Source organism: Myzus persicae, unplaced genomic scaffold (genome assembly GCF_001856785.1).
Source record: "Myzus persicae strain clone G006 unplaced genomic scaffold, MPER_G0061.0, whole genome shotgun sequence".
In the NCBI taxonomy this organism is placed as follows: Eukaryota; Metazoa; Arthropoda; class Insecta; order Hemiptera; family Aphididae; genus Myzus; species Myzus persicae.
In genome coordinates, this window is record NW_019103575.1 from 3,284 (window position 1) to 147,462 (window position 144,179).

Sequence of the window (144,179 nt, forward strand, 5' to 3'; positions counted from 1 at the left end):
TTATTATACAAAATAGTATAAAATATTTCGAAATAAATGAAAAATAGAATATTTTGTTTGAAAATATCAGCGGTTACAAATAACCAACACCTATTTATATATCGATTTATTGATATTTTTAGATTCTGAAAGGAGTGAGGAATGTATTGATTTTACAATGATGTGTGTTGTTTTTTTTCGTGTCTGCAGTCATCACGATTTGGAATAGTAATAATGCTTTGATTTTCACAAATAGCACCGTTTCTGAAAGAGTAGTGAATATTGTTGGTACTTAAGTATAAAATTTCTAATACTTTTCAAAAGCGTCAGGAAAAACCCTAAAAAAGTAACAAAAAAACGGGAATTTTCACGCAAAACCAATTTTCGACAAAAATGAAAATTTAATTTTACTGTAACCCAGTAACTAATTACTGTAAACACTTGAAATTTTCACCAAATGTTTACATTAGCGTTATCTATACAGTATACAGGGTTAAATTTCAATAAATTTCAAAGTGTTTTGACTTATTTTGAGCTATTTATAAACAATTTAATTTTTCGAATTTTTTAATTTTTTTTTTTGAAATATGAATAAAAAAAATTTGGCTCTCCAAAAAATCTTGAAAATTTAATACAAGGTTATTTATGAGTTGTTCTTAGTGTAGTTAAAAAAAATAAAAAATCGTTTGTCACAATTTTTTTATAAGCGATAATAGTTCAAATTATTACGAAATATGCCAAAATCGCGAAAATATGCGAAAATTTGGCAGTTAAAAATTCATAAAATTTTTTCTTTTCATACCTAAGGTTAAAAACTTCAACACAAGGTCATCCATAACTTTTTCTTCAAGAACTTTAAAAAAAACTCGTTCGTGATTTTAGAAAAAAATTTTATGAACGTCTGAAATTAAAATTTTTACAAAATTGCGTAGAATAACGATGTATCAAAAAATGATTTTCGATATTTGTTATTATTCAAAAAGTTTACCAGTTGTTTAGATTGGCTATTTCATTATATAATTTTATTTTCGAGATATTTCACTAATTTTTAATCTATTTATAGGCATTTGAAATATTTGATTATTTTAATTTTTTTTTTAAATTTTGTTAAAAAAAAATTCGTTTTGACAAAATACTTGAAAATTTAATAAATGATTCCATATGAGTTGTTCTTACTGTCATTCAAAAATTATAAAAAACACAGGCACACATTTTTTTTATTAACGTTTGAAATGCATATATTGACAAAATTCGACAAAATCATGAATATTTGCTAATTATTCTGTACTTAAAAATGTATAAATCATTTTTGATTAAAAGCCAAGAATTGAAAATTTAATACTAGGTTGTCCATAAGTTGAGCTTAGAATAATAAATTATAAAAAAAATTGATGATTATTCAATTAAAAAAATTTTACGAGTGTTTAATTTTTAACGAAATCAAAATTCACGAGTTAAAATAAAATAATAACAATATTTAAATATAATATATCCTAGACTGACAAATCACCTCCGTTTAGAATCGTTTTTCGTATTCAAAGATACCTATCATTGCATTAAAATTAACAAACACATTACAGTGACCTACTCTATGACCGAGGTCCATCCCACCCCCTAATGTACAGCAGAGCGACATCCACTTACCCGCTTTTTTTTTACGTAAATTCTCCATCTCTAGTCTAATGTATAATATAGTATATAATATAAACAACGCAATAAATACTATTTTATTTAATATACAACTTACCAAATATTGGAGATAACAATCGGTTATATTAAAATCTGCTGGTAGGTACTAGGTACTAGGTAGTGTATACTGCACTTCACACAGCCAAAGTAGAAATGATTGAAAAATAGAAACATTAAAATGCAAAATAATTTTTCAATTAATAATTTCTTATTATTGTGTTTACTACTGTACCAATTCAAAATTAAATATTTTAAGTAGGGGATATGGAGTAGACTAGACGGCAAGGTGATGTTTATTATATTATGACTATTGCCTGTATTATATTTATAATAAAATGTGTTATTACGATTTACGAATGAAGACAGTAAACCCAAAATTAATTAATATCAACAGTCATCGTGCGACGTTCAGTTTATTACTATAGAATTTATAATCAATTACCTAGCTAATAGCTATTGCATACTAGGTACTAGGTAGTACTCAGTACTCATTAGTTACAGAAGTCGCTCAGTAGTTTAATTAAAATAATAATAATAATAATAGTAAAATACAAATATTATTGATATACAGTACCTATCACCTAATACCTATTAACGACGATATTTGACATAGGGGCCGTCATTCCGAGAAAAATAAAAATAATAATAACAAATCATACTAATTCTATTTCCTAGTACTTCCGACGTTTAATTGTAGATACGAGAATAGGACCATAACTGAACTGATGTAATTTCCAAAATTAAAGGACCGACGAAGACTGGACCGTGTGTTCTTTTAAATAAAAAGACCGGCAAATACTGGACCATGTATTCTTTTAAATAAATAGACCAAAAAAGACTGGACCATTCATTATTTTTAAATAAAAAGACCGACTAAAACCGGACCACGGTCCAGTCTAGTCCGGTCCGGACCGGTCCAGACCGGACCATGCAGAGCTCTAGTACGCAGGTCGTCTGGCCGATCGGCATACACACACATACAATACAATTAATTAATAATATATAAATATCGCTCGACCGGTCTAGATACGGACGACGGTCGATTCACATTGATCGATAACGCCGATCACCAGAAAACCCGCAATTACACACAGAAATATAGTAGTGTAGATTAATATAAAATATAAACCCTACATATGTAAATTTATTAAAAAGTTAATAAATATAATAAAAAATTGAACGAAACATAGCCTATAGCACTTCTAGAGTCATGAGGAATATTCTTAAAAATTTGTTGAAACATGGTATACATAATTTAAAAATAGAAGACAGGGAATTGTCTATTACATAAAAAATATTTACTTATAAATTATTAACTAATTAATTATGTACTGCAAATAGCATTACTAAATAGACAATTTCCAAAAGGGGGGCTCAAGTTTCTCATCCCCCCTGAATCAGCGCATGGGTAAGCAGATATTTATAATGCTGTAATTTGTATTAAATATTGTAACTTCCTGCAAACACGGTGCCCATAAATTGGTGAAACTACAGGAAACAGAGATAATAATATAACTATTAAAATAATGGTCTTCAAGAATATTTAAAAGTTCCAATAATTATAATTTGAATGAATTCATTATTAAAGGAAAAATGGGGGTGGGTATGCATAGTGAATCACTCTGTATACCGAACACAACTAATGATCGATCATTCAGTTTCGTTTCAAATATGTTCATTGGTTAACAAATTTATGCTGAGCATTCAGTTGTAATAAAATTATCTCTATTATGTTCAAATCACTTTTGATAAGAACGTAATTCCGGTCATGAACAAGTATATATTATACAGAAACTTTAAAACGCGGAAATCGTGTATTTAATATTACAGAGACTTATTACTTAATAAGTTTTATTTAATTAAAAAATTGTTTCATTAAATAAATGTATTAATAATAACAATATATAATAGCCATTCAACTGCAATCTGCCGCTAAGGCAGTACAACTTAAGAAGATTATTCGAGTTGTACAAAAAATAAATTATTTAAAAAATGTTTCATCGTTTATCATCGAGTCTCTCATACGTGGGACGTGAAAAAATAAATTCATGTAGATCTGACACCAATGATTGAAAATAATTATTTTAAAAATGGAAAGAATATTGTATATACGATCAAATTTTATGGAAATAATTTTCTCGTATTTGGTAAATCATAACTTTGTAACATTTATTGGTAAAAATATGTTTTCTGTGCTTAACATAAGGTAGGCGCACCTATCAAAAATACAATATAATATGTTACAGGCAATAGTAGGCTGTCAGCAAGGTGATGAGAAAAAAATGTCATTCTATTGATATAATTGTTCCAATCAATAATGATTACCAATCGTGCTTTTACAATGGTTCCGATAGAACAACAAATACATTTCCGGAAATCAAAGAATATTATGAGTGCCTTTATTGGCTATTCTAATTATATATTCTCAACAGTTATTCCAATGCCAGATTTTAATTAATTACGATTAATATATTCTGCGTATAAATAGATTCGGTCTTAATCTGAGTTTTAACGTTTTCTTTAGATTTTATCAGGTTCTAATTCTTAGGTATTTGTTTACATTTTTACCATCTATAATTTAATGATAACAATATTATAAAGTATTATAATTTTATATTTATCGATTTATCGATTTATCACTAGCATAATCTATCAAGTTAGGAATTATGTATTGATATCATGTTATTATTTTATGCAATTTTTAATGAATATTTAAATACTTGATTGATGTATCATTTACTAAAAAAAACATATTAACAGACTGTCATTTTATTTATGAAATGCACGTGAATCATAACAAATAGTATGTCTATAATTATATTTTCGTTGTATATTATAATGCAGATCGAATTGACGGTTTTGTTACTTTTACTAGTAAGGCCTGAACTTTAGAGAGAAAATGTAGTCCTCTCACTCCGGTTTATTGAGTTACCAAACTTTTTTTTTATCATTTACTTATAGCTATGCATGGCCATAACACATATTTTATTATTAAAAAACTAGTTCCTTTCATAGAATGGACAATAGCCGTATATTGTTTATCTTTTTGAAGAATAGTATTGTGCCTAGTTTAAAACTAAATAGAAGTTATTGCTAACCCTTAGAACAAATTATATGGAAGGTAGTTATACAGTTACTGGCCAAAGTTAATATTAGGAGAACATTTATGGATCGCTACAGAGTTTTTTACGCCGAGATCCGTTAATAATCCATTATCATCGATTAAAAGTGCTCATGTTTTAGCTGGGGAAAATTTTTAAGTTGGTTTTATTTTATTGTTTGCGTTGCAGTCGGTTAGTCTTCAATGATGGCGTGATTTGAAGTAAGAAGTTAGAAAATTTAGTAATTGTGTGTTTAATAGTTTAATACTGCGATCGTTTAATACAGATCTTATGTTTACGACCATTTTTGTCAACTGTATTAGTTTAAGTTGTTTATGTATACATCAACAATCACGAATTATTACATATTTGATCGCGACATTTTCTAGGCTGTATGCCTGTATCTATAAACGTGATAAACCATAAGGGATACCTAGTCAATATTTTGAAGAAAAATGCAAAATGCGGATTGCGGCTGTTGAATAATTAAACCACTATTGGATTTTAGGTTTTTGATGCCTTCTGGTATTTTTTATTAGTATTATTTTTTGCTACTTAGTCTTTGATCACTATTGGCTTATAACGGGAGTAAAACTAGAAAGTATAGTGGTGAATTCGGAGGCTGGTACTTCGTAAGTATTCAGTCGTTCCTGTGAGTCTGATATCTATACGTACATTTCATTCGGTAATATTTGATTATTGTCTTGAATATACAGCTCGTTATTTTCTCTTTTAAAATTATAGTTTAAATTACTAATAAAATACGTTAAGCTTAATGTTTTCAACAACGATCGGTGTGAATTCAATTTCAATATTTAATTTCCAGTGCTCAATTCTAAATGATCGAAGGTGCTAACCTATAGCGTTGCTTGAACATCCTAATATAATATGTGTTGTCGTGACTTGTTTAATATTTTACAAATGATAACAATTTTACAGGAATTAAATTTACAAAATATTCCACTATGGTTTCGTACATAATTTAGGTATATACATTTAAAACCTACCTGGTACACCCTCTATACTTGTAATTTTTAATGTGTAATAACCAAGTATATGTCCTTATTATTACTAAATGGGGTACCTATAATATTTTGCATGTTCTTGCCTACACGATTAAATGAGTATATCTTTACTGGTGGTTCTTACCAGAATTATTTATAATCTAGGTTCATTAAGCTTAATTATTGATATTAGATCAATCTTCTTCATGAATTATAGATTTTGACTGCACGAAAATCGAATAAATAGTATGCATTAATTTGATTTTTTATCAAGCTTTTGCTTCCAGAGTTTAATCCTCGCGATATATTCTCTATTTGAAATAAGTATTTCAAATTTGGTTAGAAGATGTATGCTACAAAAATATGTAACTTAAATTAAATCGTATGAACAAAATGGTTTGACTAAATATTTGTACAATATCATATTAAGTATATTATATAGTATATATGCATACTTTATTGACAATAGAAAAATATGTTATCATAATAAAAACAATATAAATTTATGAAATACGTCATAACGTGTTCTTAATAGTCACGTTTTTAATTAATTATCCGACCAACACAACTATTTTTATTGTCCATTAACATTCTCTCCATTAAAGTTTGTAAACAGTACCTATAATACACATTTATTTCTCCAAGGAGGTAAATCCCAGTGACTAAGTACCATAAAAGAATAAACAATATTTCTCAATATTCATGAGTTAGATTAATACTATATTTATTATTCATCTCAATTTATAGAAACCACATTTCTATCAAAACTTATTGTAATTTATAGCATAGACTGAGATGAAGCACATTTAATTTATTATTTTTTTTCGTCAAACTTTTTTTGGAACTCGGTAACTTTAAACTATGATACCATTTTTGATTTATAGATTGAAATAATTTTTAATTCTTAGCGTTCATTTAAATATTGATAAATAATTAATTTAACTAATGAAAAAAAGTTTTACAAATGTTGATAATCGAAGTTCTTAGTTATAGTGGAAATATTAAATGGTTTACAGTTTGTTAAGCAATTTGAAAATATTTGAAAAGCAAATTGAAAACTTTTTAACCACGATAAAACTGAAAAAACGGTAAATTAGAAGTTCTATGTTTAACCTAATACTGTAATACTTTTAATTTAAATTTGTGATTTTATTTTAAAAAACGTTAATGCTAAAAAATCGGAATTCATTCTTGAGCAATATTTATTGTGTTGACTGTTAAAAAAAATAATAACCGTATAGGTAATAGGTATACGAGCAAGGCTATACCATTGATTATAAGCACTATATTATTATTATAGTTCTTACCTATTTATAATCATTGGCTATACGTATTGTAAATCCCACTATTTGTGCAATCGGTAGGTAGTATTTTCCTTCACAAATTGTACTTAAGAAAAACTGATGAGTACATAGATAATGAACAGCTTAGAGAGAATATTGATAACATACAGTTTTTTTATCGATATTGAATGTAATTACACGAAACATGAGTACCTACACATACTAGTACTTATACTTACACTAGTACTATACTTATACTAGTACTTATACTTACACTAGTACTATACTTATACTAGTACTTATACTGTTTTCATCTACCAGATAAAATTATAGCCAATTATAATGATAATCCGATTAAGAAAACTCTTCACCCTCACATTGTGTTATGTCTGTTTATAAGATGATATAGTACAGAATATTAAGGTGCCTACTGAGTACAAAAGAATTCAATTTATTTGATTCATTTCAATATTAAAGTGAATATTATTAAAATTTAAATATAAGAACATTATCTATAAGGCATTTTTTGCCTAAGTATCGAGGACCAGAGAAAGAACTGCTGTTGGCATTGCTTCCCCTCGTTATCTGTGAAATCTCATATACACTATCATATTGACATTTTAATTTTAAAGTCAGTTATTATTACCAACTTCAAATAATACAATTTTAAAATACCGTTTTTCTAAAAAAATGAAATATCTATCGTTTTTCTTCACTGTCTGTTTTCTCCACAAAAAAAGATTGGTTCCAAGTTCTATTTTTCACCAAACATTTTTTCGGACAAAGTTATGTCCAATTTCTTCTAAAGCTAAAACAACTTGGCCAAAATTTGACATATTTAATCCTTTTTGTAATTTATTTTATTTGTATTCAACATAATTTGACAAAAAAATAATATAATTGTAAAAAAAATATAGTTAACAACTCAAATGTAAATTTCACCCTTAAATTTAAATAAACGACACTATAGGTACGAATTTTTCTATGTCCTAAACATAAATGTATATTGTGTTACACGTTTATAAGACGATGATAAGACTTGCGGGTCTTGCGTCCTCTTAATAAGTAAAATTATATAGGTACTTTATTCATGACAAATTATAGTATATTTTTTAGAATTTCAGAACTTGGTTCAAACACTAAAATAGTAAATTTCATAAAAAACCAACGAAAAAAAATGTGTGATGAAATCAATTATTGGTGGTTGACTCTTAAAAAAAGTTTAATGCTCAATACTACACATGTACTAGACATGTTGCTAGTACATACAAATAAAATAATTACAAGCATTAAAATGAGTATTCTCAAATATCTTGATGAACGAATCATGGTTAAAATTAAACAACCCCACATCGAGATATTGAGTGTTTTCAGCTATTCACTATGTACACAAGGTGATTCTCACACCTAATTATAACCCAACTTCTATTTTATCGAAAAGTATTAATGCTTTTTTAAATACAAATTTATTCTTTCGTTTTATGTGGTTATAATTTCTAAGTTTGTAAAAGTATATATTTTCAATGAGGTACTAAGTTGTATGTATTTGAAGTTATGATTAGTGGTTTGGAATGGCATAAGGGTACCTTCCTCTAGAAAATGATGGTGCACTACTCGCCCATCAATATTTTAATGATTATAACTAATTTAGTTCAAAATTAAATTGTATTTATTGAACATTTAAAAAAAATATTCTGCTTTAGAATACCTATGAGGTCAACAATGAATATGGCATTTAAAAAATGTAAAATCTTAAAAATGATAACTATATACAAAATGGTAAAAAAGTTTATTATTTTTAAGACATGTTGTTTTATAATGACTTCAAAGTTCAAATTAAGTAAAAAATAATGATTCCAAAACTGTTAATACTTTTGTAGAAAATGAGTATTAACTAAATATTATAGAAAGAAATTATAAAAAAATTTGCAATTTATTATTTAATAGGTACTTACATTTTTAGCACTTCTATAGACTAAATATAAAATTGTTTCAACTTTCCTTGATTTTCATATCTCTCACACAAAATAAACAGTTCCTACCAAGTATGAATTAAAACGTATATAATATTCTAGGTGCCAAGTAGATTATAAAAAGGTTAAAGTAAAAAATATTATAATATTATTTTTAATTAAACTCATTATTATTACCATTAACACGATTTGAATCATTATTTCCGATACTCGCCATAGAAGTTATATCAGAATAATTAAATTTAAATATTATAATGGTAGTAATCATATAAATATATTATTATAATATTTCGATGGTATAAAAACTTTTAATACTAATCTCAATATTATAGTATAGTATATACCATTATAATTGTATAATTGTTACGACTTTTGTAAGACTACAGTGTTAGGTATAAAAATGTTTATCAACTTACTGTATGAATAATAATATTACCTAATGAATTTAAAATGATTTTAAAGTGTAGTGAAATATTAACAGACAAATGAAATCAAATGATTCGTTTTAATCTAATTCTGTTCATTTGCTTGTTTCATAAAGTCACAAGCCCTTTAGAGGACGTGACACTGCCATATTGTGTATTGTCTCCATCTCACAAATGTGTAAAACATGGAACATTTAAGCTGCCGATCAGATCACGTATAGCTTCATTGGTTTCAAAATTAGAGTGAATCCACCTGTTATGAAACGACTTGAAGGTAAGTATACATATTGTCTGTGTTTGTATGTGGGTTTTTTTACGATGGTTCAATTTTTAAGTGAGCTATGAGCATTTTTAATTTACGCTCTATAATGCATGCATAACTTGCTAAAAAAATTTAACTACCGGAAAAAAACTCACATAAAAACATGAATAATGTCCTCACCGTCAAGTTACATGATGGATTGATTCACTCTAATTTTTAAACTAACCAAGTTAAACGTGATCTGATGAGCGTAAATTTGCTATTTTACGCAATTGTTGGACGGAAACGATATATTGGCTGTGCTTGATGAAATAAAATGTATTATTGAGATGAACATGATTTTTTATACACTTATTATTTTATTTCCGATGGATAAATTATATTTTCATAATATTCTAATAAATCTCACTGCCTGTTTCTTCTAATATGTATTTGTATATATAATTATAAACACAATTAAAAAATTAATTTAAACAGATTATAATATAATATGTTGTAATGTAACTTATTATGACGTTTAAGTATACATGTATGTATTTATTTGTCGGAATTTTGACACTCACGTGAACATGTAATTTTTGTACCGACATAGTATAAAGCACAATATATCATACCTGTAAACAATAACTCTAAAAATAAATCGTAGATTATGATTAATGACAATACCTTAGCTATATAAATATGTGACTAGATTCGTTAAGAATTTTGCGGTGCATCTTTCGGACCTTTCCTTCGCCCATGACCTTTGTTGATCATAAATTACGTTGTATAATTTTTCTATGATTGTCATATTATTTTATTCGACGTACAATCAGTCATTTATTTTCATTGATTATAAAAAAGTTATTTTAGTGAGTGTATTCAAATGTTTGATAGTTGGCATTACAACAGCATAATATTATTATGTTTCTGTACTTAAAAGAGTATTTCACAATCCTGCAAACGAAATTTTAATCAAACTCATAAGTTAAAAAAAAAACAGACAAAAAACCGAAAATGCATTATGAAGTATAGGTACCCCTGAGTATAGCCAAGTAATAAGCGTGCGTGTTTAGAATATGTCTGTATAGTGTCAGACGTATAATGAACCATAGTCGTAGCTGGAAACTAATTGTTATTATTGTTTTTAAAATATCAATAAAAACATTTTATAAATGCACGTAAAATATTAAAAGAAACGTGTAAATAAAATGTCCATTGGTATTAATCGTACCTACCCATTCCTCGTGCGAAAAAGTAAGAATTTTATTAGTTTATTACATAAATAGGTAGGTAATAATAATTGTATACATTAATGTTTAAAATTTAAATTTAAATATTCTTAAACAATGTATAGATAACGTATATAGGTACCTAAGTGTATTTAGCTGCACTTGTGATAACTCAAATATACTACTTGATAGAAAGCTGCACATGTACAGATTTGTCTGTAAAAAACTTTTCACCCAATATAAAACCACCCAAGCTGTGTAAGCGGGACTCCAAAATATAGATGAGAATATTATCTGTGAAATATTGTAAATATCAATTTGTTAGGTACAGTCAACTCGTCACTGCGAGTTGCAGAGATTATACGAATAGGTATTGAGTGAGATGTTCGAATAGCATTATTTATATCGATTTTATCTGACATTGAAATTGCGATTATAAAAATATGCTCAAGCACAAACTATATTATCAGGTATAATATATAATTTTGTGTTACCAAATTTTTTATACCACTTTAATAACTACACAGTTCCTTCACATTTTGGTCGATAACAACTTAGTATAATTGAAGGAAATACTACTATATATAAAATAACATATAATTTAATATTATTAGCACAATGCAAAGTAATAGGTACACTGGTACATAGTTAAAAGCCAAAATATTTCAAATAAATCAGTGGTCAATATATTTATAAAATATAAGATTTTATATTTTTAACAGTGAAACGGTAGTTAAACATACACTAAAGTTAAATGTCTTCCAATATTTATAGGTAGCCGGTAGATGTGAAATATTATGTAAAATATAAATAAGATCATTAACATTCTGTCCACTACAAAAATGAGCATTGTTTGTATAAACTTTATGTAAATCATAATATTATGTTTACTCGATTTTGTTGCATTTATACATTATTCTTATCACATCTACCGTTTAATGACTAAATTTAAATTTTTTTGATTTACAGTATTTTAGTGAGACAATAAACATTGTTGCAGTGTACACGGCTTGATATAATCATTGTTTGATGCATTCATGTTATCTCCTCGTGTGTTGAATTATCTATTCGAGTTTTGCAGTGAACTTGACTTTGCATATTATTATTGTTATGAGGAGGTGATTTGTTTGATATTAGAATAGATGCTCTATCTCGGAGCTCCACCTATTCGACATTGAAACCTTGAAATTTCTAATAGGTTTTTACGCTAACCCTTGGCGACTCGTGGTTCAGTCATATTTAATACGACACTGAGTAACATTCGCGAGATAAGAGATTAAACGTATTTCACTTTTTTAAAGTGTAGACGTTTATCCAGTGATTTTTTTAATCGGTATTTTTGCATAGTGATTTTAAACATTAAAAAAAGCACGGTCGAAAAATATTTTGATTTTAAAAAACATACAATATTTTGTGTACTTTATTGAATAAACGATTTCTTCTTCAAAGGCCACAACTACTTTTGGATATAATAGATTGTAGCTGAATGATTAAGAGTTGGTATTCAGTGAGTATTCATTTTCTATATAGAAACTATATGTATTGCAACCCATTTGTTTATTCACCAAAAACTTAATACTTTTGTAACTATACTACTCTTTCAAAAAATGACATTAAAATAGATGAGTAACTCCTAAATAAATAATATAATTACATTTAAACCTTGTTCTTATACCACCAGAAAACAATCTTGAAATACTTTTTAATAAGCTTATACAGTTAGTGGAATTTTGAAATTTTTCATGAGTAAATATCTAATTTTTAAATTAATTTTGGTTCTATTGAAATAAGTTAATAAATAATTAATTAATGCATTAAAATATTTACGTGCAAAATACATTCACAAAATTAACAGTATTTTTACAGAATACATAACACACTGTTGCAGTTATTAATTAATACTTTATATATTCAATCTGATCAATTCCTTCTAACAATATTTCAGACAAGTTAGAAAGAAAAAAGGTTCATTCAAACACAATAATAATTTAAGGGACGCATATTTATTCTTATTTTTATTGGTGTATTAATTACGAATACTAAAATACAACAACTTATGGTCAATAATATTAACGAAAGTAAACGTGACATTTTTTAATAAATACTTATTCAAAGTATTATAATAGTAAAGTTTTAAAAGTTAGATGAATTGCAGAATAAAAATACTTAAAACTAAAAATTCTATGAAGTAAATCTAAAAATAAAATTATTTGAAATTCAAAAAGTATTATTTAATGATAATAAAAATCGATTATTTAGAACTATTCAATATCCAATCATTATGACTTAAACTTTAAGTTTTGTTTTTATTGAAATAGACAGTTATGTTCAATCTGTATTTATTTATATAAAAAGCAAATATGATCTACAATAAAAGGACGTGGTGGAGCACCGAGTGACACAATTTCAAAGATTCGGACTTGAGGAGAGTTCATTTATTTATTAATTTAAATTAAAAAACCAAAAATACATTCAACATTTATTGAATGCACCAATACATATTCTATGAGCGGGCTGTAATTAAAACTATATGCCATCATAGTTCCCAAACGTCGAAACAGCAGCTAATTATATTGTGATTTTGAAAAATGCTGAATAATAAAATTACCAACAATATGAATTAAATTAAATAATTTTGAATTACTGACTAAACATTAAAATTGTAACAGTTTTTAGGTGTATTCTTTTAATGGAAAACTACAAAACAATTTATAAAATAATATGAATAATGAAAAAACTAGATGAATAACCAATTATTAAACCTTAGTCTAGTCGGTACGAATCGTTTTGAGCAAAACTTTTATCTACATAAAAATAAACTGACCGTTTTATAACCAAGACATTCCTTACATGGTTTACAATGTTAATAAATTATGTATATAGCCGTCGATTTATCAATGGGCTTACCTGGATGCAGAATGGTGATCTGTTATTATTTTAAGACTGAACATCATAGCTACACATTATTAGAAAAGAAGTGATTCTGAATAAACTTTAGTTAACTATAATTTTAGGTTAATGTTTTTTGGGAATTTTGCAGAAGAAATTTTCGTTGAATCTAATGTCCATCATTTATAATTGATTGATATATATTTTAGTGCTTTACAAAACATTTAGGCATAGTATTCTGAATGCTCCGAAAGCGTTTTCTAATCATTTAAATTGCTTATGTTTTCAATTTATTTATTTAAATGAATATCAAAAAATATTACTGGTCCTCAGCGAGAAAACTCTTGTTCATTTGAGAAAATTGAAATAAACAATACATTGGCAGTTATGAGAAAGGAAGCAAATACGTACATTTTTTTTATAACTCTGACCAATGCGTGTAGTAAATCGAGGTTATTTAAAATCATTTCCCAGACAATATGCAATAATTTATGTTTTTAAATATCAATACATATCTCACTATTAGTCACTAATTTTAAATGTATATAATACCTATACTTACGTTTATTTCAATATTTGCACATAAATTGTGTTATAAACACTTGTTAAAAACTTATAAATAGCATTTTCTCTGATGCGGAATTAGTATAATATGACTTATGATTATGATTTATGAATATTTTATACAAATATCTATGCTTGTGCTTTAATTTAATTTGTAAACATTAAATTATTTTTAAATATTTTTTATGGTATAAATGAATTATTATTCATGTTTTAAATATGATACAACAGGTATTGTCAACAAAATATCATAATATTTATAAGAATTATTTTTAATAAACTTAATAATTCGTAATTATACTACATATATACTTTAAAGCATCGTGAGTTATCAATGTTCATTATTCACGTTAAGTTTTACAGTACCTACCCATATGCATTAAACAACACAATATACCAAATTCTGACAAAAAAAAAAAATTAGTGTATGATATGAGATAAAATATAATTTTTTAATTTCATTTAATTAATGACAAGACATCTTCAGAATGATTATAAATCGATAATTTATGAAGATTAATTAATAAATAACAAATTTTACTTTTGGGATTTTGATAATGTTATTCAACATTAATTTATAAATAAATATTATAGAAATCGACAAATAATAATCTATAGCAAAATAGTATGTTTTGTACGTAGAAATTATCTTAAATTGAGTATGATGAACATAATTTTAAATTATTTTGACAAAAAAGGAAATATATTTATACTATTATATTATATTTAGGTATTGGTATTAATATTTACTTCATTATAAGATTAAATGTACTTGATGAATGATTAAAATAATGAAGAGAACAATTAAAAAAGAATAAGTTTCCAAAAAATGTTACCTGTATGTCTATTCAAAAGAGTACAATACAGACCTTTACTTAAGAATTAAATATGATAAAAAATGTCGCTGTATTATTGAGTGAAAATCATAAATTCCTAATGAAATGTGTCACACTTTGTTTTTCTTTCAGTATTCAAAAGAATATACACAACAAAAACATTTTACTTGCGCATTAAAATATATAACAAACAAAATACCACCACATCATTGAGCACAAATTTTAAATTCCTAATGTGATATGTCACACGCAGTTTTTAATTTTTACGATGATAGTGATCACCTAGTAGCTATTGGTATTGTGTTAGACAGTGATGAAAATGTCAAATTTAGTTTTGCACATGATTTTAGGACATCACTCCCTATCTTTCAAATTTAAGTATTTCTGGTAATTTTTTAAACAAAATAACTACCAAGTGAAGCAGCCAAACGAACATTGTTTACTTCAATAAACTTCTCATTATTAATGAATGTAATTTTTGGTATTTCAATAAATGCATCGGGCACCCATTCATACATTTATCTACATATTCCATGATGTCAATAAAAATTATATATTTATATGATAAAAATGACAGTAAACCAGCCTCCAGGAGCACTACTTAGGTAGAATAAATACAAAAAAATTTAAGCGGCTAATTTATTTCTCACCAATTATTATGATTTATATAAATATAATCACGATTTTACGGTATTATCTGTATCAAAGTGGTCCAATCTTTTGTAATTGGTTGGGTTATTTATTTTTGTTCGTCTTTTATTTTATAACGAACATATTATAATGATATAATATAATACACGAGTTATCGGATCATAAAATGCGTGTAGATTAGTACTGCCGCCAGCACGCCATCTCCCACAGCCTTAGTTTTTTTTTTTTTTTATCACACTTACAACACTAAAAATTTTCCCTAAAATTCCATGTTTCATATTGCACAGGGTAACCGCAATTTTTTTCTCCATAAGGCCATCAGTAGAATTTCACATTATTGTAAAGATAATCTATCTGATTTCGATTTATTTTTCGACAATAATCGTAATTTGAGAAAACTGTTACTTTGTTTTTAGTTCAATGTCTATTATGTTACTTTGAAATTTGTACTAGCTTTTTACTTATTCGTATTATGTTATTTCTGACATATATACTGTATTATCTGCCCTCGCGGGTGTTACTTTCAATAAACAAATCAAAAAAGAAAAAAGATTAAACATATGCTTACTAAGGAGGGCCAAAAAGAAAGGCTTGGAGGGCCGCATGCGGCCCGCGGGCAGGTGGTTGGACCACCCTGACCTATATGTATTGTATGTAAATAAATAAATCATTATCTATGTACCTATCTACCTATCTACTGTACCTGCAATCAGATAAATCCACTTTTTGAAATTGTTCAGTACATAGACAATTGTTTTTTAGTGACTAGATACTTGCTACGACTAATTTTGTTAAATTTTTTTTATTATTATTTTTTGAATTATATGCAATTTTGAAAGCTTTGAATATAAATTATTGTTTTGAGGTTTTGTCTGTTTGCCAAAGTTGAGGGAAGCATGAATTTATCTGGTTTTTGAGCCTCAGTGTGTTACTTTTTATACTATTCCTTAAGTACTTAAATTATGTATCCGATATTAGTTCGAATAACATTTCTAATGTTATTATTGTTCACAATTATTAAGAAACATTTTGAGCCTTAAAATCCGGATTTATCTAATTGTTGCACATAAATTGTAAAATAAGATAAATTATTTTCTATAATAACTTATTTTGTTAATAATCGGATTTTTCTAAATGTTGCATTTGTTTTTGTAAGAACATTTTCCTCTATTGATTTCCTTCAAAAAGCGAAATTCCAAAAAAAAAAAAATGGATTTGTCTGTTTGTGGCAAAAAGCCCTTCAATATTCTTCTTCGATTATTATGATTTGTAAAAAAATATCACGAGTTTACGGTATTGTCTATTGTATTGCATGTAAATACGTAAAATATCATTAACGATGTGCTGATGTACCTACTTACCTACCTACCTACTGTACCTAAGTACATTTTTCAAATCATCCTAAACATACCATTTTTAATGATCCCGCAATATCAATTAATTATTGTTTAGAGTTATTATTATAGTGGTTATCACCATTGCACCATTGTCCTCTACCACGGATAACTACAACTTTTAATTGGCCAAGGTAAAATTAGTGCAAAGCAGTTCAATATTGCGACTATTTCCGTGTGATTGAATAACTGAACACCACAAAAGTATTATTGCATCTTTCTGGCGGTTTTTATCACGACCGCCGAACCGTGAAATTATTCCATAAATTATTGGTACACTATTGGTAGGTACCTACCTATCTAGTATTTACTGCAGTATATTATGGCTTGGATATTATATACGATAATTGCGTTTATTAATTGTCGAGTCGCTTAAAAGTATGGCACAATACTGATACGACGAATTAATAGCTATAATTTGGCTGTACAGTTAATCGTTGTACGTATAATATTGAATGAGCGATGTAAGCATCCAAACTTATTTTGAAACCTGATCATCGTTTACAATTATTTAAATTATGTAAAAACAATTAGCTTTTATAGGAACATCATATCGTGTTATGTGAATAAACACAGAATCGCTTAGACTGCTTAGAGATACCTATGATTCATAATAACAGTCGATAGGAATGATTTTAAATTGAAATAGAATATGATAATTACGTATTAAACTGTTCATTTTTATCCGTCGTATAGGTACCTACTACTATCGTTTACAACTTTTGTGCCAGTAATAACTCAAACAAATAATTGTTGTTGATACCTACCTAATTCATTATGATATCGTGAAATAAGATAAGTTATAATTTTGTCTCCCTTTTTAATGTAGTTTAAACTGCATTTGTAGGGATTTTAGATTTTTTAGTACGTTTAGTTCACAACCCTAACGATTACGTGAACTAACATAATATTATAATAGGTACCTATATATTATATAATTAACTATTTTTTAATCATTCCCTATTTGTTCATATTAAAATAACCATATTCACACATATCTGCATATTCCAAAAAGGAAGTAAAAAATACTTACAGATATTATAGATAGTATAATATTGCGACTATTATAAATATAATATTATACTAGTATAAAATATTCTTAAATGTTTGGACTGGTCAGTTAAAACCTACGCAGTTATTGTTGACATCATAATTATTATTAAAATACAACATAAAACTATAATAACACTTTTTTATGAAATACTATAAATTAATTGATGACTTATTTCAGAATAATGATAGCAACTTCCATTTAATATTTAAAAAAAAAAACAAATTATGAAAATCGTTCCGAAATCATTTTGATTTCAATATTTTTAAATAAACGCTAAAAGTTATTAATGATTGAGTAGAAAAAAAATATACGGAAAAGAAAAAGAACAATAATTATTATAATGTATATGCAAGTCGTACTATAGTAATTGGTATGGTATTCTTAGGCAAGACTGTATACGAATGTGACGTGAGTGTATAGTTGTTTTCAACAAAAACAAAATACATAGGTAATTACATTATTAAATAACATATTGAAAAAATCATTAAAAAAAATAAAAATACTGTTTGAACAATGTTTTCTTGCTATGATAATATTACATATTTTTGTCATTCGTCCGGTCATTACAGTTTACATTATTTAATTGCAGCTATTAATTTTTCATAAAATAACAATATGAGTATTTTGAAACGTCAATAAAAACGTATTAAAATTACTAATGACCTGCTATAGTTCTAATCTGTATATTGTTCCATCGAACAACCGAAATTTGGAATGTCTTTTTAAAACAATAATAGTATGTAGGAAGTTCAATTCGGCGCCTTTTAGTCCGAAACTTTCTACCTAGGTAGGGACTGATGCTCATTATGTTATAGGTTAGGTTAGGTTAGGTTAGGTGGTGAAAAATGAGAAAAATATAACAACACGCTGGCATCTGTATGATACGTCGGTATATCTCCGATATGGTATCATCGATGGGCGGAGATAAAACATATTAATCGGACAAGTGAGTTTTAAGCACAACTCGTCCGGTGCGGACCGTGTAGGCAAAACAACATACACGAAAGCATCCATATTAATCTGTTATCTGCGATCACGGAAATGCAAAACATCAAGTGTGATGTCCATACTCCTATAATCAGTCCATTCGAACACGATTTCGATTTCGATTCCGTCACAACACACTCATTTTTGGCGGGTCACTATTTTATTTCACTTTTATCAATTCAGAAAATATGATGCAATTTGCTTCGCTGCAGCAGATTATCAATCACCTTTCTCCTGATCACTGCCTATATAATCATATGGGTTAAGATACATGTGCATTGTGTTAACCGAAAACATAATGTACGACCATAGTAGTATAATATTATTACTGCCTGTGTGTGTGTGTGTGTGTGTGTTATGAAACCTCAACCGTTCAAAACAATTAATCTTCATAAAACCCATTTTTGTTCTACAATAAGTCTACAACACGGCCACTCATAGCATCGAGAGTGACGAGTACATAGGTACGTTATAATGTCTAAGTAAATCCCCTGCTGCAAACATCGTGTGTTTCATTGTAAATATATGCAATTAGTAATACCACGGTCTTACCACGATACCACGTCACATATGATAAAGTAGGCGTACGTAGGTCATGATTTCCTAATCACCGTTATTACGATTTAAAGGTCGTTATTGCTGTGAGATACAGCGAATTTTTAAATTATTTTACTTGGTGAACTTTGTGGTTCACTAATACCGAATTTACGGTAAGGCAGACAAGCATTAACGCGATAGTTAAATACATATTAATCCGCTGTTAAACTCAACGTTAACTGTTAGTCTGAAATGCGGTCGAAGACGAATTTTGAGGCAATTTAACGCATTTGCCATAATACGGTGTATATATCATAAATATAGCTTTAATTTAGCTACAATTTTAGCACCATATGGCACACGCAACAATGATGATTATATTATGTCGATAAGTACTGCCACATTAATTTCGCTAGCTGACGATTGTTAAATTTGTTTCGCTTTGACAATGATAGACTATATGAGACTTGCATAATATTGATTAATATTTTTATTTTCTGAAACTTGTCCCGGGATAACCGCTAACCACATCATCGTGATATATTATATATTTATAGATATACAGAATAGGTATCCACTATCCATACGACTTAATAATGTGACGTGTTGTATGATTTCAAGTGGTAGGATTAGTGACCTGGACATTTTTCCGAACGATTACCTGCCCAGTAATTGTTTCCTTGGATCATTATATGCAGTGCTTGACCAATATGGTGTGTCAATCACAATAAATGTATAATAACTTTAATTTAAATGGTTTGTGAAATATATAAAAATGTGTAATTGTAATAAAATACTAAGTAGACGAAACGAGACGTATTTTATTGAATTCATAAAAAATCATTAACTTTATTTTTGTTACGCCAATTTGGATTGTATGCTAGATTTTTTTAAGTTATAAGTAAAATATTTTATTGGGTACTCATATACCCCCCCCCCCCCAAGAGCACCAATAGGTAGTGAAAAAACCTCGTCTGAGAAAATATATGATACTTCAGATTTTTAAAATAGTTGTGGTTTCTTCTTCATTCATTCCTATGATAATACCAAAACTACTATGACTGTACAGGTTTTCCAGTTTTACAAGGACGAAAACACAATGTGACTAATTATTTCTGGAAATAATTTAATATTATGAAATATTATGGTTTATAATAAAAAGTATTTTGCATAAAAAAATATGATATAAAAGTTTCAAACTCGAACAGTCTGGTGAAACTTATTAATTCGTTTAATGCTTTAAAATTCTCCACTTGGGAAAAATGTATATAGTCATTCAGAAAAATAAAAACCAAAAAAAGATACTGATAAAAAATGTTTAAAAATTATTATTTTTGAACGACTTAAAATTAAATAAAATATTTTCAAAAATGTTAAAACTTCTCGAAACAATATGAACTAGAATCATCAAGTATAACACCAAAATTATTGTTTTGCACTTACTATGGCTACTTCACCACCCTCTGCCAGCCATGTTCCAAATAATGTTAATATTTTCAAATTGGTCTAACTTATAAATATTAGTTTTGTCATCTTGAAGTATTATTGGTTTTACTGGTAGCCTTTCTATCTTATAATATTGATTAAATGTTACATAATCCAGCAAATATTTAGTTCTTTGATTTATTTTAAATTAATTAACTTAACATTTTTTAAATTAAATCTAACCCTTTCATACTTGGGGAAAAGTATAGTTTTATCTAAATTATTATATTGAACAATAAATAATAATAACTTGGAAAAATACAATTCGAATTTTTAGTTAATAACCTATACCAGCTATAATGGCCATAGTCGCCGGGCTTAAAAAGATCAATAAAAAATAACCTATATCGTTCAATAAAATATTAAAAATATAAAAAAATATTTACCTCAATACCTGTGAAACTATAAAATTTAATTTAATTCTGCGTTTGTAGTATGAATACGATGATTACGTCCATACAAGATAAAAAATAAATAATAAGCAAAAAAAAAGTATGACACTTGATTGTAAATGCAAGTAAATAAATAAATATCAAATAATGTATAATCAATGATACCTAGTATTTAAATAAAATCTTACGCTGTATACAGGTTATATCGTATTCATTTAAAAGCGGTTTTTACAATATGTCACTACGCATGGGTGGTACTGCTAATATTCAATTCAAATAGTTTTTTTATAATATTGACGATTATCGAGTGCAAAACATAAATTTATTATTATTACAATATTATTTGTATGTTACCAATACGACTTTAAATGGATTGTTTAATTATTTTACCTATATACGATACAATTTATGTACAATATTACATAATATTTCTATGCGAGAAACATATATATACTTTGTTTTCCGTGCTGAACTTACACTGTGAATATGACAAAAAGGGAAAGTTCATTAAGCACCCATATTACGAAATTCATTTTTTCATTTATCTAACGACGTTATTTTCAAAATACATTGCACCTATAAATTACCTACATACCTACTTACATCTGCGTTCTATTCACTATTAGCGCTATTTTTATTTTGTATATGAACACACAACGCGATATGATCAACGATTATGCCTTAAACATAATATTACCTATGCCGTATCGTAGATGTATGTTTAATGATTTTCCGCGTTGCTCAGTTTTTATTCAAAATCCAAAATTAGAGAGGTCCGATTTGGTTCGCCACCAAACACGATATTGAATTTTGCGTATTTTTTGCGTTTTTCTTGTAAAGGATTTTTAATATTATATTGTTAATTGTCATATTATATTTAAGCTTTCATTTCGTACATTTATCTACAGCTAAATTATTATATGTAGGCATACTATAATATTATAGGTAAACAATATTGAATAAATATAGTAATTAGTATCAACATTATTGTTGTGACGAGTAGGTATAGAATATAATAGTATTGTTTTCAATGGGCGATTTTAAATATTTTAAATAAAGCGATCGATACGTATTCATCATCATTGCAGTGTAAAGGTATTTTTTTACGTGAACAATTAATTAAAGAAACAATTTGTGCTTGTCAAATTTTTTAAATTACTTATACTTAGATAACATGACTATTTTTTACATTTTTCACAGATATTTTACGTCTATCAATCTTAGCTCAGAAATTACTTTGGCAATTTAATATTCTTAGTATTAAATAATTAACGATATTTTGTATTAATTATGTGCATACTATTATATATTATATAGTTGTTCACGTACACGGGTAGAGATTATAATCAAAAAATAAAAAAGTTGCTATTATTTAATATTTTGTTAAAAATGGACGGTAAATCTCATAATGAACGCAAGGTATATACTTAAAGGTTCGACAAATCTACCTCTTACGATAATTGCGGCAAAGATCAAGGACCTCTTGTGACGTAATAGGGTGCCTCGGCGACGATAGGGAAATAGCCGGCAAGCAACGATGTAACCTGTTTGAACTCGATTTAGCTACATGTACAGTACGGCGATAGAACTTGAGAGTATGCGGACATAAAAAATATTATTATTATTTTTCCATTCGTTTTTATTATTATTATTATTATTGTTGATAACTACGCGGACCACGCGTTTGACCGAGTGTGCTCTTCCCTGCCACAATGGCCAACCGGTTTTTTTCCCGAAGAGACCTACTTAGTTGCGTAACGCTTGTCCCGGGGCCTTAAATTAAAGTGAAGCTGTGTAGTGTAATTTGCTCGTCTGACCGACTAGGAAGGATTCCGAATGGTGGCGTGAGGTTGCATCAGACCAGTTTTTCTACGAACGGAGAATAGAATACGTATAAGGAGAAATAAAAATGAAGTAAAAAAAAAAAAAAAAAACGGATACGCTTTCGCTTTCTGTAATACGCGACAAAAAATAAATAAATAAAAAAAAAAGGGTCATTCGTACGCAGGAGTGGCTCATACTAGTTGTGTGTGCTATCCCCCGAGTACCCGAATTGCAATCATTGCGTTTATAGGTATTATACAGTATCATGATTAACGCGTTGAACGGCACATAAATAACATAAGAGCTATAATCGAAAATAGTGGCAAAGTCATCATAGTTGAAGGGTTACGAAACGGAGGAACCTTGTGCGCTCAGTGCCAAACGACCAATGTTCGATAGTGGTTATGGTATAATATTATGTGTGATAATATGAAATACTCGTCGTCGCCAGCAAGCGACTAAGCGAGTAAAAAGTTCGAACCACATCGTATTGTTCGATTCGGAGTGAGTTCAATAATGTTGTGCTTTATCCCACCCGAGAACCGCACGGTCCAATATCAACGTACACGCATCGCAAGTGCAATATTGTACGGGTAGGTACTATACTCCCGTAGGGTTCTAATAAACAGCCGACCGTTTAAATTATAATAATAATTATTATTATTCCGGTGTTTGGACATCACCCGAACACGTCCGACACCCGTCGTCATCGCCCGAAAACCGAATTAAATATGATTCTGGTTTAAAACCATATCATGGAGTGAGGGCAAATCGACAACTATGTATAATACGTAGGTACTACACCTATTATAGAATAATTATAGACACCACGTCATCGCGTCTTTCGTCTACTTTTCACGTAAAACGTTAGACTGCAGACACGAATAATAATAATTGAACAGTTTTAAATTAACGAGGTTTTCGTCTAATAAGTACAATGACATTTAAAACAAAAGTCAGGTTGCGATACGTGCAGGAATGCGATTTATTTTAAAGACATTAGTAACACAGATAGGCGTATATTAATGAAGTTTCTTGAGCAGGCGGCGATCGTAGAAATATTAAGCAATATATTTAGACTATTTTCTAAATATTGTAATTGTTTTTTTTTTTTTTATGAAATATTATATAATTTGCTTATAATTATGTTTACTCGTTTTAGATTCTGATTTCCCAGCAGGGGTATGAATGTATGTTATAGCTTCACAATGATGGGGTTTTTTTGTGTCAATTTTTGTGTATTTTTACTGTAGTAAAAAATGTTTTAATCTCAAAACCTTGAGTATAGTTTCTGGTAGCAAATCTGATCTAGTTGTAAAATGTCAAGTAATTACTTTAAAAAAATGATCAAGAGGGTCCTCTTTAATTTTCAAACAAAATCTGTAAGTTGATTGTTGTAATTCAAAAATGAATGATAGTACCTATGATATTATAGAGACTATAACTTTTCACCAAATATTAATATTATAATTTTCTAGACTTGATATACATTTCCAAATATTTTAGCTATTTATAGATACCTAGTTGAAAAGTTCGAAATTGTTAAAAAATGGTTTTCGATTTTATGGGTGATACAATTTTCGCTTGAGCAAAAAGGCTTGAAAATGTTATTCAAAGTTCCACGTAAGTTTTTTTTCTGGTGATTAAAAAATAAAGCATAGCTCTATGGCGCACATTTTTTATGAGTGATTGAAGTTCAAATTTTGACATTGGATATTCGTTTTAAAATTTTACTAGTAAAATATGATCGATTACTCCTCTAAAAGATTTTCGTTGTTTAGTTTTAATTCAAAAAATATTAATCGTAAAAACTTGAAACATTTTTCTATTTCAATTTTCAACTATCAATTTCTTAACCCGATGACATTTTTGAATTTTTTTAGTTTTGTTTCTGTACGTAACAACTTTGTGCTCTGCCAAAAAGCAGATTATTGATATTTGAACACAAACGATAGTAGTACATACATTTATATACTTCATATTAATTTAATTCCGTATTTAGGTTGACACATATTCCACACAACTACAAATACGTATCAAACTGGCTATAGGGACATGATTGATTTTCCGGAAAAAAGTTATTATTTTACGGCATATTTCGGTCTATATCTACTCTTAGAGGAATCATTGTACTCAATAGTACCAATATCGTTTTTTTGACATACAATTAAATATACATCGTGTATACAGTATTGTTAGTACGTACATGCATCCACTCATTATCAGCGGACAATAATATTTAGAGTTGATTACCATATAGATTGTTTCATCCGACGTGGTCTTGTTGTGTTTACCCGTTTCAATAATGAAACAGATTAATTCGTTAGGGAAATCATTTTAACTATGATGATATAATTATATACTTTACTTCAGGCTTGTAAATGAAAATATAGTGAAACCAGGAACTTAAAACATTATCATAGTGTAATTTTCGCTAATTTTTTTTTTATTATTTATTATATTAAAAAAACATACCTACATTTTAAATGAATTATAACTTTTCATATATTTAAAAATATTTCATTGTGAATTATTCAAGTTATTGATGTTTAAAATAAGTTGCCTGGAAATCCACGATAATTGTTAAAATAGTCACTAAATAATTATTTATGAAAACCTGTTGCTTTTAGCATAATATTTTATAAAAGTGTTGAATGTAATATGCTAATTTTATTAAATATATTAGAAGTATATTTTTAAAATGTTAGATCTAATAATAATACTGTTTTATTTATGGTGTAATTATAGAAATGTGTCTAATGTGTATACTATGATTAAAAACCACAAGTAGATACGTATATTTCATAATAGGTAAGTAACCGAAAAAATTAATATTTATATATTCATAACCATACGTATTTTCACTGCAGTTATATTGTTCAAAGAAAATTATTTTATTAAATGTAAACAACAGATTGTGAAACAAATAGTTTTTATTAATACATGACACTTTATATGGTTGGCGAACGTCCTTCGGCCGATCAGTGCATTCTATATTCTAATTGACTTATCATAATAATATAATCCAAATGGTTGTTATTTTTAGCGGAACTATAGGAATCTGTTAGATCTACGGTGGTTATAATATTACAAAATCAGTGAAGCCATTTTTGTTAAGAAATGTTATAAAATCATAACAAAGTATAGAGCACGAATTAAAACTCTGGTATAGAGAATAGAATAATTAGAATTGGAAATAGATATTATCTCCAAAACTGTCAGATAAGTAATTAAAAGCTTAAAATAATGTTTGTGTTGCATCAGTTGATTCAAAAATGTTAAACCTAATATTTGAATACCCCTGCTTGAAGTTTATTCGAATAGGTAGGTGAATTTGTTTCATTAATGTATTAATATGAATTAAAATGTAAGTTAAAAGTTTTAAATTGGATTATTGATTTAAGCTTTTCAGCTTTCGTCCCTAAGGAATTGTAAAATCACAATTTTTAATTGAAGTATTTAAAATCAAAAACATTCTTTCACTAAATCATCATTCTATTCAATAGTTATGTAATCTGAAAATAAAACCTTGGGAAATGTTTACTGTGTGAAATAGAATAGTCGTCTACTTAAATAAATAGTGATTACTAGATTTTATTCTAAATTTAATATTTTTTTTAATAATAGCTCATTTATGTGGCATATAATTTAACACTAGTTCCTGTCATTTATTCTCAAGAATAATAAATAATTTGTTTCATAAATTAAACGATACTTTATTCAATATATGATTACTCACTAGGTACGCATGTTTAAACTTAATTATATTTGAAACAGTACAATATCCATTTGTGTTCAACGTTGTTTTCCGTCTAATATAAAAGTAAACGATAATGATTTACAAGCACTCCCACAAATACGGAAATCGTCACTCAATATATCATTTTTTATTTCAGTCATAAATATTATTATATTGGGAGTGCATACAACAGATTAATTTGTTCGTTTAATTTTTCGTTTTTACTTTACTCGGTACTCGGTAATTATTTAACAAGATGTAGCTTGTTGTATAATTTTTATTGGTACCTACCTAGATGGCTTGATACAATTTTAAGGTACCAATTGACATATTATGTTTATAGTGTTTATACGCATAACTACTCGTTTTCATTTATAAAATTGCTACATTCAATGTTTTAATTGTGTAATTTCTTATTGCAACTCTGATCAGATAGGTGCCTAACCTATATTATAGTATTATAAATAGCCTAAAATAATGTCATCCAGTAAGGATGTTACTTCATAATATTAATTATTATTTTCACATCATATTGAAACTAGTTCAATGTTTTATTTTTTTTTCTAAACATAATTTGAATATCTCAAATTATTAATACGTATTTAAATTTGTTTTTATTTAAACATGTTTAAAGAACTCGAGGAAATAAAATTATTTTGAAACATCCTTAATCCAAAAATGAACTTTTGCAATTAATCATAATTAAAATATATTTATTTATGATTTATTTGCACTCGTTAAACATAGTAATAATATGTATATTTTTTTATTAAATACATAGTTGAAAATCGAAAATTGAATAAATTAAAATGTAAATAATAAAATAAAACAAAATAAATCAAATTTAAACAATATATATATGTATAGGTATAGGTGTCTATAATGTATCAAGACAACCAAAGATATAACACTGATGTAATATATTTCGTTAACATTGGTCTAAACTATTATAAAAATGAAATATTAATACTTTGTGTAAGACTGTACAATTATTTAGTTTATAGGTAGATATACAGTGAAATAATTTATTGTAACTGAGTTAGCGTAGGTACAATATATGTCAAAAACTGTTATTTAATTATATTATATATTATACTAGTATGTGGTATCATATCATTAAAATTGTTATCTAACTTCATTTTTTTTCAAAACTTGTTTTCATCCAAAATGTATTTACTCGAATATAAAAATTTGTTAGTTTTACGTACAAATACGTACACTCGGCTAGAATTATATCCATTGGCCATTGCCCAACAACTGATTAGTCGATCAAAATATATTATCTAATCTATACAATACGTTTTATACTTAGCCTATATTTAGGGATGGAAAATGAATTCGAAATAAGAGAGAAAGGAGTTTGTATCATAACATGTGCAGTTTAAATGTTTGCATTTCTCGTGTGCTACTAATAAAAACGATACGATACTATTATATGGCCATAAGAGAGTGGGAACAGCATGGAAACGTACCCACCACTTCGCACTCCTGAGTAACATTTTGTTTACTATTATGTATTACATATCGCGTTATCACGAAATACGTTAGTTTACCCGACGCCGGTTAGTCAGTCAATACACCTGACGAAAATTTATTTATTTCGGCCAGTTTAAGACTGCACGCATCGATTATTTTCGAAAAACGTCAGTTTTATTGGTATCATCATAGTTTAAGTACACATTTATTTGCTATAAAATCAAATAATTAATTTTTCCTACACATTTATTTTTAGTGTTATTATTTTTATAATTTTTTTCGTTTTTAAAAATTGTGTTGTTTATAATGTGATTGCAATGCCAATTCTAATATCATGATATCGAGATGGTCATGTTACAATAAATATAAAGTGAGTGAAAAAACATTGATATTTGTTTATAAGACATTTTTACATGTAATTTTTATAAAATATAAAATAAATAAAATAGATCGATAGGTATGCATTTAAAGTGTAAAAATATATATTTTTTTTTTAAATTTTTTTTTTGTCACTAACTTTGTTAATATTATTAATGATGATATAAAGGCACCTCATATAGGCAATATAAAAGCATTCGTGAATATGATCATCGTTATATAATATTATTCAACACGCTTTTAAAATCATAATAATAGACACCTATGTAATATTAGATTTTGCTAATTAGAGCTTGGTGCATATGTATGACGTATAATACTTTATTTCTACGGATTACATACAATACTTGTATTTTAACGTTAAAATGTACATGAAAATAATTTTGAATATTTTTTACTTCGAGAAAAAAATGTCCCAAAATATTGATAACATTAATTCATAACTAATCCTATTATTATTATTATTATTATTATTATTCTTTATCATATTTAAATGCTATTTATTTAATGATACAGAAATATTCAAGATATAAACAAAATTTGATTAAATAGTTATAAATCTAAGTAGATAACTAACGTCTAGCACTTAAAGAATTTTTTCAACACGTATCAAACTATTATTTCAATAAAATAAAAAAGAATAAACTTAAACTCATAAAAATACGCTCATAAAATATATGATAGTTAAAATATTGATGTCAGTACATTGAAATTGAAATTGAATATGATATAAAAAATTACATAAGGTAATAAAACTATTTAAAAGTTATATAATGATTTCTTGACCTATTAGCATAGTTTGAATTTAAAAAGTAAAAAGGCAAATATTTACTTAGAATAATAGTATTTACATTTGACACCTAATAATAATATTACTGCTAGCATAACATTTGGTCGGGGAATCTGTTTTTTTTTTTTGTAAGAGCATAGATTATTATGTGCATTATATTAGACGCATGGCATATACGATTAGTGCTCGTATTATTCTCATTGAAATAAAATTGAATTTTTAAAGAATTTTGACAATTTTATAACGATTGTTTCTGTACAATAAAGAGCGATAAAACTGTGTTGAATTCCAGATAGCGACTAAAAAAATTAATTGTTTTTAATTACCGTGATTCTATTACTTTTTTGTTAAGTAATAAAAATTATGAGGTGTAATGATAACCACTAACTGAAATAAATTACTTACTTTAATCATACAAATATTGTTAATCATCATCGTAAGCATCCCATGTCATCTAAAAACCAATATCTTATTTTTTGCTCGTCAATATATTATTGTAATTTACTCTTTGGTGTATCTACGAATACAAAACAATTTCAAATATCGTGTATTGTAAAGAATATAATCATCACTATTTTTTGGATATAAGGTTTTATCCTTTACAATTATACTTTTTAGTCCTTGGCGAACATCTTCAAATAGGTTTTTTTTTTAAATACTTCAATTATACCCAGACAGTCATAATATATCGAGGTCAACCGATATATATGATAGCACATCGATTTAATTGTAATTAAATAATTTGAAATGAATAGGTACAATGAACACACTTGAGCACTGCTATGATTAATTAAGATAGAAGATTTGTTATCTACGTGAATTATAAGTAGCCAGCAGGAATACTGTATTTTCCATAAAAATGGCATTGAGTCATAGAAGACTACTGAGATAAGTAACTAATGATCTTCTCCGTAATAATAGTATCTTGTAATGATGTTTACAAACTTCAACAAGATGAATTATAGTATTGACCACAGTAATCGTGAAAATAGAATATACAATAGTTATCTAACAGTACCAATCTATCAACCTAATTTATTATTAATTGATACATCGTAGTGTATTTGATGTAGGTACCAGATAAAACGAACGTTATTTATACCTAAGTAGATGGTATACAGTTCAAGGGTGGATGTAGATATTCGAGATTATTCATAATGCATTTTCATTAACATTAACATAAAAGTTAAGAATATGTAAACCGTACGGTATAAAGAGAGTAACTCGTGCAAGTGCAATAATACATATATAAATATAAAATAATAATCAAGAAATAAATCTTAAATATAACTTTATTGTTACATAAATATCAAGTACCTATACTTTCATATTTAAAACATTGTTCAGATACCTTATTAATTTATATTTGATTTAAGAAAAATCTTGATTACGAAAAATTTACTTCTATAAAAATAGAAAAATCCAAAATCATTACAGCCCTCAATTTTTTCAACGATACTTCATATTGTGATATTATTTACGATTCTGTTCAAAATTTTAAATATGTGTTGCATAAGTCATAAATGTATCGACTGACATCGACGAAGAAGTAAGTGATTCCGGTTGTAAAATATTGATAAATGGGTATAGTGAAATATATTCGCATTCCATACGGTGAACATGTTTTAATGGTTATAATCATATATTATATTCTTCATTCTATAAAACTATAACAAATTTCATCACAACCATTATCACCTTCATCCCATACTTAGATTAAATGATCGGATAATTTGTTTAAGTCTTTGGAACACAAACATAAATAACCTTTAGCACAGCAAGAACCATTAAGATACATTAATGATCTTATAATTGACACATTAAAGTTTAAAAAAGTAAATGTACTTGTACTTAAATCTCAAAATAATTGTCTCCTACAGACACGTTTAAGATAATAATATATATATATATATATGTATGTATGTAATATATATATTGTACAAAGTCATAATAAATATCATTAATTCGATCACACTGAAGGTTAATCAAATCTCGTTTCGGTATTAATAACATACATTTTTCAAAAATAATTGTTTTGGGCGATGTAGGTAATTGTTCCATAATAATATACTTTGCTCGTTTTATCTATTTAATAGTATAAAACAATTAAAATGCCCGTTTTTATTCCATTAACGCCATTAAATGAAACAAAAACAAAAAAATCACAGGAGACAGGACACAGAGATCGGATGCTGAGAACTGGTATCGTTTTGCTCACCTCGGCAAAGGAAAATAATATACACCACAGACGTGTATTGAGACATTCGATTTAAGACAAATAATAATAATAATAATGATAATATAATAATAACTTATATAAGTGTAATTAATTACGACATTCAAAAATCATTTTTAAAAGGGTCTGGGTTAAAATATTTGTTTGTCATTTCAAAAAGTGTTTTATTTTATTACTTCAATTTTTTATTATTTCCTGCGATTCAGGTAAATTGTAGCTGGGTTTCTTAGAATCGTATTCTCGATTTTTTACTCTATTGGATAGAATGTTCTCATATTAGTTTAAAAACTTCAGATACCATAATAAAATATGTACATTTATTGATGTAAAATGAACACAGATAGGTAGATAGGTACTGGGTAATTAAATGTAAAGTAAAGAAATAACGAGAAACATTGCAATTCATTTGTAGATCTGAAACAAAAACAGAAGGCTAATATAAAAGATTATCATTATAGTATTATATTATTAATATGATAGTATAATGTTATATTTTTTTTTTGTATATGAACCTTGTAACCAGTTTTGTCATTTAAATGCTCAAGTAAAATTATTTTATGCGAATACATCAAAATAATTTCCTAGTAAATTTACATATTATTGAATGCATTATGACCGGAATTGTTTGGCGTACTTCCTATTTCGTGCAATAAATGATATTATGTACAAATATGATATGATGACGGCTCAATAATTGCTTTGCGACTGTTGTCAGTTGTGACGATGTATTATATGTGTACATAATATCATATCATAATTAAGTACCTGTACGGCCTTAAATTGTTTTTTTATGAAACTAAGACACAAGGTACAAGACATATCATTCTCGCATGGTTTTCTTTTAGAACGCATGATAACTCTGCGGTTTATTGTGTACGGACAATGGCGATTTGTTGACATACACATTTTTTGTAAAACCGCAATTACTTTGCCCTGACGTAGACGGTATTTTGCATAATAATTAATTATTTCTTGATCGTAATCAATAAACAAAAATTGACCTTCCCCCGAAGTCTTTAAAATGTTATTTTAAATTATACGAATAAATTTACACACGATAATCTATGATTTCGTTCATTGAACTGTACAAACGCGTAAGTAGGTAACATTTTTTTTTTTTTACTTGTCTATTCGGCTTACCTATATAACGGCCAGTATTCGGTATTCTCCATTAAAATACAACAATAACAAAATAGTCTATTTAATTTTAAATAACAAATAAACTACTTATCCACAAATATAACTACCTGTATCAATATATAAATATTAAATACCCACTAGCTCTCATAATATTGAAAAAAAAACAAATTTTCATTGATATACCAATTTTCTAAATTTGAAATTCACCCAAACATTACGTTTTAGGTTGCGAAGATGTCTATTTATTTTTCAAATCGATGACGTACAATAATATAATTTAAATACCCTTGAAAATCGACAAACGTTTTTATTAACGTCATAACTTGGTTAAGCTGCACAATAGCAATAAAACATATTGCAAACATTGTTATAATCATAGCCGAGTAATTACACTGTTATAATCTCATTACATAAAAAAAAAATTGTAAAACTCTTATTGATTATTGGGTACCTACGCGTAATGATAACCTTACAGTATTTCAATACATTATATTATACTACGTCTAATCGCCAGTAGAACAAAATATTATAATATATTATCTGATAAAATCATGCAAACACGAACGGTGTGTATCGATATTAAGAAAAAACGATTTCCTCAAGACAACAATATTTTAGTTAAAACTTTCATATTTTGCGGTGTCTGTCATGTAATATGGGTACCTATGGGGTCGTATGTGTTGTTATATAAACTCATGCGCATTATTCATCGTCACACAAAAAGCTACACAATAGACTTTGAATTGATATGACTCAAATATACGCATATTGGACGCGACAAAGGTCTCCCTCTTTTGCAGCGGTCCGCACAATAAAAGATCGTCGAAATGATGAATAGGCATGAGCCACCGAGCAGCACTGCTGGACGTCGGCTAATAAAAAACGATCACAGCGCGTTTAACCAGTAACCAGTTTAACGCAGGTACCCATACGATTTCTTGACGAGTTGAACTGATTCTCCTGAGTGAACGAACTTCTATGCAATGCAGGACGATAATGCAATACGGACGTCGATATAATAAGGATATCAAATCGTAACAAAAATAATGTAGACTTGACTCGAAAATCCATAATAACTGTGTCATCGCATGCATCCGTATAGGTATAATATAACGATATTATTTAAATCAATATTATAATATTATTCTCGCTGCACTTTTAACACTGCGCACGCGGAATTTAAATTCTATATTAATCATTGAACGGGTATTATAATTATATTATATAATTATTGCGCGTTCACGTAATACAATAATACCTATATAGTACCGTACATTAATTGTGTCTATATATATAAATATATAATATAATATTATAATAATATATAAACATTTTTTAATTCATATTTATAGACACTGTGGAATCGCGCGCGTGTGTGTGTGTGATATAAATATATACAGAAAATAGGATACGATAAACCATAAACGCAAGTATAATACGCGGTGCACACATTATACCTACGCAATCAAGTTCAACCGTGTAGCCTTGTTATAGTTGTTGGTATACACATAATATAGTCAATAAAAACAAAAATTTGTGAAAACAAATTACAGAACGTACAGCATAAATACAATAATAATAATAATAAAACATTGTTTAGAAAACCTGACGATTTTTAGCGACGCCTATTCATGTCAGACCGTTGGCGCGGATAGCCGTTATGAAATGTGCCCATACACTGTACCGTATACGTATATAACGCGATCGTTGTGTTACAGCAACCGTCCAGATTGCAATGTAATAATATGATAATCAAACATGACGATAATTTGTGACGGATTTTAGAGGCATATAGAACTGAATAATGTTAGTCCCGTGGCCACACCTGTAGACGACGACGGCGGTGGTGGTGGTGTGCGTGTACCCCATATTGTTATTAATATTATTATTAGGTACATATTTGCAACTAGAAAATTACCCACATTGGATGTGTATATAGTAGCTATAGGCACTTAAATACCGGTACAGCGGTAGTGGTATACGTGTCCGCCGACGTCGGGATTCCGAAACTGTTGGTTAACTAAATCGAAAAGCAACAATAATTACGACCATCGATGACGTACAACAACATGATTGTTTTGCATATTATTACAATATCATATTATATATATTATAACATGGCGTGTATTTTCCCGATAATTCTACGCAAATGTCTGCTATACCATCGACACCCTTCTAAGGTCAACCAGTTTGATACACCAACATTAATACTATTCCAAAATAATGTTTGTGTATAAAAAAAAACCCCCATAAGGAAGTAGACGAATTATTCAAGAGATGAAAAGTGTACATGAATCATCAGACCGGCTCAACGGATTTATAACAAAACAAATCCAATAAATTACTTCCATTCAGTAGTTGACCGGCGAAACTGATACACTTTTAAAAAAAGTGCGCGACAGTGTTGTATTTTTTTTACTTTACATTACTTTTATTTTTAACCGACTAGATTTTTATATTAGTTGTGAATTACAATAAATTTATTAAAGTGAATTTAATAAAATAAAATAAAAGTGAACAAAATTAAATCAAACTTAATTAAAGATAATATAATAAAATACATTTAAAGTGTAGTTGAACACAATCATTTTCGTTTTGGATAACTATTGGATTTTATTTGGATGCCTATACCTATGTATAATTTCTATACACGTAAGTCATAATTATAATTCATTCGTTTATTCGCATTTTGAGATAGGGTTCGATCAAAATATTTTTTGAAAGGAATATGATTATTATTTATACAAATCGTATTAATTTATTGCGGTTATCGGTCATTTATTTATTGTTTATTTTCCTAAAAATAATTATGATTTTTATTTTACATTAATATCTTTTGATTAATATTACATTGCATACACTTGACTCTACAAACTATACAATTATTTCAAAATTGATTGGTTATTTGGTCGTGCAAATGAAATATATTTTCACAAGTATAGAATGTTATAGAAAAAGGTAGAGCTTACGTTTTTTTACTTTTTTAAATATTTATCTATTAAGTTTTAAAATATTTAATACATTACAAAATGTATGATTGTTAATAAAACAATAAATCGATCTCGGCTATTTGAAATATAATTTCATTGCACATAATAATATGGTATATTTCTAACCAAAGTTAACCGTATTGTGCCAAGTAATGTAGGTAGGTATACATTATCAACCCATTATAGTATACAGTAATAAATTTAATAGTTCTTTCGAGTATATCTGCCGCTAGTATATAGTGTTATAGTGTATGTAATATATAATATATAATACTGTTAACACATGACAATAAATAAGTAGTTATGACAAGTGAACATATTTTATAATAATCAACTCGTCTGCTGGCCCCATGATGATCTTGAAACACTAATAGGAAGTAAATGGCGACATACGTTCTTAGAGTCATTGAAAATATAAATGTAATCGTTTAACGAACATAATAAAATCACTAAACTATAAACTATAACCGGATATTTCCTTAACTAAACAGGAAGTGCTAATGAATAATATAATGTATCAAGGTTAACAGTTGGACCTTAAGGGATGTCTTGGCATTTTGGTGACGTACAACTTCGGGGAAATACGGGTGGCAAATTTGAGAACACGCCACAGGGGAAACTTAGTGGTAGCCAGCACTCATATTTAGTAGGGACAGTGTCTGACCGTGACCCGAATTCGCAATAATTCCATCGAAACAGGTTAGACATCATAATGCAGCCAAAACATATTATTCACGTGAAATTCTATAATATTTTAAAGACCGTATATATATATATATATGCGTGTTTGTATTGTATCATAATATATGCCTATTACTCGAAAACGTTTGTCAATGCGCGCGTAGACGGAACAACAATTTGCGATAATGGAGTGGTAGTGCAATAGTTTAATAGGATTTGTTTTCATTAAATTAATATCTAGTTGACAATATTATTATTATCCGTCAGCTTCGTTGCGTGTTTTTGCGTATTTTATCTGGAGCAGTGACTTTTTTTTATAAACATTGAACACTACATGGTCGAGGTTAAAAACTAGAATATAATATTATATTATCAGCTTGAAATAACCATAAAATAAATATATTTATAAATTCCTATATAAAGTATTTACAAGTATTATACCTATATAGGTACTTCTATGATCCATGACATTCAATTTTAAAGTGTAAGCTGTGCTATTCAATACATATGTTGTTCATTGCAATAATTTATACTTCTCTTATAACTACCAAAACTACACTAAATACAAAACAAACCAAAATGTCAACTTAAATTAATATACTACGCATTGCTAATGAAGTTGTGTTGTTTCGGTTAAACATCAGTACTGATGACTTATCTTACTTGAAGTCTTGGTTCGATATTTTTAAGTAGGTATTAAGTTCTATAATACTATACAATAATATAATATTTGTGTAATATGTATACACACATACAATATACATACACGACTGTTGTGTAGTTAAATTAACTAATCCATTAATAAAAGTGCACAGGCAATTGGCATGAGAAATATTCAGACGAAATACTCTGGTTGGATGGGGCCGAGGGTTGGGGGGGGGGGGGTATCAGAAAATAAACAGTTATTATTATTATATTATAAACTTATATATACTATAATAGCGCTTTATTTCGAATAATATTATAAACTAAAAATTATATAATACTCCAGCCATATTTTTAAAGTTTGATTCCATGGCGATTGTTATTACTCATAATTAAAAGTTAACACCAACACTGTAAATTAAAAATAATTATCAGAATTAATAATAAACACTGAAATAAGATAAGCATTGAGGAGAAATTCTATTGGTGTTTAAGTTTATCAAACTCATAACATTTCATAAAAACAAATATCGTACATGACATTTTAATGAGTGTTTCTTAAACACCAAACGTAACTCTGTATCATTATAACTGTTAATAGTAGTCATTTCTTATTATTAGGATAACGCTAAAATAGTTCAATATTTTATAATATATTTTATCACTTTCATAAGACTTATCGTCAAAGAAATACGACGAGTATTGTCGTATTGACAGAAGTATAAGAGTTCAATGTTCAGCTTATATTCACATTTTGTATAAAAACTACAATAACATATTAATAAACCGAAAAATGAGTTAACTTATATTATGGACCATCTGCAGGTTTACTTAAACATAATTTTTTTTTTTTTTAAACAACATTTAGCAAATTAAATAGATCTCCATTTATACTACTGTATCAAAAAAAAACTATAAAATAAATAAGCACCATAAGAAAAATAATATTATGTTTTAGTTACAATCGTTTTTAACTTGAGAAATTTAAATAATTAATGATCTTTTCATTCTATTTATATATATATAAAATAACTGCAATTTTAATTGATCAGTGAATATAATAAGCTATTAATTTCTATGGTAACTAAAAAAAATTATGCAAAATGATATAATTATATTATAAGTTTATCCAATAAAAAACCTCAAATACTATAATAATATTCTTTCTGAGGTGGTTTTTATGACCCACATAAGCTAACCCATATTTCGTTTAATTAATTTAATGATTACAAAAAAAAAAATTATTATTTTAAGTCAACTAAAATAATATATTAATTTATTAATAGTACTTCAGTTTAACCAAAACCAAAATTATTGTCCAACTTTGATGAAATTTATTTTGTGATTATTAAAGCATCAATTCCATTACCCGGTAATAACGAACTGTACATCATGCATTTAATTATTTAATAAACATATTATTATTTAACTAAGTACTAAATACTAAACTCAATTCATAATCTAGACAATATTCATAAAGGTAAATAAATAAATTTAATCATCAAAAATAAAAACATTTTCAAATAAAAAATAAATGGTTTCTAAATCTGAACTAGGAAGGTGTATTTGAATTTGTATAAAATGAAATGTGCATTAGTTTAATGTTAATGATCACTGGTAGTGATTATGAATTGCATTAAACAAAATAGTCATCAAGAATGCATGTACAATAATGGAAAATGAAAAGGTCACAATAATGAACAAATTATATTGTTTCATTTTCTTCGTCAATTTCCTGTATGAACAGTATTTAAAATGCATTAACCATACGGTAAATAATTCATATTGGCAAAATGGACTTGAAATCGTTCTCAGAATATTGGCACGTTGGAACATTATAATATCATGTTAGATATTGTACCTCCACTTGATATCGTTGTCTTTTAATCGTTCTCAGAATTATTGGAACTTTGGAACATTATGGCACAATAATATGTTAATAATCGCACTCGATATCTTTGTCTCAATTTAAATATAATAATATTTAAATCAGGTGCATAATACATAGAATGTAGTCGACGCGACGTGTACACACGTATTCTGATACGATATTCTACAGGTAGTCGTCTCACTGTAAAAACTAGATAAATCGACGAGTCGTTTTCAAGAGGTCTGAAATACGTTTGGAACCTGCACTGCGTCTGTTACTTACATCATATAAAAAGCATTCTACGCTTCCGTATAGGCGAACACGACACGTCGTGTTATACAAACAGAATATTATTCGCATCGGTGTTTTTTTTTTCCGTGAGAGTCAATTATTTTCATAACGCTATAATACAAACGTGCTAGCAAACTAAGAGTGTAGGCACCTATAAATCGCAATTGCACTGCCTATAGGTGCCCACTATATTACCGTGTACAGAGAAATGATCCGTTTGCGTTCACACTGCAAGCCAGCGATCGTTACCCGCGGCGTGTGCGTTTAACAAAATAATATAACAATATTATCTGTTTCGAAATGTGTTCCGATATATACCTGAGCGGGTAAACAATATTTGTACACTGGGAAGGACTGCAATATTATATCTGTACGCGACTGTAGAACTGCCTCGAAACATGAAAACATCGCGCAACTTGGTTTTTTCAACACGCACTTTTGCTAACTACCGTTGTACAGCAGTCGTATAGTACTCGCGTCCGTCGAAATAACAACACAACATGTTAACTGACCAATAGAACGACCATTCACGTGGGTTCGACAGTGTATAGTTGATGTCGTCAGCGAAATTATTCCGAAATTGATGACCCAAATACGATTTTTTTACTATTGATCCATTATGCGTTAGGTATTGTTAATCACCTCCGAGTGTCTTGAGTGGCGAATATATAATAATAAATACAAATGGTATAATGATGTGTCCGTCCGTCCGTAATAATAATATTGTTATCCATTTTTCTCGATTACAGTATCGGACTCACTTGCAGAGGTGGCTGCCCGGGCGCAAGGCGAATGGGATGCGAGATTATCGTACGAACACATCACACACTTTGAACGTAATCAACGATACCCACCGCTGTTAACCAGCAACGAACATGGGCCTAACCCCGATCAAATTACCGTACCAGTCGGCCAAAAATCGATTGTTTGGCGTACAACCCCGGATGTCGTCCAGCTTTCAGCAAATACCGACTTTCAACATAAACGACCCGTATAGCAATGACCGACAGCCGAGTCGACGAACCACCAGACGAAATGGATTACCCATCAACATGCTCGTCTCCCAGCAGAAGAGGATCAGCAACAGTGAGTACCCGTTTGTTTTTCTCGGCAATATGTTATTTGAATCGCATTTAATCATTTATGATGGCCAACTGTAAATCGAGTAAACGAGAGGACGAAATAAAAACGCCTTAATATTTAGAATAGTGCCTATATTATACATGTTTGATATATTATTGATATATTATTATCACAGCAGTCTTAAATTTAAAACAATGCAACCAAAAGCTTAATGGAAAACTTTTCTTTTTAATACGTATATGGGCTATATTAAATCTATCGCCACATATATATAGAGCACTATACGTTATTCTGTCAACTATGTTTTTAATCATTATGTTGACAAACCCAATGGTCATTGCGATTAACATAATATTAATTTTAAATAGTGGCACTACCTATATTATAAGATTAATGAAACTTAGTCATTTCCTTATTTATCCTAAACCTACCACTTTACTTAGAACACCAGACATATGTTACCTACACAATATCTATTTGCATTTTTGAGTGTAAGTAATATATTAAAAATTATTATTCAATTAAATTTACTCGATTTTACATATTATTATTTATATCATATTTGATATTTAAAAATATATAATAAAATTCCACTTTGGAGCACACAGCGAGTTTTTTCTATGTGCTTATGCCATTTTTTGTAAATAACTATTAAATATTGTTTTTCCTTTTAAAAAAAATTGTAAATAAATATGTAATGTGCTAAGCAAATAGAATAATGGGAATAAAGGTTAAGATATACCTACCTTAAAATTAGTTTTTTTTTTAATTACATAATTTTATTCAAACATAAATAATGTTCAATATTGTTTTTTTTTTTATCTTAATCTACCATCATCTAAAACTATAAAACCTATACCAAATAAAAATATATAAAAACGCTTCGAGTCGTTAAATCAGGAAGAAAATTCAAGAAAACATTAATTTTTTAATTAAGGATTATTACCCAAGGCGAAATTGTGACCACAAAATCAATAGACATAGGTAACCGAGAGAGAGAGCTATTACCTAAATATCAACCGTCACCACGAATCACTCTTGAATAATTCTAGTGCACTAGACCGTATAGAGTATTCTTACGGTCCATAATATAATATTTCAAAATACGCCTAGTTTTACGTCATAATATAATATAATATATTTTATTAGTGGACATTATCATTCTTATAAACATTGAAACTTATAAACACATAACACGTCATGCGAGTTTTGCGGTGAAGAGTTTTTCTCCCAATTAATTTCACGTTGACCGGCAGTTTCGGCAGACAATTCGGTAACATTTTACTATATTTTTGAAAGAGTTCGACAAACTTCTAAGATTACTTGTTTACGATGAGATAATACGTTTAGTAGGTCACCGGGAAATAAAAATCGAGAGTACCGCGAGCGTTCGTCAACTGAACGAGCTGATCAGCTGGACCCGGTTTATCAACTCTGCCCTATTACATAGCCTTCTGTGTGCAGTGTGCTACATGCCTACATATTATTGCAGACTGCATGTGTGCCTGTATAATGGCTGTTAGCTGGAGGAAGTTTTTAACACTTCATTGTGATGTTGCGTAACAACTGTTGACCGGGAAACGTATGGGATAACTGCTGGTCAATCGAATTTAAAACGAGTATTCAAAGGTAGGAGAAAGTAATAAAATTACCTATATTATGCTTGCATTATGACTATACAAATTCGAGATTGACACACTTCGGCGGAATTAAATATTCATCGATTTTAGAATGATACCGATCGACATTATTTTGTTCTCGAAATTTACATCATAAGACGTATCATAATTTATAATAATATTATCTGATAAAATAAAACAGAGAAATAATATAATATAATATCATACGAGTATTTTGTATTTGTACGCGTACACTTGTGTAACTCGGAATTTAGCCTATTATGTTTGGTACGCTGTATGATTATTTATAGTATACTTAATGCATAATATTACGTTATCACGAGGAATTGAGAATACCTTGTGACATCGGACATTGGTGCTGTTATTAAACGTACTTATTAGACCGAAACATAAACCTACGCAATGAGCATCCAACTAGTGAGTTTTAAGATTTCGAGTATCATAATATATGAATAATAAAGTACCTACCTATTTAAGTTACCAACTGCAGTTCCTTGTATTTTTTTTTGTTTTTTAATGAGTGTGTTGGAACGCAAAGTAAATACCTATACCAGACTACCCATTTATTATTTCTTTAACTCGAGGAAATGTTGACACATTCAAACGTCATGTCTAAAAATACGTAAAATATGTATTATATAAATAAATATTTACATTTGAATCATTATAATATATTATAACTATTAATAGCCTATTTTGAAACCAAATATAACTCCTAGTCACAAAAGGTATCATAAAATATGTATTAATAAAAAAAAATATGGAAATTATGAACGTTTGCCAATGTGAATGGGCCATAGTGTTTTCCCCGTTTTCGAATGAAAAACATAAAAACATGTATAGTTATATAGTACATGTACTGAATAACGGGAAATCGCAGTAGGTAATGATTATATAATAGCCAACACTATTTTATAACAGCCATGTGCCCATAATAAACAACAACAATAATATTTAAAAAACGTTGTTGTATTGATCATTTCTAAATGAAGTCAGTGCCGATACTTTTAAGCTTTTTGTAGATTACTCACTAACAACGATAATTCCAAAATGTCGAAATATGTTCACTTTATCTTGTCACTTATTGTATAATTATATAAATTTATAATTATTTATACACCTTGTTCGTGGTACAGTCATTCATTAATCATGACCGCGAAATATTATAATCTTCACCGAACCATGGAAGTTATACAATGAATGTGTGTCGAAATATATATGTGGTTTTAAGTTGACTATTATATATGTCTATATCACATGATATACAATGATAGTCAGTAAAAAAATTAAGATAATAGTAATAACATTATTTTGAGATAATTAATAATTTTTTGATTGGATTCAATTGTAGTTAATAATTACACATTTTTTTTAAATGTTTTCTTTAAATATTATTAAGGTCATAATAGGGTCGATTACTTCGTTTAGTTATTAATTTACAATAAATAATTTTGTATACATATCAAATTAATAATATATAATTATAATAAATATGTATGTATAGAAATAATATATCTAATCACATTTGATATTCATATTTGAATGTGCGGATTAAGTAATATTTTTATTTAATTGTTACAAAGAAATTGTATTAAAATTAATTAATTTAGTATACAATCGAAAGCAACAATTTAAAATTTCACTCTGTATTTTTTACCTACTGATATTGGTACATATATTAATATTATTGTTTTCGCAATTAAAAATAATTGCAATGTTTGTTAACGAGTGCTGAGGAACTATTAAGTGAACTTTGACAAAATTATATTTAAGAAAAGTTAAATTATTTACTACATTGATAAAAACATCAAAAATATTTTTTGTGAATAAAATATTTGTATGGTATATAATTCATTGAAATTTAGTTATTCTCCTCTATATATAATATTAATAAAAAGTATGAAAAAACTTTTAAAAAAATCGTCTGGATATAATATAAGTTATAACGCATTAACTCGACGAAGGTAATTTTACATTTACATTTGATATAGGTAGGAAATGAGATATACAAACATGTGGTACATTGGTATTAAGGTACCAATAAGTCTTAAAGGCTAAGGTTAATATAATATATGTTTAATTATTTTAAAACAAAACCAGTTATTGTTAATAAAATAAGACAAACATTTTATTAACCAACTTTTTATGATTGTGAAAGATCAACGTATGTTTGTTTAAAAATAATCTACCTAGCCTGAAAATGTTTAAAATTTAAAGTCTACGTTACTTCCAAAAGTCTAAATTCAAAACTACTCGTTTCCAAATAGTTTGTATCGTAATTAAGTTAGAATTATATTTATATTTGAGTTAATGACATGTGTATAAAATAAATAAAAATGCAATTTAAATTTGTTTCAGGTCGACTAGCGGTCATCATATTTGGCGTTGTAGCTTTAATAGCTGGACTAATACTGTCTTCAGTTCCATGGGTTCATTATATAATTTTAAAGGTAATTTTCACAATAGCAATCATATAAGAATATTAGAAATAACACTACAGGTGCTTCTAACACAATAAAAATAATTAATAACTAAACAATTGAAATCGCAGAGAATGTCCAAATTCAAATATTTGTTCATTACAAAAATCACATAACAATAAATACTAATTACCAATATCAATGTGTAAAGAAAAAAATACGTACTGAACTTTCTATTCAAAAACGATACTTAAAAAACGTATCACTGAGCGTTGATAATATAATCTGATATTTGCATAATGTTCAGTGCATATTCATGGTATTACGAGTATATGACAATTGAAATGTGTGATATTAAACATTACAAATATTGATGAGAGTTATTAATTTAACGCTAATTATAGCATCTATATATATTATATAATCTTCTTGATAAAGCACGTTTAGCAAACATAAAATAAAACCATTGTTCATGACACAATATACAAAATAAATCACTTGATTGTTTTAGTTATTTAAAAGCATTGTAAAATACGGTTAAAACCCGAAGAACGTTAATTCATTTTTAATTAAATATCAAACAATATTTTATTTGAAAATATCAGTTACTTATTATTTTGATTTCGGTCAGGTGTTTATGGTTCTTTAAAAAAACTTAATAAAAACAACGATTTCATTTAAATTCTTACTTAGTCACTTCGTACACTTCAACTAACACCTTCAATACTGCGTTAAAGTATTATATAAAAAAAACCTCTAATTCGGTTAGTTATAATATTAAAGTATATAATTAGTCTACTGCTAGGTAAACTGGTTGACTATATTATGTATATTTCTTAAATTTTAAAACATTAAAAAAAAAAATAATTCTTGTTTTCAATTTTAAATCTGAAAGATATGTACAGAGATCTATTTAAAATATAAAATGTATTTGTCTTTTCAATACGTTTATTTATACTTAGATATATAATTTTCACGATTTAACTATTTGTATTAAAATACAATTAAAATATTTAATATTTAATTTCTCTTGTTCAATTTCACTCATTTATGATAATTTTATTTTAGAACTTGAAAATATGGAATGGCACTTTAAGTTATCACTACTGGCAAAAACCTGGCGTATTAAGACTGACAAAAGTATTCATATTCAATGTCACCAATCCCAATGGCTTCTTACACAACGGAGAGAAGCCAAAACTTCAAGAAATTGGTCCATTTGTTTATAGGTAAGTTTTTATCCGAACAATGTGTTATACTCAAGAAGATAAACTAAAATATTTGTTTATTGGAGCCTTATAAGTTTGAAAATTATTTTTAAAAGATTTAACTAATAAAATTATAATAAACTATTAAGTCATAAATTAAATAACACAGGGATTAGCTAGATAACAATTTCCAATTTTTAATTTGTAAGTGAATTAACATGACTATAATCATTAATCAAGTGCCTAATTATGGAAAAAAAATGACTGGAATTTTTTAGCTGGGTAAAATATAGTAGGAAAACCTACTTTATACTTTAAACTATGTTTAATAATAATTGAGATTGTTCAATTGTTTTAACTGCGTGAAAATAGTTCGTTTGCAATGTTCGTATCATGTAGTTACAACGTTACTAGTTACCTATTTATTCAATAATTGAATAAGTGATAGTATTGAATGAAATACTTTATAGGTAAATAGCAGATACCTATACTTTAAAATATAGTAGGAATGCCCACGGACTATGATAATTTAACCAAACTGTTTTAGTTACTCCAACTACTGGTGGATATTATAAGTATCCTTAAAGTTACTATATTTTGAAGTTAATTTAACAGTTTTTGGAATATTTGCTTCCTGTTTAATAAAACAAAATATATTTATAATAATTTTCACATTTAGAACAAATAACAACAAATTATCAATAATTGTAAAATACATTTTAAAAAACACTTACTTATCTATCATGTTATCAACGTAAAAAATCTTTACATATCTATCTGTATCTTTAGATTAATTATTTAAATTACTATTTATTTTATTATTTATCGTATGGCTAACAATTATTATTTTATGTTTTGTACTCGACAACCAACACTGATCTTGAGAGTTAAATATTTCTAATAATTTAATACATATCATTAAATACTTTTTAATGCATATTGGTTAGTCACGAGTTACCCATGGAATATTTAGATACATAACATAGACTTAAACATTTAACGAGTCTTATGTTACATTCATTTTAAGGATAATATATATTTATATTTACATTTATCAATAACCCTAAATGATGATGCAACTTTATGAAACAAAAGTCATACATAAACGATATCGAATATAGTGGGTAGACCAATCAATAATCTACGATCAACATTTTAAGTTTTAACGAATTTTTTAATATTTAATAGTTAGTACTAATAATATACCATAATAGTTTAGATCGGTAGTTAAAATTAAAATCGTTTTTTAAAAATATAATGTCAACAACAATTATTTAGTTTACTTTCTTATAGTTATACTTCAAAAATTTTAAATAACAATAATACAAAATGCGTACGTTCACTTTACCATAGAAACCTTGCTAGAAAATATCGATGAAGAAAATTAAAAAAATAAATATTCACATAGTGGTTTTTCGAAACTTGCTTTGGAAGACCTAATTACACAATAAATTAAATACTATAATAATTGTCATTACTTTCGGTCTTGAAGTTAATATTATTCATAATAAATTAATAAATATAACGATCGATGACTGAAAAGTAATTTATTAGGTGCCTATAAATACTTCGATAATTATTAGAAACACGATTCGAGTTCATAATATATTATTATCCACCTAATACGGGAAAATTATTTCACCAAGTTAATCCAGTGAATACCAACAATAAATTTTACCCAAAAACTGTTGTCCAAGCACGAAGCATTACCGTTATAGTTTATGAGCTGACAATAATTATATCCAAATCCAACCTACAATTTTCATAATAAATGTGGAATCCTTGAAATCTATCTACTCGTGAATCTTCTATTTGTTAAAGATAACGTTTTGATGGTAGTGTTGTATCAACAGGAATCTCATCTGTACGCCCTTGTGCTGAATTGCACAAACAATATATTAGTCCTATAGTCCTTAAACGCATTACACATTGCTACGAAACAAACCCCTTTACCTAGCTAAATGTCAAATTTCCGAAAAACGTGAAATTCGTAATATCGTGTTACATGACATTTAAACGTGCTGGGTTTTATTTGTCATTTATGTAGATTGTAAGTACGTAATAATTTATTTACATAATACATTATATTATGCAGTTATATCATCATTCTATTATTCGTATACAATTTTATTCTTATATGAGATAGACTAAAGATTTTCATTAAGTAAGTACCTACATCTTTAAACTACGTTAGATATTATTATACTGTTATAGATAGATATAGCTGCGTTTTAAATGGTCTAAATTAAAATGTACCAATTTATACAATTCTTAAAGAGATTTCGTTTTGAAAAAATGAACATGAACATTACTTAAAAACGAATTTAAATATAGATAAACGAATTTAATGAAAAATATTATTTCATTCTATATCCCTATGGTTTGTGTTTATCCATTATAGTTATGATATTATATGCGAGTACTTAAAATAATATTATTTGCACTACTATAGAATGCAATATTATGGAAACCTTTAAATAGATCGCAAATTATTTTAGTCAGATTATAATGTTATGTAAGTGGATAGTTCACGAACATTGCCACAACGGCATAACTTATTATTATATAGCTATTACCTATTTAAATAATGTATGGTAAGACACCAATGCATGTAATTTATACTAAGTAAAATGTCCATGAAATGTCATCTTAAAGTAATAAAATTAATATCAATAATTATTCGTTTACATACCGTGATATAGATTAGGCGCACCAGTCTTAATTAACTGGGTGTTTGTTTAGTAGGTTAGCATTAAGTAAGCTAATACGGAGTTAGTAAAGGGGTCCTAACTTAATTACTGTGTTCTACACAAACCCAAATTATTAAAATAAAATTAATATTTTTATACATTTTTTTAAAAATTATTATTATTTGAAGCTTCTGCGTCTAAGATCATGGCTGCAACAACTACACATAGGTTATCATTATATCTTAGAATACGTTAATATTGGTATACATATTTGTATAAACTTTAAACATTATAGGTAGGTACCTAATTTTGCGTCGTACTTGCTTAATACTTATACAACTTTACATCGAATAAAAATGTAACGACAATCAGCCATGCTATTCATACTAAAGACCATTTATTATTTCTCTAAAATCTACAACCCTTGTTAATTAATTTTAAAATTGCAATTATTTTTATTCTCATTAGGTGCAGTATTATTGAAAAAAATAACCTAATACACATTAAGTATCAAATTTTATACAATACGCGTAATCATATTGTGTTGTAGTCTGTAGATACCACTAATATAACACAATATATTGGTCACATGGTATAGGCTTTTCATTTATTTGAAATTCGATAACATATATATGACCCTGGATGTAACGTCTTTAGTAAAAGTAAAATTGGAAAGACCCCACCACGTGTTGTAATAAAACTGCTTTATTTTTCTTGGGGAACTTCACGTATCACGTCTGCATAAGACGCTTACCGTCCTTGACCCGGGCCTCAGGAATTTAGTTGTTTTTAGTAATAATATATGTATTAGTACATCAATACCTAAGGGGATTGCAAATTGATATACACATATTATTATTATATATATTTATTAGCAATCAAATATTAATTTAAGAATAACGATTAAAAAGCGGAATTTATTGCTAAAAGAAAATATGATTATTTCAATATTATATAATATTCTACCTATTTAACCTAAATATTAAAATATATAATTGTTGTTTGCAGTAAATATTTTATTTGTTTTAATCTTGTTTCCAACAATTATCATAGAGATTTTAATAATTTAATGTTACACATATGGAATTTTAATATAGATCACATATTGTATTACGTATTAAATGTTTAAATTAAAAAACACACAAATATATTTATATATATATATATATATACATCGTGTATGGAAATTAAATTTATTTAACGTCAACTTAAAAGTTAAGATAACAATGACATCAATGATGATTAGCTAAAAATGGCAATGTGGAACGATGGATAACAGCAGTATGAAGCAAGTGTCTGGGAGAAAGTGGTCAGAACCTTTCCTATACCTATAAGATTATTATTACACTGCTGTAATGCTGTATGATCTAGATAGTGGTCGCAGAGGCTGTACAATGAATTAAACATGATGTAATAAGGTCCATTCGTTAAAAACATTAACATTATACTATATTGCAAATAAATCATAATTATTTTCTTATGATGAGTATTATACCTGCATTATTATTATTATTATTACCTGAATGTGTAAAATCAATATTTATTTTTATTATATAACATAGTATTATGATTATTTAATTTCGGCAATCTGTGAAATGATCACCTTGTAATTTTATATTTTATTGGTATTTATAATGTTTAATAACTAAGTTCCCTTTTCGTTTAAGTATTGACACAATTTATGCTGTGCAGAAATGCATAATATTATGCAAGTCGTCGTGTATTAAAAAATGCGTAATATTATTAAATGTATTTGTTTTTTAAATTTAATTATCGTGCATTAGTTCTTCCATAAGACATTTAATTATCGTGCATACCCTTATTATTTCGTTAAATGTATTTTCCAAGTCCGGAATTTAGGTTAGTTTCTATTGTAGGAACCAATCTGACAGATTCTTGCAATTTGATTACCTATATATAATATATATGCATATTAAGATACACTGCTTCAGCTCAGTTCTTGTAATTTCTATGTACAAAGAGATATAAATATAATTTTCTAAACTGTTATTATTGTTTTTTACTTCCAATTTCAAAATATTACCTTCAACACTCACTTAAATTAGAATGATTAGAAGGCCATAAAATTGAATAAGTATGTATGTCCTTTCATCATTATGTCATTCGTAAAAATCACCCCAGGTAGTCTAGTATTGAGAATCTCTTATACAGGTATTGATAATTCAAAAACCGATTATGGCTTTCATAGTTTCATCAATGATACAAGTTTAGAAAATAAATCGACAATCGCTACATCTTTAAAGATCATGTTGTTAAATTACCGATTGTAATACATAATATTTTCTTATAGTCATTCGTCCGTAAGAAATCAATAGGATTCACACACAAATAACTCAATTAAAACATAACAAACGTTTAGATAATTGGATGTTATTTAAAAAAAATGGTTAAAAAATAATTAGTAAAAACTATAAATAATAAAAAAGATTGTAAATGACAGTTTAAAAAAAATTATTATATGTTACGGGTAAAGTCATGAATAAAAGATAAAAGGTAAAGGAGTAGTACTAATACTAATATATAGGTACCTACAATGGAAAATAATTGTGTTTAATCGATTTCAGAGAAAATATGGAAAAAGTTAACATTCATTTTAATAACAACGGTACAGTGACGTACCAACACAAAAAAATTTTAGAGTTCATGCCACATCTTTCAGTTATCTCAAATGATGAGATCAAATTAACTGTACCAAATATTCCCTTATTAGTAAGTTTTTGACAGTTTATAAATTTAACTAAATTTAATATTAACAAATTATTATTTTATAATTTTAGACATTGACTACACAAGCAAATAGTTTACCGTCAATATTAAAAAGTTCACTTTCGGCAATTTTAAGGTTTTCCGGTTTAACCCCGTTTAAACATGTTACTCCACAACAATTAGTTTTTGGTTATGATGATCCATTAACTTCTCTAGCAAACACATATTATCCAAAAGGGAAAAGACCACCAAAAAAAATGGGGCTTTTCTTGATGGTATGTTTGTTATTCATTTTGTTTCTGTTATCATTTTTTTTTTGGACTGAATAATATGATATGAATGCAATTTTAGCGAAACGGTACACTAGATGAAGTTTCTACAATATACACGGGTCATAATGGAATGGAGAACTTTGGACTTCTCGATCGTGTAAATGGAATGGAAGAGTTACCATTTTGGAAAGGATCTTGTAATTCTATCAAAGCATCTGAAGGTGAATATAAAACGCATAAAATACTTGGATGCTGTAAATTAGTATTTTTTTTAAAAAATAACTTTAGTTTTAGAACGTAGATTTTTATCAATAAAACAGATAAAAGTAGATTTTCAGCTGATAGTTGATACATATATTATATGAACATAAGTCATTTTTGGATATAGGTACCTAGTTAAAACTTTAAATCGATTTAGCATGATAATATGACTCAGAGTTTAGATAATTAATAGGAATGCATAATAATATGTTCATGTTACTAAATTCACTATAAGAAAAAAATACGATTGAAAATTGAGCACAATCAGTGCCTAAAATTCACAAATTCTGCTACTGCGCACCAAATTCCAATCGCCAAAATATTTTAAAATATAATGAACCTAGTAGCGTGTGTATGAATTAAAAGTACAGCACACTTTTTAATTCGTTACTTCGCTCGTTTCATATTAATTGTTACTGCACATAGTGTGTGCTACTGCACACAATTTTAGACTCTGAGCACGATTGTATCTTTTAAATAATATTATAATAAAGTAATATATTATTGAGCTCATTAAACGTATCAAATATCTGCCAATAGTAAAAAAAATAAGATTTAGCAAGCAATCATACTTAACGTAGTTGTCAATTTATCGTATCATTATATACATATTTCATACCAACATAAACAGAAACGGAAATAGTTATAATTTGTCTAGATTCATTATTTTAAAGTGTGTGTATACTTCACTTTTAAGTTGTATTGGGTGTGAAAACTTATATAGGTATAACCGTGTGTACGGGATAGTATTACGGAGAGACGGAAGGCTACATTGTCTACGCACTCTGTGAACTTTTTTTCAATTGTTCATGATTATAATGAGGTGAATAAGGTGTTATAATCTAGGTATGTTGTGATAATATAAAAATTACATACTATATTATATTAACCGTTAAAAATGATCATTTTTCGAAAAAATCATTTATATTATATGTGATTAATAATATGTGCGTTTGATGGAAAGAGTGGTAGTGGTTAAAAAATATTATCCCATCATCTCCTCATTCTTCAGTCGTCCTAAACCTTCGAACAGGCATAGCTACTATAATAAATAAGTTCCAACGTTAATATAATACTTATATTATCTAAGACCATCCTGTCCATTAAGAGTTAATACATTTAGTATGTTTGGTTTTTAAAATTTATTTAGAGGCTCAAACCAAACTCAATTCAACTTTCATATTTTATAATGTGTTTTTAATTTAACTTGTTGTAATATTATTACTAAATGTAGTTTTTTAATTGCTTATACATTTACTAAGCATAACATGAAAAAGTGATTTTAGTTAGTCACTCGGAGACGTCTCAGTCTTATTATAGTAGGCCCTTAATCTATTTAAAAAGTAACACACTTACATAATTTTTCTGTAATTTACTATCATAAAAATCGATGAAAACGTCATGTATTTATGTGTCCAAAATTAGACTATGTACTTATTAAAAATTACATGCCCAACCATATTGTATAATAATATAAGTAAAAATTAATCATTTTAGCAACATCATATCATTCACATGTATTATTATTATATTTTTTTTTTATTAAAAATAAAAAATATTTACAATCTGTATTTTATATATAATATGCAAATTTGTTGTGAATAAATGATCACACGATTGAAAGATTACTTCAAATATAGAAGATGAAAACAAATCATTGGATATTATTTTTATGTCTACAAATAAATGTAATTATTTTATTCTAGGTTCGTTTTTCCCTCCAAGAGAATTTACAAAGTCTGATTTAGTACACGTGTATGACAAAGATTTATGTCGAGTATGGGCACTTCGGTACCGAAAAGATGTGGTCAAAGATGGTATCACAGCAGGATACTATACGCCTGATGACAACCTTCTAGAAACTGTTGATAAAAATCCTGATAATGCGTGTTTCTGCGAAGACAACACCGAATGCACCGTTAAAGGGTTGCAGTACATTGGGCCCTGTCAATTTAGTAAGTGATCCACAGAACATTACTTATTAAATAAATAATATCTTAAAATAGTAATAATTATAATAAATAATATAGACGATTGTAATTACAAATTAGTTTGATTGTTGATATTTATAGATGCTCCAGTTTACTTATCTTTTCCTCATTTCTACAAAGCTGATCCAAAACTTTTAGATGATGTAGAGGGCCTTTCACCAGATCAAGAAAAGCATGAAACATTTTTAAAAATTCAACCCGTAAGTGTCATAATATTTATAAATTACAATTATATCAACTATATTCTGTCCACATATAAATTTTTTTTTAAATATAAATCGATTTTTTCACCTAAAAATTCTATAGAAATAAGTTCTTTTTAAGATTTAAAATTTAAACTTAATTAATCGAAAATTTAAATAAAACATTAACAAACTTCTTAATGGTATTAATGCAATTCTTGGTTAATTCCAGGACCAATAGCCTAGTTGGTTCCACTCCTCCAAAAAAGTTCTTAATTAAATCTGACAATCGAAAATAAGTTCAATTTAAATTGGTAAACTCCAAATAAAAATATGTATGTCTAAGCCACTGGCCTCCAACCTTTTTTTCATGACGGGTAAAATCTATGATACGTTTCGGGCATCACAGTCCAATTTTTTTTTAAAGTGGGATAGAGAGGTAATGCGATTGAAGATATTATATAAGAATTATTTTTAGTAATTAATAAATGAAAAACAATAAAAACTAATATGATATTTTCAAAACATCAATTATTTTGGAGGTTAGAAACCAGCTCTAGGGCTATAAGTTGGAGATGGTCTAAACTATATAAGTATTTGCATAATACATTCGATATTTTCAAAATAAAATTCATATAACAGTTTGATTAGTTTTCAAATCAAAAACAAACAATTCAATTAATTTTTACCAATCTATAAATATTTTAAACAGAGTCTGGTTTTCGATACAAATGTATTATGAATTATAAAACTTAATATTATATTATGGTTTGTAGAGACTGGGAGTACCATTGGAAGCACGTGTGAAAGTCCAGCTTAATTTAAAAGTTGAACAATCCAACATTTACCCGACGTCCAACTTCAGGAGCATTACATTTCCGATCATGTGGCTCGAAGAGGTAAACAAAAATAACAACAATATTTATTGAAACGAATTTTAATTTCCTTTCGAATACCCCTTGTTTGATTGCAATAATTATTTATGATACAATAATGATTACATATTATCAATATTAGGGCGTGAGCGACTTGCCAGAAAACATCCATCGCTGGATATACATGGCCACTACATTCGTCGACACTGCTGTGCCGTTGTTCACATACGGACTTATCCTGGGCGGCGCATTAGTGCTGGTCGCAGTATTTGTCCGCACATATCACCAAATTGTATTTTCGCGGGAAAACCTCGAACGTGGCAGGCAAAGTATCCTGCGACGGGGCAGCAGCATGCTGGTCAATGGCCAACATCGGTTGCTCATTGTTCGTGAATCATACCATCGGATAAGCAACACCATGCAAGAAACGGACGTGGACGCACAACAGCTTCTATCGTGAACTAAAGACTATAAACTTATATTTTAACGTACCTATATAATGATTTTGAAATTTGCAAACTTCTACCATCACCTTTTCGTGCAAGAGACGCGAGTGATATGCTAATGAACTATTGTGTAGTCTAAACTGTGATATAGATAACGAAAAAGTGCACAAATGTTTAATATGTTCATGCAGACATCAGAACGAACAAATTCTCAAATTGGACTGTGATACGAATTTTATAGATGAAGACATTTTTTTTTTTTTACATATATATAGTATAAAATAAGATAAACGAAAATAATCAAACATAATATTATATGCCTTGGTTTTGGGGCAGAATTAAACATTGAAAGTTTTCACCTCATATTTAAATTCAATTGAAATAATCCACAATTGGATTAAAATTTGAATAGAAATATTGTTGATCTATATACCTACCAACCGTGATATAGTTATTTAATTTATTCATTGAAGAATAAGCAAACTATTGATTTAAATTAAATCAATAAAATATTAAGGTGCTCTTATTTTGTAACTCTGATTAAACAATACTATATACCAACACATTTTTATGAAATTAAATTAATTTTATAATCAATCATAAAGCAAAGCCAAATATCTAAATATCTTATGATAGATAAATAGACTTAATTATTAGTATCACAATAGTATTATAACTGGACAAAGAATTTAATGTTGATTACCAATTTAGTATAATATTAATATGTAAATAAAATAAATACATGATATTTTGTTTCTGAAAAATCATAAAATTAATAGGGCATTTATTACTTAGTTTTTTCATTGTTGTTATTAATACATCTATTTATGTTTAGAAAAATATATTTTTGATTATTTTCTACGTGCACACTCATTTGCTCAATCTAAAAATCAAACATCGGCAACAATTTCATCGTTACCATATTATGTACATTCATTGTTATGAAGAATGTGTTACTTATTAATTTAACATAAGATATGACTTGTGTTTTTACTATTATTATTTATTAAAATAGAAAATATGTACAGTGTATAATGAATTAATTTCATATTAATTTTAACTCATTTTTATGTCTAGAAAAATATGTATCAAATAATTTATAATTTGGGTAGGTGCATTGAAAAAATTGATGGTATGACATGACGTCATGACCTATGAATAAATTAACTGTCAGAATTATTTTGCTATTGTAATGTTTTCGTCAGAATATAATATATATTATCCAAAATATTTTGTACATTATGAACATTTTTAATAAATCTTTTTTAATTAATTTGAGTATTGTTTATTACATAATTTGGTGCAAACATAAATTCCTTAATTTTGTATTAAGTGTTACTCATAAAGTCATAAATATTCAACGAGAAAAGTACAAGTACAGGTATAGAGGTTCTGGATGGACTGTGGCTACTAGTTTAGTCACGATCTGTTCACCTCAGTGCAGGGCACTGAGCCAGTGTCTAACTTTTAATATTCAAAAATTACTTCTGAACAATAATTAAGCATAGCCAATAGAATAACATGTACTCAGGCAAGTTTTTTACCAAATAAAAATAACTAGGTAATTACCTAATGATTTTTCTTATACATCATAACAATAAAAATACTAAATGTATTTAGAGCAAAGTATGTTGACCTTTTTAGTGTAAAAAATTATTTTTTTACCAACAATTTGTTTATTATTTACGTATCAAATATATTTATTAATAGCATATCATTATAAATATTAAGAATACAATTTTTTTATTCGCAAACTCAATTTTGATTCTTGATTTTAAGTGAAAATTACATATAGGTAATAGAAAAATTTTCAGTCCACTAGGTACATTATATTGCTCACCAAAATATCTTCACTACAAAGAAGAAGAAACAAAAGTAAGTTGCAATTTTAAAAGATAATTTTTAGTATTGAAAATGTTAAAAATATGTATTCAACTTTTGTATTGTGCTGTAAGTTCAATCTGTTTTAATGTATACTGCATGCTGTCCACCATTGCTTTCTTTAAGTGGGTAATTGTAAAATTATAACAACATAATAAAGATATTGCAAAACAGATTAGTAGGTATTTAGAGAATACAAAAATATTGTAAAATATGAGTCCTTAAATTAAAATAGTTTACACTTTATACATACTACCTATATACCTAACAGAATGTGTAGTGACTTTATAAATAATAATGCAGTAATATAATATTCATTCTGAAACCTGAAAAAGAAATCAAGAATTACGCTTATGTAAGCAAAATTGAAAATCATATTTCAATTATTGTGTGTTCAGGAAACGAATGTCAAAAATACTCAAAATAAACAATGGTATATTGTTATGATATTCAGAATTATCTAATTTGTCGATTCTACGATGTAAGTCATTTATAAATATTTCATAGAACATTTGTTTATAATATACTAGTATAAGACATCTAAAAAAGAATATTATGTGTTTATAAAATAGGTTAAACATTAACAAATATAATACCAATAATAAATTACACAACTATATGAGCCATACATGTGTATACTGCATTTTATAAATATATACCAACTTTTTTTATACTATCGAAAAATAAAATAATTAAAATGTCAATAAGTCACACAGTCCTTCCTGTAGGTACGACGTACGTGCTTGGCTCTTGCCTAAGTTTAAAATGTTTTGAAACAAATACGAACAACTTATGTCCAAAACACATATTGTTATAATATGTTGCAGTCTGTGGTCTAAATGCGTGCCTATCTATACTGGGTTTAAGTGGTTTAACCTCCTACGGTCGCCGTTGAAGCAATGAAAAAAACACTTAAATCAGAATATTGCAACTTGTGCAAGAGATACAGAGCAAGAGATATTAATTATGTCATTTATACAGGGACGAAACAAATGGTTAAAATCTAAATCACTAGCTCAACACTGCATGCCTGTGCTCACAAAATACATAAAAAATAATTTTCTTCCGTTAAAGTGGCTTATGTGTAGAATTACCGAATCAAGTTCATACAGGACTTGACAGTATCGTAAAAGTGGACACAGTATTTTAAACATTAATTCGGTTTCTCAAAATTGAAAATCAAATAATATAACGAATAGGTACTATATTTCGTCTCAATAAACTATAATTACTGCAACTCATATAGTTGCGACTCTTTTTTTGAAAATAATCTTGACATTAATATATCATATGTATTATTTACCAAGTACCAACAATAATATTGACCAAAAATGTAATACAAGGCTCCTCATAGATATTTCATACTGTAACCAAAAATCTAAAAATACATATATAATCACAGTTTTAGGTTTCTAAACATAAGTTTAGAACACCCTACTTTCTAGTGTGTCCGTCACTCCATCCATCCATTAGTTACTTTCAGTAGGTATCTACATAGTTACGATTCTTGATATTAAGATATTTATTTATTGCCCATATGTACAATGTATATAGTTACGAATACGACTAATTAATTAAGATTGTTGATTTTAAGATAATTAATCATTACATACCTAATATATACCTAAGTATTTAATGTAGATTCATACTAGTGTTGTAGTTTTAAATTATGACCCTAGGTAAAATGAAGGTGGATACTACCAAAACATTAGGGTTACCAAACTCTGTTTTAATTGCGTTTGGAACTATAGTTTATTGCGTTGAATTGAAATACGCTTAGAAACTGAGAGCTTAGCACCCTCACAGAGTGAGATTTCTTAACTAGTTTTTTATAGCCATTTTAAATTCATATTTGGGCGAAATTCCATACTTAAACAAAAGATAAAGATTTTAGTTAATCTGTTTAATTTAAAAATATTTGCTTAAGTATTTGAAATTGAAACTTTAAACATATTGTATTATGATTAATACGCACATAGACATCTTCAAATGCAATGTTTTTGGCAAAAATGTATTCAACCTACCGTGTTAGTGTACTACTAATACATATAGTATTATTATAGTAAAATAAGATCAAGTACTATAATGGCTTCTAACTTCTAAGTATATCATAAAATTAAAATATGCTTTGTACCATTACACACTATATATTATGGAATATATTTATTCATATAATCTGTGGTAATATAAACTGGTACACCGTCTTCATTCAGAAACGTTTTTCACTATAAATCGATTTATCACTGAATTCAAATATTTTATCACATCCTGTATAATGTATGACTTACTCCTCAACGACGAGGTAACTCGACACCTACTGCAGTACAGCAGAGTGGTTGCCTACTTTCCCCCCTTTCTTATTATATTCATTATTTTTTTCTAAATTCTTGAAATACATTTACCTACGGTTGCCCGTCGGCCGTTCCCCTCCAAATATTTTTTTTTTTCATAACTCTGTTAATTTGTATACTGTTAGTATCTACCACACTGTAACCTTTTGAAAAATATCCATTAATGAACTTCATAATAAATTATAGTTAATAATATTCTGGGCTAAAAAATCAGGATAGACTGCACGTAATATAGGTATAGTCTCCACTCTCCAGATAAGTAAAACTATAGGTATACCTAATTTTATTTTATTGGACATTTGTTTTGTTTGGCTTCTTAAAATGCGTTTACCACATACAGTATGTGTTGCCTCCGCTCTCCAGCTTATACTAGTAATTACTACATAATTATTTGAATTTTTTTCATTTTTTAATTTCAATTTAAATTGCCTGTCGGTGCTTCGGACCTCATCCCATTTAGTATACGAATAGTAATTACTAATTAGTATATGTTGTTATATAATAATATATTTTACTATAACACTTTATTTATTAAAAAAAAAAATTTAGAGTCTGTCAACTGAAAAAATAGGTAAATTTGGTACATGGTAAATTGGTAAATAATAGAGATTTCACATGAACAATTTGTGGAGGAAGCTGTTCACTAACGATACCTCAGAATTTAACATTAAAAAAATAATTTTTTTATAATATATACTTTTTTATTATTTGTTGCTCTTTTTTAATTTAAATTCAGAGTAAATCCCTGAGTAAGTTTCGTTTGAAGCGACGTTGCACATTTCCAAGGAGGGAAATGATGGTCGTTTTATTGGTGAGGGGGTTTGGGTAGTTGGATAGTTTAACTTGGAATCTTTCATAGTGAGTCTTAGAGAATTCGAAGGCTGGATAGTTGGAGTTATTTGTGGAATGATTCGTTTGTCATAAACCAGGGAGCTCTTGTTATTAGCCTAAGGCTAATATAGAAGTCTGAAAGGTCAGGCCTTTAAAGCCTGAAGTGGACATTGGAAGGCTTAGCGAGCCCCCAAATTTGAATACCACAGGACCAGAATGGTTGTATAATAGTTTTATAGATTAAGAGTTTGTTGTTGAGACACATTTTGGAGTTGAGATGTGCTTTAATGAGATAGAGACTAATATTGATCTGTAAATTTGGTGTGGGGTCTCCAAGTGAATCGCATGTCGGACATTTCATAAGAACAATAAGACTTATTAATATTGTTATTGCTCTGTAGATAAAAATAACATTGCACTAGCTATATATAAATATATAAATATTCATTGCTTTCATTACATAGGCAGCCAGATGGAAATTAATTTAGATAATTATTTGTATATTATAAATTATAATTAAATTATGAGTTATTATGCCCTTATGCTGACATCGACCTTATATTTTCGATATTATAAAGCTGTTTTACGGCAGTTAATATGAGTATCTAGGGACCTATTTTGTCAACTGCAGTATATACATCGCTAGTATCGTTTCCATATTTACTCGAATACAACAATAATAATAATATACATGAGCACAATGTTTTAATTTATGTATAATATTATATTTTTATCGATTGTTTAATATATGTAAGTTTCGAGCGAATAAACGTTGCAGCGGACCACACATGTCTCAGTCCGAGCAGTACGATCATGTGCTCGGTGAGGAATTCGATGACTACGAAGACCGGAGACGGTGTTCCTCGTGCCGGACTTCGCCTCGTCGCGGATCCAGGACTCGCTGTCCACCACAGCGTTCGACATCGAACAACGCGGATGTGTATCTTATAGTGTTGATGGTCGGCCTCACGGCTGGAATTTTGTGGTTGATCTACGACCCGTTGTACGATATCGACATGAACGGTGGCACTCCGCATTTTTCTAGAGCAAAGCATCTAAAAAAAATGCAAAAACCGCCACTGCTAAAGAGATTGTGGCACGTGGTCATGCCGTCGAACTCGAAGCGATGCAAAAAAAGTTGCCGAAAAAATGTTGACACCGCCGGCCGACGCAAATACGCTACGAGTTCCACGTCCAGGCCATGTGCCATCTCTCTTGCATCGGCGGTTTTTGCATTTTTTTCAGATGCTTTGGTCGCTGTGGATACGACGGATAAGTAGACTCTGCATCTGCATCTGGTTCATTGTCGTCGAACATCAGTTAAATACGCCTTGAGGCGAGGCCAATCCGAAGTGTTCCTCTCATGATAAACATTGACGAAAATGCGTTTATCATAATTCATTGTGCAACAACTTAAATTTTGTGGTTTTACATAAATATATATAAATTAATAAATACAAGGTACAAGTGTTATTTTCTACGTTTTTTAGGTATACTTACGTATTAAAATAGATCATCCAAAGTTACCTATACTAAAATACCTGTAAGCAATTGGTTGATGGTTCAGTTTTCGACTCCCGTGTCACGTTTCCATTCAAATTATCCAATTATTTTTCGAAAAAGTCACGTGACCTCATTAATCCGAGATCACCAAAATTGCAAAATCAATTAAAAATTACTCGTTTCACGCCATAATTTATACACCTACCTTAAATGTATATTTTGTAATTTTTGATATAATTTTTAAGGGTCTTTTTTGCACTTAAGGTGATAGTGGAAAGTGGAAGCAGAATTGTAAATTGAATATAGTATTATAGTATTAAGTCATTTAAAAAAATTAATAATCCTATTAGAGAATAATTTTATTTATGCATCAAAGCATCGGGCTCACTCCTCAAGTTCTTCGTTACCACAAATCACAATAATATAGTGGTGGTCAGCTAAAATATCACTTTTAGTATTTTTAATATTTAAAAGAAACTAAATCGCTGTATTAAAACTCTGATTCAAAAATATAAATTGTATATGATTCTAGGTCATTTTATGTTTTATAAATTTATAATATTATTATTTAATGTTCTTAACACTCCCAGAGTACTCCCAGAATAATTTAAACTAAACCATTTTAAATATGGGATACGTTTTATAAAATTGACTTTTTTCATGTAATTTATTAAATGCTGCGTACAAATTAATTTACAGTTGTTTTCGAATTTATGAGATCATGCTAGATTGTGTTTCTAATTTCTATATGCACCTATTATATTAATAGTAATGGGATGGTAATAACTAAGGATTTTGATGCACTTAGGAATTGTATTCCAATGTTAAGGATACGATGCCCGTGATATAACATAAAAGTTTCATATATTTTTAATTCTGAGTAAAAAGTTAGCACTTTTTGACAACATATTAAATCTTAAGGTCATTTTTTAATTTTTAAATAATTTTAAAATTTTTATGGCATTTAAAATTTAACACTAAATTACAGTTTTTAAAACTATATTATAAGAATTTTATTTACAAAAAGAACTTTTAATAACAAGGTTTTTCTGATCAAATAATATCATAATTTTTCGAATAGAATCGTATGGCATCAAAATCGAAATTACGAGTGCGGAATGACGACGGAAAATGAACTAAAAATATTTCCTATTTTGGATTAAAAGTCCAAAGCAAAACTTTTTTTTAATTTAGTTAAAAGTATTTTTTGGTTCAAAACTTGTTTAAGATAAAACAATTAAATGAATTTTATAGGTGCATTATTTTGAAATTTTAGCAGAATTTTAAAAACATTTTTTATTGATTTTTTTAAGGCCTTATTATTCCGAGGTCCCACCTTAAGCAATTGCTAATACTTGATACACTCAATAGTATTGATAAAAATAATATACGTATAAGCAATTATATACAACAACAAAATAGCAACTTGTTTCACACCGTCAACTGTGGTTTAACGTCCCACGTTAGTTTGGTTGTCTGTAGACAGCTAGTAGATATTATTATTATTTATTAATTTTATAATATTATCTTCCAACGTATTAATCTTTTGTACTGTGCTTGTGGCTTATATTGACTTAAATGTGCTTAGTAAATATTTATTAAAATATCTGAAAATATATTATACAAAAATATATGCTAAATGTCCGTCTAAATGATGACAGTATCTGATATATAAATTATAATTTATAGTAAATCAATAAATCAATGGTAGAATATAAATTTGTTAAGGCTTATTACAAACTATAAAGTGTACTTATAACTATAACTAGTTTCACTTTATGTGTGTTATCGTTATGTATATTTTATGCATTTTAACATTTACACAAAATGTACATGTACGATGTATCTACTATTTTAAAATGCTCATATAGTCATAACTTACCTACTATAAAATTAAAACGGTTCCTACTCGTACCAACAACTGATAGCCGATAGATATAAATTGTTAGTTAACAATAATATTTATTACGGTTATATTTGTAGTTTGTACCAACACATATAACTTATAAGTATTGTTGCATACGCATCTATTATGTAATTATGTATGTTTTTTATTTATATTGTTAGTTTTTTATCATTTTATGTTTGATTAATGTGTTGTACGTCATTTATATCTACCTATGTCTATGTGTAAATAATGAATTGATTGAACAAGAAAATTATCATAAGTAGTGGTACCTACCTACCTTATAGTACCTCGGTACTTAAATATTACAGCCATAGACATTCTAACAAACTAGAACTTCTACGATTATAAGTTCTAATGAATAAATAAGTAGTAAATATTTGCTAATTATATAATATTATAAGCTATAGCAAGATTTTATTTTATTTTTAATATTTTATTAGGTAGGTAAGTAGGTACGTCCTGCTTTAAATCATTTTAACGATCAAGTTATAAAATTTAATTCATCGAAAGAATATAGGTGACAAACATTTAGATTAAAAAAAAAAATGAGAAAACTTAGAAACAAACAGCAACAATTATTATAATCATCCGGATTAGGTCTATGTCTCTTGTCTGTGTTGGTTTGTTTATCGAAAATAAATTGTCACTAGACAATAGCCAATTGGCTACATGTGAGTAGAACACATGGGTAAGTATACCTACGTATCTAATGTAGTTATATTTCTTCGTAAGTTTAACGTTTGTACACGGTCAATATGTCAGACGCACATTTACATGACAAATGATTACCCATTATAAGTGTTTACGTTCTTACGTCTCGTGTTTACCAGAAACTCGTGAGATTTCGTCACGGTTTTTAACACTGTCCGCTCTTCATTGCTTTCCCACGGTGTTCAGTGATTACTGATTACAAATTGAAAATAAGCTCGTTCGTACACATTTTTACAAACTATATTTTAACTTTTAAGACGTACATCGGTATACGTCTTAATACTTAATACTTATATCTATAGTTAATAGGTAGAATTATACCTATCTTATACGGTAGGTAAGTACCTACATTATATAAGTGAAACTAATAAGTTATATAATATTATAAAACAAACTTTGTATCAATATGATTAGACTCTGGATACGGATTACACCTACGTTTATTTTAATTTTACGAAGATTCTTTTTATGACGGGTGAAGTTTGAAATTTGAGCATTGATACTGTGTAGTTTATAATGACAGTTGGATTGTACCCATCATATTGGCTATATTTATGTATACCTATTACTAAGACGTGTGCCACGTATCATATAAAAATACAGATAGTAAAGTAAAACAATGTAGAGAAGAACGAAGTTATCTTCTATATTTTGTTTAAAGTACTTTACTTGATAATAAGTCAATTTAACAACTATACCGAGTTGCTAAAAAGTTGAGAAAAATCTAAATCACAATCTCAAAAGAAATGTTTTCCCAAGAACATCAAACAATAAGTAAAATATAATTTAGTATAAAATGGTCAATACGGTTAACGATTCATTCAATCACAATAAACTTTACGATAGGTTTAATATAGCTATAGCGATAGTCCTATAATAGCTATCGCTTCTCGAAAATTAACAAAAATTAGGAAAAGAAATAATATTTTTCCCATCTAAAATAGAACGGTATAATATGTTATTCAATATAGATGGTACGAAATATGTACAATATTAGGTATATAAACACAATTTAATATTATTGTGAATTGTGACTTAATTGTTCGGTATGTTACCATAAATAATAAATTGGTAAATACTAAATAGTGTGTATGTAATGTACTAGGTACACTTATATAATTGTGGATATAACTACATAAGAATATAAAATAATGAAAAAAATTCTGCAAACTGTACAAAATTACGGTATTGTTTGTTTAATATTCTTAGGGGGACTTAAACTTCAAATCATTTATTTTGGGGGGACTAAGCCCCCGTAAGCCCCCCCCCGGATCTCCGCTTATGGTGCAGTAGTAGGTTTAATACAATTATTCTGGCAAGGAGGCGATTAGTGGGGAATTTTTTCTACAATATATTCCTTTTACGTGTCTCTAATTTCCTACATCCTCAGACAACCGACGATATTTCAAAACAAAACTACTGTAATAATATGTCACAGATTTCTATACGGGTAGGTAGCAGAGAAGCTGTGTAACATGTTGGCCACCGACATGGCCTAGCGAGTAGCGAGTAGCGACATTGCGATAATCCGGATTCTCGACGACGTGTGTGACGTGTGTGCAGTGTGCACCGCGTATGTGCGCGCGCACCGTATGATAACAGCTCGTTACGGTAAATATAATTGGATATCGGAATAACAAATTAACGAGTTACAATTTTTTTATCTTCGCTGACCCCATGCATGCACGCAAGTACAACAACTGAAGTACTACGATATTATCATAGTCGCTCCGATAATCGCCGTTTTTAATTTTTATACCTATTATCATAATTCATAACATTACATACGCTCGACTAGTTCCCCGCCGAGGTCACACTCTTGCACCGGCATCAGACAGTCGAGAATCCCAGATCACATTTTTTTCGTGACCGCACCGGCAGACAGTGTCGATCGAACGCCATTCCTAAGCCGGCAGTCGAGTTGGTAGACCAGTTGACAAGACTTCACGAGGACGCGCCCCAAACGACAACTTCGAAAATGGTGAGTATTATTGTTTATAGGCTTCCGTTTTTCTGTTTCTCAGCCGGTAGAAATCTAAAACCGTCTTTTACCCAAAGTCGTCCATGATTTCTGCTCTTTCAACAATATTACTGTTTGACCCGTGACCTCTGTGTCCTTCAAGACGTCTATGCCCGTGTGGAGACGTGTGTGTGGTCGATGTTACGGGATGTATAGACAGACGGCCAACCGACTAGAGACCGTCATTAGCGATAATGTTATCCTTCTCTGCGACCGTCTAGATTCTAGGAGGACTTTGTATTATTTTTTCCGACAGTAGCTAAACCCCTGGGTGTGATATCCAAACCGATAAAACATTAAATGTATCTATTTCAATATTATATACCAACCTGCACTACTTGAAGAAACATTTTTTTTTGTGAGCATTTATTTCAAAAACTATAATATAGGTATAGGGTATTAATATTTTTGGAGAGCCACATTAAGTTTATTGGGCCCATAAAAAAATCAAAGTTCAGAATTATTTAATGCACCTATTATACATTTCTGCGCTGTTATGAAGGTCTATAAGTAGTAGGTACCTAGTTAAAACATATTATATAAGTAGGTACTTATTTTTCATTAACATATTATGTAATTTTTATGATTAGGAAGATTTATAACATCATTCTAAATGTCCAACCATTTAATCATTCTTATACTCTAAACACCAGTTAAATTAAAGTGTGTTAGGTTTGGTGTTAGGCACCTACATTTGAATTACTTAGGGCTGTTCTTACAGTGTCCTGTTAAAATAAATGTACACTTAACCAGCGGAATTCTGCCAGTAATAAAATCTGTTATCAGCCTGTTAGCAATAACCGACACTTAACTGGACATTATAAGAACCAGTCTAAGGCACCTACAACCTACTTACCTAAATTTCATCATAGACCATATAAGCAAATTTGAATGTTTTAACTATCACTGAAATTTTAATTTTTTAAATATAATTATAATAATCAATACAAGTTTAAATACTTTTTAATCATTAACCTCTGTATACCTATTATATGGAGATTACAATTAAAGTACCTATTTGAAATCAATTATATTAAATATTATTTTTCTTGTTGTTTAAATGAAAAATATAATAAGTAGGCACCCACTATCTATATTATTAAACTATAATTTAACATATTACAGATTAGGTATATTTTATTTATACATCTTAGTTGTTGAAATTTTCCAACAAATCTATTCTCATTTCAATATTTATATTCAATGTTTTTTTCCTATTGTTTTACTATGAATTTTATTGTGTTTTATTAAAACAAATTACAATTTTATGGAAATTATTTATATTAACAAGAATATTAATTAAGAATGAATAATTTTTTTTAAAGCTCTTATATCTACTTCATTTAAAACCTATTTGATTTTATTTAAATTGTTATTTGTTATCTTTCTGAATTGCATATTTAAATAGAGAATAATATACGTGAATAAAAAAAAAATTACTGATAAAATGTTATCTGGATTAAATGATATGTATTAAGTAGGTAATTTAGTTCATTTTTTATTTAAGTTCTAATATCTGATGTAAACATTTTTTTTTTCATATAAAATATGTATTAAGTATTATATTTCAACAACAATTAATTTTAATGTATACTTAACAATTTTACAAGGTTACTTATTCTTAACTTAGTAGCAAAGTATTAAAGTATTTGAAATTGTAACTAAGTTCATGATATGTTTTTTTCTTAACCAGTTGTACTAGATTTTAAAAATGGCTAATGCCTCCTTATTCAGTTATGCCATATACCTTTACTAGGTTAGAGTTTTTCTAGAACAAATTATAATTCACAATATTAAACTTGAAATGATGCAATTTTTGCTTCTTGTTTTATTTAATTGGTCAAAATAAATTGTGATCTATACCTAAATACTTAATTTAAAAATTGTTATATTCTCAATTTTTCGTGTCTACTTTGTTATGTGGGCATTAACTATTTTACAATAGTAAGTTTTATGAAACCGTTTGGATGTATAGTAGGTATCACTTAAACATTGAGTAAGTCACTCTAATGTGTTAAATTTGAATTCAATAATAAATCATTGCATAGTTATGAAAAACAATTCTGAGTAAAAGTAGTTTGCATGTTATTTTTTATTAATAATACTATAGATTAAAAATATTTGCCAAAAACATTTTTTTAAATTTAAATTTAAATTAAAATATTTCAGCATATTGCCTGCTATTACAAGTTACGTTCTAGTCACAAATTACAATAAAAAAAAAAAATATTATATAATTAATAATATTCATAGTAGGTATCATACTATATTATTGTAAATTGTTATTAGTTTATATTTCAATATTGTGGTACAATAGAGCGGCATAAAATAAGTTCATGTTATAAATATCTAAATTACTCTAAATATTTTGAACATCTAATTTTGTCTAAATTTGAACTTCAAATGCTCATAAAAATTATGATGGCTTTACGCTTGACTTATTATTTTATAATTTCAGTGAAAATAACGTATGAGGAACCTCATACTACATTTGCAACCCAAGATATTAAAAGTTGTATGCTTTTTTTATTTTTTAACTACAAAATAATATGTGAACTTACGTTATTTTAAAGAATTTTTCCCAAATGTTGACTTATAATAATTTAAAAAAAAAACTAATATTAAATTAACTGACAAAATATTTTTTGATATTTTTTGTGTACTGTAAGATAAATTTCTGAGAAACTTTGTACAAAGTTATCAAACTTTTTTACTTAAAAACAAACATTTTATCATACAAAAACTAAAAAAGCAGAAAAAAGTTATGAAATTTAAAATATTAATAAATACTACAAAAAAGGCCAAAATAATTTGAAAATTATTCTGCCTAGACAATTCTATTTTAAATATTAATTGCTGTACCTACACGTTTAATGTCAATGTATATTATTTATTTTGAACAAGATTGGTTTTCTAAAACTATTTAGTCTTGGGTACCTAAATACTCCCATTGTTACATAATTAGTTTTGAGTATTTTTAATAGTACTATGAAATATTTGCTTTTGAAACAAAAATAAACTACATTTTGTAATATATAACTGTATGATAATATTTAGCTTACTTTTATTAGGCTGAAGGTGAACCAATCAGGGTAGTTGTAACTGGCGCTGCAGGCCAGATTGCATACTCATTGATATCTATGATTGCCAATGGAGATGTATTTGGAACAAAACAACCAGTCATTTTACACCTCTTAGATATCCCTCCAGCAATGGGAGTTCTTGAAGGAGTTTGCATGGAAATTGATGATCTGGCTTTACCCCTGGTGAAAGGTTAGATAATTTATTTTAAATATAATGTCTGTAGAATTTGATTTTGCTAATAATTCAATCTTATATTTAGGCTATGTAAAAACCACTGAACCAGAAGTAGCATTTAAAGATGTTGATGCTGCTTTCTTGGTGGGTGCAATGCCAAGAAGGGAAGGTATGGAAAGAAAAGACTTGTTGTCAGCTAATGTGAAGATTTTCAAAGTACAAGGTGAAGCTTTGAACAAATATGCTAAGAAAGACGTTAAAGTTTTGGTTGTTGGAAATCCAGCAAACACCAATGCTTTAATATGCTCTTTTTATGCTCCTTCTATACCTAAAGAAAACTTTACTGCTATGACAAGACTTGATCAAAACAGGTATAATTTAAATTATTAATAGTTATACATTTACAAATTGAATAATATGATTGTTTTTAAATAAAAAATATAGAGCCCAATCAGCTATTGCTAAACGTCTTGGACTATGTGTAAGCAATGTCAAGAATGTAACAATCTGGGGTAATCATTCGTCTACTCAATTCCCTGATGTTTTTAATGCAACAGTTAAATCATCTGGCAGCTCAAAAAGCGTATATGATAGCATAAATGATTCACAATGGCTTGAAGGTGATTTTATAAAGGTAAGAAATTATGTTGAACTGAATAATTGTTATTAGCTTAAAACCATAATATCCAATATTACACTCTACCGCAGCCGTACAAATTTGCTGAGAATACAATTTATTTGATTGACCCATATTTAAATATATATAAATATAGTGGCATAATTTGGAGTAAAATCATAGGAAGCAATCGTCTTGCATGACATTTTTAACTTCGGTTGATTGATAAATATTAGTAAATTGTTCATAATAATTTTGTAGAAACATATAATAAATCTCACAATTTAATTTTCGAGGAGGTATTCAAGACAATTAATCATATTCCACTTCATTACCATTATTATCTCCTAATCAATTATTATTTTGTTTAATGCATACCAAAAGTGTTAACTAAGGTTGAACAATTTGATCGTTTTTTATAAAAAAAGTTTAAATAAAATAAATATAGCTATTTATTTGTAAACCTCAGAAAATTGATTGGGTAGTAATAGCTCCCTCACAATGATGCCTATGTTATATATTAAAATATTAAATAGCAAATGCCAATCATTATAAATCATAATTAATTTGATTTTAGACCATTCAAACTAGAGGAGCGGCTGTGATTCAAGCTAGAAAGATGTCGTCAGCTATGTCTGCTGCTAAAGCAGCTGTTGATCACATGCGTGACTGGTGGTCTGGAACTTCTGATGGTACTTGGGTTTCAATGGGAGTTATCTCCGATGGTTCATATGATGTGCCAAAAGGTTTGATTTATTCTTTGCCAGTATCCATTTCAAATAAACAATGGAAAATTGTTCAGGTATAGTTTTATAAAAAAAATGTTTTATTATTTTGAATTTTACTTATTTATATTATTATTCACATTGTATAGGGTTTGAAAATAACCGACTTTGCCAAGACCAAATTGGATTTGACAGCTAAAGAACTACTCGAAGAAAAAGAAGAGGCTATGGCTGTTTGTAATGCTTGACATGTGTTACCCCCAACCAACTGTAAGCTCTGAATCTGCTGCTGTATCCCGGGCACGATTTTTTTTACTAGTGATTAAACACGAGGTTAGGGGGTCATCCCAATCTCAAGATTGTCATTCATGAGTCATACTTAAAGATCTTACAATGCTGCATTCATTCCCAAAAATGTATGCATTCTTTAATTAATATGTTACTACCTCTAAATGTATTTAGTATGTATCATAGTATTTAAAACAATTATGGTAATGGAATTTTTATTTTTATTATAATATACAAGGTGCCCGGATATAATTTGTTTATTTATTTTTTTACTTAATGAAAGTTTAGAGACTCGTTTTATAGAATAATTTTTCAAGTGTATATTACTATACACAAATTAATTAAACTCGTAGGTACTGCAGAACAGTGGCGCCAAATATGTACTCTTATGGGGCAGTTCGCCCCTTAATTTTATTAGGGTGGTTGGGTCTTGTGTGGACGGGTGTCAGGGTGTTTAAATTGACCACCTTGTGGGTGGTGGTGGTAACCAATTTTTAAACTTTGTCCCACCAAATAAAATACAAATCTTGTAATGAAAAATGAAATTCTACTGCTGCCGAATATTGATTCTATTGAAACAAAAAAAGCTGTATGAAAAAATAAATTATAACTTCTTAAATTGATTTTATATTATACGGTTTATTAATTAATAGATAGAATGTTACTAATGAAAAGTAAGGATTTTATTTATATGCATTAAAAATCAGTGTGGTTAGGTAACCAAACATTAAAAAAATAATTAGAAATGTTTTGTTTCTTTTTATAGAAAAATAAAAATAGAAATATAAATTTGACCTACACTGTTTGAATATCAATTACTCCAACAGTATTTATATTAAATGTGATTCTTGCTCTATGAATATAGTGAGTAGACTCTCCAAGTGAACCTATATCCAGGGACATATTTAACCTAAGTAATAGAGATATTTGACCTGGGCTGCCAAATTTTGGTATATTTAGGAAGGGGTGGCCAGGCGGTGGTGGAGTCCAGTATAATGTGGTAATAATAACCTTTTTTTTGTTAAGAATTTGGTAATTTTCTAAAAATGAGTGGTCAGCAAGAGATAACGTATATGTGCAAGTCTCTAAACAAAAATTGGTTTTTAATTTTAAGTACATTAACTGAGTTTATTGGAGATAAAATTAAAAACATGTCAACTTACTGCAAATCAAAAGGTAAATTAAAAATTATAAATACCTTAAAAACATTTATGTCAACATTTTAGAAAGGTTCATTACATATTGTAAGAAATTTACAGTCCATTCAAATTTATTTTGGTATATTGTTGAAATTTACCTATCATTGATAGTGTTGAACATGATTTTAGGTGTGATGACAAATTTCATTACAAATGTAATCTCATTACAAAACTTGACCTGTTGAAAAATGTGGCATTTTTAATTTAAAAACAATATGATGATGAATAATGATGATTTTGAATGTTTTAAAATTGATACTTATTTCTTGATTTTATACCCAATTTAATTTGATTTTTAAATGAGGAAAATTACTTATGACAATTTAAATTCCGAGTATAAATGTATATCGCCTATGAGAGGCTCAAACCTGTTGAAGTTCGAAACAATTGCAAAATGTATACAAAAATGATTTAGGATTCTCATTCTTAATATAATGTGCTTATTTTCAGTCTCATGAAAAATTTAAAAAACAAAATTGTTTTTTGTATTTTATTTAGAAATGTCAAATGAGTATTTATATTTTATAGAACAAATAACCTAGTTGAAGTTTATATATGGTACATTGATATTATAAATAATAATATGTACCTACTCCGGCCATAATTTTTTTTTTTGCTGAACAGTATATTAAATATTTATGAGATATTTTTTTAATAAGTATACAGAGACCTTAGTTTATTCTTATATTGAAGACATAATAATACATACATAATAATACTTACACTGTACTATTATCAAAATCTTCCTAAGGGTCCTTACCCGTTTATTAATAATAAAATGAAATAAAATAATGTACAGCGTACTATACAATAGTCAATTTTGCTGTTATGCAGACACTTTTCTTTTTCAATGGCAAAATTTCAATTTCACGATTTTGTAACATTTGAAAGTTTTGTTTTAAAAAAAATGTCAGTGAAAACAATAATTTCATCATTTCTCATAGAATTAAGTAACTTTTTTAATGACTACAAGTACTACAGCAGTTAGTAATTGTATGCCTGATACCTGTAGAAAAGCGCTTGTTTTTAATATTGATGAAAGGATAATATTATGATCTAATATTAACATTGCAAAAACGAATTAAAACATTTTCATATTATTATGGAGAATAAGCTCAATCTTTTTGCTAAAACATCTAACTATATTTGTAATTTCTTCAATTGCAGATAATAAGGAATAGTTTTCATTAACTGCACTACCTAATGACTTCTGAGTAGCAAGCCCATCTTGCATTAGAAATCATGGACTACAATTTAATAGATTATGCATATAAATACTTGCATAAATTATTATATAATTATTAAGTACAATAAATAACATTAAAAAATATGAATATAATATACTTACTTTTAATTTTTATATAATATTGCATTATTCCCTACCGACTCATTGCATTATAATTTTTAACAAAATAATTTGATTCAAAAGTGATAATTATTAATTTGTATTAAAAATATATTATATTAACTAGAACAAAATGAATACTAATGTGTAGTATTCAATTAATTATTAGGTAAATCAACAACCCAATTCTTAACTATCTATATGGTAATCTGGTGTCTTGTGTTCATTTAAATGCTTTAGCCAGACCACTTTTCTCTTCGTTTATTCTGTCTTTTGCAATACTTGCATGCAGTAGCACAACTAGGGCTAAAATATTTGGGAGAACTGTAGTTCCCACCTCATATTACATGAAAAGTACCCCATGGTTGTTGCCCCCCCCCCCCTTCGCAATATAATATATAAATGTATTGACATAAATTGCTTCCTTAAAAACTAATACAGACATACAGCTAATGATGATATATTTTATCCATATTTATCATAGTCAATATAAAATAATAATGAACTATAAACAATTTAATAGTCCTAGTTGAGTTTATGTTCTCATGAATAAGTCATAAGTGAATAACACATGTTTTTATGTATATTCCTAGAATAGAAAAATGTTAATTAGTTATTTTAAGTATTTTGTAAAATTGTAATTGCAACTTATAAACAGAAATGTTCACTTACTAACTCCAAATCAACAATCGGAATATCTTTTTTCTCGGTAATATTCATCTTGCATATCAACGCATGGTTTATTGCGGTAGCCTTATCCAATAACATTTTGTCGCAGATTCTACACACCCATACTATACTGTATGGAAAATTAAGCTCTGGTTCAATTTCATACCTGACCACAATCTGGGGGTAGAATGATGGTTGTTCATGAGCGCTAGTTGTAAGGCCCTCAACTCGCTTTATATTCATTTATTTATTTTATTGACAATTTAAACTTTTAAAAAATAATAAATTTGGTATAATTGGTAATTTGGCTTAAATAACTTTTAGTTAGACGCTTATCTGAAAAAAAAATCAAAAAATATAATTATGTACATATTTTTTATTGACGTATATATAGCCATATAGGTATAATATCTGTTGACTGTTGTTAAAATATTAAATTGTAGCTTTGCGACACTAGGCGTAGGTACCTACATATACTTACCTATATCATACAGGGCGATTGTAAACTCCGACAGAATACCGGTTGGATAAAAAGGTAATGAAAAGGTATAATGTAAACTCCGCCTTTTTTATTTTCTTATTTGTAATGGTTGTATGAAAACTCCGCCAGTGCTTATGTAAAACTTAATAATATATTTCAACTAAAGAAGCTCAAATATAAAAAATGATATGAGCCGGATTATGATTTCAGCCGGAGAAAATGTTCATTTTGAGGATCGTATACATTTGTACCATTCTATCCCTATCAAATCTCGTTTCAAGCTATGTCCCCATTCACCAACGCCAATATTCATTGCAAATTAATATCAACAATCACCTGTCTACATGGACATCGGACGTGTATGGATAATATTGTCAATATTCAAAACAATTATTAGTACATATTGATTTGACAAATGCCGGAAAATTATCTGGGAAAACGACTTTTTGGCGATGTTGTTTCATAAAGTCAAAATTACATGCTCTATGGGGGAAGATTGGGTTGGTTATAAGCTATTTATATCAGTGATTTTCCCGACCATAGTTTGTGACTATATTAAAAATATATACCCATTTATAGGTGTATTAATTATCAATATATAGTAAAATATATTTATATACACATTAACGTACCTAATTTATTACTCAAACATTTTTTTTTACTTCATTAAAAATATTTTTACTTAAAGTGGAAAGTTTGTATTCATACAAAAATTAAAAAAATTACAAACATTTACGTTTTCAACTACTATGCACAACACTGCACAAACTATTATGCACCTCGTATGTATTGATGAATTGCGGCATTGTGCCTTCAGAGAACAGGTTAAGACGACGCCTCGCCCGCATGTGTAGTTGTTGTTGTCTAAGTCTTAAGCCGGTCCCACACGGCTCGTGTAATCGGCGAATATTCGTCAATCGTACTACTTTGCGAGTCGTGTGTGGGATATTTAATCGTAAAGCACGGCTATTATTTTTACTCGCCGAGTCACTAGCGGTTTCCCGTCGGTGTCGGATCAACACGAGTGACTCGTGCTGGTAAAAAATTTAATCTTGGATTTCCCCCAAAAATAGACTATTATTTATTGTTAACACCATTAGGTATATAATAATAATATCACTACAGTAGTAATCGCACGAGGCACGTCATTCCACACGAACCGTGCACTTGGCAATCGGTGTCAATATTTAAATATTAAGACTTGCCCACCAAACACTTACGGATTGGTCATCATTTTGCCGTGAAGTGACATACGATGCAATGGTGGTACGTAAGGTGAAGCTAGGCGGGTATGGGCACACGGTAGAAATCGATGAATCGAAGTTTGGACGACGAAAACACCACCGGGGCCATAGGGTTGAAAGGCAATGGGTTTTTGGGGGCTATGAACGAGAAACCGGCAACTGTCTTATGGTCCCAGTTGAAAACCGCAACGCCACAACCCTACTGGCCATTATAAAAGAATGGATAAAGCCTGGGACGACCATAATTTCAGATTGTTGGAAGGTAGTATATTTTATACCTACAATTTTAATTATAAATTTAATAATGTAAAATAATTACTAAAATATTAAATAATTATTGTTTAGGCTTACAATACCTAAGGCTATGTGCATATGACAGTTAACCATAGTCTCCATTTCAAAGACCCGGAGACAGGCGTCCATTCTAATACCATTGAGAGTTCATGGAGGCATTCAAAAGCCTCCATGTCAAACTACTGTCGTAAAAAATCATTTTATGCGGGATACTTGGCCAAGTATATGTTTACAAAACACTGTCGGGCTCATAAATTGGACCCGACAGCTGAATTTCTAAAACATGCAGGTCTAGTTTATAACATAAACAACACCGAACACGTTGGTCATGATGGCAATGAAGGTGGCGGTGACAGAAGCGACGACAGCATTGACAGCGGTGAACACCCGGGATCGAACCCGAGTTATACAGCATGGCAACGTTTAGTCAGTAAGACCTGGCCAGAATAGCCCGACGAAAATCGGGCATTTTTTAAAGTTATTTAACATGATATCTACTGACTTTGAAGTGCTATAACTTCGTAACTATGTCCGAGCGCCAAATTCTGACTTCACCATCGTTTTCAGCGTACTTAACTACTTAAGTTTCAATAATAAAAATTGCAAAAAAAAAAAGGTGTCTCGTAAAGTAGAAATATACCAAATATTTAATTAATCTTTAATTAAATTAAATTAAATTTTTTTTAACTATTTAAATTTAAATACCTTTTAGTGTATTGTGTTTATTAAAATGTCATCGAAATGGAGTGGTCTAATGAGAAGACATTGGAATTTTAGTCATTATTTGAAAAGGAGTCATTAATTTGGAATCCAAAGGACCCAATGCATAAAAATAGAAATCTTGTCAATAATGCCTGGAAAAGGATTAAAGACAACTTCAGCGAAGACATTGAAATAGTGGAATTAAAAAAGAAGAAGGATTCGCTTATGGCGACTTATCGGCCTTTGGCGCAAAAGGTGAAAAGCAGCACAAAAACTGGATCCGGAAGAGACGAAATATACAAACCAAATTGGTGCTTTTATGAAGTAATGGCGAACTTTTTACATGGAGTTTATCAACCAAAAACAACAATAAATACAGAGGTATATAAGCTGTTTTAAATCAATTTATTGTACTATTATAATACTGTAAATTTAGGTACAATGAGATAGTTTATAAGATATAACCATATAAGTATTAAGTATAGTTTTCTATTTATTATTATTTATGAAAATTAAACATAAAAAAACAGATACCCTAATACCTATGTTTACTTAAACATTTAAAAAAATAAATAACTTAGTTATATAATTTTTTTCTAAATTTCTTACATTAAATAAGTAGGGGAGACTGGGTACAATTATTGTAACATGGTACAATTAACACGGGCAATAAGTTGTTCAATAGTCAATATAAGAATCTCAAAAAAATTTAGTAGTAGACCATCTGTATAACAATCATTATACAATCGTTATACACGTACGGCATACCAAATATTTTCATTCACCAGTTTCAAAAGTGTGCTGTTAGTTTTTATGTATTGTGAATATAGTGAATTTGCTTATTACAAAATGTAAAGGTAAAATAATTTGATAAATGTTGTCAAATACTTATAAAAATAACAAAATGTCGTATTGTGCAGAAGGAATCTAAAATTTCAATTTTCTCAAAACTAATATCACTTTAGGGAGCGTAGTTAATTCTAAAAATACACGACTCATTCAACTAAACAAGTAAACATGATTGTAATAATATTAACTTATTATTGAATTTTCCCCAAAAATTAAAACTATTGCTGCACTGCAGTACATATTGTCTTTTATATAACATATATATCAATGTATCAGATTTTTCTGATATTTGTATTATATTCAATTATAAAATATTTTTTTTTAAATAATCAACCAAATCACTTTACATGAAGTATACTCAAACTAATATATAGGTACTCGCGGCTCCACAATATAAAACACTTGACAGACTTAAAAGTTAAAAGTAAGCATAATACCTACGACAATGACATTGAACGTCAAGTCGTAAATCATAATATTTATATAATAGGCACCTACATGCTACATACTACATAGCCACGTAGGTGTTATAATATAATATTACGATTTATATTTACTAGAGATTATGTTTTTCAGCGACGATTCTCGGAGCGATGAGCAGCAGCAACAGGTAAGTTCCTATCAGCGAAGGCGCTATAAGTGGTGCCCAGTGGCGACGAGTAAAAACAATTGAAAAGACGACGAACCTAATCGAACGGTATCTAATTAGATCTCTGAAGGTAGTGCCGGAATCCCCAATCAATGAACGTCCGAATCACGGCTATAGATAATTAAAATGATGGTTGGCCAACAACGCTATACTACAGTTTAAGACAGAGCACAGAAATCTGTCTAAATTGTGGACCATTGCGAGGTGTGGAGTCTGAAATCCAGGAATAGTGAAATGTCGCACGTCACACGTGGTGCACGTTCATTGGAGCTTTTGAATCGTTGACTCCATAAACGGAGTCAGCGGCATCATCCAGGTGTACAAACTGTCACAGAGTAGATTAAATTCTATTAAATTCGAAAGCTTAGATCCAAGGTCGAATGTGGATTGATATTCATACACAGCTTTTTGTAATGATAATATTATAATTCAATTGAAAACATTATTATATATATATAAAAAAGAGTCATATTACGTATTATCATCGCTCACCGTATGCATTTTTAAATTACTATTTACTTTATGACGTGTTCGTATGACACACCTGATGATGTAGACTGTAATCTGTAGCTGGGTATTATACTCTAATGAAAATGTTTTTAAATTTTTAACATCTAACAAGGCGTACTTTGCGACTAGACACACATATTATCAAGCAAAAAAATGATAAGACAAATTTGTGCTCCAGTTCGGTGCACCGTGCATTTTGTATTTAAACTTGGGTTTTCGTTGGAACTATAACAGCTAGTTACCTGAGACATTTGTTGTCGGTATGGGTTCGGACCGTACTCGGGACTGACCCAAGGGCCAAGGACCAAGATGGTCTCTTATAAGCCGGGAATACACTATCATATATACTCATATATGAACCTATAAAGATCGATGAATTTCAAACATGTTTGAATTTCCAGAAAGATTGAATGTATGCTCGGAAGAAGACGCGTCAAAAGTTGGAGTAACATTATATTAATCAAGTCTAATTGAAATTGCAACAACCAAAAAACTAGGTATGAACGACAAATGTAGTTGGAAAATAAGAAGAAAGTGCAGATCTGAAGTACTACAAAAAAACACATGGACCCAGTTGAGCCACTCAATATCTCAACGTCTTCAAAGAGTCAAAGATGAAAAGCTGGATTTGTAGCCGTTGCCCGTTCCAGTCGGCAGTCACGTCTAAACGACTGTAGAATGTAGATACACGAGTTATAAATTCTCTATAATTTATAAATTAAAACCTATAATAAATACGTTTTCGTTTGGTTATTATTAGAAATGTGCTCAACTGCACAACACCAGCCTGTGGGTTAACTATTAAACTATAAGTTCGTAATCTATTGACAATATTATACAGTGAAATTTTTAAGACATTTTTATTTTGTGAAAAAAACATTTTTTTCTGAAAATAAATAGTCAATATTATAGAAGGTAATTATTTCACTCCCATCTCTCATAGTTTTAAAAATAAATCTTAATGCTAGAAGTAAATGGTGGGTAAACATTTAAAAAAAAACATAATTATGTAGGTATTTGTGTGTCGCTATTAGTATTCAAAAATACAGTCAATTAGGTGACAAAATATTTTCAACTTAAAAATGTACTGATATTATAATGACTAATGAGTTAATAGACATTTAGGAGGTACCTGCCTACTACTTAAAAAAACTAATCGTAATATTCCTTATGACCTATGAGATCTTTTATGGAGACAAACCACAATAATTATTAAAGTTTGAAGTGTTTGCAGCTTTGTGTTGTTTGTTATGGTCCTTAAAATAATATCAATATATCATACATTTATAAATTAAAAACCGGATTTAATTGATATTGCAACTTATTTTGCAGTAATGATAAACCAAATCTGATTAAATGTATAGTTGACACATACTTTATGTATTATGCTGATTTTATTTTATCATGCAATTTTTAGCAATTTTCCACGTTTTTGCAATTTCTTACAATTTTGTGTGTTTAAATTAACTCAGCTAAATGTATTGTGTAAAAAAGCTATTACGATGTACTGAGTTTTCGTTATGAGTAGATAATCTGTGGTTGTACCTTAAAGACATTATTAAGAGCTATTATCGTAACATTTTAAATTGGATTGCTCCTCACAATGAAAACAAGCAAGTTTTTCATCAGATATGGGAAGGTTGAATATTGTTTTGTTTGTGACAAATCTGTCTAGATATGCACCAATCATTGATGTAGAAGTAGTTTTTCTCTGTACAAACACATTTTAAGTAACAGAATACCTATTTAATTTTAATGAACATAATTTGGAAATATATCTAATTATCAATTTTAATTCGAGAAAGTAACATTTGACTAACTTTTGCATTTTTATGTGCAATTTATTACAGCAATTCTTATGTATTTTTTTGGTGAATTGTAGAATTTTAAAATGCAATTTTTGTGTGTTTTCAATGCAATTAAATCCGGTCTTTATTTATATTCGATGACGGTAATAATGTAATATAAATATTTTTACGCGCATAAAGTCATTATTACAATATGCCTAATAATACCATGTCACATCATAACATTCCTTATTTCCTTCGCGTCCACCCGACGCAGTGTGATTTACCGTGAAAAAAGACAGTCCGCTGACTGCCTGAGTCACCGCAGAAGATATCTTCTCTGCGTCGTGAGCCGCACTGAAAACTTAGCGGTGGTTCATTACGATGGAAAGTACTAAGTGCTGATTGGTGACTACCGACCGGAGTACCTACGCACTACGCAGTGGTGAATCGTAGTGTGATCTAGCGGCTCGCGCTGTCATTCTCGTTGCATGTGAGAGCAATGCGGTCCGATTTGTGCGTTACTGCGTAGCACGTTACTACACGATTGGTAGGTATTCGATCAAATATCTCTGGCTCTGGCTCAATCGTTGTGCACAAATACGACGCTTTTGGTCTACGTCCACCGTGCCGTCGGGCCTCCTGACAATTAGCGGTAAAAGTCTCCAAAACCAACATGAACGGGTACAGATTATGCGGCGACATGGTTCACCTGCTAGCCTTCTTGATGCTGCCGGTCGCGATGTGGAGGACCAAATCTTGCGCTGGTAATCATGACTCATGAGCAATAACGAATCAACAAACGTTCCGTATTGTCATAGAACAAGAATAAATAATAACATCATTAGGCAAGTGCTTATCACTTATACCTTGCTCATACCGTTGGCCATGGTCGGAGTTATCAGTCTTGGCTTCTTGCTGTGCCGTTGTGGAGGTGGAACACTGTAAATCCCTCGGTTATCGGAATAAAAATCCCGGGGAAAAAATAACCCCCGACCCCAGGAAAAAAAATCCCCAGACTACAATATTACTCACAAACACATGCAAATGATTGAACAAATTTTTTTTTTAACTTTAATTACCTATTGTAATTACCAACATTATTAATATTTTATTACAAATGTATTCCTACTTAAAGTGTAGTAATATTACTACTAAAATTTAGAAAATGTTCAATTTTTTATAGCTAAGGATTGACAATTTAAAAATTACATATTATCTACGTTTCTTATAATTTTTTGGCTATAATGTAAACAAAATATTATTAGGAAGCGTTTTTACAAGTTGTACTTCGTATAGAATATAGATGAAATATTTAAAATATTATAAAATAAAAATAATGATAATTATCTAACAATAGTTAATGAAGGTACCGAAGTAAAAAAAAAATATTTCGAGTACGTCAAATAATAATAATAAATTAATTATCAAATAATGGTCAATTAATTTAGAGGTAGGTACTCACAGTTAAAAACATAATATACAGTATACAAATATTTTGAATGATCATTTACTTCTAATAATATGTCAAATCACTGTTAATTATTAGATTATCTCCTAATATTGTGGCTTACCAAATTCAACAAATTTGGAATATGTATTTTGCCACTCACAAACCTGACACAAAGTTCAATAGGTAATTTTCATGTGTTTGTGTGAGTAATATTGTAGTCAGGGGATTTTGTTTCCGGGGATTTTTATTCCGCAATTCAAATCGCTCACTCGCATAGAAAAATTACTAAACTTGGTAATCGGAAAAAAAATGAACCAGTAAAAAAACTAAAAAGTCCCACACTAGGAAGATAAAGACCCCTCGGTCTTCTCCAGCTAGTTCGCTGTGAACGTTTTTGTATCCCCTACACATATTTCCGTCCCGTTACTCTAAGGACCCGCCATTGAATATTATAATACTATATAATAACAATATTATGATACCCATCACACAATGGCTAATTCACATTCAAGCGTGCGTGAGGCTCGCCATAATCTGCGTATTTAGTAAATACTATTTACCAACTGTTGCGTATGTAGTACAAGTATTAGAACTCCGTGTATATTATTAAACACTTTTTCATTTTAGATCGTGGGAATTAATATTTATAATCATTGACAATATTCTAATGTAGGAACACATTTTCAATATTTATAAAAATACATAGGCAAAGACCATGTAATTATTAAATACTAAGGTACTAAGTATTGCAGTATAAGTCTTATACTGTTAAATAGGTACTAAAAAATTCCAAAAAATCAGAATTTGAACTAATTCATTATCATAGGAAATATTGGGGGTGAGAATGCTTGGTCTTGGTGAAATACTTTTTGGTAACTAAATAATAAATATAACTGTTATAATATAAGGGTTAAACTATATGGCTTATAGAATCAAATACTACTCTATCTCAATGATTCAAAGAAGGTTATTTAAGTGTGGCTTGCCCACTATCAATAATATTAAAATAAAAACTACATATTAGTTTATTTCTACTTGTAATTTGTTAAACATAAGAAAAAAAAGGTGACTTATTGGTTATCATTGTCCATCTCAGTTTAATTTATCCATAATACTGCTAAAAAAATAATTCTAGTAGGTTTGCAGTAGTACTGGGTAGATCATTATTTTATACTTTTATTACTATTCAGTATTCAATATCTACTAATAACAAGCTAAGCTCACAACTTAAAAATTGCCAACTAATTACAATATTATGTATTTTTATTTGTTACAGGTATTTCGGCAAAATGTCAAATACTTTTTGCACTTGTTTTCTCAGCAAGATATATTGATTTATTCACATATTATGTGTCTCTATATAATAGTGTTATGAAAGTTGTGTTTCTATTATCATCATACGGAACATTATATTTGATGTTTTATACATTTAAGACAACATACGATTACAAACATGATCGCTTTAGGTAAATAAGTATGTAATTAATAAAATAAATCTAAGCGCAAAATACAATTTTCCACCCTCACATTGGTTTTGATAGTTTGATTAGGATTTCGGAATAATAAATTATTTAGTCTATGCCAAAGTGGAGGCTTGCATTTGAAGATTTTCCGTTTTTTTTTTAAATTTACTAAGGATCAACCTTTGACAATCACATTTAAACTATATTAACTTCATTGGTAATGCTTACACCCGCATCATGTTTTCATATATATATTTTATTATATTCTGTTAAGCTGCATGTTTTTACATTGATCACAGATTACAGCGAGTCAGTGATTTAACTTCAAATGTTAGTGCTTAGACTACTGCTTCACAAGAAGTAACTTTTGGGAAACATTTTATTTTTCACATAGATATAAAATATATTGAATTAATTCTTAAATTATAATTAATTTTAATAAAATATACCAGTAGTACCTTGTACCTTTAGGCTACAGCGCAACTTTCATCAAATGTGGAAACACACAATTAGTTTATTAGTTTAGGTATATTATTGGTTAGCTTATGTTACATTGAGTTTATACAATAGATATATATGAAAATCAACTAATAAATTATTAAATTCAGCAGTACCTGATGACTGATACAAAGTAGGGGACTTAAGTAGTTATCAAACTTAAATATATACCTATATAGTTTGAAAAGTTCCAAAAAAATTTGATTAACCTTATGGTTAACTACTGAATTAATATTTTATTCCTCCCAATTTATTATTATATCAACACAAAATCATCTTAAATATTTTTTTTTAGAATCCTGTACTTGATTTCTCCAGCATTGTTAATATCATTTTGCATTGTAAACGTTTATACTATAATGGAGGTTAGTTTCTTGATGTATAAATGTAAATTATAATATAAGCGATATATATGAATAATGTTATTTTTAAATCTAGTTTTTATGGACGTTCAGTGTTGTTTTGGAATCAGTTGCAATTGTGCCACAATTGCTTATGTCAAGAACAAGCAAAGACAAATCTATCATTCCATATTATTTATTTGCCCTGGGCTCTTACAAAGCATTGTATTTACTGAATTGGATTTACCGTTATAATGAATGTGATTTCTTTGATCCAATTTTAATTGTTGCTGGAATTGTGGAAACAATCATCACATTTTCTGGTTACTTATCAATCTTCATAAAACCTAAAGTATATCCAGTATTAATATATTTATGCGTTTATTCATACTACAATTTAAAAAAATATACTATTTCATTTTTTTTCCAAAATGCATTATTATTTTCAAATAAAATCTTTATCAATTCAGTTTTTATACATACCTAAATAATGATTACCATCTTTACATACATTATTTTATTGTTGTATATAAAAACAATAATTATCTAATATTTTATCTATACATCCAAATTTTTTTGTTAGGTGGCTCTTTAATTTAACTTAATTTTTATTTATGCATAAAATAATAAAATATAAGATCAGGGTACAATTTTAAGCAATGTTATATTAGGCTAATGGGTGTGAATTTGATCTGGGTAAGCTTTGATATGAGTAATTAATTTTTCTATTTAATTTAAGAAACTTAATAACTATTTATTTTACTTAGAATATTTCATTGACATTATCGTAATAAGTTTAATACTTACCAATTACCAATATTTAGTTGTCTATTATGATTAAATATACTTAACTTTTTCCAATTACAAAAAGTTTAATTTGACCGCCGTTACATTTTTTTTTTTTAATAGGCTAAAAGTGGACCGATCCGAGTAGTTGTAACAGATGCTGCTGGTCCACTTGCCTACTCTTTGATATTCAAAATTGCCAATGGCGATGTATTTGGAACTAAACAACAAGTAATCTTACATCTTATAGATGAACCTTCAGCAATGGAAGTTCTCGATGGTGTATGCATGGAGATTGATGATCTAGCTTTACCTTTAGTCAAAGGTTTGTTAAGTTTGAATGTTGAAATATAAATATGCGTACTACATACATTTTTTTTTATGATACATAGATTATGTGAAAACAACCAAATTTGAAGTAGCATTTAAAAATGTTGATGCTGCTTTCTTGTTGGGAACAATGCCAAATAGTGATAGGAAAGAACAAAAAGACTTTCTATCATCTAATGTGAAAAAATTCAAATTATTAGGCGAAGCTTTAGACAAATATGCAAATAAAGATGTTAAAGTTTTGGTGGTTGGAAATCCAGCCAACACTAATGCTTTAGTATGCTCTATAAATGCTCCGTCCATACCCAAAGAAAACTTTACTGCTATGACAAGACTTGATCAAAATCGGTATATAATTTGTGAAATTATTACATAGATTAATTATCAAACAATTTTTGATTTAAAACGAACATTGCACTATTGCAGAGCCCAATCTGCTATTGCTATATATCTTGGACTATGTGTAAGTAATATAAAAAATGTTACAATTTGGGGTAATCAATCATCAACTCAATTCCCTGATGTTTTCAATGCATCAGTACAATCATGTGATAGTTTAAAAAGTGTATATGATGCTATTAAGGATAAACAATGGCTTGAAGATGATTTTATTAAGGTAAAGCATTCTATTGAATTTGGGTAAATGTGTATTAATTATTTAATTTGAACAATTATTTTAATTATGATATTAGTAATAAAATACATTACTATTTTCATTACTAAGAATCATAAGCTAAAATATACAAAACAAAATGTAGAAATGTATTAATTATTATTTATAAACAATGTTGTAAATTAGTACATTATTAAATCAATTGTCTTATAAAAAAAACAAAAAACAAAAATCTGGTTGAAATTTGTAGCCGATTGGTGATGTGAATTATTGAACTGAAAAATATTATTGGTAAACAGTATAGTATTAATAAAAATATATTTTCAATATTTGTAAAAATTGTGTACAAAAAATACGAAGATCATAAAATATAAACAACAATTTCTTTTAGAAAACATTAAACATGCATAAATATTATGAAGTACTAGAAAATATACATTTTTTTTAAACATTGACAAAACATGCCAAGCATTTAACTTTTTTATTATTTAAATATGACATTGTATAGCATATATTACTAGCTTGATCTACTATACATTGAGAATATATGAAAATATACTACTCTACTACTTTCAATCCCTATTTATTACCATAAAATATGTATTAACGCCTTTAAAATAATTGGCTTAAATAAAAATTAAATGTTTTCATTGAAATGGTTTATAATGAGGTAAAAAATGTCTTGATTCAAATAATTTACAAGTTTTAATTCATTTCATTTTAGATCATTCAAACTAGGGAAGCCGCTGTCATTCAATCTAGAAAACAGTTGTCAGCCATGTCTGCTGCAAAAGCAGCTGTTGATCACATGCACGATTGGTGGTTTGGAACTGCTGATGGAGCCTGGGTTTCAATGGGAGTTATATCCGATGGTTCATATGGTGTGCCAAAAGATTTGATTTACTCTATGCCAGTAACTATTTATAAAAAACAATGGACAATTGTACAGGTATAGCATTATTAAGGATTGTATTATTTTATTTCTAGAGTTTAACAGTTTATTTGAAAAAGGCTATTTAAATATTAATTTTGGATTTAATGAACTATACAAATTTTTTTAAGGGTCTGAAAATAACTAGTTTTGCAAAGAACAAATTGAATTTGGCGGCTAAAGAACTGCTCTATGAAAAAGAAGAGGCTTTGGAAGTTTCCAATCCTTGTTGTGTGTTACTCTTGACTGAATGTAAAACCTGAGTATTATATTTTGGACATAGTTTTAACATTGAATAATATGCTTTAACATTATTTGGATACTTTTTATTTTTTTTGAAATGTGTTCAATGATCAAATAAAATTTGGTCTCAAAATAATGTACTATTTCTTATTATATCTATTTAAAAGTTAAACCATTCAGGATAAAATAATAAAATATCATTATATGCCTATGTCGGCATGATTTGCTTGTCCTTTTATAAGTGTTTAAGATGACTACTTTTCAAATTTAGTAAATGGCCACTAAAGAAATTAAAAAATATCAGTTATCTAATTTTTCGTTTAAAAGTATTTAATGTTTCTAAAAATTAGTATAACATTTTAGATTTATAAAAAAATATATATATGTATATACATAAAAATTAATAAAAGAAAGGTGCGTTTATTACGATTTATTCAATTTTTTGTCTGGTGAAAGTTGTGGGCCAGTCTGGAACATAATTTTCATTTATATAATTTTCCCTTGTTTGTGAAAGTATGTTCAAATTATTAGTACTTCCAAATATTGATCCTATTGAAAAAGAACAAAAATATAAATAATATAATACAATTAGGTATTCAAAAAAAGTTTATTTATTTACCTCCAAGCCACGCAACATAATTTTCATAAGCAGGTGCTACATGAAATTTGAACTTTGTGATTTTTAAATTGTTATACTTGGGACACTTGAGTTTTTCTACAAGTTCATCTTTTAATCTTGACATGAAACCTTTGGCCATCACTGTCCCCCCTATAAGAACAATATTTTCTGCAAGCTTTAGTCGGATATCCACATTACTCTGTAATTAAAAATAATTACATTAAGTAAGACAAACTTTTAATAAGATAAAAATATGATCGACTAACATTAACTATGGTTTCAAGTATCATAGTGGTGATAGACATTTCATCAATATTTTCTTCAAATAATACATCATGGACTGTTTCCCTAACATCTCCAGGTATTGTTATTGATCTTTCTCCATTTATATGATATTCAACATCAGTAGTTTTTGGTTCAACACTTTGACCTGTGGCTAGAATTTTGCTACGTTTCAATGTAGTCACAAAACAGCATCTAGCTGAATACAAATGACATCATAAAAATAATAGATTAATACAAAATATTATGAAATTAACAAAAAAATATTTATTTGTTACCTTTAATATCTTCAGCAATATTGTCAATCGATTCATCAGGAGATACTTGACCTATATCAATACGAGTTTTGATTTGATTTTCTACAGCTTGCCCCGCCAATGACATTGTTTGCCATAAACGAAGAATGGGTACTCCTTCACATACTGGTATAAGAATAACTTCATTGTATCCTACATCAAGTACTAGGCCGGTAGAAATTCCAAGTGTAAATAAAGAAGCACAATGTGATGGGACAAAACATAGAGATGTAACCTGTATTAAAATATCATATTTTATCATGTTATTTTGCTATAAATGATATAGTACCTTACTTCATAAGTAATGAACAACACTTTAGCAAGTATTTCTTTAAATATTGTTGGTGATAATAATGATTCAACAATTATTACTTTTTTATCTTTAGGTGCCACTAGTGCATATCTAGAAAATAAAAACAATTTTATCTTGCTTCTGGTTTATAATAGGGATATATCGTTAACAAATTTAAATATACTTTACTTGTAAAATAGCATATGAATGAAATTCGTTAGAGCTAATGTAAGTGTCTGTACATCTTTACATTTATATATGTCAGGAATAGGCGAACCATCGATTTCACAAAGAGTAGGTATAATACATCTAGGTGAATGTTCAGTAGCAAATCCAAATCTGAAAAATCGTAGAATTTATGTAATTATAGGTACTTAACTAGGTAATGTGGAGTATGAATACAACAGGAGTGGGATACAAGAATATGAGTTAAATTATTATGCAAGTAATGCCGTTTATTTAAATAACAAATCCATAGTGTCAGTGCATCTTAAATACAGAAATTCTCATTGAATTCGGTTTCAATTCACACTCACTTTGTGTATTTGGTTCCAATATCGATGACGATACATTGTTTTTCCGGCAAAAAGTCCGATTCAATTTTCATCGTTTTAACGAACTCGACAATTGTATTCTAATTGCGATACGTGGTTGTATCGCATAGAAAGACTGAATAAGTATTGTATATTTTGTCTTCTCTAAGTATTGTTAAGCTGTGTGGACTTTATGAGTTCTAACATCTAACTACAAACTTCAAAGTCAAAACTTGGAAGTTCCATGCCTGCGAATAATAATATTGTATTCGTGATAGTAATATTAATAATATTATCGTTCTGTTATCACGTTGATGTTGATTTCATTTTTGCTTATTAATATTTTTTTTTAGTCATGATAGCGCAGCGGCGCGGCGCAGCAACGAGACAGTGTCGTCTGCACGCGGGACTTCCACGAAAATTGCATCGTCCAACTGGCAGCAGTGGACCGTTTGCCGGTACGCAGGCAAACACGGCGCGTCGGCGCGCGACGTCCATCGTACCACAGAATAATAATAATAATAATAATATGATGATGATGATATACATTACACAATATATATGTGTTAGCCGTTCAGTGGGTATACATTCTAGGATTCTTCAGTATCAATTAAGTACGGTAAAAAACGCCGGCCACGTCATTTCGCCATAGCCGAGACCGTGTTATCTCGTCGTGTATTGCATTTTCAGTACATATTATATTTCCTCTATTATTATTATTATTATTATTATTATTACTCGTCGACAGTTTTAAAGAGGTTTGCTTCCGATACAGTACGGGCGCACGTTATTATTACTATCTCCGTTTGATCGGAAAGTTAATATCTCATTCGTTTCCCACCCCTTTCCGCAATCGACCGTTTTTACACGTCCGAAATTCGGGTTTTCTGAGAAGAAGCCGACCGTGCATACTGCAGAGACGGCGTCTGACATCACCCGGCCCGGTCCCACCTGCGACGAGGGGTAGTGAACACTACACGTACACACCTGTAACGATTCGTCACCGTTCTAGTTTTTTGAGACGGTGACCACCGCCGTCAGCAAGTTACCAAGATGAACATATTCAGACTTTGTGGTGATCTGTCACATCTGCTGGCCATCCTGCTGTTGCTCGTCAAGATATGGAAGACCCGATCTTGCGCCGGTAATTCCACTCGATGTTATTTTCATCGATACTTAGGCACTGGTCACCCATCCGCTGTTAAATTCGTGAACACAAACATGTGGAAAAATAAAGTAAATTCGAGATCTCTGCACCCTAATACCAATGACATGGTGCAAAGATATCTGTGTGCCTACATATTATATTATTTTCTCACCGGTTTGTGTTGACTTATTGTTAACAGTAGAATAATATGCATGCAACGCCTCCCCGACTAGTGGCATGCGTGAGTCCGGGTGTGCAGCATCTGGGTCCAGAGTCTTCGCCTGAGTTTGCAGCCACCAATGACTGACATAAATAGTACCTGTACTGTCTATAAGATCCGAGGGATGATACAAATGAGTTTTGTGTATTGTCTTCGATAGTCTTATTACAAACAAAATATATGTATAATATGGAAACATCAAATTATTATTTGCATCAATTATTTCACCAAGTGTCCATATTAAGTGCCTTTTGATACCTACCTACTTGTTGAAATTATTTGCCTACAACCTATATCTATTGTTTTTATTTCTATTTCTATTTCATTTCACAAACATTATGCTTAAAATCTATGACTATGAAGGATACATATTTTTATCAAACCACCTTATGCTGTAATTTGATTAGAAACATTTTATGTGCATTATTAAGTACCTATTTATGTGTGATATTTTAAATGGTTTGAACAAGTATTAAATCTCTTCTTCAATTATCTTCTATTTAATTTCGAGACATCAGAACCATTAAATGTGATGACCAGTGTTTAAATACCTACCTATCTATTTAGTTTTATTTTTAAAAATAGCATTAATCTATGTATTTTTAGTACATAAATAAAGTACAATAAATATGACCCAAATTATTAATGAATTTTTATTTTATTACAGGCATTTCGGGAAAATCTCAAATACTCTTTGCAATTGTTTATACGACAAGATACCTGGATTTATTCACTAGTTTTGTATCTGTATATAACAGTTTTATGAAAATAGTGTTCCTATCAGCATCATATGGAACATTATATTTAATGTTCTTCAAATTTAAGCCAACATACGACCATAACCACGATAGCTTCAGGTATATTATATGATTAATTCAAAAACGTACATTAATTTTGTATGTAATATATTTAAAATACTTACATTTTTTTTTCAGAATTTTGTACTTAATTGTACCATCGTTGGTGCTTTCATTTGTCATTGTTCATGTTTACACTGTGATGGAGGTTAGTTTTTAAGTATAAATATAATCTATGCATACAAATTACAAATATTATTTTTAATTTTAGATTTTGTGGACGTACAGTATCTATTTGGAAGCAGTAGCAATTATGCCACAATTATTTATGGTATCTAGAACTGGTGAAGCTGAGACTATTACTTCTCACTATTTGTTTGCACTGGGTTCTTACAGAGCACTGTATATATTGAATTGGATTTACCGTTATTACACAGAAGATTTTCTTGATATGATTGTAATTATTGCTGGAATTGTGCAAACCATCTTATATTGTGACTTCTTTTATCTCTATATAACCAAAGGTAAATATAACTAATATGTATTCATATGTATTATTTTTATAAATCTAAGGATGTTCTATTTATTTTAAATTATTGTTAATTTTTTTTTCAGTTTTAAAAGGTAAACGACTGTCCTTACCTGTCTAAACACGGAAGGAAAACCTCAGACCAAAGTGTCAGTATAAAACAGACTATTTACACATAATTGTCATGTCATATGATTTTTTTTGTACATAAATAAATAGCTTACATTTGTTGTAAGATGTTACAGTAGGTCATTGGATACCTTATAAATACGAGAAATATTTTATTTTAGTTCTAAACTTAAATTATTTGGGAAATTATACCAACATATTATCAATTATGATAACAATTTTTCTGTTTTCTTTTTTATAGCACAATATTTTCAATATAAAAGTATATGTATATATTGTAAATATATATATATATGCTTATATTTATAAAAGTTGATTTATATATTAGTGATCCTTATTAAAAAAAAAAGGAAATATCCGCATTTTATTATTTATTTAAATTATTAATGTTTTTGTGTAAATCAAATTTGGCATGTTTACAATTTTTTTATTGTATAAACATAATATGTTTGTTTTATTTATTAAACAAATTCCTTTTTCATTTATAATTATTATTATGTTATTAAAATCATAAAGTTTTATTAAATATTTATATTTCCTCAAACTGTTAATATTTGTTAATGTAAGTTACTGAATTTATTAAAATGAATTTTGAAATATTTGTAAATATGTTATTTTTCCAGACTTCAAAATATGTTTTATATAAATACAGTAGAAATTTGACAGTTAAAAATATAAATATTGAAATATTTAATATTCTGTACACTACTAATGATAACTATTCTTAGTTCTGCAGTGACAGAACTCAACATTTCAAAAAAATTAACTTTTGAATTGAATTTTTACTGTACATAACCTTATTTACAATTAAAATTGTTATAATTTATTTGTATTACTTAACATTTTAGTATCAAAATTAAAAACATGTTAACTTATAAGAGAAAATAGTAAATTGGTTAACACACATTACTGGTAATATGTTTGTTTTTTTATGACTCCTATCATAGAATGATAATAATGAAATATTATAAAATGTTTATTGTGTTTAAAGAAAAAACAAAATATTCAAACATATCCATATTAATTTATTTACCATTTTACAAAAAATTATTAATAAGTAGTTACTTATGAATTAATTTTTATATATCTGATGAAGTATGATAATTAATAAACTATACTATGGTAAAAGAGGGATTAAACTGGACTAATCACTATTGTGATTTGTAGCTGTTAGTTAGGAACTCTGGCAGTTTAAGTTGAAGGAAACATTTTGAACAATTAAACATTTGGAGTTTACAATATTCAATTAGTATTAGTCTCCTTATTTAATTTCAAAATATATTTAATCCACATTTTGTTCAAAACACAGTATTTTTCTATATTTGTCCTTGATTTTTTTCAAAGGGATTGCATATATCTAACCACCTTTAATTTCAGAAAATTCTTTATAAATATATTAAATATGCGTTGGAATAACTCTGTTAGTTCATTAACTCTACACACATACTGTGAAGTATATTCAGAAACACTGAAATGCGGCACAATTATATAAAAAACCGGTTTTATACAATATTTTCCAGTTTCTGTTAAGGTCAATGACCTGCATAAAAACAACGGTACAAACACGTACGTAAATATAAGGTAGTATTTAGTAATACAACCATAGAGGATTATTGGATTTAGTTTTACTGTAATAATATGGTTACCAAAGGTAGATTGTAACATTTGAAAATGAAACAATGTGTATAGGGGGAGAGGTGATTTTAAAACATGATTTATGTACATCAAAATATTTTATACACTATGCGTCTATGCGTCAACAATCCTAATTATCAATATGATTATATTATACGCGCCACTTCTGGCCGGTCAACATAACAATCAAAGTTTTACTTAGAGGGGAGATTAGAAACACATATTTATATAGTTCAAGAGGGTGGGGGTGATTTATAATTTTTTAGAATTTTTATATGTAGGTATCAGTTTTTCATGCATCGTTATCATACACGCCCCCCATTGTTCTTACAGAAATTTCAAACTATCGAAAATTCATAGGCGCAATTTTCAGATTTTGGCAATTTCCTTATTATTTTCTTCTATACGTAGGTAATACAATAAATATTATTTGTAGCTCGTAGGGTTTTGAACTGTTTGCTATTACGTAGAATCTATAGGCATTGGCTCAAATAGGGGGGGCTTGGACCCTCTATTAGACCCCCCCCCCATTTTCCTACCGCAGCACACACAGAAGTACCTGCCTTTAGAAAGGATTACGTTTAATTTAGCTTGCTTAAGGAGGGGGTTGAATATGGATATCTAGGAGTGACATATAAGGTTAGTACAGAGAAGACTTGACTGTTTAGTTAGCGATTGGATTTGAAGTCCAAGAGGCCATCGACGAGATTGTTTAGTTGGGTCCCGGAAAAAAAGGTTGTAGGTAAGTGGAGTCCCGAAAAAAGGTAGTAGTTCATTACATTTTTTAAATACATGTAATCACCTTTATTAGAAGTCGATGAGTTTTATATTTATGGCATAAATAAAAATAAAAATATGTTTTATAACATTATGTTTTAAATAAAATACACACGGTATGAAATAAATAATACATTTAGTTTCTATTATTATAATTCAATTAAAATATATGAGTTTTTTAAAATATTTTTTTTTTTTATTGAACTTAATACCGACGACTATGGCCATTAGCTGTTGTGGTGGTTATGAACTGTGGTAGGGGTAAAATTGGGTATGGTAGGTTGTCTTTACGGTTGTTACGGTAGGTAGCAAACACGTGTATGTGTGGCACTGTGGCAAGAGTTGTAACTACTATGAAACCGGGTGGTCACCCATCCGGGAGCTAGTAGCTATGGCCGTTACTTATTCCCAGGCGCATTCCGCGACTGGTAACAGCCAACGCGCCACGCCAAGTCACTTTTTATAAAATTATTCTCTTGGTAAAGACTTAAATGATGAGGATTTAACAAACTCAAATCGGGTTATCGTATTAATGTATACTATATAGTGTATTTTGCCGGGACGCAACTTATCTTCTTTATTTATTTACCTGTGACTCAACTTACCGCTTTCAAAATTTTGTGGGCACCGGTGCGGACAGGACATTTGCGGTCGGCACTTTTTCGTGCCATTTGCGGTCAATTTATTTCTATTTACCTGACTTTAAAATTTGGATGCTATATATAATATAAATATATATAAATATATTGCAGTAAACTTAATTTGTGCCAATATGTATATATTTATTATTTAATTGCACTTTAACTTCCCTTCACACTTTTCAAGGTTTAGGGCTGACAGTATTTTTTACTGGCGTGTTTAAAAGCTTATTATAAATAACTCATATAATAATATATTTGTTATTTGTGTCAAACGCATTACATAATAGGGTACTCATTTGTTTTAAAACCTTATAACAATTATTACAAAAAATGCACATAATAATACATTTGTCGATCACATTACATATAAACATAAAATATTGATACTAACATACATTACTAATAAACATACATGTACATAAACATAACCTTATTCTAGTTTTTGAATAGCAGCTATTTTTTTTAAGCATTTCACTAAATCGTTAAGAGTATCTATGCAATACTCTACTAATGTTTTTTTTAATTCTTTTGTCCAATTGTATTTACATCTTTTTTCCCCTTTATCTTTCATATTTAAGTAGCTTCTTGTATATAAAAGTTCCGAATGATCAGCTTCTTTTTAAGACAGTTATACAAATTCTTAAACGTTGGTCGTGGTGTATTTAATATTTTATTAAGTTTACTATTCCAATTTCCAACCCTATAGGACCTTTAGTTGTCTCTACTTCAAATGAATTATTAATTTTAATTTGAACACTAAAACACTGTAATACTGACAGATCGAACTGTACCAATGCGTATACAATGCTAAAAACTGAGTAAATGTTACCGACGATGTTTTCGACTAATAATAAAATGTACTTATGTACAGATATAATAAATATATCACTATATCAGACGTTATTGCCTTATCGATTATGACATCGAATATGCATAATCAACCAAAAGGCTGCATCACAAATAGGCTTATCCCGTATATAAATAATAATTATAAACTTTTTAAACAAATTTTCATAATATAATATGTATTTAGAATATAATATTATTACATATAGCACCTTAAATAGTATAGTCAGGTAAATAGAAATAAATTGACCGCAAATGGCACGAAAAAAAAGCCGACCGCAAATGTCCCGGAACCTTTCAAAATGTACACAAATTATCGTGGGCCCAATTTACCTAGGCCTGCGGTCGTCACGTCGCACCGCCATAAATCCGTCCGGGTAGGAATGTAATATACAAAAACACACGTATGACTAACCCCGTTATTACGACACTGCCCACTCAATGATAACATGGATACATTTTAATTTCATAATCCCAAGAAAAATATTTTTCCGAGCTATGTCAATGTCGTTTTAAAATAATAATCAAATATCGAAAGAGTACAGGTAGTTAAAAATTGATTTTACTACTGAATAAGTGTCATCGTGGGCTAGAATAGGGAAATTTTATTAAGGGGTACATTGTTTACTTATACAAAATTAGCGTTCCTGTCTCTTTCTATACTTATAGGTGTAACGAAAAAAATAGCAGAGGTGCTCTAAGATTCTTAATAATTAGTTGAGGTATTTGAAGTTTGATAAGTGGAGTGGCACAACAGTCACACTGGGGGATCCCTCGAAATGTTTTGCAGATATACTTACTAGTATTCTATAACCAGCAAATATGAGCAATACCTACTAGATCGATATTCGACTATAAAAAAATAGAAATTCTCAGAAAAATATTCAGCAGTATGAAATTAAAATTGGATATATGTTATTCAAAATAGTAAAATAGTAAAAAAAATCACAATAAAAATCGTCAAATGGTAAATGCCAAACGTGTTCCGCCGCACTGGGTATTTTTTTATGATATTAAATTTAAGAGGTAAGACAAAACTGAGGTCTGAGACTACAGTGGTGACATACGGGTTATATTGAACTGTTTTCGTGCACTGCACTAGCGTCAAACGATAACATTTCAAATTTTAAACCAAACAAACATTTTAATTGTAATTGTAAATTATAATTCTTTGGATACAGTTGTATTATATTATATATATAGATCTATATGCATCTGAAATATAAAAGATATAATTATATTTTATTTTTCTTCAGTTCCGTTTCAAGAGTTGCATTAGCGGTGGTTATTTCTTTAAGTTTTTCATTCAAATTATCTATTTGAGACTTTAATTTTAATTCATTGCGTTCCGAATTAGTTTCTATAGTTTCGGCTTCTTTGTTTAATTCATCGATCTCTTTATTATACGAATTCTAAAATCCAAATATATTAAATTCAAAAATAAATACAAACATATACAATTGTATTAGGATATTTTAAACCTCAAAGGTATGTACGTGAAAAAAAAACTGTAAATTTCAATTATAAATTAATATCGTAAAAAATAGGTGAATACGATCAAAAAAACGTACCATAGAGCTTATAACTTCTATCTCTTCATTGGCTAACTGTTTCAATGTTCCATGGTTATTTTGACGAATTAACTCTAAAATAAAAAATGTTAATATATTCATTATTTTTACAAAAATCTAAGTAGATCCCTATTAGATGAATCTCTACACTTATTGCGATGATTGATGACGTATGCGGTTATACAGATGTATTGCAGCAATGAGTGTGGGCCGATAATAATAAATTACTACCTACATCTATTATTACAGTGTTAATTAATAAAATATTTTTCAATATAATTACGTCTAAATACGTCTATAATCAATGTCAGTCGATTACACATTTTAAATACCCAATTCAATGGATCGACAAAATAATATTCATTTTATAAAATATTGTATCGAAGTTTTTAAACCTAAACTATTATATGTAACTTAGCAGACTACTTATTTACCATTGATAGCATTTTCTATAGATACATTTATGTTCGAAATCTGTTGTTTAAACGTCTGGTATGTTTTTATGTTATTTTTAAAAGACGCAATTACATTTCTTGATCCAATGATATCATTGGATTTTTTTTTAACTATTGTTTGAACAATCGATTTTTTTCTTTTAATTTCATCCATGATTATTTCTTTACGTTTCGTTAGTAATTCGTCATATCTATTCTGATTTGTTTTTAGCTTATCATATAATAACGTCACCTGAAATTTTATAAATTGTGTTAAGGTTTGAGTAAATACATTTTTTTTTTATCAATGTAATAACTAATAAGTAATAACACATTAGAGAATTGTAATGGAAGTATGGAACTCATCGGTTCTACCAATATAGCATCGAATCTGCCTGTATAGATATACATAATATACATTGCAACTTAGTTTTAGGTCTCTAAACATATTATCCCTGTTGAGTCCGTTCGTCTTTTGGTAAGTACCAGTACCTAAATGACTACACAGTTATGTACGTTTGTATTAAAATATTTTATTAAGTTTGCTTATATTTCTTTTGCATAAGCATTTATAATATAGATTCATACCATCCAAAATATTAATGTTATCAAATTTTGTTCGAATTGTATTTGGAATAATTAAAATGTATTGCGTTTATTAAAATATATTTAGAAACCAAAAATTTAGCACGCTCGCAGAGTAAGGTTTCTAAACTTATTTGTTTTTTTTTTGTATTCATGATTCTTTTTAAATGGAAATTCAGCAAAAAAAAAAACTTGAATAATTCAATTAAATATATGATAGGTCGCCATTATTTAGCCTTGTAATGCGTAGACATTAATGGTATACAATTCATTCTCATAATGTTTATATGACTATTGACTCGTGTGATGGGCTGTGAATTTCTGTTACACCTATGCTATGTTCCTGGAAGCGGCTATATAATAATTTTAAGTAATTTCCTTAAGATAAACGTTGAAATGTATACCAATTAACTTGTGCCTTTATCTTATAATATAAGCGCCAAAAGTCTTAATTTAGCACATATTTATCTCGGTACGACAAAAACTGCTTCCACACATTGTTTGTTGGTAGGTATACTTGGTCCTCAAACGGCTACAGTATTCGTCGGTAAGTGTCGAATAGAGAGGACGGAGGATAGGGTGCGAAATGGGATGGTCCCCAATGGCCTAATAACCAGAAGAAATATTGTATATGATTTATGAAAATTGGAATTTAAATTGTAAACTTGCTAGTAGCTGATAAGTAATAACCATCATTACTTATAAGAGGTATGTTTACATACGATTCTATTTTTAGAAATAGATTTCCATTCACTGTTGTATTCACTTGCATATTTACACTATTTGAAGGAGTTTTTCAACATTATACAAGTTGATTAAAAACGTTTTTAAGAAATCAACAAGGAAATGTTATATTATATTGTCAGGACTTGCTTTGATTACGATTCATCATAATATAACATACAAAAAAGATGAAATATTGTCAATATTGTTTCCAAAAAGTGCATAAAAAATTAATTTACATAATATTTATAAAATATAATACAATAATAAATAGTTATAGAAATGAAATTGAGTAATCACTATTTCTTTTTTTTTGCTTATCTCACAAGTATAAAACCACCCGGCTCTCCCTAAAACAGTTTTTAGTTTTTTTTTTAAATTTTCATATATTCAACCGGCTTACAAAGTAAAAACAGTACACAATAAGGATAACAAAGAGAAAAAAATGTACAAAACATGAATCAAATGAAAAGGAAACCATTATTTTAGTTATAACTATTTGTTAGGTAGTGCTATATGCTATTGACTAGAAGATAAATTGGCCCATACTGAAAATAATTCCTAAATACGCCACTGTGGTATAATACCTATATTAATATTATAATTGATAATATTATTATGGGTACGCCAACCGACTAAACCAGGGCTATAACTCTGCAGGTATATAACTATATTAAATTTAGGTGAAAAAAATAATAAAAAGTATATAATAACTAATATAATGTATATAATATATTGTTATCGCGTAACAAATTAATAAGAACATTAATTACAACGATTTGCAATATTACTGTACAAAAGAGCTGGTTATGTACCTAATCTAGGTACTAGGTTATACCTTATACGATTAAAATAATTTATTGTAATAAACAATCATAAGTCGAACTTGGTTTTAATACAGTTTACCTTACTCGATTGCTCGTCATCGGGTAACTGTACTAGGTACGAATCGCTAATCATTTGAGTTGTGTACTTTTGATAAGTTGTCTGGATTAACAAATCCAATGAATGCAGTTTGTCGTATAGCTTTTTGATATTTTTAGTTGTTACGGACAGTTGAATGTTAGACTTGTGAATTGTGTCTTCTAAATTCCTGTATTGATATAATATTTTGTTAACAAATATTATAATACAAAATGCTTTTATGTTTGATTAAATTGTAGTTTAAATACATATATTAAAAAAAAAAACAGGCAAGTGGGTAACGCTCTGCTGTATATTATTGGTTGTTTAGATAAGTTACTGTAATAGTGTAATGGAAGTGTTAAATTTAAATTCAATGATATAATATCATTGTACATTTATACACCGAAAATGATTCTGAGCGAAGACTAACTGTTAGCCAATAATATTACAAAATATATTTATTATATTTTATAATATTATTAGATTTAAAGTAATTTATTTTACTATAAAGCATTAACACTACAGTAGGTAAAATTAATTTTTGCTGAAAAAAAATACATTTGAAAATGTCATATCGACATCATTATCATAAAATGATATATTTTAAAAGTTTCAGGTACCCAAGAATAATATTTTTAAAGTGTAACTAAAATCGTTATTCTTGGTTTTAATACCTAGTTTCGTCCAAATTTGAACTTGGATATAAAAAACTGTGTTTATATAATGTGAATCACATTGTATAGTATTAGAACATACCTATTTTTCCATCGTCTGATTATGTCGACTTATCTCATAGGTATTCAAGTAGGTACCTACGGGTCCAACAGCATACCTTACATAACAATCACTTGTTAATATTATAGTAAATATAAAAGACCTCATAAACCTCATCAAAAATGATGTTATCCCTAATGACTACTTTTCCTTCTTCGATCATTTACCCTCAGCTAATGGAATTAGAGACCAAGCTTTATGGAATTTGTACGACAAACAAGAAACTTCGGACTAACATTAAAGTTAACTAAGCATTTTTAATTCCTTTCTCAAACTCATTTAAATTTTTTAATTCTTTCACTGAAATGTTAAAATTAATTTTTACATAATACATATTTGTGTTCTGTTATTTTATATTGCAATTTCGAAGAACAATAAAAAAACGTTTTGATATTTTTATTTTTTAATTTTCAGTTTTATGTTGAAGGTGTATCTTTTGTGCATAGAAGTCCTATGTCTGACTTTTGATTTTTTTTAATTGATTTTGATAGTAAATAGTAAAAGTAACTTAAACTTCCTATTTTAATTCTAATACTTCATAATTAATATTTTATTTTGGATAGTAATTATAAAAAAAAGAAGATTTGTTCTAGTTTCTAGTTTTAAAAACTATACAATCAACAAAACTTCTTTAGTGATTTCCCAAAAATGAAGAAAATGGACATGGAACTTGTGTGCTTTTAGGTATACATTTTATACTCACTGAATATTTTTTTTGTATTCAACTCCTATATAATCATTCTTTTGATAATTGTTCATCATCAGCTTATTCCTCTTCTTCGATTCAAATAATTCGTCATTTAATGTTTTTAGAACTCGTTTGTTTGTATCCCGTTTTGTTCGAACATCATTAATAAAGAAAATTGTACTTTTTAAATCTACAAATTGTTTTTATATTTCAATATTTAAACCTTGAATAACAATTAATAAATTAAAACAGAAAATAGGCAATTACAACCATTTAATAAATATTAACTGACAATTAGTTATTATAACAATTACATTTAGCTAATTTCGTGCCTATCTAAATAGCATTAACGATTAATAAAGCTTTGTAAATACGACGAGCAACACGAATTTTTATCATTGAATTACAATTCAATAATGGTACAATTTACTGTTTTTACCTTGAAATTTAAATAATTTGTTGTATTTACCTTATAGTTTAACACTTAAACAAGTTTATATATAATAATTTATGGTTTTTACCTTTAACAATAATTTCAAATTAACATTATAAAGAAGATAATAATTCATAATTTTAACATACATAGTTGTTAATAATATAATGCTTGTACTTTATAACAGTTGTGTATCTCTGTTCAGAGTTAACTTATTTTTAACATTTATTATATACGGCTATACATTATAGGTACATACTACATACAGACCATCAGTATGACAGTATATGATATGTTCAGGGGTAGACTGGATGTTTTTGATCCAGGGTGCAAAATTAATTAAAGGCACATACATATATATTTGAGCCCATGTAAATTTCAACACAATTATTTAGTCAAGAAATCATAAATCATAATAAATAATCGTAATTATTATAAAATATGTACCTAGCCAACTAGGTATGTTATGTTATTATCTTTTAAACTGTGAACTAAAATAATGTGATACAATTTGTAGATATTCTAACTTTTAAGTCTAATATTATCCACTATTATAATTATTTATAGCGTTCTCCAACACTATTTTTTCCCATTTTGAATTTTTGAACTTATTTGGTTGACATATATTATTAAGTTCTACATAAGGAAGACCTTACAATGGCCGAGTTTCTATGTACTCATTACAGGTAAAAAAATAAAATTGGCGGAGTTTACATTAGATCTTTTCATTACCTTTTTATCTAACCAGTATTCTGGAGGAGTTTACATGGGGACATATTTTTAAGTTCACTAAAATTAGAAAAGAGTTATACATTACGATAGGTAAAAATTAAATTTAAGAAAGGACTCGACAGGAGTAATCGGGCCGAATCATGAATACGAATGAGGGCCCGGGGTTCTACTTGGTTTATAGCACCCTGGGCCAGTCTGCCCCTGGATATGTACATGGTATATAGCATTATAATTGATACAATATGATGTTTCAGCCTTATATTTTAAAGTTAAGATTTTAACACATTATTGAATACAGGTAACAATTATAGGTAACGTAATTATACATATAAAATTCTTAATATAATAAAGGGAGCGTAGTCGGACGGGGGTTATCCCCCTCCAACAAATATTTGTGTACCCCTTTAATATTTTTCTTGTTTCCATTATCAAAATTATTATCTAGACTCTTAAACATTTAAAAATGGTGTTTTGGATTCCAATAAAAAGGATAATGATTATTATAGTAGTATAACTTTGGAAGACGAAAAAATGTGTATTGAAACCTGTTAATTCACAAGTGTAAATTATGACAGGTAGCCCATAACAAAACACATAGAAGTTCATAACCAAGTAAAAGAAGCTTTAGGCTATGTATCGAATACAAACGTGGGTATAGCCAATGATAGGTTCGTCCATGGTAAAACAGTTTTGAGGTTATTCATTTATATATTATTTATAATGACAAATAAATATCAAATACAATTGACGAATAATTGAAGTAAATCATTAATAATTGTTACCTATAGGAATAGTTTGTAAATTTTTGGAGAACTTGATATGCCCTTTATTATACTAAAAGTATACTCTTTCTATACCAGTATACTCTTTCATAGTTCCATGTTATTCCACTTCCACCTATGACTCCTACTATATCATGTCTAAAATATAACTGAATATAATTATACATTTAAATGAAATATTAAACTGAAAATCTTCAATATATTATGAATTTTTATACGTAAAATGTATTAATTAATTAAAAATTAAAACATAATTTATTTTGGTAACATTAGTTAAATATAATAAAAGAGAAAACCAGTTTAAAATTGGTAAAAGTGTTCACAGTAAAATATTTTTGAACAAATAATCGTTTGAGCACAAAATAATTTTTTAAAAAAAAGATTGAATTGAAATTTTAAATACAGCTTTTGGTTTGGTAAATAATATTATGTAATAATATGCATATACAAATGAGCAATTATTATTGGCGTTTTTGATTCTATAAATTTAAATTGAACACTGTTTTAGGCTACCGTTGTATCCGTGGCTATAATTTGTGACCCAGTCATTATTATTATTATTATACACGATACCTCCCGCCTGGAAACACTAGGTATATAACTGAGCTATCATTTTTACTTAATTTACAGATTTATATAGAATTAATAAGTATTTTCATGACAACATGGTAGGTATTTTTCGAGAGTTGATTAATATTAATATCATTAAAATAATTCATTGAATACATTTTTGGAGAAATCCTCAGGTCAAATGTACACGAAAAATACAAGCTAAGTTTACAGATGTCGTACTTTATATTATATTATATTAATTTAAAATAAATTAAAGTTTGTAATGTCTATTGACTTATAGGCTCTGCAATATACAGGAAGGCCCCTTTTACTTGACTAAATATGTTATTATTTGAATTTTGAAGGTACACGAGTTGAGTACTGAATATTGAATTAGTTAAATATAGGTATTAGATCGTACTAGTATACTATATACGCTATTATGAATTCAGACCGCAATAATAGGCAGGTGTTATTATTACTATAATATATAAGTGTATAATATATTTTTGGAAATCATACTTGCAATAATCTCTTGTTCCATAAAATCTATCTTGTTCATTAACGCATTTATAGAGGTCAATGTATTGCAGTTCTATAAAGCAGCATTTACACAAATTCGGTTAATATACATAAAAAATATCTTACCTAACTCTTGTATGAAAAATTAATAAGCATACAAATGTCGCAAGATTACTATAAACAATTAGTAGTGTTTAATACCTACATTTTTTTGAATAGTAATATAAAACACCTATAATAGTACCTTTAATACTTACAATACAAAGTACGTAACTACTACGTATAACACGACACATATATTTTTAAATATTTATAATATTTTATATATTAATAGAAACAACGTTGGACAAGTATATTATATTCAAATATATCAAAAAATTATTAGATAGTTCAACAATCATCAAATATTCAATTGGAGTTGAAAATTATTTCATTGGTTCTAGTGGAAGTCAAATATCCATCTTCTTAATTTTATTGTATAGGTACTTAAAGGGCACATTAATAATTGTAAATTGAGATAAAAAAATTATTACCTGTCGATAATCGAGAAGAAATGTTTCATTCGCAAGATTATGTGTTATCAGAAAATCAGGCCAATTAACGTCATATAATAAACTTCTAGAATACAAAATCTTAAGTAGTCAAATCAATATTCTGATGTAAATTAAAAATTATTAAAAACATGAGTGTTAATAAATTGAGCATAATAAAGTTAGTTGATATACAAAACATTTTAATTTTTAGTTACATGTTTAAAATTATGTTAAGAAAATCACTCACTTGCTATGTGTAAATGAGTTTAATGGTGTCAATACGTTCGTTTGTTTAAGAGAATCGATCATTTTCCTTAGTTCCTTATACATATTTAAAAAACTTAATTCTGGATTGATCATATCCTCACTTAGATTTTGTTTCGAATATTCTCTAGGAAAAAATTTGAATTACGTTTGAAGTTATTTGTAATATTATTTACACATAATTTACTTTTCACTATTTTCAAATTCAAAATCCAAAAGAATTTCTTTTGTAACTTCTTTAATACTTGTATCTAGTTCGTTAACGATCAACTTAAAGTCAGTAACTCGGTTTTTTAATTGACTTTCGATAGAATTAATTTGTAGCAATATTTCCACAATCTGGTGTTTAAGTATTAAATTTAAATGTTTAAGTACAAATAATTAGTAGGTAACGAACAAGAATTTAGTTGAATAAAAAATATTATGTATTACTTATTAGCACCCGATTTATTCATTTATTATTGTACTTCACTACTTTCATTTTTATATACTACCTATAAATATGATGATTATTATTGTTAACTTGTTGTTAGCACCATTTTATTTGTACCACGATGGGTATTATTAAATGTCGGTTAAGTTGGTTAGGTTATAGAAGTATATTCTTTATAAATATGAAATAAATATACAAGATCCAACTTAGTGTACCTAATTGGTGTATAAAATGTAGTTTTATGAATATAAATATACGAAGTTTAATAAGCAAATTCAGGCATTTGGTTCAGTGATTTAACTGATGAAGTCATAATATGAGCTGTTAAATTAATTGTATAAAAATATTTATTTAATAAAATTGAATAATAGAAACCATTATACCAATTTTCGGATAATTACTTTACAAAGAATTATTCAATAAATACTTATTCGGTTTAGAATTTATAATTTCAATCATATTATCATATCATCAATAATTTTATAGTAAATAATATCTAACTATATACTGTATCTGCATGTCTTTTAAGAATAACATCAGGTGGCGACCGTTTTTCGTCCGGTTTGGTCAGGCTCAGGCACAACCGTCAATTAATCGGTTTTCGTCTAAATTCATCGGCATTTTCGTCTCGGCCAAAAAATTGGTTTACCGTATCAATTTTAATAAAACACAAGCAAAATAAGCGGTTGTTGGAATAATAAATAGAACGTAAGTTAGCCACAGAGGCGCATTGTCGCCGAAATACGATGAAGAGTGTTACTCTCATATGGGACAGAGACACAGAATATACAGTGGAATCTGATAGAATTAATATAAATAAAAAAATAATAAATTAATTGAAACTTTTGATATACTTTTGCATTTTTTATGGTATTTTGCGAATGTAACTGATTTTGTACGTTTGATGATGTATCTAACGCATTTTGAACTTCTTGAAACATAAGTCGAGCTTGATCAATTTCTCCTTTGATTTTTCTCTGCGACAGTCTATAGTGAATTTAAGATTAAAAATCTGACGGAATGTATTATATATTAATACAATAATACCTCTGAAATAAATGTGTTGTGTTTAGTACATTTAATAATTTTTGTTTTGATTCAAACATTGCTTTGTGTTTTTTAAATTTTAGTTCCTTTGATTTTACTAGTTGAGTGTTTGATGACTCTTTATAATATATGTAACTATCTAAAAATTAATTTCCAACACATATTAAGACTATAGAATATAATATTTTAAGTACTAACATTTATTTAATATTAGTAGTTTTACTACCTGATATTTCTTTATCAGCTCCTAAATATTTGTATACTATATCTGCTTTAATTATTCGTTCTTTAACATCCAAAATCGATGCATGAAATTTTTCTAATAATCTAAGTTCACTCAACATATTAATATGCATACTTTTTTTGTAATCGAACTCGAAAGGTTGTTCTAGTTAAAACATTAAAAATACAGAAAATATGATTTGTAAATAATAATTGAAGGATATACTACTTGTTAGTATTGATGTAATATAATCAAAAATTAAATTAACAGGGACCATCTTTATAAACTACTTCTAATTATTTAAGTATCGTAATTAATACATAAATATGTATATTGTATATAGGTTATAAACATTAAAGGCATAGTGCCATGGTAACGCTTACAGTTAATGTTTGTTGAGTGTTTTCAACCGATAGGTTGGTTTATACGAGTTAAGTTGTAAAAGGCACAGATTTATGTATCGGCAAGACAGTGTTAACAACGAAATACAGGCACTTTATCTCACTCTAGTCACTACACCAAATATTATATAACATCATCTATATACATATAGGAGACCGCCCCTATTCACTCATTAACGCCGAGACCAGGCCGTTAGGTCTAGACTTCTAGAGACTTGAAATTTTGTACAGAGGTTTCTTAAGCAATATAGGGGTGCACTAAGAAGGGATTTTTCAAAATTCGACCACTAAGGGGATAAAAGGGTTTTTTTATATAGTTACATAATACACGGGCAACGCCATGACAAGACAGCTATTATTATATAAAATGTCTTTATTATCTACAATTTATGACTAGAAATATTAATTTCATTTAATATTAAAAACCGAAAAAAAGTTAGAAATTTGAATTTCTGAAAGGTCATGAGTTCAAAATATTTTGGGTTTCTTTTATCATTGAATAAACTATAAATATTATATCATATACAGTACACAATATACATACATATTATCATTGGTTATATAAATACATTAATGGAATTTATAATCAATAATATTATCTATGTATATTATATACATATTTCATCATACAGAGACGACCAATATGTCGTGTCTAAATATAATAATATGAATGCAATTGGAAAAGTGGGAAGGCTTACATTCTGTTTCATTACGAAAAATTAGTAACGATTGGGAAAAAAGAACACTAGAAAAAAATCTGTTTTCTTTATTATTATGTTGTTTATTATACCTACCCTATTGGTCGGGATCAAAAATTAGCATTGGTTGCTTCTGTCTTCTGTAAAAGGTAACAAAACGGGTGCGAAAATGTTGCGCTAGAACTCAACAGGAGAGAATTAGGACAAAAACTAGAAAAAGACGACGAGAAGATTAAATACAGAGTTATAATAAAGAAAAATTTGATTAAGTATCAAAAACCTTATGACGGAGAAAGCTGCAAAAATTGATCTAATTTAAGCTGAACTTGTGAAAAAAGAACTAGGGGATATCAACAATAATTTTTTTAACTCATTAAGAATATTTACATAGGCAACACAAGTTGTCTACATTTAGACTCAGAGCAAATAATTATACCTATACTTACTCCGAAAAAAAAACAACTACGAAAATATGTGATTACTGATCAGTATCGTACAAGAATTAGCCTTTTGACACATGTGTCGAATATACTAACAGCAATAATTATGTCCAGAAGAATGGAAAGAAGGTCAAAGCTATATCATTAGTAGATCAGTTTATGTTTACGAAGAATATGATTACCAGAGAGGGAATATTGGCTTTAAGTATAATAATTGAGAAAATAATAAATTAATATAAATAAACCATTTAACGGCCTCTAACATCATGTAGCTATAAAAAGCGTTTGCAATTGGTGGCTTATGTTTAGAATGCGGAATGGTTTTAGTAACTAAAATATTGATTATAGCCAGATCGATGGTGTTTGATAGGTGCTAAAATGATATCGATCATGATGTCGGATAGTCTTACCAGCTGACAAAACTATATTCGATGGCATCCAGATACCACCTATCGTGTCTGGTGCGGCTGTCTACTCATCATCGCGACTTAGAGCAGACCTATCGAACGACACGTGTCGCTCACGCCGCTTACGCCGCTGTTGCCTCGGTTCGTCGTAATTTTCATGCTGAAACTGATGCAGATAACGTTTATCCTGACACTGCTGATATTCATAATTATACGGCTCATTTTCTTGACCATGCAGTTGCATGACACGGTTTTGATGTAGCGGACCATCGTGACTATGCAAATCTTGTTGCAGCTGAGAATGATAACTATGAAGCGGCTGACGTAGCGGGTGGTCATAATAAACGTTACCAACAACGTGTTGCTGCTGATTTTGATTATGAGTCTTATACTTGGTGACTGGAAGTGACATATTATCCATTCTTTGTTGATCGTAAGGTTCGTAATCATTGTTCTTACTATGCGTGCCTGATGATCTACGGGCCATTGGTTTATACTCTGTAAACATAAAATTCAAGAACGTAATGGACGAAAGCCGTCTGTTACGACTACTAACGAGCCTATGTAGTAAGGACTTGCATTATTGCCTGAATTAGAGAGTGTAGACAATACCCATAGGGGATAGACTTATAGAAATAGACAGAACATTTGCTCCGATGGCTGAGAACGTGGTCGTGCCTATAACGGATTAAGATTTAAGAGAGATGGCTTGCGTTTTATTATAAGAGTAAGAGAAATGGTACGGTTCAGAGGACAACCAATACAATATATACTCTGTCCCAAAAGAGAATAATCCTAAACCTTGCCTATATCTCACCGATTGACCGGTGAATACGTATTTATTTTTATTCTCAATACTAATAATACAAGTGTGCAACAGTTGTGACTTACCTGAAGGGCAAGTGCAAACGTTCGTCTTCGGTATTAGCATAGATAGATCTACTTTTGGCGATCTTTTCATTGTACATGGTGACTGTTCGCAAGAGTCCAGAATCTGGTGTGGATGTGTCGCCCGCCAATAAGACTCCATGAACCCAGCGATGTGATCACACGCATCTTCTAACCGATTTTCGTCCACTATCACGTCAAACATTTCTGATGGACATTGAGCCAACTTTTCAGACGCAATCATTTGAACATTGAGATGTCGAGTTTGTGACTTACCTCTTAATTTGATCAAACGATGTAAGACCTACATTCACAATAAAGAACAAATTAAAAATATATTTGAATTCAATATGAATATGTTTTACCAATTAAAAAATGATGTTACTTTTAAAATATAATGCTTTCTCTCTCTGTATTGAAAATGTAATATGATAGTGTAAAAATGTATTATTGATTAAATTTAATAATTAATAGTATCAGTATAATATATATCATATCACTAAGATTTCGTAAGTCATTTAATAAATAGTATTGTGTGGCAAGGAGGAGAAGTGAGTTATTTCATTTGCTTCACGAGCCAATTGCGAGCGAGCTGCTGCCTGCTAGTCTCTCAAGACTAAATTTCCTACCCGCACGAGCCACACGTAATATTTTTTTTTAAGTCTCAGTTTCCAATAGGTATTACCACGTCAATGTCAATGAAAATAATACAGCATAATATTTACAATAAAGTGGTTAATTAGCAATTACAGAAACGTAATGAAATTATTTTATACTGCCAAATATGACCCTAATGTTGATGGGTAAGCACAAAAACATACTATATAATAATAACACCAGTCACTAATATGGGCGATACGGTATATTTATAAATCTCAACATTTATTTAGGGACGTAACTATATCTCTCCATTGCATATAATACTAATAACAGGATTTAATTATAGTTGGTACTTGGGGTACACATATTTATAAACACACATGCATATATATATATATATATATATATACATTGTACTAGTATTATAGTTATATCTTAGATATAAACAGCAATTAACAAAATTCTACAAATTTGTATAGCCTATATAGGGATACAATTGTTTTCGTTAAATTTTAAATAATGCAAGTGACATGCAGCAAGGCCAAGGCCGTATCTTGGTCTTGATCTTGGTTTGTTCTTCACTAACCTTATAATTAAAAATAACAATAATAACTACAAATAGTCTACTTCATGGTATAACTATTCTTTATTTTTTGTTATTTGATCGAATAGAGTACAGCATAGTATATCAAACATAATTAATAATAGATTTAAAAATAAAAAATAAATCTTTTAATGTTAATAATAGTTTCATTTATTTATTTATAATGGCCAATCTGCAATTTTAGGTTTACAGTTGAAGTTTACAAGTAATATATTATAGTTCAACGATGGAGTATAACGAATAAAAAGACCTTTATAAAGTAAAAAACGGTGAAGAGTGGTGCCATTAAAAGAATAGTTGTGATGAATAGAAGACCGCTGTATAGAAAAAGTAACATGACATTTGTTTGTAATAAGGCTAGGACCAATACCAGCAATACCGTGAGCTCAACTTGTAAATATATCAAATTCCAATTTTAGAATATGACATTGACTAAGATTATAAATTGCACAGAACAATTTCATGCCATCCGAATGGAGAAAAAGTTTAGCCTTTGTGATCCGCTTAGTGTTTGTAAATGAGAACATTTTCAATTAACAAAAAGAATAAATATAAGAGGACCTCTTTGAAGGATACCAAATGGCATCACAGATAGTTAGAGATAGCATTTTTTATTTTCACGAATTGTTTTCTGCAAGTGATGTAATAATATAACAAAGAAAGACTGTTTTTGTTTTAGCTTGGAGATGTTCTATGTCTAAAGACTTAGACACAATTATTATAAAACCATGGTCCATTGCACCAAACGCCTTTTTGAAATCTGTTATAATAATTAACAATCTATATGAATAATCGTAATAGCGTAAATTACATTTAACTATTTTTTTTTAATTATTAATTTGATCTTACATACACAAGAAGATGTGAAATTATATTATTTTCCTCCATATTTGAGAACTTGATAATTTTTTTAAAAATGTCATTTGGAAGTTCTTTTTTCTTCTCTGATCTTCTAGGTTAGGTTAGATATGCGTTACGTAATGTCTAACACTAAATGCTGCAGCTCCGTAAATATATAGCTAAAATATATGTATGGTTACTAAATTGTATGTTAAATTTTAACTCGGCAAAATTAAATATATTATACATTTATTAACACTCCCTTTTGCGTTTCAATTTTGAGGTTTACAGAAAAATCTTTCAAATTAAACGGTTTGTCAGCAAACGTATTAGTTTCAATTAGCAAATTATATCTTAAAATTCGGAATGAATAAATGACTAAACCACACTCTTACACATCTTACTCTCAACATACTACAACATTCTTCTTGGCATTCATATTTTTTTTTTCTGTGCTGAAGAAGACTTTGTTGTAATGAATTAAAGCGATTGCATTTTAATTGCGTAATAGTTGTTGGCAACTGTTGGTTTTTGAAACCTCTTACATTGTTTATTTGAACTTTTAAACAATCTGACGATTCATCTTTGAGTAATTTTGTTATAATAAAGGAAACATTACATTCAGACTTCAGTGTTGAGCAGTTTCAAGTTGATAACATTCAAATCTTCTTTAAAAAGGTTTTTTAATAGAACAAATCACAAGTTTAATGTAGGTTTTTTTGTGTTGTATGATCAGCTAATTCTTTGGAAAATCGTAACGTACTATTTTCACTTTTGTTAATAAATTCTGTGTGTATACTAATATCAATGTATGTCATTACTATTATTGATGAAACTGAATCAAATGGGCATATTTAATTAATAAATATTTATGTATTTTTGTCAAATCGAATCAGCCTTGATAAATTTTTATTTGTTAGTAGAGTATCAAATGGTGAACGCTTTGAACTTGATTGAATACTAAGAACTCTTTTGATTCTTGGATGTGAGTTCATATACTTAGTTATTCTTTGTTTTTTATATTTAATTGGTACTGGAGAAAAAATTGTATCCGTTCCATAACCACGCCAATTTTCAATTGCCTCGAGAGAGCAGACTCTTAATTTATTGAAGTACTTAGATTCGTAGTTGATGAGTTAGGATCTTTGTTAGAATACTTATAGATACTACCACTATTGGTTGGTATTGAACTTAATTCACCTCAATTGTTTGAATCAGAGTTATTAATACTTTTTAAATAATCTTTTGATGGACATACACGTCTATTATTTGATTCCGTATTAATCACCATGTCATCAAAGATTGAAATGTGATTGTTTTCGTTATTTTTTCCATTAAAGAGTCTCAAATTTGAGAACTTTTTATCAGTTTCTCATTAGATTCAGCACTTTTAAAATGAGTTATTATAAATCTATCCGCACTCATAAGATGAATATGTTATCTGAGAATTTGAGTTTTAAGCTATTTGAAATCGTTTTTAAAACTCGGTAAAGTTGATCATAAATCTACAATACATTTTTTTGATAAACATCTAAAATTAAAATTCATTAAAATTGCCAAAATTCAAAAGTTTAATACAAATTCCTCATACACTTAATAGAGCATTTTACCGGAAAGTCAAATTAGTTTAGTTAAGGTATATTTAAATCATGGCTAATACTGGAATAGTTATGGTTTGGTTATTTCGGTTTATTTAAGAATAAAAGCAGCGTACGTCGTATGATAAAGTTGTATACTTGTATGTAGGACACTCTCGTAACGTAACTGATCCTTAGCAAGGTGACGATGCCAGACTATAACCCCATATTCAAGTATGGATTGAACAAGATCATAATACAACGAACAGAAAAAGATTAGAAGACTAGAAGAACTTTGTACTATGTTTAATAGAACCTAAAATCTTCAGGGCACGACCTGTTAGTAATAGCTAAAAGAGAGATCAGATGAGTAATAAATACCAAGATCTTTGATAATAGATATCTGTTGTAACTGAGTTATTGAGCACGTAGGAGAAGAGTATAGAATTTCTGGATCTAGAGAAAGAAATAATACTATACGTACTAACATTAAGAGAAAGACCTAGGTATGTTGGAGACTCATAAATTAAATAAATTAAGTTTACTTAAAAAACTTAGACGGTTAGAATGGGTATCAATTTTATAAAATATTTTTAAGTCATGGATATAGAGAGGGAAATGAGCTATTTTTAGATAACTGAAAATAGAGTTGATATACAGGTAAAACAAAGAGGACTCAAATTTCCACCCTGTGAAACGCCAGAAGTGATATCAACCAAGTTGGAAGAAAGACGATTTAATTTAACAAATTGTGTACGGTTAGATAGGTATGAACGGACCAAAGGCGGAAGAGCGTCACCAATACCAATATGATCAAGTTCTTTATTAAAAAGTTTATGTGGAACAGTGTGGAAAGCTTTGGAAAAATTGGTATGAACAACCTGAGGTAAGCTGAGTCTTTTCTAGGGCTGTCATAAATAAAGGATGTGAAAGATACACTGCAGGTAATAGTACTCCTTTCTGTACGATAACCATGTTGCTCATGAATAAGAATATGATTTACCACACATTATCATAGATGATGGATTAAAATATTTTGGCAATGTGAGGTGTATGGAAATCGGACGATCATTGGTTACTACCGAAGAATCGGAAGACTTGAGCACTGGAATGACGGAGTATATTTTCAACACTGAAGGAAAAACACCTTCGTCCAAACATTTTTTAAGCAAAGAAATAAAGGGAAGAATAAGGAAAGGCGACATTGGTAAAGTAGGTAAGTTGAGATCAAGTGGTGGCCATACGATAGTATATTTGAATCGCTAAAGGTCGACATGCAGTGTCACCACATTACTAATAATTTACTATTGTATTCAAATATTTGATGATTAATTTATTATAATTTTGTATTTATATTTATTAATTATAATTTATAACTATAGTTACTATAGTATAGTATTATAATCCAATCCACTCAATGATTAAAAACATAAAAACTTGAATTTATAATATGTAAATATAATATATATGTATACTATAAATATCTCATATCTCTAATAATAAACAATTATTATCATTATGCAGAACGCACTACGCTGCCATCTAGTTTAAATTGTTTCAATTAAAGGTTGCACGAATTATGTTTAGTTGATTCATATCAAAGTATATGGTAATATAGGTAATGGCCTCTCCTTATATTATTTACTCAATGGTTGAGATCCCATCAGGGTCATTAGTGGAAACGTGTTTCAACTTACCAAGGGCAAAGAGAGGCAAAAAAGAATAAGGGTACTCGAATGGGTATTCGAAAAGACGGGATATGTTGATAGGTTTGAAGATAGACACAAAGCAATCAGAAAATAGAGAAGCTTATTCAAAATCACTAGAAGCAGTGAGCGCACCATAATAAACCTTCGAAAGGATTGAGGTATGCTATTTTAGATCACAAACATATTTCTAAAAATCACGAGGCGATTGAGTGAGTTGTATCTGAGTAAAATGAATATAAACTTGGTAGTTTCAACCTTTCTGCTAGCTTAGAAAGACGCTTGCACTTGGCTCTTAATTAGGGGAATTTACTATAATCACTAGGAAGAGACGTTCTTTAAAATGTGAGATGAGTAACTATTTAGCTCTTTGGAGGCCCAACGAGGAAACGAAGTGGTTTTATAAATTTGTTAAATAGCTCCTCAATCTCCATCGCTATATATTTCTTTAATTTCTTTATTTTCCTTCTATTCTTCTTGTAGTTTAATAAATTAAGTTGAATCTAATAATCAAAATAAAAATGCATATTAACTAAATAAGAAAAATATAACTATATAAATATTTTTCAACATAAAGTTATAGGCAATAATTCGCATTTCGTGGATTATTCAGTTTTGTATGTACTTTTACTGTATAATTTATGAAAAAACCAAGTTCAATATAAATTATAATAAGTAACAAAAGTTATTACTACAATTTAGTCAATAATTGTTTTTTAAGCCATAGATAACTAAATATGTTAAAAGTTTGGTTATTTAGATTAATACAATTGGTTAAAACAAACTTTTAAATTTACCAATTTAATCATTAAAATAATTAAAATAAAGTTATTTACTACACCTTGTAACCGGTGTCCGAATTACTGTTGTATACAAAATAATTTGTGTAACGTAACTTTTTCGGCCTATAGTGATAATCTACTATATATATATGACCAACAACAGTTACTTTTTATAAAGCAATTAATTCTAAAGGTTGTATAAAAGACACTTACTTCTGGTTTCATTTTTATATATACTATGTTTGGCGCAATAGAAGTTTTTACTAATTGCGATGGATGGTTGATGGTATCACAATCCAAAACAACAAGCTTTAAAAAAAATGAAACATCTCAAAGAAGTATTTATTATTATTAAATTATGTTATTGGTCATAAAATCAATAATGTACCTGCATTGTTTGACCGAATTCAAAAATACGTTCAACTTGTTCCTTCACGCAAGCAATGGTGTTTGATCGGGAACCAGGTTTATTTCCAATGGTAGTTATTTTCGACGGGTCATTAAAAAGAGATTTCTTAGCCAAGGATATATCAGCCATAACGCGGGTAATAATGATCCTGAAAAAAATATGAGTGACAATGAGAATCATTATAATTTTAATGTTGCGTGATAAGATCTCTGAACACATGAATTGTTTAAATGTATTTCTAATAAGTAATAAGTACCTATGGATGGCTCGGATTTTGATGCATTTTCAACTTCTTCTTTAACCCTTGACACAATGATGATACTTTATTTTGTTTTAGTATAATATCTATGGGTATTTACAAATTATTTTTTTTTCGTAATATTTCTAGAAATAGGTTTAAACTGAATTAAAAAAATAAATAATGCCCCAAATAGAGTTCGTTGTATACTTGACACACATTTCAACATTTGTATCTTGGAAATCATCGTGTCAAAAATTCCAGAAAAAAAGATGCGAGTGTATCAAAATCCGATTCCCAGTTAAAACTAATAACTGCGTATTATGTGTTGAAATATGAACGAGAAGTTATAATAAATTATAATTTATAATTTTACCTTCCTTCAAAACGGCGTTTCAAAAAGTTAAATAATACTTTTTGCATCATATCAGTCACTTCGTATCCCTTTAAAGATGGTCCGACTATCACAATTGGCCTCATCGAAGGAACAACGTCGTAAGGTGGCAGTGAAATATCTTGTTTCTTAAAAAATATATTTCGTTTATATTTTACAGCTGGAACAGTTAGAGCAGATGTACGACCACCTCCTGCAGTAGGACTACCATCTTTGTTATTAAACAAAAACATAAAATAACTAATCAATAATTGAAAAATTACCAAATGGAGAAACCAATAGTAGAACACAAAATTAATAAGGATGCTATCTTGAGAACGCATCTTTTAATTTGCAACGATCTGACCGAGCGTCTCTCATATTTGAAGGTACCTATTACGGACAATACAAGGGCAGCATGTACCTAATTCAATAGTGAAAACAGCAGTTGTTAAGAATAAAAACGCATTAGTCATGACGCCTTTGGATACTATACGCAAATTAATCACAAGAATACAAAAGTTGTTATAAAAATATAAAATTCAATCTGGGGCAGACTGTAAGATACTTACTACCAATGCTTCATACTATAGTATCTATCTTATATATTTGTTTTATTCTTAGCTTTTAGCTTGTTTGTTTACCATTTTAATATAATATAATATAATATACCTAGCGTCTTAGTGATTATAAGTCAATAATCTGACAGTTGTTTTGAGAGTTGTATCATTTGTATCTAATAAAGTATATCAGCTTACAATTAATATGTTATCCAGTGGCGCAGTCAGAATTTCTAAAAGAAGTGGCTGAAAGTGAGGGAGGAGAATAAAAAAATCTTACAAAAAATGTAAGCAATTTTTATCACCATTTGCCAAAACTTACCTTTAACTACTGGCTAGTAGGATTAGTAGATACTCCTGTCCATCCATACAGTCTGGACAAAAATATATACACGTGACTCCTCATGTTTAATACAACATATTATAGGTATTAATTACATATCATAATATTATCAAAGGGAAACACTGTTCAACTGTTCAAATGACAATAAATAAAATGAAACAAAGGGGTATGGAAGAGGGCCATTCCATGGTCATGACACGGATGTTGTCAATTTTTTTTATATAAATAAAACTTAATTATTCACAGTACCTACCTAAACATTATTTGGAATGTGCATCAATTACATCATTCCACATTTTTATGAGACATATAATCAAGGCAAAATTAAATAAATAAAAAATGTGAAACACATAAAAATGAAAAAAAGCTCTATGAAAATTATTAACCAGAAATATTATAGGCACTCCCAATAATATTTAGCTTATCACAATAATAACATAACAAGTAGATACAAAAAAAATCAACAAAAATTAAATCCTCTTGACTGCTAAAAATGTAACAATACATTTTTAAATAGCTAGAGGCTCAAAAATTACCCAAGTTTGAAGATACTGAATTTTTTGTTGAACTTAATTGGTCAACCATACGCATGATTTCGAGTTTGGTAGGTGATGGTATATAACACAGATCAGATCCTTCCTTCACCAGACGACCAATCCACCAGTTTTTATCATACTTTTCCTGAAATAATTAAAAAAAAAAAATCTTTGATTATCATACAAACGCTGAAATACCAGCTTACTACTTAGATGTTTTTTACTATTTAAATTATAAGAAGCATTAGATTTAGTCTTAAAGAATGAAACTATAAAAGGTATACTTATATTTATGATAGTAATAGTTGAACTTTTCTAAGTCCTGAAAAAGGGATAGCAATAGCAGTATAATTTCTAAAACACAAATATGAAATAAGTCTACCGGGCAGAGCACGTACATTTTTTGACTTTTAAAATATCTATTTTTTTACTAATACTTATTAAATAACCATAACATATTTTTTTTAGCATTGTTAGGTATATTAATTTTAAAAAAGTAATTAAATTACATTACTCAACGTTTAAAAAAATGTGTGATAAAATTACCTACTTGAAACATTAATGAGAAAAGTATTAGAAAATAAAACATTGAAAACTGAATTATAATGAGTGAAAAATAATATAGGTAAAATACTAATGATATTTATAGTACTTTTTTAAATTTAAACAAACATATTTTCTTTTAATTCTCTATCTCTGAACAACGGTAACATATTATATTTAACTTAACAAAAAATAATTTAATTACATTTTTGAGAATTGGAAATAATTTTATTGAAATTACTTAATGCATTTATTAATGCATTACTTTCATTACATTATTATTTATTTTTATTATCCAACATTGTTTTTAGATTTTCTGTACACACATGTATGGTATTAATAGGTACCTACCTACTTCTTTTATTTAATAGACACATTTTTAAGTTATTTTTAAAATGTCTTTATAGACTTGATTTTTTAAGAAAAAATAGAAAAATATCAACAACAAAAAAAATGGTGGAATATAAGGTATCAGTTTGAAATAAATGATTTTAATCGTTTTGTTAAAATTCAACAAATAATAATTCTGTTCTATTAGTTTTAACATGAAATAAGACATTATTGATTAATATTTAAATTTTGCTTTACAAATAAATAACTAATATAGAAAAATATTATCATTCATTCAATATAACCTTTAAGTAAGTACCTAAATAATTTAAACAACATTGAATACATTTAATCAATACAAATTAAATAAATAGATAAACTGTTATTAATGTTAAGTACTTACCTAGTTCTAAGCATTCAATATTTTTACTTTAAGTGTTAGATACTCATATATACATATATAAATAAACTAAACTATAGTACTTTATAAATAATGTGCTATACCAGCTATGATCTAATCATCTAACTTCAGACTAGCAAAATATCTATTGACTATCAGGGTTCATTACTTCCCAGTCAGCTTTATAATATATTCCAAGAATACAAATATGATAAAAGTAAGTGTTAATGTCTTATAATACTGAAATTATTATTCATTCTAAACTACTTAATAAAAATATTCAAAAATCACCTTATCAAAACAATTTTTCTTCAAAATTGTTTTAGTAAATTTCAAACTTTAATTCATAAGTACCATAAGGTTACACTTTTGTGTATTAAAACGCTGCTGTTCTGTTGTTCCTCTTAAGACAAAAATATTTCAAATAAGTATTATAATTCATAATAATAAATTATAATTAATACTTAATAGTTAATTATATACGACTGGAAAAGTAAGGAGAGGAACATTTTATCAGTTGAAAATATTACAATACTAAGATATTTACGTTTTGAACATTGGGTAACCTATCTAATTTCAAAAATGAAATTTGTTATGCTGATCAAAACACAACTTATGTGCCTAATACTAATTATATTTTTTTTATATACATATAAACTTATTAACTTAATGCTTTGTCAGAAAATTCATATTTAGAAGTATACCAAATACCAATGTATTTTGTATACACATATTTTAATCTTTTATAAAAATTATATAAATCTTTAAATGTATACATGTATAAGCAGATCAGATTAAGAGTTTAAAAGTCATCAACCCATATAAAAAATAAATTATTAATTTAATAAGAAACATTATCAATAAAATTAGATAGCAGTTATATTGTAAACTATATACATAAATATATAAATAAAGATTTATGAAATGAATCAATGAACATATATTATAAACATTTTTCATTTTTAAAAGCTATTAACTGTTATAAGTAGGTACCTCGTATCTAGGTAATAATAATAAACTGTTTAAGTGGTTGAGATATACCTACCTACCTAAGGGTTATGAAAAAAAAACATAATAAATAGGCAAACAAATATTATTAATTTAATAAAAAATAATATAATATATTATGTCATGTTTTATTGTTTTAAATAGATATTTAAAACAACATTACTAATATTATTACTTTGTTAACAAAAATTAAATATTTACCAGATATAAAGTTGGTAATTATTATTCAACATTTCAATACAACTTACCAATAACAGACGATAATGTAAATTATAAAAGTTAATTTAACAGAAAATTATTTTATCTTACATGGGTAATCCATAAATCAATTACCAACATGGTACTGTGTATAATATATTTGTTTTATCATTTTTAAATTTCATTAATTCTAGTATTGTATTAAATAAAAGAAAATGTCAAATAGGTAACTAAGAACATAATATATTATAGGTACCTTGATATGTATAAATTCTTGAGTCTTAAATGAGATTGCATGGCCTTGTAATGGATAGTCATCATCCAAATTGCCATCGTATGCGACATTTGAGCGTAAGGCAAATGCCACTGGTTTTGACTGTAATAAAAACGAAAATATATTTACGAAGACCTTCGTATCAAAAAATTAAACACAATGTTGACACAAATTTGTGACTGGGGATAGTAAAAATAAAATATCATATTTTTGTAATTTTATTGAAAACGAGTGGTCAGCATTGTGTTCGCAAAGGAGCAATTGCTGTGACGACCAAAACGGCCTGAATTGTGTGTAGGTATATAGAATCGCCTTGTGGCGGTATGCGTACAGTCGAGCAAGGTAGCGATTGCAACAATGGATTCTGGTCTCCGCCGTCCACGGAACTGAAGCCACATGCCATTTTTTGGTAGTTGAGAATGTCGAGTGTCGACGGTAATGCACTATGGTCTACGGGGAACGGATCGATTGAAATATCATGTACATATCAACTTCGGGATAATTCACCTTCGTTTTCACCAATGCGGAATTAAAATGAAACGTTTCGGTGAATCTTTGGGGGTCCATTTATTCAACCTGTGGCGGTTCTTTCTTACCGATAATTTTACTACAGTGTTGTAACTTGTAAGCTCCCTGATAAACTTGTTATCACACTAACAACACTCGTTCTGATAAAGGAGCGTGCCGCGATCACGACCACTGTGGGATCCGTGGGATCAGTATTCAACGTCGGACTTAGATAATAGATATATTATATTGTAATATATTATATCTTAGTCCTTGCCCCGTAGTATTCACTATTCAGTAATCATAATTCAGGATAATATTATGATTTAACTTTGTAAGTACCTATATTGTACAACGTAATAAACGTATATCTGTGCAAGGTCTACGGGGTTACAGCCTTTTGGACTACGGAGTTCAGAGCAAGACAAACTAGAGCTCAGGGCTCAGACAGAAAGTCGCCACTTGCCAGTCACTTCAAAATGTATTTGCATAAATATGTATTTTCTTAATTATAGGGATATATTGATGTTTTGTTTACACTCTTCAACTATTTGGAGCCTCTCTGTCATGTTCATTAACTTAATATCTTGTATTATTTATTCACCCGTTCTTGAAATATACTTACTGGGTGACGCTTGGATTGCTAAAATGGGAAGCCTTCGCCCATCTTAATAATATCATAAAACAATAATGTACAAACAAATATATCAGAAAAAAATGCAAAAAAGCTTGTTTCCTCGTCCGGAATCGAACCCGTAACAACTGTCGCGGCCGTCGGAGAGTTTCACCCGAACTATCGTCGGAGCGTTTCGCGTTTCGGCGTAACGCCCTTTTTTTATACACTCCGACTCCGTAAAGAAGGAACTCCGGCGATGTACTTATCCATCCTATTGTCGGGTTCACGCTGAACTTAACTTTTCCCAACAAAATTGTTCCGTCTAGGAACAATCCAAATTGTTTTTAATAACAGAAACAAAACAAAAACGAGATTCTATGTGAACGCGGCTTAACATAGATCTATAATAAACTAATGGCCTGAACACAGAATAGGTGAAATTAGAATGGACGTTTTCCAAAAATGTACATTGGCTCTAATGCGAGCCCGGGAATTTGAGCTAATGTGTACTGTGTAGTCAGTGTTAACAATAAGTACGAAAAATAATATTGAATAAAATCAATACATTTTAACAGCATGTATACCGCGCAACAAAATGTATTGATTTTATACAATATTATTTTTTCTACTTATTGTTAACACTGATTACACATTAGCTCCAATTCCAAGCGTCTTATCAGTTATCACCACTTGCTCAGAGAGAGCGCTTTTCGTTTACTCGTTTACTCAATGTGTTTACCGTTTGGTAGTACGGGGTAGTTGGGTGTGATGCACAAATAATTATATTATGTCGTCAAGACACATTGCTGTATATTTCTTCAAAACAACCTACATCACTGCTAGTCGCTAGAAGTTGTTCCGCCGTTCGTAATGCTATTGTTATACACAGTTTTTGGTATAAATACTATAGTATTATGCAGTCGACATATTAGTTACAGTTCGCAATGCGGACTTTATTTTATATTGTATTCGTTTTGTGAATTATGCTGTATACGACTTCAGTGATTTTTATGTTTATATTCCTTTAAATAATGATTTTGCGTCCCCACTCATGGCACCAACGACGATGCCGCTGACCGACCGACCACCGTTCTCTTTCCTCACCACGATCGGCCGAGCCACACGTCTCGGCCCAAATTATGTTTCCATCCATAAGGCGCCTAATTTAAATATGTAATAATAAGTATAACATAGTACTCTGTGTTATTAGCATTTAGCTGCCATTTAAAAAATGTCTGCCACAACCACTCTCAAATCTCCCCATTACCGATAAGAAGAGTTAGCAACACGGACTAAGATTGCTGGTTTCCATTCCATTGTATCTTAGTCCTTGAGCAATCTAGTTTATTAACTATGTCTGTGCCACGCTCCACAATTGGAGATATAGTCACACTGTCACAGAACAATAAAGATGTTACTATCGGTCAGTTGATCTGGTCACTGTGTGTAGATAGCATGGTTGCAAACCGAGTAAAAGTGGGTTCTGAATGTTCTCTATCACCAAATACTTAAGCTCATAGAGCATTTCAGCGGATATGTATAATAACTCACCAAATGGAAAAATAATACGATTTCCCGCTTAAGACGCTATTTTTAACTGGTCCCTTGGAGAGCGTCTTAAACGGGTTCTACTGTATATAGATATTATTGAGTACGACAACTGTAAGATTTTATAAGCAAACTGATATATTAAGACGTTGCAAAATCTTAGGTAATATTGGCTGATTTCAGGAGAACTATTGTGGGTCATAGACATCCTGTATAATTATTGTTCTATGGACTAAGGTAGAATACTAGAATGTAATACACCGTACTGCAACCATACTATCTAAAGCCGTGGTATGAAGTATTTGATCCTAAAAGTTTAAGCCACGGACTAATATAGTATATGGACTGGAAACGAAAGCCTCAACACCGGTCGGCCGCTTAAGGTTATGAGTAGGATTGTGCGGGGTGAAATGTGGCAAGTGCGACTCGCGCTCTATCTATGTTTATAATATATTATGAGAACCAATATTAAATAATAGTAATAGTTCCATCCTAGTCCGTAGTATCGATGGCACCCTTGCTGCATTCCCCCCGCACAGACCTACTCATTACAACCCAACCCGGGCTCCCCATCACCCTCCCGCCTGTTCGTTACCAGTCCATACCATAGACCTTATACTTTGTATGTAATTAAACTTTATGTAATTATACTTTGTATAAGGTCTATGGTCCACACTATCTAGATTCGTGGTTTCGAAAAAAATGAATAAATAAAAACGTTACAAAAATTATAAAATCAGAAACAATCCATTGATCACGGACGACATCCATATTCATTTATTCAAAGTTTTTTATGTATCGTCAGTTTCAGTACTGTATACATGTTACTATGAAATAAAAAATATTATAATATTGATATGAAATATTAAATTGATAACGTATATCACGCTCCCTGGAGACCGTTCAACTGTTCAAGGCCACTGCAGTAACCAGATTGGGCCAAATCACACATACACAGTACACACAGTGTCAAATGCCGTATAATGGTTGCCCGACGAGCTGTGTAATAGCTGTCACCATAATTATTCTTTTCTTTTTTTCTTTTTCGTGGTTTTCAGCCTTCAAGACCATACCGTCCAACAAATTTGCCTCCAGTTTTCTCTTTCTAATGATAATTCCTTCCAATCCTCTCTTGGTTTTATTTTTTCCACGTCTTCTTTTACTCTGTCTTCCCGTCTTAATCTTGGGCGTCCTAGTGGTCTTTTTCCTTGTGGTACCCCTTTTATCACTGTTCTCAGCATTGATCCTTTCTTACGCCAAGCGTGTCCTGCCCAGATTAGTCTTCTCTTGGTAATGTCTTCCACTATATTCGGATTTTGATACACTTCTTTTAGTTCCCTATTTTTTCGGATTCTCCATTCCCCAGTATTGGCATATTTACATGGACCATATATTTTCCTAAGTACTTTCCTTTCAAAGACAACTAACTAGTTTTCATCTGTCTTTCGTAACGTCCATGTTTCCGACCCATAAGTCACCATAATTATTACTCATGATAAAATACTTCTGTAGCGTTTGTAGACAGCAGTGGAATATTTGTGTACTATATGATATCATAATTGCAATAAAAAAATATGTCAGAAAGCGCATTCAGTCAGTTAAGCAGCTGTTCCTGCGAGCAATTTCAATTACTATGTGATATCTATGAGTTATGACACAGCCCGTTGGGCAACCATTATATCTTTAACAGTGCATTGGGACACGGACTAAGATGTAATGTACTGGCATCGAACAGGCAATAACATAAAAATATGTTATGCCCATTCTTTATTCACTCTACCTTTCAAATAAAAACCCAGTGAATCAAATCTAACTGAACCTTATTAATTTAATATGTTTAATATTTTAAAAATTTAAAAATTTAAGTTAAATTTTTTATCAATTTAACTTAAATACATATTTTATGTTCAATTAACACGTAGATGGCGTTAAAATCAGTCGAATTTTGTAACCCCGGGCACTAATCAAAATACTCTGCAACATTTTCGACTCACAGATAATCTTATGCACTCGTTGCTAGTCCATTACATCTTATATGGCTACCTTAAACTATTTGAACTTTGAAGGAGCGTGGTGGTATTTCCAAAGTGTGTGTGGGTAGCGTTGATCATGGTGACCTCCCACTTTTGCCCATGTGGGTAGTCGGGTAGACCACTCCAATTTGTACAACAATTAAAATACGTCACTATCATGTAATACAAAAATATTTCAACATTTCTTTCAAGTAGGTAAAGAATTTCAAGCATTAATTATAATATAATACATATAAGGACTATGGGTAAAATATTGTATAACAATTATGTTGAATGAAAAATGTGTGTGAACAACAAAAGTACTATTGTAATGGCATCACTGGACTTTTCCGTCATCGCACCACCCAAACCAGCCGGCAATTCATGCTTTGTAGTTTGTATATTAGTCACGGACCAAGATATGCACTTTTAGTCCATGATATTATAATATTATAAATATGAACGTGATACCTATTTTATTTTCATAAACGTTTTAAAAATACATTCGAGATAAAATTTGATACTTATATCGACTTTAATCAACTTGTATCGAAGTTTGAGTTCGGTACGAATCGCTGCAAATTTTATTTTAAACGTTCAAGAATGTTTAAAATAAAATTGATTCGACATGTGTCGGCAGTACTTATAATGGTGTCCACTCTAATTTCTTAATTGAAAATCTTGATCCCAATTGTTTAGATACCCTCACGATATAGATCAAATATTTGTTTTATGTACAGCAGATCACGTTTAGCTCCGATAGTTTAAAAATTAAAGTGAATCTAACCTACTATGAAACTTGATTGTGAGAATAATAACCTTGTTTATATGTGGGTTTTCCACGACAGTAAATTTTTAGGGAGTTTTGCGTATATAATATATATTTCTAAATATATAAATTTAAAATGTTCATAGCTCACTTAGAAACTGAATTATCGTAGAAAACTGTAACAAACGTGGACAATATTTTTACCATTAAGTTTCATAACAGGTCGATTCATTCTAATTTCAAAACTAACGGAGCTAAACGTGATCTGCTGAGCGTATTTTTAGTATGTCACACATTTGTAGGACACCTTGAGCCAACAAATGTCCTTAGGGTGGACTGAGGTCCATTCGGTCTACTATTATGAAAGTAACTTAGCACTATACTGTTAGAAACTTAACTTTTACAACTTAATTTTTGACTTTTGGTTATTCAAAACCCACCATAATCAATAGGTAGGTGATAAATATTTTTAAAATTTCAATTTATATCAGGTAATATTTATTGTTTGTTATTTGCATTGTACTTCGAATTTATGATTTAAAATACAGATCATAGGTAAAATCTAGAGTATAATTGATGTGATGGATCATGTTTCATTATGAATTAAAAGGTCATGACCAGTTAGCCGACTAGCCGAGCCAAGGGGCTGTTTATTTGGGTTGGGTTTGGTTAGGTTTAGCGAGGTAGATCTAACCTAACGTTGCCAACGACATACGCCGGTGTTATTGTTTAGATTAAAATTAATTCGATAACAGCAGCGCTATCTACTGCCGCCAACTCTAACGCGTAAGTGAAGAGCTGGCAATCACAGCTGCTTAATTTAATTAGTTAGATAGCGCTGCTATATACGATTTACGATGATGTGGACGTAGGCAAAGCTCCATTGGGCTACTTTTTATAAAAATCCTAAAATGTTTGGGCCAATTGCGTCACCAAATATGATAAATTAAATATTCTTATTTGTTATTTGGAATTCGACATGTTATTGTACTGTCATTTTATTTATGTGCTGGTACCAATCGGTAATTTCAATTTTCAAATTTTTAAGACTTGAAATGCTTTTTCGATTTTAAAATAGGTACATTTTACTTGCTAGCATTTTTTAGAAATACTAGTGTATATTTTATTAAATAAAAAGCGATATATTTATCAATATGAATTTTTATTTTCAAGTATTGATTAACCGGTACAATATACTTCCCGGATAAGATTACTGTATTTGGTTTATGCATGATAATTTTTACTAATTTTATGAAGAAGAAAAACTGTTTGTTTGTTCATGGTAATCTCTGAAACTAAATTTTACTATCCTTAACCGATTTAAAATATTTTTTTTAGCATTAAAAAATTATACAATTAGGTTCTAGAATTTTGACTGATATTTTCGGTAGTCAAAAATAAAAGTCTATTTCCTATAAAAACTAATTTTAAAATTTAAAATCGAGCTGCTAAAAGAATAATTATTTTTCTACCTAGCATGACGCATAAGTAAAAAAAAATACGGTTTGCTCAATCTCTTAAAGGGTAGTCCCATGTATTCTTGTATAGTTGTACCCAAGTCCTAAACCTTAAAGTCCTACATGTGCAGATATTTTTTCGTGGCATGCCTAAATAAAGATTTCGTTTTGAGATTAATTGTATCGATAAAAAAATCATTATTTTCTTAAAAATAAACAGTGTAATTTGCTTAATAAATAAAAATCATAGTTACAAAATATAAATAAATAATAATAGTCATAATCTTATTCAGGTGACCGCGTTTCGGCGCCCGCCGAATCGTACCGTTCGACGTCTTCGACAAGAAGTGGCGGCGGTGCCTTAGACGGATGACGCTGGACGCCCTCGTAAGTAACGGACGCCTTGTAACCGGTGGCAGGGCTAACGGTGTATTTGACGGTCTGTGTCCGACCGTCCGGTAACCGTACCCGGTACAGTCCGGTCACGGTACCGGTACGACCGGGTTCCCGGCGTTCCCATTGGCCGAAATCCATGCCCACGTTCTCGTCCAATACAGTGTACGCGAAACCGTATCCGCCTGGTTCGGCCTGTTCAAGTTCTTCTTCAGTCGCGATGTAATCGTCATCACCGTCGATCACGTCCTGCTCTATAATAGGCGCTTGTGAAGTGGTCAACACCGATGGTTGTTGATCGCTTGGTGTCGTGATACGTCTACGATCGTTATGATTCTAAAGAAAATCCAATCAAACTAGCGTTATTTTTTTAGAATTAGTTATCAACTCGTATTTTTCAAGTTATAGCTAAGTATCTATAGTTTTTCAATGAGCTCAAATAACACTCCCGAATTGCTTTGAATAAAATTAATCGTTTATATAGTTATAAATTCTAAAAAGTTGGTCACCTGCTACAATTAATATTAACAAACTAAAAATTAAGGTTAATTAAAACTATTTTGCACAATATATTAAGTAGTCTTATTAAGTGTGGAGGGGGCATACTCCTTTTTTTAAAATTGACTTTTCAGTTTTTATTATTATTTATAACTGAACAAGTTTTGATGATAAGTAAGAATTACCATAACTACAAAATCATAATATATGTGTTGACTATTGATATGCAATATATGCACTACTATTTTAGCACCATTGTGATACTCTCAGGCAGTGTCAAATTTGAAAACAATATGACATATATAACCTAACTTAACCAAGTGACGTTTTTGTTTTAGAAATGTGATATTACCACCAATCACCATAAATCACATTAATCTATGATCAATGGTGCTAAAACGATTAAAACTGTGTTGCATAAAAGATCAATTTTTAGTACATTCAAAAAAAGACAGCTTCCTAAATTATTCAATCCTTTTTTTTCATTATAAGTTATAAGTTATAATTGTTATGCTTTATAACTTATAACATACACTTACATGTTTTCGTTCGTAACTGTTTTGACTATCGTACAACGTCCGACTACCTGTCCCGTCGCCATTTTCACGGTTCTCCTCGGCCGCTGGTCGGTGAGATTTGGCCGAAGATTGCACTTTGCGACGCAGTGATGGTCGAGTAGAGGTCGTCGTCGGAACCGTCGGAACGGTCGGACTTACTTCGGCACCGCCAATGACCGATGGCTTTTGACGGCGTCGATGTTCGATTTCCCCCCCGCGGCGCTCGTCCTTGTGACCCCGTGGCCGTTCAGGTAATATTACTACGCTGTCCTTCTCCAATCCTGCCGCAGCCGTTACATTCATGTTTGCGTGCTGATCGCTGCTGACCCTCTGCTTGTTCTTGGACGCGTCTCGGTCGAAATTTACAAGTTTTCTACCGTCTTCGGGTTTTTGGGCTCTCGAGTCCTTGCCGTCGAGTGCATCACGGTGAGTACTATTTCCCCGCCCTTCGACTACCCCGTTCGCATATTGCAGTGGGTAATAGTTAAAGTTATTATTCACTGCACCGTCATTGGCGTCGTTGTAATTTATACGTTGTTCGTTTGCCGCGTTCGTGTTGTACACAATATTACTGTCATATACCTCGAAGGCGGTGGCGTTGTTTGGGTGATCGCGAAATACGTCACTTTTTGATTCACCGTCGAGTAAATGGAAATTCTGATTTTCCCTGTATCGGATCTGAGTCGTCTGGTCGTCGGATTTTACACCATCGGCAATCTGACCGTTTCGGTTATTATTTACGTCTGTCAACTGCGGCAGCACATCGGTGTTTACGACATAGTGAGAATTTGGACGGGGGTCGAGCTGGAAATCAAAATCGTAACTCTGAGGTGGTCCCCCGTTGTTTTCCCCGTCGGACCACTCCCCGTTCGCGTTGTACACTAATTGAGGATAATGTTTGTTTTGTTCTATGGCCGCGTTCACCCTGTTGTTGTAGTTGTTTTGACTATCGGTCGTGTTCTTCTCCAGCACTCCGCCGTTAAGACCAAAGTACGAGTTTTTACGGTTTTCGTCAACGGCTCCGTGCGCATTAGTGGTAAGCGTTACATTACGTAACTTGTTGTTATACCCTTCGGATAGTTCACTTGCGTTTACGTATGGGTACAGATTGCGGAAATAATCGATTTCATCGTCCAGATGCTGAACTTGATTTTTTGGTCGTAACTCATCGTTGTAGTTCGTAGTCGTCGTCGGCGGTGGCGTCACGAACGTAACGATAGCGTCCGGTTGACGTACCTGTAGCTGCTGATAGTCTTTTTGCAATCGTTCCTGGGACTGCCCAATTGGCGTCCAGTCCGAATGTGACAATGCAGCGCCGTATTGTTGTTGATATTGTTGTTGTTGTAGTTGCTGCTGCTGCGTCTGTTGTTGTTGTTGTTGTTGTTGTTGTTGTTGTTGTTGTTGTTGTTGTTGTTGTTGCTGTTGTTGTTGACGTCGTTGGACTGAAGCGTTAATGGTCAATGACGGTCGGCGATAATCTGCTCTTTTTTGGGGTTTGGGTTGCCTTGTCCCGGTAAATGTTCTATCCGTGGACACCTGTGCTTGCACCTGTAGCTGACCGCTGTGAAGGTCCGACGATCTGCTGCTAGCTTTGATTTGATGGTAATTATTAGTGGTTTCGGCCGGATTGACTGACGTTAACATTATCGTCTGCAGATGAAATAAAATAATACATTATAATATTATACAGGGTGATTCGCCCATTTATTACTATTTACTACAATAATGCAGTTATTTAAAATCTGATTTTTGAAATTTTGAAATTTACCATACTTTGAAATTCTTAATATTTATGTACTGTATTTAAGGAGATCTTTTATCATTAATAATTTGTAAAAATGGCTCAAGTTTAATAAATAAATAGTTGCAATATTAGGTTCATTTTATATTTTTGTAAAACCATTTTTGAAGACTAATTTAGAAACTACTCATTTGAATTTATATTAGGTACATTAACATTTTCAAAAATATTATCCACAAAATAATTTACAGTTAAGGCCCCCCCTTAGGCTCCCCGGTTCCACTTCTCGTTTGAAAAAAACAGAAGTTTGTATCTCTAAAATAGTATTCTTAAGTATTACAAACAAATTTAAGAATTTGAAAAAATTATCTTTGAGTGTATTTAATAATTCCAAAAATCAGAGTTTGAATAAATTAATCATAAAATTTTTAAAAAATGGGGATGAGCGTGATTGCTGAAATATCTTGTGTAGAGAAGGACTTGCGTACATCGGCTTATTTCTGTCTCAAATACAAAACCCGATAATATATTAAGAATTCTATTACTTATTAATAATAGCATCATGTGGGTGGTATGTAAGTTCCTGTTGTTCTTAAATCTTGGATAATATTTAAAATTGTATTTTTTAATATTATTTATTATTTATCAATAGTTGTTGACGTTGTTGTCTCTATATTTCATGACAATAAATATTGACATTTTAAATATTTAGGGACTTAAAATATTATTAATTATTAATTACTAAAATTAATATTGTTTCATTATTTGCATTGAACACACACAAATGTATGTGTTAAACTAAAAATGTTTTGTTTACCTATACATGAGTCGTCATATCCCTTGCTTATATTATAATTTTTTAATTAGAAATTGTAAACACAAATCAAAATTAAAAATCAATAAGAGAAAATTAATTAGTATAGGTATATTATACATATACCTACCTACATGCTTTTTAATGTCGATATTATTTTATGAAATTCCTAGAGTTGAAAATTTATAATTTTGGTTTTGTGCTATATGTTAATATAAAAAGTAAAATAAACAAGCTGATTACCTGAAGTACAAGCACCAATACTATCCAGCTCCGTTCCATTGCATATATTTCCATTTGTCAAGCTTAAATTAACAATTTGGTATCACCAACTGAATTGTTATTGATAGTGACCACTAACCATACTCTGTTATGTGACAAACAACACGCGCATGTTATATTCACGAAGTTCAACCCTTCCCACGAGTTATTATAAGGTAAATAAAACTATATTTTATGAAAGAGTGAAATATAACCGGTCTTAGTGTAAAGATTAATTACATTCGCATTTTTTTCTTTTATTCAATTATAGCATAGCTTTCTTTAGAGATTATACTTATAAGATGGCCATGTAGCAAGTTTTTATAGATATACAGAATACTAATATACAACTGGATTAGATAGGTAGTTAATTTAAAAATCATATTATAGTATGCATTTGATGAATATTGAAGACTCATTATGCATCAAATCTAATGAATAAAAAAATATTGTAAAGGTAGAAAATACTTAATACTTATCTACTTCCACGATGTATCGTGTATAGTATATGCGAGTAAGTCACTATTAAAATAGTATATGGTATTGGTAAATTACAATACACATAATGAAAAATGTACAAAATAATTTCAAACTGAAAAATATCATGGATATATTTTAAAGAATTACTTAAAACAAAGATTTCATTTTTTATAAACAGTGGTTATATTCTGGTCTATATGGACTATAACCGCCATTCAGTTAATTCATAATATAGGCACCTATGAATTTATGATAATGTAGATTAATAGCCTGATTCAATTTATATTCATAAGCAATACTAATTATTTAAAAATAATTTATTTGAGTAATACCATGTTTCCAAACAGCAAACGTATCTATGATTTTTTTTTTTTGAAAATCTATTTGTGCCTACATAAGTAAGTACAGGCATACATTATGATTTAAGTTTTAAATTAACATTAATAAATATTAAAATTTGTTGGTTTTGATTTTTGAATATTAATTGTGTATTTGTGTTATATTTTGTAATTATTATTGGAAGGAAGTCCAACTAAAAGAGGGTGAATGTAGACGAAAAAAATAGTTTTAATTCCTCTTGGCCAATTTATTTTCTGCAGGGATCTCTTGGAATAGTTATTTGGAGAGATAAAGAGGATTATCATGATTTGAGAGATTGCTGTGAAATGTGTTGTAATGATGATGTTTTTTAAATGAAGATAAATGTAAACTGTTAGGTTTGAAACATACTAGGAGCAATTAGTGACTAGTTTCAAACTAATTGTAGTGAAAAATATTGGACTGTTTAACTGTCACTAAATTTGGATGACATAATAATATATGAGTACCTACCGATAAAACTAAATTGGACCTATATTAAAATATTATTTTAATTTGATTTCCTGAAAATAGAGTTGACTATTAAATTATATATATACAATATTATACATAAATATTTAAAAAAGGTACATTTTTTATTTGAATTTCATATTTAAAACTTAAAGATGATATATGTATTGTAATTTTTTTTTCAGTTTGAAATCGACGACGCCGCGGGAACTGCTTTCGCATTGCTTCCACGAATATATATATTGTAATTAGAATTAGGTACTTTCCTAACAGTACAATACTCTGTAAAAATAAATAAATAACCTTTTAAACTCATAACAATAAAACTTATTAAATTACATTTTTACTAGTAATACTAAAAAAAAGTTTAAAATCATGTACTAATGTATCGCAATTTTTAATTAATAACTGATCAAATTAAAATGACAAAAAATCTAGTTAGTCGCGTTTATGGATTTATGCGTTGACTGTACGTTCTATTTTTTTTCTACTATTTTTACTCTCGATTTTCTAAATTGTAATTAAGCAATTTAAAGTTGAAACTAGCAACTATGTAGAATAGTTATCATCGTATTATTTGGTATCAAATACATTTATATGTGTAGATAGATTAATTGGGATAAAGAATTTATCTGAACCGATGAGTAGGTAGGTATTTACTTTTCTTTTTTTTAGAATGAAATCACCGTAATATAATAAATTATGGAATGCCAATTCTATTAATAAAAAAAAATACATTCAAGTGCAACGTTTTTTAATGGAAAGTGAATGATGCTATGTAGAAAATAAATTTAGTTGTAATTTTTATATTAATATAACGTGCTTCGTCAGATTTGTAATAACGCAAAAATAAAAAGAATAAAATAAGCTATAGACGATCACCGTAAAAGTTAGTACGACGCCTGCCGACACTAATATTCAAGATGATCTAAATTTACGTTACTACCTTCCTCCTGATCGTCGGAGGGTTCTCGAGATCGTGTATTCGAGAATTTGATCAAATACACTTCTATGATGTAGATGTAAATGCATGCACATATAATTTAATATAATGCAGTCAACAATACTATATTTTATATTTTAATATGTATTATGTCTTACCTGACTCGCAGCTGTCTCTGGGTTATGCAGTAGGAGTTTTAGGTGACACAAATTAATTATTTAAAATACTCGAATAAAAATAAAGAAACACACTGATTATTGCTCGTCAAAAGGAGTCCAGTTGTCGCTCGTAGAATTCGGTATAGAGAGGTTGTTAATCTGTTTTCGCGGTGCGCCTGCACTCGCGAGAGGCTGTTTCACTCGAGGAAGGTGCTCATGCACTGCCGAAGGGACGATCCGGTTGTGCCGGCCAGAGAGTGATAGGCGGCTTCATCAAAAGGTTGTTTTGTACATCCGATTTCTCTTCTGTGACAAGGACCTTTTTTACCATACCTTTTCTCCGGCGGCATGTAAGAAAGCCACACGTCCTACGCTCTACAGTTGCAAACATAGGTACGTGTCGATTTCTTAATCCCTGATCGTATAATATAATTAGACAATTTTGTCTGTGACAATAATTTATTGGGGTCTAGAGATTTCCGATTTCTACGTGTGACAGTCTGGCCGTTATTTATTTATTTGTTATATCTTAAATAATTGTTACAATGATGTGTGAGCATATCATTACAGATTGCAGTTACTACGATAAATATCATAATATGAAATCAAACTTAAAAATTTTAAAACTATGGTCATCATTGGAATCGGTATATAAAAGTAGTCACTATTCAATATTCGATAATGATATTAAATAACTACCTAGGACCTAGGTATATATTATTATTAGCTAAACGCCTATACAAATGATTAGAAAAAAAATTGCAGGTATTCGAATAATCGAATCACCAATTATTACCATAAAATGTGGTCAATTAACTAAAAACTATTATCCCCCATTACGCATAAGACCCATATAATATATGATATTATCATATGCATAAAATTCTTCGGTCGCAGTGTTTGTTATTGAACTCCTCTGAAACGGCTTGACCGAAATTCATGAAATTTTTTGTTAATATTTTGTAGGTATAGGAATATATATCGTAAAATATTTTTCACCCTCTTGGCCTCTTCCTCTCACCCTTTGTTGCTCAAAAAGGGATTTTGAGATTTACGAAGGAATATTTTTCGAGTTGGTTATTGGTACATTATTATATTATTATAATATAATTTCCGATGACCAAATTAATATTATGAATGCAATAGCTATCTATAGAGGTATGTACTACCTGCTACATTCATCATACCTACCTATCCTAACCTAACCGTAGATTTCCATATGACCATATGGGTACCGTAAATGGAAATCTACGATTACTTCAAAGACTCAAGTTTAAACATAAATGTTTTTATGTTTATGTAGTGGCAAACAACGGCTAAAATTCGAGAAAAGTGATTACCCACACATAAAATGTAATAGTATTATTTTGACGTAAATATTTGTGTAGGTAGGTTCTAGGATGACATTTTTACTTCAACTGTGGTCGGCTGTACAGTAATATATGCTAATAAATCCAAAATATACCTAATAAATATTAATAATAATAATAATAATATATTAATTAATACATCATAAAATTGTGCCGTTGCCGCGTTCGTCCGACCCGAGCGGAATATTTAATATTCGCTTTCACTTCACAGTGAAACCGTTTTTTAACTTTTAATTTCGGGCTTATAATATGCTTAGACGTTTGCTTTGCTATGACATTACCAAAGTAGGTGAAGTTAATTAATTAATTTTTCCATTACATAGTCACATATATAAGAAAATAATGAAGTTAAATGTTATGTACAATATACAAATGAACAAATGTGTAATTCAATAATGAAATGTATGATAGGTCATAGGTATACTTGAAAAGTTACATAACGAAAAAGGGCACAATGGACGCGATCACGGTGGACTGCACAAAATGATTTATAATTTAAAAAATAATTACTTTAATATATCAGGTCCTGATGCTTAACAATATGATAAATAGTTATTATAAGTATATAATAATATAGTCAGTGGTCGAAATGGCTCAAGATAAGTGGAGGGATGCCTTACAATTCAGATTTAAGCCTATACGAAAAATAAAAAGTTTTCTTATACATAGGTATAAATATAAAAATCATAATAATTATTTAATTTTAAAACACAAGTCTTAGGAGGAATGCGTTATTCTAGACAAAATAAGTAGAGGGATAAAAAATGTAAATACAAAAAAGTAGAGGGATGTCATCCCTCCGTATCCCCCCCACTTCAACCACTGAATATAGTTCAATTGATATTCAGCATGGGGGTAATGTTAATAATTATAATGTACTTCGAAAAAAAAACGTTATTTTATTCATTTATTGAGAATACAATTTTAAAGTTGATAAAGTTAGAACTGTTGATTCAACAAAAATATTATTAGTTTTGTAAAATTATTTATAAGTGTAAATGTGAATACAAGTGTCATGTTTTACAAGCAAAAAAAATTAAAAACCAGGGCCAATAATGCCACTACTTACACCGATTCCATGGTACCTACTATCAAAGTTTTTGATGATCAAACTACGAATTAAAATAGTATAGGTATTTTAATTCTTAGATCAAACTGCGGTCGAAATTGGCACTTGGAATAATTACAAGTGGTAATATGGTATCACCTATTCATCTTTACGTCAACCTAACCTACCATGCTACGTCGTGTGTTAATTCTGCAATAATATTATCAATTTGATAAAATGATTGTCACTAAAGAAGTTTTTGTACTCTTTGATTGTATCAAATTTAAACTATTTTCAATATCATCGGCAATTGATGTATGCTTTAAAATGTTTCATATTTTTAATTTAGAATATCCACTACAATCATCAATTGTATGGCTTTTTATACAAAAGTATTTTTATGTGCTCAACACAAAATATGATAAATCCTATCATACATTAGGCCAGATTTTATCTGATTTAAACAATGATTGAATAAAATTGTATTATTATTATTATTATTTTTTTAATAACTCAAATATCAATATATGAACTATAGCTGCACTGTAAAGAGCTTCAAATTTATTTTCACCATTATCTTGACGAAATAAATGATCGAATAAATTTCAGAAAATCTGTAATTTCTCAAATTTTTGGTGTTTAATTTGTATAGGGTTGCTATATATGGTATCAGTTATTAATTAAAATGTATTTATAATATTTGGGAAAAAAATTGAATTAGCCGTTGAGCCTTTCAAAATGGATAGACAATCTAAAATACTTCTTGATTAGGCTCAAGCTTGGAAAATGACCTTTTGGTCAAAAATGTTGAAGCCAAATTATTAATTACATAAGAATATATCCTTAAAACTATCTCGATATGTATAGGGTAGGTATACTATTAGCTTTTATTTTATAATTGATGTTGGTACATGTACTGTATTCAACTCATTTCTAACAATTATTCTTAGGAGGATTGCTAGCATATCTTAAAGCATATCTTAAAAGACTTTGAACATTTTCAAAAGTTTCATTTAGATATTCCTTTCTTTATAAATACAATTAGTCTTAATTTGTTTTGAACTTCTAGAGAGTTGAGTTCATGTGTTTTTAACACGATAAAGTGCTATTGGAGAAGATCAACTTTTCATAAAAAGTTTTTCTTTAATCAAGTTCAAATGTCAGGTCACTGTGAATAAGATAAAATATCTTGATAATAAAATTAGTTTGAAAAAAGTCTAAAAGGTGAAAATAGCAATAGGAAAAAATTCAACTCCCTTTTGAAACCACTAACCATTTGTTGATCGAAGAGTACATATGTTTATTATTTTATTAGTGTATCATTGTCATGGTGCGAGTGATATAAAAAATCAAGATTGACGCGTCTCGACTGCGTAATATTATGATATTATCACCTGTATGTAAAGTTTGCTCGTCTAAACAGTAAAAATTGTGTCGGTTTGTACGATACTTAACCAAGAATATCATAAATATGGTGCAGAATATACATTTGTAAATATGTTAATAATGTAAACTAAAGTGGAGTTATGAAGCAAAATGTGTAAAAGATAATGAATAATTCCGACGGCGGTCATGTTTTCCTAAACGTATCTCCGACATGCTTCCTCCACGACTGTTCGTATTTCTTCGTACACCCGGACGTTGGGGATGTGACTGCAAGCACCATCGTCAGTAAAACTCAAGTGTCAGTGTGTTGGGCGGAGTAAAGAAAAAATTCTATGAGAAAAAAGTTCCTGAGGAAAAGTTCATAAAACGGTTGAAATTTATAGGTAGGTAGTATTGTACCGTATTGTACCTACGTACAATTTAGAACATTTAAAATAAAACTTATATAAACACTGTATATATGTTAGTAATAACAATTATAATAAATATGTAATAATAAATTAATATGTTAGTTTTGTATGAAATATAAAATAAAATCTTATTATTTTTATTAGATTGTGGATAACGCCATTTGGTGACATCTGGTATAGTACATAGTAGGTATTGTGCAGTAGGCGTGACAGATGTAGACCAAGTACGCCAATACAGTGATTTTAAATAGTTGAAGGTTTTAAACAGTTATAATTTTTCAAATGTGGACATTTTACAACATTTATACGTAGGTTTTTTTATAATTATTTAATATTTTTTTTTATTCTGTATACATTTTCCTGATTAGTATTAAAAATATTATTGACTATGATTCAATGACATATTTTTTTAAAAATATATAATTATTAGCAATTTTTTTTAAATATATCTGTTTTCTCTGTTTAGTTATTCTGGAAAAAATAAATTGAAATATAAGTCAAAAATTAGTTATATTACAACAAAAATCTCCTACGGCTATATGCACTGTTATTTATTCCACGTGCAAGAAAAATCTTTTATCCCTATTGAGTAATGAGTTGTGATATAATATACTGTATTGTACTGCACTTAATGAACAGGAAATATTAGGTAGGTACTTACCAAAAATAATATTGGTATACAATATTTATTATTTACTTAGTGAGACAATTTTTATGCACAAATTAAAAATTATAGCAAGGAGTTCAATTCAATATCTCAGTAAAAATTTACTTGGGAAGTAAATAATTACAGTATTGAGTACCTACCTAATATTTTCGGTTTATGCAATAAATAATATGATATGATAACTTTACAGTGCCAAGAGTATTTATTTGTCACACCTGCACCAGAAGTTTAATTTTCGATGCTGGTTGAAACGTTTGAAACTGACCTCTTTCCGTCCAGCGGACAGTTAATCTTTTTTTTCGACTACCGAGAGGTAAAATGGGAATTCCGTTTCACAGTGGGTGGTTAAGTGGAAATACCCACTATGTAGCGGTCAAAAAGGTTATTGTCCAAATCAGATTAAAATATACGTGCAGTAGGTATAGGTACTAGCTGGTACGTATGTTGGTTACTCCCATTCTGCTTTAAATGACAAAAAATAGTAGGTATGTGTAGGTCGTGTGCGAAGACAATTTCAGTCCCGGGAGAATTCCTCGCCTACAAGGTTCATGCAAACATCGCCCCAGACTGAAATGGCTTACTTCTCACCCTCGCTGCTCAATAGATAATTTTATATTTAGTTTTTTGTTTTTATACGAAAAAACGAGGAAGGTATTTTTGTGGTAGTAAACGTCTCGGATATAGCGTAACGTTAATTTATAATGTACAGTATAAATGAATAATACTGTAACGCTATTTAGTATCATAGTCGCGTCGAAGTTACTGTTTGAAATCGGTCGGTGGTACGTCCTTCGGACCGATTATAATTATTATCTCTCTCGTTCTCATAATCCGGAACATAATCTGCCGTGCATCAATTCGTTCACCTCGATTTCCGTCCCATTTTCAAATATATTGGCACACAACGAGGTCTGCAGAAAGTAGTATGTATACCTATAAACGTTGTATAATTTATGGCTGCAGGAACATTGAACAGGAAACTTTCTGGTGGCAATACAAATAGTCTTTATAATACTACAACACAACATTTAAAAATGCCAACAGAACCTCCAAAAACTTACAAAAATATACTGATATCAACATTTACTACGCTTTTAATCTATAATTAGACCTCGTCTCTAATTTCTCTATACTTCCCTCTATTTCAATATTTTGATGTAATATTACATTTGTGGTTATCAATGCTTGGTTTCTTAACATCAAATTTTCTACCGAAAATCTTCCACAAAATGTATGATTTCTAATAAAAAAGTGTCTCCAGACTAAAAAAAATAAACAATTAATAAAATTAATAATAATTTAAAATCTTATCAAAACCACTGTATATATTACGGAGTTCCCCAATCCCGTACCGAAATTATTAGGTTTTTTAATTCTGATTTAAAAGACATTAAAATTGTTAGTTGTTGAATGCCAGTTTATTGCGTTGACGTGACGAACCACTGCAGTGGCATTATTGTATAATAACCATCGCTTTTATTATAATATAGGTGCCAGGTGGGTGTCTAAATCTAGTAATCGATTTTTAACTCATTTTCGGAGTTCATTACTTCGTTTTATATTATTCTAATACGCTATCAAGCAGTGACGTAGCGAGGAGGGTTTGGGTGTTCAACTCCCCCCCCCACCCATTGACATTATTCCCCTTATAAAATATGTATTATTTATACACAAAAACTATAAAAAAAAACTTAGTTTAATTTATACTCACCTATTTCATAAACCTGGCGACGCCACTGCTATCCAGAATTAATCATTAAGATATATATTATATGCATGATTTTAAAATCTGGGAAACTAGGTATAAGCTATAATCGATATTGATAGGTAATTAATAAGTCATTTTTAGTATACATTTTTAGACTATTAACTACTTATTAGTTAGTTTATTTTCTAATAAACTTTTCATCTTGACTATAGTAGTATAGTGTAAGTGACCATTAAAATAACTTAGCTACACTTTTCCAGTTAATTTAAAGAATAATACTTATAGCATATTGATTATATTTTAATCTCATTTATGTAAATAAAAAATATTATTAAAAAAGGAACGGAATTAAAAATCAATTAAATATTCTTTTTTTTGTTTAATCACCCTACCTATTTAGTTATGAAACAATGGGTTTTAAATAAAAATAAACCAATAAATAATTCTTGAGTTCATAATTTAGTTAACAAATTACATGTCATATTCAATAAATACTATATGTTTCATATTATACAAAGTGATTCTCTAATCATGCTCACCTCTTTCTTTTCTTTTATTAATGCATTTATTCATATTCTGTTTTTTGAATTTTTCAAGAAGGTATACTTAAAGGCCCATATTTTAAAATGCTTAATTTTCATAACATATCAGTGGTGTCTTGAGCTATAAAAAATGATGTTCTTTAAATGAGAACCTCCTTTTTTACAGTTAATTGTTAAGTAGATATATCTATGAATTATAATTTGAAGGAGTTGTTTCTCAGTTATTAAATTTTGTTTGTTTCAAGATTTCAAGAATGATAGTCCTAAAAAAATAAGTTTATAAAAATATAAAATAGATCTAATATAATTTTATCTAGTACTGCTTCCTATATTGCAGAAACAATTTTCAAAAAATTTCGAAATGTATTAATAATATATTACTATATTAGTATTAATTGCATTACATTAAATGTATTATCAGTGAATAATCTGTATATTATACAACATTGGCTTAACTCTATTAACTGAAAACGGTTTTCATTGACTTGTCCCCTTTTAGATATTATACTGTTTGGAGTTGCAGGGGTGCTATGAGATAAACCTTCTCGAGCCCAGCCGGTCAGTGCCTCCCGAGCTGCACCCTGTATACACACTAGGCGAATGCAGATTAATAATAATAATATTGATACATAAAATCATTACAATCGGATTTCAATCATTACGACGGTCAAAGATTAATTGCATGCCGCGTGACAATCTATTATTATATTTCGGTCACGGGGAAAATGTTTAATTGTCATTGTCGAATTTAAATAATTGCATTAATATACATTATGATACACGACGTTATTGTGTCAGGACCGTTGAGTTCGTGTGACCGTGAAGGACGCGCGCAGCTGCTGCCGACCCAACGAACCGATATTGTTGTGCGCGGTCGCCGGTCGATCAAATTTCTCCTCTCGGCGCTTCTATCTGATGATAATAACGTCCATTTTATTTGATTACACAATATTGTATTAGTGCAATGGAATAATGAGTATTGAAAAACTACGTTGCATGTTCTTCTGTTCGGCTGAAAGAAATTTAACGAATTTGAATGTTTATATAGTTCTGAAAAATTTATAAAAATGTATACGAGGCGAAGTGCGAACACACTAGAATATTTTTCAAATTCAATATTATAGTATACTTCATTATAGCCCGCAGCGAGTCGATGAGGAAGGGCTTTAAATCTGATTTTTATTTTCCAGCCACAAGTTTTCGGCTGAAACGAGTTTTTAATCTTTATGTAAATAAAATACGATAAATAAATGATTCTATAATATATGTTTAATATTACATTGCCATTGTTCTAAAATTAATAACGAGTATTATA

At 29.0% G+C, this 144,179-nt stretch overlaps 8 protein-coding genes across 11 annotated transcripts; 4 read left to right on the top strand and 4 right to left on the bottom strand.

Annotated features, from left to right (window-relative positions):
• The first annotated feature begins 12,156 nt into the window (after positions 1-12,156).
• Positions 12,157-55,877, top strand: LOC111034791 (scavenger receptor class B member 1-like). Of its 3 annotated transcripts, none has more exons than XM_022316160.1 (11): positions 12,157-12,434; positions 40,526-40,862; positions 44,858-44,949; positions 45,988-46,148; positions 51,403-51,547; positions 51,616-51,819; positions 51,896-52,037; positions 53,784-54,032; positions 54,150-54,268; positions 55,027-55,149; positions 55,268-55,877. In XM_022316160.1, exons 2-11 carry the CDS (start codon positions 40,652-40,654, stop codon positions 55,583-55,585), a joined length of 1,764 nt encoding a protein of 587 aa, XP_022171852.1. In that variant the 5' UTR covers positions 12,157-12,434; positions 40,526-40,651; the 3' UTR covers positions 55,586-55,877. The 3 variants fall into 3 exon arrangements, with proteins under 3 accessions (XP_022171852.1, XP_022171851.1, XP_022171853.1); XM_022316159.1 differs by lacking the exon at positions 12,157-12,434 and adding an exon at positions 28,825-29,125; XM_022316161.1 differs by lacking the exon at positions 12,157-12,434 and adding an exon at positions 35,818-35,951.
• Positions 55,878-66,416: 10,539 nt separating this feature from the next.
• Positions 66,417-71,819, top strand: LOC111034792 (malate dehydrogenase, cytoplasmic). Its single transcript, XM_022316162.1, has 6 exons — positions 66,417-66,738; positions 69,849-70,050; positions 70,121-70,406; positions 70,480-70,669; positions 71,229-71,453; positions 71,526-71,819. The coding sequence occupies exons 1-6, from the start codon at positions 66,736-66,738 to the stop codon at positions 71,622-71,624; spliced, it is 1,005 nt and encodes a 334-aa protein (XP_022171854.1). The 5' UTR covers positions 66,417-66,735; the 3' UTR covers positions 71,625-71,819.
• Positions 71,820-81,791: 9,972 nt separating this feature from the next.
• Positions 81,792-88,122, top strand: LOC111034786 (malate dehydrogenase, cytoplasmic-like). Its single transcript, XM_022316149.1, has 9 exons — positions 81,792-82,160; positions 84,123-84,312; positions 85,103-85,172; positions 85,246-85,500; positions 86,058-86,259; positions 86,327-86,612; positions 86,691-86,880; positions 87,602-87,826; positions 87,940-88,122. The coding sequence occupies exons 1-9, from the start codon at positions 82,070-82,072 to the stop codon at positions 88,069-88,071; spliced, it is 1,641 nt and encodes a 546-aa protein (XP_022171841.1). The 5' UTR covers positions 81,792-82,069; the 3' UTR covers positions 88,072-88,122.
• Positions 87,020-90,356, bottom strand: LOC111034787 (actin-related protein 10). 2 transcript variants are annotated; one of them, XM_022316150.1, is made up of 8 exons: positions 90,077-90,356; positions 89,730-89,879; positions 89,543-89,651; positions 89,231-89,483; positions 88,937-89,151; positions 88,671-88,869; positions 88,479-88,600; positions 87,020-87,152 (listed from the first exon to the last, which is right to left on the bottom strand). In XM_022316150.1, the coding sequence occupies exons 1-7, from the start codon at positions 90,145-90,147 to the stop codon at positions 88,482-88,484; spliced, it is 1,116 nt and encodes a 371-aa protein (XP_022171842.1). In that variant the 5' UTR covers positions 90,148-90,356; the 3' UTR covers positions 87,020-87,152; positions 88,479-88,481. The 2 variants fall into 2 exon arrangements, with proteins under 2 accessions (XP_022171842.1, XP_022171843.1); XM_022316151.1 differs by lacking the exon at positions 87,020-87,152 and adding an exon at positions 87,597-87,794.
• Positions 90,357-90,649: 293 nt separating this feature from the next.
• Positions 90,650-93,113, top strand: LOC111034789 (ER lumen protein-retaining receptor). The gene is made up of 5 exons (XM_022316152.1): positions 90,650-91,217; positions 92,108-92,297; positions 92,376-92,445; positions 92,509-92,761; positions 92,853-93,113. The coding sequence occupies exons 1-5, from the start codon at positions 91,127-91,129 to the stop codon at positions 92,885-92,887; spliced, it is 639 nt and encodes a 212-aa protein (XP_022171844.1). The 5' UTR covers positions 90,650-91,126; the 3' UTR covers positions 92,888-93,113.
• A 4,860-nt stretch (positions 93,114-97,973) lies between these two features.
• LOC111034799 (uncharacterized protein PFB0145c-like) lies at positions 97,974-108,273 on the bottom strand. The gene is made up of 13 exons (XM_022316171.1): positions 108,225-108,273; positions 108,000-108,161; positions 107,774-107,912; positions 107,581-107,713; positions 106,481-106,632; positions 106,277-106,420; positions 106,030-106,114; positions 105,497-105,569; positions 102,491-102,665; positions 101,014-101,200; positions 98,800-99,052; positions 98,366-98,439; positions 97,974-98,206 (listed from the first exon to the last, which is right to left on the bottom strand). The coding sequence occupies exons 1-13, from the start codon at positions 108,271-108,273 to the stop codon at positions 98,030-98,032; spliced, it is 1,803 nt and encodes a 600-aa protein (XP_022171863.1). The 3' UTR covers positions 97,974-98,029.
• Positions 108,274-108,985: 712 nt separating this feature from the next.
• Positions 108,986-122,697, bottom strand: LOC111034796 (voltage-dependent L-type calcium channel subunit beta-3-like). The gene is made up of 8 exons (XM_022316169.1): positions 122,483-122,697; positions 122,134-122,253; positions 119,399-119,543; positions 117,963-118,191; positions 117,328-117,496; positions 117,153-117,248; positions 110,834-111,134; positions 108,986-110,440 (listed from the first exon to the last, which is right to left on the bottom strand). The coding sequence occupies exons 1-8, from the start codon at positions 122,552-122,554 to the stop codon at positions 110,007-110,009; spliced, it is 1,566 nt and encodes a 521-aa protein (XP_022171861.1). The 5' UTR covers positions 122,555-122,697; the 3' UTR covers positions 108,986-110,006.
• Positions 122,698-129,196: 6,499 nt separating this feature from the next.
• On the bottom strand, positions 129,197-133,670 carry LOC111034797 (putative mediator of RNA polymerase II transcription subunit 26). The gene is made up of 3 exons (XM_022316170.1): positions 133,307-133,670; positions 130,491-132,158; positions 129,197-129,789 (listed from the first exon to the last, which is right to left on the bottom strand). Exons 1-3 carry the CDS (start codon positions 133,358-133,360, stop codon positions 129,346-129,348), a joined length of 2,166 nt encoding a protein of 721 aa, XP_022171862.1. The 5' UTR covers positions 133,361-133,670; the 3' UTR covers positions 129,197-129,345.
• Between the last annotated feature and the right edge of the window lie 10,509 nt (positions 133,671-144,179).

Bases quoted from the DNA above. Each gene is read 5' to 3' on its own strand.
- LOC111034792 (XM_022316162.1), top strand. The intron at 70,051-70,120 runs GTTAGATAATTT...TCTTATATTTAG, and splicing joins GGCTTTACCCCTGGTGAAAG to GCTATGTAAAAACCACTGAA. The intron at 70,407-70,479 runs GTATAATTTAAA...TAAAAAATATAG, and splicing joins ACAAGACTTGATCAAAACAG to AGCCCAATCAGCTATTGCTA.
- LOC111034791 (XM_022316160.1), top strand. From the start codon at position 40,652: ATGGGCCTAACCCCGATCAAATTACCGTACCAGTCGGCCAAAAATCGA. The intron at 46,149-51,402 runs GTAAGTTTTTAT...AATCGATTTCAG, and splicing joins ATTGGTCCATTTGTTTATAG to AGAAAATATGGAAAAAGTTA. The intron at 51,820-51,895 runs GTATGTTTGTTA...ATGCAATTTTAG, and splicing joins AAATGGGGCTTTTCTTGATG to CGAAACGGTACACTAGATGA.
- LOC111034786 (XM_022316149.1), top strand. From the start codon at position 82,070: ATGAACGGGTACAGATTATGCGGCGACATGGTTCACCTGCTAGCCTTC. The intron at 85,173-85,245 runs GTTAGTTTCTTG...TTTTAAATCTAG, and splicing joins ACGTTTATACTATAATGGAG to TTTTTATGGACGTTCAGTGT. The intron at 86,881-87,601 runs GTAAAGCATTCT...ATTTCATTTTAG, and splicing joins TTGAAGATGATTTTATTAAG to ATCATTCAAACTAGGGAAGC.
- LOC111034797 (XM_022316170.1), bottom strand. From the start codon at position 133,360: ATGGAAATATATGCAATGGAACGGAGCTGGATAGTATTGGTGCTTGTA. The intron at 132,159-133,306 runs GTAATCAGCTTG...TTTCATCTGCAG, and splicing joins TATTGGTGCTTGTACTTCAG to ACGATAATGTTAACGTCAGT. The intron at 129,790-130,490 runs GTAAGTGTATGT...GATTTTCTTTAG, and splicing joins ACAGTTACGAACGAAAACAT to AATCATAACGATCGTAGACG.
- LOC111034789 (XM_022316152.1), top strand. From the start codon at position 91,127: ATGAACATATTCAGACTTTGTGGTGATCTGTCACATCTGCTGGCCATC. The intron at 91,218-92,107 runs GTAATTCCACTC...ATTTTATTACAG, and splicing joins GAAGACCCGATCTTGCGCCG to GCATTTCGGGAAAATCTCAA. The intron at 92,762-92,852 runs GTAAATATAACT...TTTTTTTTTCAG, and splicing joins TTATCTCTATATAACCAAAG to TTTTAAAAGGTAAACGACTG.
- LOC111034796 (XM_022316169.1), bottom strand. From the start codon at position 122,554: ATGGCATGTGGCTTCAGTTCCGTGGACGGCGGAGACCAGAATCCATTG. The intron at 117,497-117,962 runs GTAAAATTATAA...TATTTTTTTCAG, and splicing joins AAACGCCGTTTTGAAGGAAG to GATCATTATTACCCGCGTTA. The intron at 117,249-117,327 runs GTACATTATTGA...TTTTTTTTAAAG, and splicing joins AATTCGGTCAAACAATGCAG to CTTGTTGTTTTGGATTGTGA.
- LOC111034787 (XM_022316150.1), bottom strand. From the start codon at position 90,147: ATGAAAATTGAATCGGACTTTTTGCCGGAAAAACAATGTATCGTCATC. The intron at 89,652-89,729 runs GTAAAGTATATT...TTTATTTTCTAG, and splicing joins ATTCATATGCTATTTTACAA to ATATGCACTAGTGGCACCTA. The intron at 88,601-88,670 runs GTAAATAAATAA...CTTTTTCAATAG, and splicing joins TTATGTTGCGTGGCTTGGAG to GATCAATATTTGGAAGTACT.
- LOC111034799 (XM_022316171.1), bottom strand. From the start codon at position 108,273: ATGGTCCCTGTTAATTTAATTTTTGATTATATTACATCAATACTAACA. The intron at 108,162-108,224 runs GTAGTATATCCT...TGTTTTAACTAG, and splicing joins TATTACATCAATACTAACAA to AACAACCTTTCGAGTTCGAT. The intron at 101,201-102,490 runs GTGAGTATAAAA...ATATCAATACAG, and splicing joins GAATACAAAAAAAATATTCA to GAATTTAGAAGACACAATTC.